The 144179-nt window shown below is 43.5% G+C and overlaps 7 protein-coding genes across 11 annotated transcripts in view; 2 read left to right on the forward strand and 5 right to left on the reverse strand.

The window, feature by feature from the left end:
- The window catches only part of LOC135512007 (histone acetyltransferase p300-like), a 20954-nt gene extending 14999 nt beyond the window's left edge, over positions 1–5955 (forward strand). The window contains 6 exon segments of the mRNA XM_064933577.1: positions 373–519; positions 635–914; positions 1132–1299; positions 1486–1647; positions 1847–2128; positions 2663–5955. Coding sequence (XP_064789649.1) covers positions 373–519; positions 635–914; positions 1132–1299; positions 1486–1647; positions 1847–2128; positions 2663–5758 — 4135 coding nt within the window. The 3' untranslated portion in view covers positions 5759–5955.
- A 2045-nt stretch (positions 5956–8000) lies between these two features.
- LOC135512008 (chromobox protein homolog 7-like) lies at positions 8001–16448 on the reverse strand. Of its 3 annotated transcripts, none has more exons than XM_064933579.1 (7): positions 16397–16448; positions 16088–16201; positions 15027–15070; positions 14854–14919; positions 14648–14714; positions 14148–14484; positions 8001–11518 (listed from the first exon to the last, which is right to left on the reverse strand). In XM_064933579.1, exons 2-7 carry the CDS (start codon positions 16154–16156, stop codon positions 11319–11321), a joined length of 783 nt encoding a protein of 260 aa, XP_064789651.1. In that variant the 5' UTR covers positions 16157–16201; positions 16397–16448; the 3' UTR covers positions 8001–11318. The 3 variants fall into 3 exon arrangements, with proteins under 3 accessions (XP_064789651.1, XP_064789650.1, XP_064789653.1); XM_064933581.1 differs by adding an exon at positions 13016–13152 and having other exon boundaries at positions 11443–11518; positions 16088–16440; XM_064933578.1 differs by having other exon boundaries at positions 16088–16440.
- Positions 16449–16652: 204 nt separating this feature from the next.
- Positions 16653–24774, reverse strand: LOC135512009 (josephin-1-like). The gene is given in 6 exon segments (XM_064933582.1): positions 16653–18520; positions 18824–19018; positions 23003–23131; positions 23338–23499; positions 23501–24181; positions 24651–24774. Coding segments are annotated over 5 exon segments (726 nt in total). The 5' UTR covers positions 23638–24181; positions 24651–24774; the 3' UTR covers positions 16653–18417.
- Positions 24775–25006: 232 nt separating this feature from the next.
- LOC135512010 (GTPase IMAP family member 4-like) lies at positions 25007–29661 on the reverse strand. Its single transcript, XM_064933583.1, has 7 exons — positions 29299–29661; positions 28848–28925; positions 28557–28607; positions 28365–28415; positions 28120–28170; positions 27965–28015; positions 25007–26099 (listed from the first exon to the last, which is right to left on the reverse strand). Exons 1-7 carry the CDS (start codon positions 29414–29416, stop codon positions 25354–25356), a joined length of 1146 nt encoding a protein of 381 aa, XP_064789655.1. The 5' UTR covers positions 29417–29661; the 3' UTR covers positions 25007–25353.
- Positions 29662–31499: 1838 nt separating this feature from the next.
- Positions 31500–36907, reverse strand: LOC135512011 (X-ray repair cross-complementing protein 5-like). Of its 2 annotated transcripts, none has more exons than XM_064933584.1 (13): positions 36753–36907; positions 35865–35956; positions 35668–35780; positions 35278–35419; positions 34840–35091; positions 34451–34637; positions 33915–34101; positions 33208–33376; positions 32879–33040; positions 32626–32755; positions 32330–32430; positions 32078–32194; positions 31500–31913 (listed from the first exon to the last, which is right to left on the reverse strand). In XM_064933584.1, exons 2-13 carry the CDS (start codon positions 35932–35934, stop codon positions 31714–31716), a joined length of 1830 nt encoding a protein of 609 aa, XP_064789656.1. In that variant the 5' UTR covers positions 35935–35956; positions 36753–36907; the 3' UTR covers positions 31500–31713. The 2 variants fall into 2 exon arrangements, with proteins under 2 accessions (XP_064789656.1, XP_064789657.1); XM_064933585.1 differs by lacking the exon at positions 36753–36907 and adding an exon at positions 36339–36458.
- A 2318-nt stretch (positions 36908–39225) lies between these two features.
- Positions 39226–44538, forward strand: LOC135512012 (desumoylating isopeptidase 1-like). 2 transcript variants are annotated; one of them, XM_064933587.1, is made up of 7 exons: positions 39226–39666; positions 39885–39906; positions 40078–40147; positions 40543–40652; positions 40793–40915; positions 42913–43019; positions 43461–44538. In XM_064933587.1, the coding sequence occupies exons 1-6, from the start codon at positions 39576–39578 to the stop codon at positions 43004–43006; spliced, it is 510 nt and encodes a 169-aa protein (XP_064789659.1). In that variant the 5' UTR covers positions 39226–39575; the 3' UTR covers positions 43007–43019; positions 43461–44538. The 2 variants fall into 2 exon arrangements, with proteins under 2 accessions (XP_064789659.1, XP_064789658.1); XM_064933586.1 differs by having other exon boundaries at positions 39227–39666; positions 42913–44538.
- Positions 44539–67531: 22993 nt separating this feature from the next.
- Positions 67532–114378, reverse strand: LOC135511589 (protein shisa-9-like). Its single transcript, XM_064933079.1, has 5 exons — positions 113756–114378; positions 113360–113467; positions 89127–89245; positions 75085–75189; positions 67532–68004 (listed from the first exon to the last, which is right to left on the reverse strand). The coding sequence occupies exons 1-5, from the start codon at positions 114376–114378 to the stop codon at positions 67532–67534; spliced, it is 1428 nt and encodes a 475-aa protein (XP_064789151.1).
- Between the last annotated feature and the right edge of the window lie 29801 nt (positions 114379–144179).

Below are 144179 nucleotides of genomic sequence, written 5' to 3' on the forward strand. Positions count from 1 at the left end.
TGTAATCTGATAACAAAAAAGTGAACTGTAATCAGTTAAAAGCAACAATATTGCAGTTATATTAGACACTTTTGAATTCAGAAAGGATGTTTGAGAACAAATGCATTGACATCTTCCTGTTTTCTCAATGAAATTCAATTCAACATTGAAGGCGTACATTTTACATTTGTTCCACCTGAGAGAGTCTGATCACGTCGCGATCCTTTTTCCCTTCTAATGCATCTTAAGGGGACATTAATCTCAAGTAATGAAGTAATCAGGTTATATTACTGATGACCGTAACTAGTTACTAACGGATTACATTTAGAAAGTAACCTACCTAACCCTGTTGGGATGCATGCATCAGTTGTCTCACTCTTGTTGTGTCTCCAGGTTTGTGGACACTGGGGAGATGTGTGAGTCGTTCCCATATAGAACGAAAGCCCTGTTTGCCTTTGAGGACATCGATGGCGCTGACGTCTGCTTCTTCGGCATGCATGTACAGGAGTATGGCTCGGACTGCCCTCCTCCCAATCAGAGGTAATGGTTCTGTTAAGGGTCCATTTTATCTTAACTCAGTTGGGAACAGTTATATGTACATGCATCAAAGGACTTGACCTCATCTTTAATCTCTCTGCATACTTGTCTACCCCAGACGAGTGTACATCTCGTACCTGGACAGTGTTCACTTCTTCCAGCCTCGTTCTCTGAGAACGGGCGTCTACCATGAGATTCTCATTGGCTACCTGGAGTATGTCAAGAAGCTGGGGTACACGACAGGTCACATCTGGGCATGCCCACCTAGTGAAGGGGACGACTACATTTTCCACTGTCACCCTATGGACCAGAAGATCCCCAAGCCCAAGAGGCTACAGGAGTGGTATAGGAAGATGCTGGACAAAGCTGTGGCGGAGCGCATAGTGCACGACTTCAAGGTAAGAGTCTTGAGGAAGGCTTGAGGGTTCCATGCAGGGACAGAGTTCGAATTTTAAATGGCTCCATCCACAAGTGGAGGGGTTGAGCACACAAGGACAGAGTCATGGATTGACTTCTGAGAAGGAGCACAATTTTTATCACTGCTCATGTTTTGGTGTTATGCATTTGTTACATAAAGCAGGACGAGTGGAGGTTTAATATCTCTCCCTCTCTCAGGACATCTTCAAGCAGGCCACGGAGGACCGTCTGACCAGTGCCAAGGAGCTGCCGTACTTTGAGGGGGACTTCTGGCCCAACGTGCTGGAGGAGAGCATCAAGGAACTGGAGCAGGAGGAGGAGGAGAGGAAGAGAGAGGAAAACAGTACTTCCAATGAGAGCGTAGATGTAAGTGGGATAGGTATTTACTACAAGGTACATTGCTGTGTGTTCTTATGGGTCTTTTGATCTCTTTCAATGTGATTCAATTTGAACTTTTAAATACAAAATGTTAAATTGATGCTTGTATGAACTGCATTTTTACATTTGATCTAAATCAAAAAAGGGTTACTACTGTGTGTAATTCACCTCCAGGCCACAAAGGGCGACAGCAAGAATGCCAAGAAGAAGAACAGCAAGAAGACTTCTAAGAATAAGAGCAGTATGAGCCGAGCCAATAAGAAGAAGCCAGGCTTGCCCAACGTGTCCAATGACCTCTCTCAGAAACTCTACGCCAGCATGGAGAAGCACAAAGAGGTAGGAGGAAGAGACATTGAATGTTTTTAATATATTTCTGAACATAAGTTACAAACATTAGGTAGTAAATCAGACTCCCTTGGAGTAAATTGGTGAGAATCAGATTTTAGGACCGGCTGAACGAGTCACTTTCGCAAACCCAAAAGTACTTTCCACTAAGACAGTATCTTCTCTGTGTTAACCCTTCTCTCCTTGCCAGGTATTCTTTGTGATCCGTCTGATAGCAGCACCCATGTCTAACACGCTGGGCCCCATTACGGACCCCGACGGCCTGATGGCCTGCGACCTGATGGATGGGCGCGACGCCTTCCTCACCCTGGCCCGGGACAAACACTTGGAGTTCAGCTCGCTGCGCAGGTCCAAGTGGAGCTCCATGTGCATGCTGGTGGAGCTCCACAACCAGAGCCAAGACCGCTTCGTCTACACCTGCAATGAGTGCAAGGGCCATGTGGAGACACGCTACCACTGCACTGTCTGCGAGGTGAGGGGCTGGTGGAGGGTTAGAAGGGGAGGAGGAAAGAAGAGAGGATGGGTAAAGCTGGGACAATGCCTTCCTCTTTTTAAAATGTTTTATTTCCTGAAACAAATTCGATGCCCTGTCCCTGTTTCACTGCCTCTCCCATGTGCACACTAATTAGTTGGAGAGATAAGCGCAAGCATATGTCAATTGTACCACATTTACACATTGCAATTGTGGAAAAACACACTGTTTTTAAAGCAACTACCGTTATCAAAGAGAGGAGAGTAAGTTTTCAGGGTATAACATTTTATTTCTCATCTAATATTGAGCAAATGGCACCAGCACTTTACATATGATTGTGAAGCCTAATGTGGTTGAGATGATGCACCTGCGGAGAGTTTCACGCCATTCATATAGAATACATCAAGTAGCCTAGGGCAACAGGACATTAAAACTAGAATCCTTAGTTGCTACATACATTTTTGAACTTATAAATTGATGAATAACGTGTGGAGTAGTAACCAACACATATGCTTTCTCCCCTCTCTGTCCCAGGACTATGACCTGTGCATCACCTGCTACAATACTAAGGGCCACATCCACAAGATGGAGAAGCTGGGTCTGGGCCTGGACGACGAGAGCAACAACGCAGCCTCCTCATCCATTGCCAACCCCGGGGACTCGCGGCGCCTCAGCATCCAGCGCTGCATCCAGTCTCTGGTCCACGCCTGCCAGTGTCGCAATGCCAACTGCAGCCTGCCGTCCTGCCAGAAGATGAAGCGCGTGGTGCAGCACACCAAAGGTTGCAAGCGCAAAACCAACGGCGGCTGCCCCATCTGCAAGCAGCTCATCGCTCTCTGCTGCTACCATGCCAAGCACTGCCAGGAGAACAAGTGTCCCGTACCGTTCTGTCTGAACATCAAGCACAAGCTGAGGCAGCAGCAGCTCCAGCATCGGCTACAGCAGGCCCAGATGCTGCGGAGGAGGATGGCCAGCATGCAGAGGGTGGGTCAGCCACCTCCGGGACCGGGGGGAAACGGTGGACTACCATCTCCGGGAAACAACGGCACCACAGGGCCCAGCACCCCCATGTCTGTGGGCACGCAGCCCCCCACGCCTCAGACCCCCACCCAGGGGAACATGCCCCAGCAGGGGATGGGCCAGGGCCCCCCAGGGCAGCAGCAGGGCAGCATGCCCCAGCAGCACCACATGCAGCACCAGTTCCAGCAGCAGATGCACCTGCAGCAGCAGGGGGGAGGGGGAATGATTAACTCTCCTCAGCAGCAACAGATGGTCCAACAACAGCTCCAACAGCAGCAACAGGGCCAGTCTCCAAATGTCCAGCAGATGCAGCACCCAGGAGGTCTGCCCCCCTACACCCCCAGACCTCCAGGAGCCTCGCCCCTCCACCAGTCCCTGGGTAAACCTGGTCTGGGCCCAGCCACCCCTCCACAGCAGCAGACCAACCCTGGCCAGGGTTCCATGCCCCAGGGGCAGCAGCAGCAGGGGCCTCCTCCGGCAGCGGTGGAGATAGCGTTGAAGATTCAGCGTGTGGCAGAGACCCAGCGTCAGATGGCCCAGGCCCAGATCCTCCAGAGGCAGCAGGCGGCCCAGGGTGGAGGCATGATCCCCCCTCACCACCAGAACCCCCAGGCCCAGATGCAGAGCATGGCCCACCCAGGAGCAGGCATGGTAGGGCCCCAGGGCCAGGGTCTGGCAGGGAGGACCCTGATGGAGCAGCAGGGGATGGTGGTGGGGCCAGGAGGCATGCAGCAGCAGTCCCAGATCCCCCCTCAGGTTCAGCTCCAGCAGCAGGCCCGACTTCAGAACCCCAATCAACAGCAGTGGGGAGGCCCTGGTGGGATGACTCCCCAGCAGAGGCAAGGCATGATGGGACAGATGGGTCACCTGACATTGCAGCAACAGCAGCAGCTTGCGCAGCAACAGCAACAGCGGCAGCTTGCCCAGCAACAACAGCCCCAACAACAACAACAGCAGCAGCAGGCAGGGCAAGGGGGGTTAATGGGGTTGATGGGAGTTCAAGGTGGCGTGGCTGGGGCGGCGGCGTCGGCAATGGTGGGGACAGGGAACCTCCCCCAGGCAGCTCTACAGGACCTCCTGCGTACCCTCCGCTCTCCCAGCTCCCCCGGCCAGCAGCAACAGGTCCTCAACATCCTCCGCTCCAACCCCCTCCTCATGGCTGCTTTCATCAAGCAGCGAGCTGCCCGATACCAGGGAGGTCCAGGGGTGCCTGGAGCACCGGGAGGAGGCCCAGGAGGGGGGCCTGGAGGTGTGCGGTTCCAGGGGGCCCCTGGTGGGGTAGGAGTTGGGCCTGGTGGTAACCAGGTTGTTATGGATGGTCAGCAGGTCAACGTAAATCCTGGAGCGGCCCAGACAGGTATGAACATGGGCCAGGGAGGAGGTAATATACCCACTATGGCTCAGCTACAGCAGTTGCAGCAGCAGCAACTGCAGCAGCAGCTGCAACAACAGCAGCAGCAGCAGCAGCAGCAGCAACAACAACAACAACAGCTGCAGCGCCCCCTCTTGCCTGGGAGTTTGCAGCAACAGCAGCAAATGGCAGCGCAACAACCGCAGCAACAACAAGGCGGTATGCCAGGCCAAGGCACCCCAATGTCCAACATGACTCCCCAGTTCCGAGAGATTCTGATGCGAAGGCACCTGCAGCAGCAACAACAGCAGCAGCAACAACAGCAGCAGCAACAACAGCAGCAGCAGCAACAACAACAACAGATGAGTAACAATGGTCAGTTCCAGCAGCCCCCCCAACAGCAGGGTCAGGGCCAGCAGGGCTTCATGCAGCAGGGCCAGCCTGGTCAACCTGGCCAGACCCAGTCTGGGGGAGGAGGGCCGCAGCAGGGGGGAGGGCAGGGACCCCAACCGGGTCCCGGGCAGGGCCAGCAAGGGCAGGGCTACCCTGGAACCATGTCCCAGCAGGTAGCCACAGCCCTGCAACAGAGGCTGCAGCACCAGATGCAGATGCAGCAGATACAGCAACAGGATGGTGGGGGTGCGGGGCCTGGGCAGCTCCAACAGGGGCAACAGGGTCCCCAACAAGGCCAAGGTGGTCCCCCCCAGCCCCAGTCCTCCCATGCCATTCTCCAGCAGGCCCTCCACCAGAGACTCCTCCAGCAGCAGCACCTAGGAGGGGGCTCGCCTGCCCAACACGGCAGTCCTATGAGCCCCCAGCAGCAGATGGCCCAGTCCCCACACCCCCACCTCCAGGGCCAGGCTCTGGGCGGTCAATCTCTCAGTAACCAGGTGCGTTCTCCTCAGCCTTCCCCTCGGCCACAGTCCCAGCCGCCCCACTCCAGCCCCTCGCCACGCATGCAGCCCCAGCCCTCCCCTCACCGCATCTCCCCCCAGACCCAGACAGGCTCCCCACACCCAGGTCACCTCTCCCAGCACCACCCTGGCATGGTGGCCTCGCAAAACCCACAACAACAATTGTCACAGCAACAACAGACTAACTCTGGGGACCCGGGTACATTTGGTTCGGACCCAAGTGCTATGATGTCCCAGATAAGTGGGATGGGGGGTTTGCATGGCCCAGGGCAATCGGACATGTTGGGTAATAACAACCAGGACCTGGGGACGAACATTAACCACAACAGTTTAGACATTATGTAACCTACTACTACGTCTGTCTCAGTGGTCTGAAGAACTGCCTTCATGGGTCTTGCTGGGATTGAATGGAAGGGGGATGGCAGTTTTAAAAGGTATTTTTATTTAATATTTTTCTGATGTATAAATGAAAAGAACTTAACTTCCTATGGGAGATGCAACATTTTAAATCTACAAGTCAATAAATGAATAAATTAAACGAATGGTAAGTTATTGCTGTTTATGTTTTTTATATAACATTTTTGCCAATTGTGTGTAAGGAGTTTCTGGATGTGCGAGTTCTTCCTTAGTATATGACACAAGTAATATTTTTGGGGAATGATTTTTTTTTTTTTTTTTTAACACGTATTTTTAAGATTTTAAATGTGGTGGAAAATTAGTGAGCTAATACAATGGACCTTTTTATCTTTCTGTTTTCCTTCATAAAACCAGTCATGATTGTATCTGTTTTGCAGAAGTATTTTTTTTTTTATATAAATATATTATAATGATCAATATTTTTGCTGTATCTACAAACAAACATCACAACATATCTTCCTGACTTTTTTTGGGAGGGGGGGTGGGGGAGAAACACTTTTTTTCCCCCGGTAAATGTACCTTGCAACTGCTACATTTCAGAATATATTTTTGAAAAGGACTGTCCAAAAACCGAGAGGATTGAGAAAGGTGAGTTTTTTTAAATATTTTTTTTTTAAATTTTTGTGACTCTTTTTCTGGTTTTGTAATCCAAGTTAAACTTAGTGTTGTGGGGAGGGTGTTGAACACTGGCTGATCTCCCTCTTGGACTGACTGTCTCAGGTCAGAAGCTTCCAGTTTTGACGCCCAGATCTTCTACGCGAGCTCATCTTTCCCCGTGTCTCCCAACTTTTATTTTTCTCTCTCCCATGAATGTGCACTCCCCTTTGACCCCCACACTTACTACAGAATGATGGATGGACTTACTGAGGATGTTGCCTGTTGCCAGCTGATTCGGATAGATTGATGGCTGTGTGCGTGTGTGTACATGCATACCCTCATGAAATGAAACGCAGAGGAACGGGGATATGGGGAATGTGTTGCGGGGATTTCTAGCTATAAACTCTTTAAAAAAAAAAGTTTGTCAATGCTGCCCTTTCACACCTCTCCTAGTCACATCCCCCTTGTCTTTTGCCCTGCACCATTGGGTGTAATCTAATATTACTGTACAAAGAACTGGACTTTAATGAAATGCTGTTTTTGTAATAAAATGAACAGCATAAAGTTGGTGTACAGACTTTAACCTAGGATGAGCAGAGAGACTCAATTATAGATTTTCTCCTTTTGATTTGATTTCCTTGCAACTCGGGCTCCTCCCAAATTGAAAGTATTGAGGTTTCTGTAAGGTACAGTATGGGGTGTAGGTCATATGAGCACCAATGCGCCTTTATATTTTTTGACAAAAGGGTTATTCTAAACAAATCACATCTTGTTTGCTGTGATCACCAACACATTCACATGCGCAACACAATACCGGGGAGAAGGCTTATTAGTGTGGTCAGACAATGAATTGGTCATTAAAGATTTCACAAGTTCACTTATTTTTCTCTATAGGTTGGGATTTGGGGGGAGGGGGAAAAAAGTGGCAATATCTTGAGACTTATTTTATATAAAAAGAGTCTTTTATATATAGATATATTATTTAATTTCTTTTATATATATATATATAAAACTTGAAGCTACAGGATTAGATTAAACTTTTTTTGTATTAAAGATGTGATGCAAAATGACACTGCGGTCATTGATACTGCGGGCTTGAGTATATCATGCCATTTTGAAGAGATGTACATGCATATAAATGTATACATACTGAATCACTGTAGAAACCATGGCAACTGAACTTTTGTTTAGTTTGTGTTTCTTCCTAAAGAGACTGGAAATAAGACTATTTAATATTTGTTTAGTGTTCAAATGGAATCTTTGACCACTTTTCTCTACATATTTTGGTGCTTGTGCTAAAAAGAAGCAGAAAATAACTGTTGCTCCATTTTTCTTTAGTTTCAAATTTAAGTTATTTTGGTGGACTGATTTGTATTTTTTTTTTTTTTTGCAAATAATTTAATTGTACAATAAAGTATGTTTGTACCATTGGAAAAATACCTGTAATGTTTTTACACAAGCTACAGTAACATGATTCAGCCAATCGTACATTGGTTGCACGGACAACACATTTACTTCATTATCTCGCACACTTGACCGCCGATAAATTAAGAAATCCGTCACAAACGAACAATTAAAGCTCAACATCCATTTATTTTTAGTACAATATAAATAATCTCAGACATTGACAAGTTATAGACAATGGTTTTTGATTAGACAAACCATAAAGTGCAAAATGTCTTTGCTCAGCAGTGAATATTTAAGCAACTAACCACATTTGGCAATATCAAACGAGTCTTGTCATGGCTACCGCATTAGCACATAGTTTAATCCAAAGAAAAATAGGTAACACTTGACACCCAGTGTCATAACCATGTAACACTAATGACCCATATTTACACCTGTTGTGACATATTGTGTTATTTTATGGCTGGTTATGAGACCCACATAAGTCAAAACCAACATTTTATTGTAATCATTTTTTTCCCCTGCCAACAAGTTTCCTTTCTCTTGAAAGTTTATCCCTTGTTGTAATACATTTTGTCATATTTTAAATAACTTGTAGAAAATACTCTGACAATGTCATGAAGTATTATGACCATCCTGTGTCGTTTTACTTGGACTAAGAAAATACACTTCGACACCATCAAGAAGCATTATGACAATCCTAATTATATAAGCCCCTCACGTACATGCTGTTATGTCAGTCATCAGTCAAAAAGAGGGTGTCTTGACCTGCTCCTGCATTTATCCTTATCAGCAACAGCACATTGGGGTAGGTGCATGTCTGACATCAATGTGTGCACAATTACAATGGGCATTGAATATGGTAAATGTAAAAAAATATATATACACTTGACAGGCAGGCCATGGTGTAATGGAATGTTTTGCCTTGTGTGGTAGGTTTTGTGGGTTTTGACACTTATGTACACTACCGGTCAAAGGTTTTAGAACACCTAACTCAAGGGTTTTTCTTCATTTTTACTATTTTCTACATTGTAAAATAGTAGTTAAGACAAACTATGAAATAACACACAGAATCATGTAGTAACCAAAAAGGTGTTGAACAAATCAAAATATGTTATATTTGAGATCCTTCAAATAGCCACCCTTTGCTTTGATGACAGCTTGGCACTCTCTCAACCAGTTTCATGAGGTAGTCCAGTGAAATGCATTTCAATTAACAGGGTTACCTTGTTAAAAGTGGAATTTCTTCATGAGTTTGAGCCAATCAGTTGTTTGTGACAAGGTAGGGGGGTATACAGAAAACAATCCTATTCGGTAAAAAAACAAGTCCATATTATGGCAAGAACAGCTCAAATAAGCAAAGAGAAATTACAGTTAATCATTACTTTAAGACATGAAGGTCAAGTCAATATGGAAAATTTCAAGAACTTTGACATTTTCAAGTGCAGTCACAAAAACCAAGCGCTATGATGAAACTGGCTCTCATGAGGACCGCCACAGGAATGGAAGACCCAGAGTTACCTCTTCTACAGAGGATAAGTTCATTTGAGTTACCAGCCTCAGAAATTGCATCCCAAATAAATGCTTTACAGAGTTCAAGTAATGGACACATCTCAACATCAACTGTTCAGAGGAGACTGTGAATCAGGCCTTCATGGTTGAATTGCTACAAAGAAACCACTAGTAAAGGGCACCAATAATAAGAAGAGACTTGCTTGGGCCAAGAAACACGAGCAATGAACATTAGACCGATAGAAATTTGTCCTTTGGTCTGGAGTCCAAATTGGAGATATTTGGTCCCAACCTCTGTGTCTTTGTGAGTCCCGGTGTGCGTGAACGGATGATCTCTGCATGTTTATTTCCCACCGTAAAGCATGGAGGAGGAGTTGCTTTGCTGGTGACAATGTCTGATTTATTTAGAATTCAATGCACACTTAACCAGCATGGCTACCACAGCATTCTGCAGCAATTCACCATCCCATCTGGTTTGGGCTTCAACAGGACAATGACCCAACACACCTCCAGGCTGTGTAAGGGCTATCAGACCAAGTAGGAGAGTGATTGAGTGCTGCATCAGATGACCTGCCCTCCACAATCATCCGACCTCAACCAAATTGAGATGGTTTGGGATGAGTCAGACCGTAGAGTAAAGGAAAAGCAGCCAACAAGTGCTCAGCATGTGTGAACTCCTTCAAGACTGTTGGAAAAGAATTCCATGTGAAGCTGGTTGAGAGAATGCCAAGAGTGTGCAAAGCTGTCATCAAGGCAAAAGGGTGACTTTTTGAAGAATCTCAAATATAAAATATATTAACACTTTTTTTGGTTACTACATGATTCCATGTGTTATTTCATAGGTTTGATGTCTTCACTATTATCCTACAATGTAGAATAAAAAATAAAAAAAAACCTTGAATGAGTAGGTGTTCTAAAACTTTTGACCGGTAGTGTAGGTGTCATAACCAGCCATAAAATAACACAATGTATGTTATGACAAGTTGCCAACTGTTATGACATGGTTATGAACATGTCAATGTGTTATGACGCTGGGTGTCAAGTAAAGTGTTACCAAAAAAATCTGTTCAGTATTTACTAATACACAAGTTCTCTCCTTCAAATAATAAATACATTGAATTACATTCAGTCAGATCGATATATAGAAAAAATAAGGACTAAAAAGACACAATACCCTTCAGTCTGTTTCCTCTTACTTCAAGCTCAAAGGATAGCTGAATAAACATCCAAAAAGAGGGGGCAGTCAGTGTTGCTTTGTTGTGAGTGCGCGTGCAGACGCACGCTTACAAGCCCCAAAATATCTCCAGAAAGAGTAACTTCAGGCAGTCCCATAATCCCTTGCTGCATTGTGATCGCAGAGGGAGATCATTTTACCGAGTCATACTCACAAGACACCATCAGCCTCGGCTTGGAGTGGGATAAACAGCCACTGACCAATGGTAGATTCCACAAAGATGGTAAATACAGTGCAATTCAGAACAGACTGTTCCCAAGTCAGTTTTTTGTAAAAAATAAAAATAAAAAAGGTTTTGGTTCCACTTTTAAGGGCAGTGTACACTGCATGTGTTGCACAGGGTGTTAGTGGGATCCCACATGTCTTGATTATCACTACCATAGAGAGGAGAGGAGAAAAGTATGCAGGCTGATTAAGTCATTTTGTAGAGGATTTCTAAATCATTACAAGACTCTAAGCCACATCTAATAATAACAGTCCATATGCAGTGCACAAAACCCTTTCTTGTATAGAAGGCTATGATATACAGTATACTGTGTATAGCCGGCTCGATGTAGGAGTGTATGCCCATCTCAATGTAGTCGGTGTATACTGTACACTACATTCTGCCTATTGAACAGAAGAGGAAGTTAGTGTGGACAGAGGTCACTCACAAGGCTAGAAAGGGAAGAATGGTAAACGTATGAGGAGAAAGAGTTCCCGCATTCCCGACAGTGTGACGATAAAACTCAAGAACCTCTAGAACTCTAAGCCCCAGCCTCTGAAGAAGCCTTTGGCTGCCAGGGCCTCTCTAAAAGTCACTGTGAGAGAGTTTATGGTGACGTCAGTCACGGTCACCTCCCCTGGGCCAATCACTGGGTTCCAAACGTCCGACCTCTCTGACACGGTCACTTCCTCTGAGCCAATCACGGAACTCCAGTCCTCTGCCCTACTCTGCCCTAATGGGAGGGGAGAGTGGAGGAAAGAAGGAGAGAGAACAGGAGAGGGTAAGTTTGCTGGGATTTCATCGAGTCTATCACATGTATTGAATGTATGTGTACATCTTCCCATTCCAAATCAATCAACTGATATGTCAGCTTCATGACTTTGAACAGTTTTTATCATTATGATAAAGGTTAAATAACACTGTGCCTCCAGTAGGAGTAGTAACAAATTTGTCATTGGTGTTAACTGAGAATTTTTGGATTGGAGACCACAGATGGACAAATCTAAGGTCATTAACCATTTAAACATAATTGACTAAAGTTATATTTTGAATGATTTTGCTCACAGTAGCTAGGTATCCATTCAATTGGTGACAGAATTGCATGAGAATATTCTAGAATCGGTGTAAGGAAAATATAAAAATTTTCCCACCAGTGGTATGTTTCCACAAATGGACTTGTTGAGGATAGAAATCAGTGCGCGATGACGTAGTGCATACAAAATGTACTTTTTGTTTAGGTTTTCATGTACCCGAATAAAAAACTAAAGTTCAATGTGTTTACATCGCATTTTCAACTCTACCCATAGTTTTATGAAAAACTGTTGTTTTAAATAGCAAATGTGCCTACTCTGGTCTTGACACGCGCTCTAGCCAACACCTCAGTGCAGGTAGGCTACAGTGCAGGTAGGCTGTGCAGGTTGGCTAGTCTACATGATGAGATTATTATGGACAACAGCGAGAATATTTGTATTTGTCAAACGTCAGTCAAGCATCGATCATCATGTCACCAGAATAAGACCCTTAACATTTATTAGACAGGAGCATCAAGCTCATAACCTCGCACTTTCACCACCCTGTGAAGTTCATTAGCATTTATTTCATCTGTAGCCTGGATGGTTTCCCGAGTCCTCGTGAGAGGGCCACACACCATATCATCTCGTGACTCCACATTTACTTCCATATTGTAACGGTTTTGACTTGAGGTTATTATTTATAGGGGTGCCAGGTAGGTTGTGGCTACCAGAGAAAACATTGGTTTCTCCTTTTGGTTTGGGAGGGAATGAGTCCCATCTGGTCCGTCAAGTCTACACCAATACAAAGGAAATATGTAAAAGTCAGGATGGAAATAAACTTTTCATAAACCCTTAAAACATTGGAAAGAACTTCAAAAAACAACTATATTCTTTTGCGTGGGTTGTATTAGCAACATCAATGATTACACATACATATAATAATATCACAATGAGTTCTGGTTCTTCTAAAAATGTCCTGTACCTCGGGCCTAAAAAGAGTCCAGCCCGGTAAAGGAGTTCAGGGAACTCCCGTGACCTTAGTCACGCAATGTTTGTCCGTTCATTCAGTGTAGCGTAAACCCAGTATTAATCATACAATCAATATAACAATTATTTTACCACACAACTTTAAAGCGTATCAACTCTTACTAAGTCCTCAACTACAACTAACTACATAAATCATCACAGTATACCTCACATCAAAACAAATGAAATACCGTATACAAAAAAGGTTGTAGTCAGTCGGTCAGTCAGACAATCCAATCCACCAACAGATCTCCAGCTGAGAAAGGCCACAAAGAACAGAGAGGTGTAGTCCACGGACGCAAAGAGTGGATCCGATCCTGGGTAAAGTCTATTAGGCCACAAAACACACGGAATAGAGAAGCTTCAGAACCCCACTTTTGCGCAGCTGATGCTGGCTATTTAATTGGGAATTAAAGGGAAAGCGCCCTATTGGAAGGAGAAGCACTGAGACGGTTCAGAAAAATTCAGGGCCGTCACAATATGATGGTTATTATATTAATATTTATGCATATAGGTGTTTTTACTGCCCAAAAGTTATCACTACAACTCTACTCGTCACTACAGGGACAAACCAATTTGCTTGCTCTTGGTACTTTATACAATGCATTAAGGTAAGGTTTTGCAATATAAACATCATCCGTTATGTTTTAGTTCATTATAAAAAAAAACATGTATGATTTGTAACTATTTGTAATTTTAAAGTGTTTTCCATGGTTGCAAAGCCAGGAGATGCAAATAATGAAACCGCAATTCAAGAACAAACTTATTATTAAGTTACGCTTCTACGGTGACCTAGATTGTGTATCTCATTTGTCTTTCGTTCCTGATATCATGAACTCACTGATAAAGGTTGATAAGAGCACTGTGCATTGCTTGCATGATGAGTACATTGCCTGTAGGCTATGCATAGGCCATCTGTGTTCTACCAGGAAGATTGACATGTACTGTTCTGCGCCATACATTAAACCCTATTGTCAACCCTCTCTCTTGCCATTACTTGTGTCTGTTTGCTGTGCCAGTGGCCAGTTTGGATGGGATCGGGGAGCATATGTCCCTGGTTGTCTGCCCAGCGGGCATCCTGTACTATACGTACTAACAGGTTGACACACACACACACACACACACACACACACACACACACACACACACACACACACACACACACACACACACACACACACACACACACACACACACACACACACACACACACACACACACACACACACACACACACACACACACAGCAGTGTCAGTCTAGAATTAGGTCAATTTGGTGATTAGGCAGAATAGAAACTTCCTGTGACCGACTAACACACTTACCATTCAGAATGCCGCTGGACATCTCTGTCTCTCGCTCTGACTCATCCTGTCGAGCTTCCTCCTCCTCATCTTCCTCTTCCCTCCTTCCCCAATCCTCGTGTGTGGGGTCCTGTGTGGGGGTAGGGGGACCAGGGGTAGAGGCCAGGTGCACGAACTGTGACCTTCTGGGTTTGTTTTTGTGGTGGTCCAGGTGGGGGTGCAGGCTCCGTCTACAGGCCCCGTAGGTCGGATCATCTGCCTCAGAGTCCAGTGAGCGAGTCAGGGAGAGACGTAGGCGAGCTGGAGGCTTCTCTGGGGCCTTGTGGGCACTACGGAGATCCATGGTGTAAATAGTGTTCTACAGAGAGGGGAATAATAAAGATGAGAGGGGAATAATAAAGATGTCTTAATTGGTAGAAGTGTTTCTCCAACATCCTTACCCCTTTAGTTAGAATGCCAACTAGTATTACTCTGTCTAAACAGACACAGGAGAAGATACATTTAACATTAACCCATCCCACCTGTAGTAGAAGCCTTTTAGCTTTGGGTCCTCTCTTCCGGTACCCTAGAGCTCTGTCCTTTTGGTCTCTGGTGGAATGGTAAGGTCAGTCAGTACAAACAGGCATAGTTTACTATTACTACAGTACGGTGTATTAATACTACTACTACTACAGTGCTAAGATATTCGTTGGCTAGGTAAGGCCTCTACAGTGTCTCATGGACTTACTTTTCCTCATAGGCCTGCACCAGACGCTGGTCCAAGATGTGCTCCTCTGGTTCCCATGTACTGTATCTGTCCAAAGACATCGTCGTGGTTACTCATCCATCCAATAATACTCTGCATGACTCATGGTCCTGGATTACTGGATATGATGATGACATCATAGAGATGATACTCACTTGGGGGGCCATCCCTTCCACTTCAATAGATATTCCACATTCCCCTGTGACACAGAACGTTGGAGACAAACATCAATCAGGGAGAAAGAGGAGAGTGTGTGTAGGAGGATGTTAATGGTAATGTTGCTATGCTCACAGTCTACTCTAAGCACATAGATAAATAGCCTATAATAACTTTTGAAAATCAAGGAAATGTATGTCTTCTCATCTATAAGATGTAATCATGTCATTTCCGGGAAGTCAGATTCCATGACGTTGCTATATGACGTTACCCTATATAGCTTCTTGACTTTGATAGTTGCTAAATAATATGACGTCATCGCACGAGCACACTGGTGACTTGAGAGAATTGGGAACGTCACGAGACTCCCCCCTACATACGCACACGCTCAGAACATGATAAAATTAATATGTGAACTGGACAGGGATTAAAGACATGCACAACAATATTTGACAGAATGCAATGTTTTTCCCTATGTTACGGGGACTGGCTATTTTAACGGTTGATGAGCGCCTGCACTGACAATGACTCATCGACGGAATCGAATACACTTTTAATGCAATGCAAGACCAACACTTACAAGGACTTCGTATCATGCATGATGCTTGTCAAACGAGGCGGCCGCGGTTTGCGCCCTAATAACCCACAAACCTGTATCTGCCATTTCCTCAAGCGAAACTGCGTAGCTCTTCACAAATGTGCAATAATTGAATAACCCGTGGGCTATTCTTCTGCCAACGCACAAGACTGAATGCAATGTTTAGGTTCCGATATGATGCTTCCGTTAGGATAGACCACTGGCACCCGGAGTGTAAAGCGACTGCAACACGCTCCACGTTATGTTAAATTTAAAGAGATACTCCCCACTCTCACGCCCCCTTAAACGTTTATGTCAATGGATACTGGATATAAATAGACCACTGGTAAAGTGCTTTTCAATGTAGCCATCTGTGTTCCCTACTAAATATAGGGTACCCTATAATGGATATTCTCCAAAGTGCGTAAAATTGTCATTATCCAATTATGGTACATGCGTTTATTTCCAATATGAACGCCTTACCTTTCTAAATCTTTTCTTGATTATTGATTCCACAGCAAACACTTGTTCACCAATCGCTGACAGCTCCATTGGTCCAATATAGAACGTTCTGCTTACTCTTTGAAATAAACTGATCTAGTAGAGATGAGAATAACCGCTGTTAGTTCAGCTCTGTCGCTACAAAGTAACTGTATAGGCTATGACAAATATCTAGAAGTCGTGTTTAAAAACGTTATTATCCTCCCCCAACCCTCCCTCTAGAAAGTGAGATTTGTTTTCGATTTAGTTCCAGATTAATTTCTCCATTCCACTCGATCTCTCCGTACGTACAGTGACTTCTCAAATCTGCGACACATCTGCATTGTTTGGCGCGTTCCCGTACTTCCAAACGCGCGCTCTTCGTTCCACAGTGTCAAAACAACCCTCGAGCGAAACGCCCGTAACATGGGTCCGCGCACGCAAATGGCACTGAACAAGCAGTAGCAGGAAAACAAAGCAGGCAAAGTAGGGTTTATTATAAATGCGCTCCATTTTCCATCCAAATTCCAACAATTGCACTCAAGAAATTAAGCCACATCCTCAGGTGTACATATAAAGTGCCATTACAAGCATTTTATTTTTGTGGAAAAAACAAACAGAAAACAGTAACATAACCAGGACCCTTTAACAGAAGGGAGGTGGGTGGTTGCCCAACCTGAAGTCCCCGAGGGGCATCCCCAGACCAGCAACCTAATTGTTTTGTCTCATGATGTGTGACTGTTGCAAATGATTAAACTATCAGTTGAATGAATCATGTGATCGGATGCTCAGATGAATAGGAAAGCTTTTAGGATTGAGCCCACCAGGTGCAAAATTTAACAACCCCTCTTTTGGTAGACAATAATGTCTGCGTCCTCTGTAAACAAGTTAAGGACTTATCAAGTCTTAAATAATTCACAATATGTTGTTGTGACGATGATAAAGATCTCAAACAGCTGTCAAAAATTCTCCATTTCTAAACTAACAGGTCTTGGACTCTCAAACTTTCCCTTTTTCTTCTACACATCTAGCCGACATACTTTCTCTTTCCATTACTCCCTCAACTGTCAACCTTTTCCCCCTGACTCCACTTTACTTTACTTTTTGTGGACATTACAGCCAAAGTATCTTCAGATAGATCCAAATCTAACATCAGTGCATTTCCAGCGAATAACTGGAAACCTTAATTAGCATTTGTACCAATTCCACAACTCTGTATATTTGGCTGGTGGATTTTTGCAGGTCATGAGTTTTTCTTGACCACATGATCGAACCAGAAAAAAAACTCTGGGCCCTGATTAGCCAAAAAAAACAGGTGTGTGGCTTTTCCTGGTCATGCCGCATGGTCAAGAACAAATCCTGGCTCTACCATGATACAATATACAGCCATTTGTCAATTAATTCATTAATACATTTTAATTGAACCTTTATTTATATAGCCATGTGTCAATATCTGTGCCTAACATGGCTTCAGCCAAGAGGATTTCTAATTTGAAGACATGAACTAGCAGAGTTTCCTACTAACAGACAGGGATGGTCTCAGAAGCAACAGAGGATAAAACAGCTACATACACAGGTCCTCCTGTGCTATTGAGAAAACGTGCTTCTCACCAACTATATTACAGTCTATGTACACAATAGACACACCATGGAGTGCTTGGAATTCCATTGGTTGCTGTCATCATTAGCTCTGTGTTTGCACAAACTTTATTAATTTTTTTGGCAGGATTTAATGTTGTCCGGGTGAAAAAAATAGAATTGTGAGCAGTGACATGATCAGAGGAAGACAGACAGGTAAAGAAGAGATGTACACTGTCACAGTAGAGCAGAGAATGACAGATAGGAGAGAGAGAGAGAGACAGAGAGAGAGAGAGAGAGAGGGACAGAGACAGACAGAGACAGAGAGAGACAGAGACAGAGAGAGAGAGAGAGCGAGGACACAGAGAGAGAGCAATTAAGAGTGAGATGGGTAGTATTACACACAGTCACATGCCTCTCACACTTGGAAACTGGAAACGTACAAAAAAAAAAAATAGTCATCACTATATATAAAAACACAGAATCCCAAACAACAAACATAACGTTGTGTAGTGTGATTTCTTCATTACCTCCCTGTATTCATCTGTTTCCTTCATCGCTTCAGGTCTCATCAGCCAGAGTCCAGCAATGGGTGTGTGAGAAAAAAAAGTATGTCTGGTCGGTGTGCATCTGTGTGATTGGCTGAACACAACCCCACCTGCTCTTCAATCTGTCTCCTGATTGGACCATGTTATCCTGAGCAACAACTGGGAAAAGTCTAATCCGGTAGAGAAAAGGTTGCCGGGCACATTCAATCAACAGCCATCTGACCTCCATGTTTGGTGGACCTCCACCTCCTCAGACACCACCAATAGGAGCTCACCATTTTTCCCTCTCAGCTGGTAACGCAGGAACTTCCTGTTGTGTGGAGGGAATCGAAAGAACAGAAGGAAAATAAAGATGTCAGCTTGTTATTTATTCGAAGTTAGACAGAGGATCAATCATCATTGTGGATGGCGGCCGTGGAAGTGATTATTATTTGGGAATGAGACTGACTTTGTATTACTATGTGGCAACACCTAGTGGAGACAATACAAATTACATTCTCTCTTGGCTGCTCCACAATGTATGTAAAACGAACAACACAAATAATGATGGACTCAATCTTCTGACTGTACAGGATAACACACACACACACACACACACACACACACACACTACCTGAGCTCATCAGGGTTTCCGATGGTATGTGGGCTACGTAGTTTGGAGTCGAGGTTGTAATAGACTCCACCCACCTCCCGCACCCCTATCCAGTGCTGGCGTTTGAGTGGCAGGCGCAGCGGACCCCAGCGCAGATTGGACGGGACGTTCAAGATGAAGCCCGTTACGTTGGATAGCGCAATACTGCCCACATCCCTGCAGGAACACAATACACAAGTCAATCACGAGCTCCCGAGTGGCGCAGCAGTCTAAGGCACTGCATCTCAGTGCAAGAGTCGTCACTACAGTCCCTGGTTCGAATCCAGGCTGAATCACATTTGGCCATGATTGGGAGTCCCATAGGGTGGCGCACAATTGGCCCAGCGTCGTCCGGGTTTGGCCGTCATTGTAAATAAGAATTTGTTCTTAACCGACTTGCCTAATTAAATAAAGGTTACGCAATCACAGACTTCCATGAGTGGATTTTCAGTAGCTACTGTAATGTTGTAAATCCATTATGATGTCTGTAGGGTAAGTTAAGCCACCCCTTGTTTCTAGATATCTATACACAAACTTGATCATGTGACCAAATATTTATTTAAGAGGTCATAATTTCATGGCATCTGTGAAGGAATAAACCACATGGGAAAACTGATAAGCAAGTTATGTCCGAAGAAAAGATTTTCACAAATTCTAATGACTTTGATGCTTGTATTTAAACCAAAGTAGATACAGTGCCTTGCGAAAGTATTCTGCCCCCTTGAACTTTGCGACCTTTTGCCACATTTCAGGCTTCAAACATAAAGATATAAAACTGTATTTTTTTGTGAAGAATCAACAACAAGTGGGACACAATCATGAAGTGGAACGACATTTATTGGATATTTCAAACTTTTTAACAAATCAAAAACTGAAAAATTGGGCGTGCAAAATTATTCAGCCCCGTTACTTTCAGTGCAGCAAACTCTCTCCAGAAGTTCAGTGAGGATCTCTGAATGATCCAATGTTGACCTAAATGACTAATGATGATAAATACAATCCACCTGTGTGTAATCAAGTCTCCGTATAAATGCACCTGCACTGTGATGGTCCGTTAAAAGCGCAGAGAGCATCATGAAGAACAAGGAACACACCAGGCAGGTCCGAGATACTGTTGTGAAGAAGTTTAAAGCCGGATTTGGATACAAAAAGATTTCCCAAGCTTTAAACATCCCAAGGAGCACTGTGCAAGCGATAATATTGAAATGGAAGGAGTATCAGACCACTGCAAATCTACCAAGACCTGGCCGTCCCTCTAAACTTTCAGCTCATACAAGGAGAAGACTGATCAGAGATGCAGCCAAGAGGCCCATGATCACTCTGGATGAACTGCAGAGATCTACAGCTGAGGTGGCAGACTCTGTCCATAGGACAACAATCAGTCGTATATTGCACAAATCTGGCCTTTATGGAAGAGTGGCAAGAAGCAAGCCATTTCTTAAAGATATCCATAAAAAGTGTTGTTTAAAGTTTGCCACAAGCCACCTGGGAGACACACCAAATACAGGACCATTCTGGAAGAAAACGTGATGGAGTCTGCAAAAGACCTGAGACTGGGACGGAGATTTGTCTTCCAACAAGACAATGATCCAAAACATAAAGCAAAATCTACAATGGAATGGTTCAAAAATAAACATATCCAGGTGTTAGAATGGCCAAGTCAAAGTCCAGACCCGAATCCAATCGAGAATCTGTGGAAAGAACTGAAAATTGCTGTTCACAAATGCTCTCCATCCAACCTCACTGAGCTCGAGCTGTTTTGCAAGGAGGAATGGGAAAAAATTTCAGTCTCTCGATGTGCAAAACTGATAGAGACATACCCCAAGCGACTTACAGCTGTAATCACAGCAAAAGGTGGCGCTACAAAGTATTAACTTAAGGGGGCTGAATAATTTTGCACGCCCAATTTTTCAGTTTTTGATTTGTTAAAAAAGTTTGAAATATCGAATAAATGTCGTTCCACTTCATGATTGTGTCCCACTTGTTGTTGATTCTTCACAAAAAAATACAGTTTTATATCTTTATGTTTCAAGCCTGAAATGTGGCAAAAGGTTGCAAAGTTCAAGGGGGCCGAATACTTTCGCAAGGCACTGTACTTCTATGATTGTTCTATACATCAGTTGGGGTCTCTATAAGCAACATTATGAGGTCCTTAACATTGCATGAACATGCAACCTTGTAGCTGTGTGGGCTAATATAGCCAAAATGTTTGCCTTGGGATAAATTTAGTAATTGGCCACCATACCCCATACAAATGATGATTACATTTAGTCAGTTCTATACATAATACGCATAGTAGTACAGTATTTTTGCATTGTGTCATGCTTATGAACTCAAGATCATCATGCCTGTGTTTACAAACGGAAAACAAGCAGGGGTCTAGCCCCTCTTAAGGTTCTTGAAAGAAGTAGCCAAGGAAGTGAGAGAAGGGAAGAAGTCCATTGAAGCAGCAGCAAGGGATGAAACAAGTTGACTGAATGACACTGGAGAGGTACATTGACAAAAAAGAAAACAGCGGAGGCACAAGGTCTTATCTGATGACATGGAATCTGAGCTTGATAAACACAACCTGGAATTTTGCGGACCAGTTTCATGGGCTTAGTAGCCTCTAATGTAGAGAACTTTCCTACAAATTGGCACGTTTAAACAACATCCCTGTCCCAGACAACTGGTCAAGAAATGGAACAACATCCCTGTCCCAGACAACTGGTCAAGAAATGGAACAACATCCCTGTCCCAGACAACTGGTCAAGAAATGGTAGGGTAAGTCATATTGAACGGAGAGATCTATATCTGAATGTAGGAATACATTCAAGATATACACAGTGTACAAAACATTAGGAACACCTTCCTAATATTGAGTTGCACCCCTCCCTTTTGCCCTAAGAACAGCCTCAATTTGTCAGGGCATGGACTCTACAAGGTGTCGAAAGCATTCCACAGGGATGCTGGCCTATTTTGGCTCCAATGCTTCCCACAGCATTGTCAAGTTGGCTGGATGTCCTTTGGGTGGTGGACCATTCTTGATACACATGGGAAACTGTTGAGTGTGAAAACCCAACAGCGTTGCAGTTCTTGACACACTCAAACCAGTGCACCTGGCACCTTCTACCATACCCTGTTCAAGAGCATTTTAAACTTTTGTCTTGCTCATTGACCCTATGAATGGCACTCATACACAATCCAGGTCTCAATTGTCTCAAGGCTTAAAAATCATCTACAAATCCTGCCCTTCATCTACAATGTTTGAAAGTGTATTTAACAACTGACATCAGTAAGGGATCAAGTTTTCACCTGGACAGTCTGTCATGGAAAGAGCAGGTGTTCCTAATATTTTGTACATTATATATTGAATATATCAAAGGGGGCTGCGGAGGGGAGAACGGCTCATAATAATGGCCGGAACGGAACAAATTGAATGGCATCACACACCTGGAAAACATGTTTGATACCATTCCACTGATTCCGCTCCAGTCATTACCATGAGCCCGTTCTCCCCAATTAAGGTGCCACCAACCTCCTGTAAAATATACCACACCCCCATTCCATGAAATCAACTTTGACCTACCAGCCCCATCACCCACTTACCCCTAACTATGTTTTCAAAACTGTAATGTTTACATGAATTCTGATTATTTCCAGGGATACACAACATCCTGAAATATATGTAGATATCTTTGTTAGAAAGAACATTTGCCTTGACGTAGTGATGCTAAATGTAAAAAAGGACTTAACTTACGCCACTCTCCCCTATGAATGCACTGTACTTATGTCGCAATCGGTTTCGGTAGCTGTTTGGGTAATCATGAGTAGCTGCCATTTGCCTGACAGGGATTCAGAATGAAGAGGATATGTAAGGAAGTCTTCCTCTTTCCACTCTATAGCTGGCGTACGGCCAGTGATTGAAGTGAACTAAATTGAGCACTGCTGAGTCGACTAACATAGTTGCAGACAACACACGCACCAAAAAGGGAGAGGAGTAAACAAGATGGAGAACACAAATGAGCATAGCATTATGGTTCCAATGGCTCAGTGGGTTGGATGGTGCTTGTTGTGGATTTGAAAACCTCTGCATGGGCCACATACATCGTTTTGGATAAATATGTTAAATGACTAGATAGGGAAGAAGGCCATATAGCTTTGATGAGAACAGAGGTATACCTTCTTTTATCCCACCAGACAGCCTCGTATCCTCGGGTCTGCAGAGCGGCCATAATGACATTCACGTCATAGTTCCCATTTCCAAGCATGCTCTTCTTGTGGGGGGTTACCAGAGTGCCGGGAGAGAGTCTGTGGAGAGGGACAAGAGAGCGATGAGGACAGAAGAAGCAAGAGAGAAAAAGGTTGAGAAAGGTAGAGAGAGAGATGCAGAAGGTAGAAAGAGATGCAGAAGGGGGGAGAAAAAGAGAGAGGGGGTGAAAGAGGAAAGGAATTTGAGAAATAGAGAATGGAGGAGAGAAATATCTCCCCTAGAGGACACAACTTCAACCACCCACCTCTGGTAGATGTCCTGGAGAGTATCCCTGCTGAAAGCTGCCCCATCCTGGAAGACGTTATTGAGCGCGTGCAGAGCACACAGCTCCCGCCGCTGCTTCTCGTGGTAGATGGGCAGTGGAGGCGTGGCCGGAGGGGTGTAGAGAGCATGCTCTCCCAGGTCTGACCTCTCCCCCCACCCCTCTTCCCATCCCTCCTCGCACCACCACCCCTTTCTGCTTGCTCAGCTTCCATGGCATACAGCCCAGGTCCTGCAGCCCCCCTCTTGCCCTCCCCTTCCCAGAACATGGAGCACTCCCCATCACCCTGTCGCTATGCTGACACGACTAGCATCGGCATGGCAACCTTTCAGTTGCTGTAGGGGCGAGCGTGTGACAAGGGAAGGGGGAGGTAGGTCTACTGGATGACACTGAGGGGGGCCAGGTCACTTCAACTACACCTGCTGTTTCAAAAGGGACAATTGGAAGAAAATAAAAGAAACTGCTGGCAAACAGTGTTCAAGTTGAGTGAGGAGGCCCGAATTGAATGTGAACAAAAAGTTGGGTGTGTAGACATTGATATTCCAGTTGCTTCAGTATAAAATTAGAATGAACCACAAGGATCATCTACGGAAAAATTAGCAAGAGTATGCGTCTCTTTTTTCAACTTCCTCCATTCTGATGTGTGTCATCGTAACTTTTTTATGAACACCTCAAGTGTCATGAGAGCTTAGGAGTTCTTTCCATTTCTAGAGAGCCCAGAGGACCACGGCTCCACCACAGAGTTTGCTCCAGTGGAAAAGATGAGGGGCCTGATACAGGAGGCTCTGTGACATGTAGACAGATAGACGACTTCTTAAGAAAACAGCTTAGGGAGGAAGAGGCAGAAATCCATGTTTAGAGGTTGTCACCTAAATCAATGCCATGCTGAAATAACAGTTTAGGGTTAACTATGTGTTTTTCTAAAGCGTCTTTTCAGCAGTGGTTAACAGGAAGGAACACAAGACACAGAGTAAACATTTATACTAACAGCTGACTCGATAAGAGCGGCATGCTTGTGGCATCACAGTAAACTGATATAACTAGACAACAGGCGTAAGAGTGTCTTAGTATTATTTAATATTCTGAAAAACAAGTGATATTTACAGGATTAGCGAAATATGTCAAATCTACCTGATATTCAAATCCATCGCTCTTGCTAAAATCCAGAAGAACGGGAAGGCAGCTGCAAAGACTAGATGTTCCTTCTATGGCTGGCTGTACGTGCCATTTGTTTGATAGCATAAACATGGGTGCGAAACCCTACATATTCAGTATATTTATCTGTTGCCACTTACCTTTCGCTTCATGCGATACTGTAGTATGGTTGTCATAATCCTGGTTAAATTAATTGTTTCGCCTCTTTTCCTGGGGTTGTTTAGTCCTTTGTCTTTAGCACCTTTTCCTTGTCGCGCCGTATATGAGCATGCGCAAAACGTCAATAGCTTGTTTGCTTGTCATAGGACTGGCGCAGGCTATCTGCGAACTGTAGTTCCTCCACTCGAGACTAAATAAAAACTAAATCTAGGGTTTAGTTATCTAAAAATGGGTTGAGACCAAACATTTTATGCAAAAACATACGCAAATTGAATGAACGTTTATAAGGGCTCGACTTGCAGTTACACTAGCAGGAAATACAGTCCGAGTCACTGCACTTATTTGGAAGAAACTTTAATACTTAAAAAAAAAAGAAACCATGGGAGGAATGTAGTAGACAGACAAGAGTGTGTGCAAGAAAACAAGTAGTGTACATGAAGGCAAATTGACATGGAATAAATACTGTTCAATAACAGCAGTACTGTAAGAACATGATATTGATTTTGAAAAATTTACCCAACAAGCCCATGCTAAGTCTGACATACTTAACAATAATACATGCAGAGACAGTGACATCATGAGGATCAATACCCCAAAGACAATAACAAACCCAGAATCCAAGAATGACAAAAATGAGTCAACAAAATGCACCTGTACCAAAAATGAAGTATTACTCTTCAACTCTCAATACTCCTGTCCGAGTTTCTGTGCCAACACAGAGGCCATGTCCATCAGCACTTCCTCCCTGACTTGGTCCTCCCTTTTCTGCAGCTCGTGGGTGTAGTGTCCCCTCAGTGCCCTCATCTCTGCCAGCCTCTCTAGCAGCCCCCTCGCCAGCTCCCTCCTCTCCTCCACTGGCTTGTCTGGGTTGTTGTCCACAAGCTCAGCCCTCTGACCACACAGATACAGAGCAGTTCTGAGGCCTCCAGCATCATCCTCCAGAAGCTGGGCTAGCGTGGAGCCCGGACCCAAACAGTCTGCATGGGTGAGGACAATGAGGATGTGGCCTGTGGCACTCTCTCCGACCAGCTCCAGGAGGGCCCTGGTGGCACTAGCAGCATCCTGGTCCACCCCATCTCCAGAGCCAGGGGTCTGGAGCACCAGCAGGAAGGCATGTGGGCCTGGGCTGGCCAGCTGCAGGCTGCGGAGGGTCTCCAAGGCTCTCTTACTGTCACCCAGAGATGGACCCAGGAGGTCTGGGGTGTCAACTATGATCAGCTCTCTCCTGTCCACCACCACCCTCCGCTTGGTACACTCCATCACAGCCGCCAGGGACCCCCCAACCTGAGGGAGGCTGTAGCCAACCAGGGCATCTGCAAGGGAGGTCCGACCTCCACCGGGAGGCCCCGTAAGGATGAGCCTCAGCCCAGGCTCTATGGAAATAGGGCTGGGAGAGGGCTCTGTGCCTGGGGGACTGTCACTAGAAGCCCCTGGAAAATAAATAGACATGAGTGGAACAGTTAATTTAATGAATGAAGAGGGTTTTGTGTAATGATTTCATCAAGTGCTTGTTCTATTATTAAGGAAAACAACCCACAAGACTAAAGGACAGTTGGATAGGATGTTTTTTTGTGCAGGAATACAGACGCAGCAAGGAACATAATAGAAATGTCTAATTTCCTCTTTCAGTTTGCTTACAGATTCCACACATTGCTTCACATTTGATAGTGAACCTGAGGGGAACAGTATGGGAAACTAAATTACACATACAGCACCAGTCAAAAGTTGACACCTACTCAGTCAAGGGTTCTTTATTTGTACTATTTTCTACATTATAAAATAAATAAATAGTGAAGACATCAAAACCATGAAATAACACATATGGAATAATGTAGTAACCAAAAAAAGTAAAACAAATCTAAAAATATTTCAGATTCTTCATAGTAGCCACCCTTTGCCTTGAGAGCTTTGCACACTCTTGGCATTCTCTCAACCAGCTTCATGAGGTAGTCACCTGAAATACATTTCAATTAACAGGTGTGAAATGTTCAAATTTGTGAAATTTCTTTCCTTCTTAATGCGTTTGCGCCAATCAGTTGTGTTGTGACAAGGTAGGGGTGGTATTCAGAAGACAGCCCTCTTTGGTAAAAGACCAAGTCCATATTATGGCAAGAACAGTAGTTCAACTAAGCAAAGAGAAATGATAGTCCATCATTACTTTATGCCATGAAGGTCAGTAAATATGGAACATTTCAAGAACTTTGAACATTTGCAAAAACCTATCAAGAGCTATGATGAAAATGGCTCTCATGAGGACCACCACAGGAAAGGAAGACCCAGAGTTACCTCTGCTGCAGAAGATCATTTCATTACAGTTACCAGCCTCAGATTGCAGGCCAAATGAATGCTTCAGAGTTCAAATACCAGACGATATCTCAACATCAACTGTTCAGCGGAGACTGCGTGAATCAGGCCTTCATGGTCTATTTGCTACAAAGAAACCAATACTAAAGGACACCCATAAGAAGAGACATGCTTGGGCCAAGAAACACGAGCAATGGACATTAGACTGGTGGAAATCTGTATTTTGGTCTGATGAGTCCATATTTTAGATTTTTGGTTCCAACTGCCATGTCTTTGTGAAACGCAGAGTAAGTGAACGGATGATCTCCGCATGTGTGGTTCCCACTGTGAAGCACGGAGGTGGTATGATGGTGCTTTGCTGGTGACACTGTCAGTGATTTATTTAGAATTCAAGGCACACTTAACCAGCATGGCGGACACAGCATTCTGCAGCTATACGCCATCCCATCTGGTTTGCGCTTAGTGGGACTATCATTTGTTTTTCAACAGGACAATAACCCAACACACATCCAGGCTGTGTAAGGGCTATGTAACCAAGGAGAGTGATGGAGTGCTGCATCAGATGACTTTGCCTCCACAATTACCCGTCCTTGAACCAATTGAGATGGTTTGGGAGGAGTTGGACCGCAGAGACAAGGAAGAGCAGCCAACAAGTGCTCAGCATATGTGGGAACTCCTTCAAGGCTGTTGGAAAAGCATTCCAGGTGAAGCAGGTTGAGAGAACACCAAGTATTTGCAAAGCTGTCAAGGCAAAGGGTGTCTACTTTGAAGAATCTAAAATATATTTGGATTTGTTTAACACTTTTGTTTACTACATGATTCCATGTGTTATTTCATAGTTTGATGTCTTCACTACTACACCAATGTAGAAAATAATAAAAAGAAAAAATACATTTGAATGAGTAGGTGTCCAAACTTTTGACTGGTACTGTATAAAGGAACAGAACGTGCAATTAACTAGAGAAGGGAGAAAAGAGTGGGAGAACCTTACCAGAGTTGTTTTGAATGATAACAGTGAACCCGCTGAGTTTTGTGAATGAAGCTGATAGACAAACAAAACCATATCAATACATTATCAACACTTTTAGAGTTATGAATCAAAGACATGATCATTTATAAGGTGGGTGGGTATTAGCAATCTCTTACCAACTATAAACCTCCAAATACGTGACAGCCACTTCAGTAAGTACTGTAAGCCTGACACAAAAACAAAATTAACAAATCATTCACCACCACATCATACATTATTCTATAATTACCTAAAACCTGTGATGGCAATCAATTCATCTACTGCACATTTACATTCTGATGAGTTTAGTAAACATGTTAATGAATATTTTCCTGAGTGTGGGTTTTGATAAGGGAAAGGGAAGAATTGTGACAGTACGTACTACGAAGAGTTCCCATCAGGTGGCTCACCCAACCCCACAGTGAGGACACACCTAAAACAGAGGGAATAATATTTAGTTTAAAATAGGATTTAATCAAGAAGACATTTAATTTAATATGTTGCTCAGATGAAGATATGCAGGTGGAATAATGCAATAGGGTTTAAGGTTCAACTTCCAGGCATGATGACATACCAGTGAGTGTGCAGAAGAGATGGATGGGCCATCTTATCAGAGCTGGGAGGGCTGCAGCGGACCAAGGAGATAAATGAACTCACTCAGTAGCAAACAAAATTCTATTTACAGTGCCATAACAAATTGATTATAAAGCAAGCAGATGCACAACACCAGCTGATGTTAAAACCATACAGTCAGTCCCCAGATGGGATAGAGGATCTCCTTATAGATAAGACAACATTATGTATGTCAAAAAAGCATTTGCTGAAATAGTACTGTTGTGGTGTAAGGTGGTGTAAGACTCCTGACCCTGTGAGAATCTGTAGAGGAGATAGCCCACCACAGTGAGAGCTCCTGTCAAAACACTGTTGAAGTCCAACCACAGACCTGCAGGGAAAGATTAGAGAAGCATGAGACTGATCAATGTTCTTTACTTGTCAAGAGTTTAACCTTTAACCCAAATACATTTTGAAACGGGGTATTTTTTGTTCTACTTTTATAAACTGTGGGCTTACCAGCTTGGTACACTTTTGTGTTTTGTATTGATTTTAGTCTAAATACGTTATTGTATATTTATAATATGTAGCCTACATTTCGGACTCAACGGTCTCTACAGAGATTGAAACAGATTTTTTTTGGTTTTTTACTCCGGTCGGCATGTTACACAGACGGAGCAAATGTCGGTATGATACTTGTTACTTTTACAACTCGGACGGATAGGATAACAGTTAAATTTATCGGATGTGAAGATCCTTCTTACCAGTGCTACCATCTCCACAGTAGGTTGAGGTACAATCGCTGTCCGGTTTGCAGTCGCACTGGTCCATATTAACAGGTAAGCCCGGTCCGTATGCTACTGGCCAAAACCAAAGAGCCATCTCTCGTTACGTGGTACTTTGAGGAGTCGTCGGAACAAAGGTGTTCTTTATTGTAGCTGAATGAGCGATATAATGCAGTATGTGTGGCACTGAGACACTCCTTTTTTTCTAATCATACAAGTAGGACGGGAAATAAAGGTAACTGCCAAAATAAAGGAAACACTTGAGTAAATGAGGATATATAAATTATTAAAAGCAGGTGTTTCCACACAGGTGTGGTTCATGAGTTACTTAAGCAATTAACATCCCATCATGCTTAGTGTCATGCAGAAAAATGCCCATTATTTTAGCTACTATGGCAAGAAGAGACCTCAGAAGTTAGGTTTTCCTCCAATTGTCGACAAATTTAATGCAAATATTCTAACAAATATATGCGCTTTTTCCCACCAAACTGACTTGTGGATAAAAATCAGTCAGTGATGACATTGCACACATTTACTTTTTCACGTACATTTTAATGTACTCTGGTCTTTGCATGTGCAATCTAGCCAACAATTTGCAGATACAGTGAGGGTATAGGCTATAGTCTACACATGTTGATGTAATGGATAAGAGTAAGAATAATAATGTATTTGTCAAATGGCAGCCAAGCATCGAACATGTCACCAGAATAAGACCCTTGATATTTATTGGGAAGAGGCATCAAGCTCATCACCATGCACATTCACCACCATCTGTAGTTTATCATAACTTATTTCATCTGTAGCTTAATAAACTGCATGCTTTCCCGAGTCATAGTGGGAGGACCACACAACATATCATCCCATGACTCAAAGTTTACATCAAAATGATGGTTCTTACACTCACTGAACTAAAATATAACTGCAACATGTAAATTGTTGGTCCCATGTTTCATGAGCTGGAAAAAAAAATCCTAGTAATGTTCCACACTCACAAAAAGTTCCTCAAAAATGGTATACACAAATGTGTTTAAATCCCTGGTAGTGAGCATTTCTGCTATGCTAAGATGATAGATCCACCTGACAGGTGTGCCATATCAAGAAGTTGATTAAATAGCATGATCATTAAACAGGGGCCCCTTGTGCTGGGGACAATAAAATAATAATAATAATACCACTAAAATGTGCAGTTTTATCACACAACACAATGCCACAGATGTCTCGAGTTAAGGGAGCATGCAACTGGCATGCTTACTGCAGGAATGTCCACCAGAGCCGTTTCCATAGAATGTAATGTTAATTTTTCTACCATAAGCCGCCTCCAACATAGTTTTAGAGAATTTGGCAGTAAGTCCAACCAGCCTCACAACCACAGACCACATGTAACCACACCAGGCCAGGACCTCCACACCCAGCATCGTTTTAGACCAGCCCATCTAGACAGCTGATGAAACAGAGGAGAATTTCTGGTCTGGAATTAAGTCCTTTTGTGGGGAAAAACTCATTCTGATTGGCTGGACCAGGCCCACCCATGGCTGTGCCCCTGCCCAGCCATGTGAAATCCATAGATTAGTGCATAATGAATTTATTTACAAATGAATTTTATTGACTTCATTATATGAACTGTAACTCAGTAAAATTGTTGCATTTTTTTTTTCTTTCAGTATAGTTCTTTAAAAAAATAATGTATTCAGTACATGGGACTTTAACCCATCAGCACAGGCTTTTATCTGCAACAAGTCAATTTGATGGAAAATGCACATATTGTTTTTATGCAGAATTAAGAACATTCGCCTGAAAATCTTTTGCCAATTGGATGGAAACCTAGCTAGTGACTTTGAAAGAGGGGTCTCAAAGGTACATAGGGGGTTTAAAGGGTGTGTGCGTGTCAACCTTATGAAACACTTATGAAATATTCTGGAGTGGAGCCTGAGACAGTGTTTACCACCATCAACAAAACACCAAATTATTGAATTTGTCATGGAGTCGCATCCCCCCAAAAGTGTTCCAGACACTTGTACAATCTATTCCAAGGCGCATTGAAGCTGTTCTGGCAGCTCGTGACGGCCCAACGCCCTATTAAGACAGTATGTTGATGTTCCCTTTACTTTGGCAGTTACCTTTATGTTCAAAAACTGCAGACAAGTAAAATTTGAAGCAATTACAGACAATTATATAAATGGTTCCTTTTAATTTTTTATTAAAGTTTAAAACATGTAAAGAAACAATATTATTCTAGCAACACAAATGAGAAACTTTCCATTTTAAGTACAGTATTATATCTCAGATTAGAAACCTTAAAATGGAAGTCCAAAGATAGACCAATAATCCTGCGATCTAGTGCATCTGACCAGAATATCGACAGCGTAGATGTCAACATATTTTGCCATCTTCGCCTCATTTGGTGAGCTGTGCAGTCAGGGCGTCTATTAGCTCCTGTTTCTTGGTCCCTGTGACCTTCACCCCAAACTGCTTACAGGCGTCCTTCAGCACAGGCACTGTCAGCTTACCCAGGTTGCCTTTCTGTACGTGACCCCTCAGCTCGTCCTCAGACATCTCCACCTTGGGCTTCTTTTCTGTGCCGCCTGCCGCCTCAGCTGAACACACACAGGGCCAGGATGTTACAACAACCAGTATTTCAACAGTGAGACTGTCAGCTACTACTCTGTTCTTTCTTACCACATGGGCCGGACCAAAATCTCCCCTTCAGGACACAAAGCAAGTAAACCATACACCACAATATAGTTCATACAGAACTCACCTGGTTTGCGTTTGGGTGCAGTCTTGCCCTCTGGGTTGTAGTCAGCAGGGTACACCAGATCTCTGAACTCCTGAGCCAGGGAACCAAGACGCTGGTCCATCATATTCACATTGGGCACTGAGAGAGGGAGAGAGAGAAAGATAAGGAGAGATTGAACAGAAAGAATGGACGAGAAAAAGCGAGCTTGAGCACTGCTAAAAAAGAAGCATGTGGGCCAATCAGGAGCATATGGTGTGTGTGTATTCATCTTACTGGTGAGATCCTCTATGTGCTCCGGGGCCATGAGATCTAAAGCCAAGGCTTCCAGGTTCCTGTAGTGCTGCTGGAGGACTGGGTTCTCAAACGCATCACTCCTGGAACACAGGAAGAGTAACACAGACAATACAGGAATGGGAATCTCAAGACTCATTCTAAGACGTTTACAATAGTGTTCCCCTTGTTTTCTGCTATGCTTTCACTGTAATGTTTTATGCTTTAACTCTTTTCAAAATGTGAATCCTGGTATGAAATAATCATGTTTAGTATTCACTGTAATAAAAGGGCCGTACCTGTATTTGAAGCGCAGCTTGTGTACTATCTCCTTCATCTTGTCCACCTGAGACTCGGAGGCCGTGGGGAGCTGAGGAGTGTCCAAGGTACGGATGTCATCCGCGTAGGGCAGGAAGATGCCATGGAAGCCTGAGGCAAACACACACACACACACACACACACGTCATTACAATTAGTCTGAACGTTTAAAAGTATTTTAATTGTGTGGTATTTGTGCAAGACCACGGCTGCAGTGGGACCCACTGACAGTACCTGGAGCCGCAATTTGGGCCTGGCCATCATCCACCTCCTCTCTTTGGGGCACCAGCGCTAAGAAGCGCGGTGGAGAGTTACGAATCCGTGTATATTTACACAGAGCAAACACTTTCCTCACACTACACCTGCGCAGCAACGCTGTGAACACACAGGCACTCCCTGGGATGGAAAAACAGGACATGGTGAGAAAGGGGTTAAAGTTGGAACTCAAATGAAAGTTGGAGGACGAACATGGGCTGACGTTTCCCAGATTACAGTTTGACTTGTAGTTATGTTTTCAACTGTCACCGTTTCTCTTCCCATCATAGTGACAGGTTCACACACACCTGTGACCATTTCCTCCTCTGGGTAGATGAAGACAGCAGATCTGAGGTGGTGGTGCAGTTTGAGACGCTCCATGGGCTTGAACCCAATCAGCTCCAGACCCGGGTCAGAAAACTTCTTTATCACATCCACCTCGTCTTTCTCCATCACTATCTGCCTGCCTGCATACACCTATACAGACAACACACATCACATCTTGACTGAAATTAACTAGACAGAATGAGAAATATTAAATCATACTTTATTTTTTTTATACCCCTTTTTCGTGATATCCAAAAATTGGTAGTTACAGTCCCATCGCTGCAACTCCCGTACGACGGACTCGGTAGAGGCAAAGGTCGAGAGCCGTGCATCCTCAGAAACAACCCAGCCAAGCCGCACTGCTTCTTGACACAATGCACGCTTAACCCGGAAGCCAGCTGCACCAATGTGTACACCTGGCTACTGTGTCAGCGTGCATTGTGCCCGGACTGCCAAAGGAGCGCTATGGGACAGGAACATCCCTGCCGGCCAAATCCTCCCCTAACCCGGACGACACTGAGCCAACTGTGCACCGCCCCATGGGTCTCCCAGTTGCGGTGCCGGCTGCGACAGAGCCTGGACTTGAACCAGGATCTCAAGTGGCACAGCTGCGCCACTCGGGAGGCCCATACTTCCTTTGATACACTATATATTTCTTAAGTTTGATTTGAGATTCCCACTTAGTTACCTGAACCCTCTTGGTGTCACTGGGGAGCAGCAGACTGCCCGTCTGTGTGTGGTAGAGGCGTGTCTTGGTGCGGACGGGCTCGTTGTTGTCTCTGTAGAGCTTGATGGCGTTAGGCTTCCTGGCCTGTAGGGCCGTGATGTACACACCCACTGCCACGTTCATCCCTTCCCCCAGACACAGATTCAACCTGACACAGAGGACAAGAGAGGAGCCATCAGCAACCAGGGCCCTATTCAGTTTTGTTAAACATTTGTAACATCTAAACATGTCCTATAAGAACACAGTCTAGAAGAAAAAGAAACGCACACCTATTGTGGCAAGGTGCTGGCTAGCGGAGTAGAAAACTTGAAAATAAAAGAGCCACACACTCTAGGAGCTCAGGTGCAAAACTTAATTACCAACTTTTCGACAGCCAAGCTATCTTCATCAGGGTATAATCACAAACACTGCGGGATGACTCATTTATATAGTGTCAAAAGACACAGTGCCACGCCTATACAATGATGAGGGAAACAGTGCTGGGCTGTGCTCTGTACCTTGCGACCGATCTCTTCTTCATCTCCTTGGCTCTGACCCTCTTCTGGAGGTCCTCCAATTTCCCACAAGGCTTCATCTGCAGGCCTAGCTCAGCCTCGTCCTCAGGGGGGCTCACCACGTCACAGAAGAAGAGCGAGACGTCAAACCCACCTGGCTTCATCAGATGCATAAGGTCTATCACCACACCTGTGAGTGACAGAGAGAGAGTTCACTGATCCAACATTGTTTGTGATAAACTAAACATTTGCAAGACCAAGATGTATTTCCAGCCCCTTTCAAACCCCTTCACCTTCAACCCTTTTACATCAAGGAGGCCAACTGCCATAGAGATACAACTATGTATGTTCTCTCTCTTTGACAACTGCCTTCCCCCTTTCTCCAGACCCACCGGTCTCTTTGAGGTCGCTAGCCTTTGTGCGGGCCTGGCGGTCGCGCTCGCTGTCTCCCCCATGTGGTGTGTCTCGGCAGGTGAAGATCATGAGGCGTTTGTGGGAGAGCCGAAGCTTGATGTCACTGTAGAGGTTGGAGCAGCACCACAGCGCCTCACCCAGGTTGGTATTCCCACTGCCCATTGTCTCTCCTGCCACCTGGGCACCTTTCTCCCCACGCAGCCCATCCACATCCTGCACCCGACGGGCACCTAGAGGAGAGAGAGATGGGAGGAGATAAAAGAAAAGGATAGACAGAGAGATAGGTGAGGAGGAAGGGTAAAGATAAGCAGATTGGAGATACACAGAGAGAATAATAACAAATGTTCAAATGGGTTCCAGAAGAATCCAAGACTCGATCGAAACACACACTGAAACTGCAGGCCAGGGGGACATACCAGGTAAGTCCAGGTCGTGGTAGATATAGACATGTTTGAAACTGTTCCTGGGGTTCTTGCTCTGTTCCGTCCCATAGAACACTAGAGCCACCAGGTCCTTGTCACTGCTGATTATTTTACTGGTGTAGACGCTGCGGACACACTGAGGAGGGAGAGTAGCACAATACAATATAAACACTGTCAGATGGTTAAGTAGGACCACATAGATCAAGAGAGGAGTGGGAAAGGGCCATCAGTCATGTCACTTCTCATGGTGCTAAGAGTTCAGTCATTTTCATCATGTCTGAGATAAGGAGAGAAACAGAGAGGGAGGGGAGGGGGTGAAGAAAGGACAGGAAAGGATAAGGGAAAACAGAAAGGGAGTTAGAGACAGTGAGAGAGAATGACTACCTGCATGGTCATGTCAAATGGCGAGGGCTCTTCATCCTTCCCCTTGATGAACATCTCCTTGGAAGCATCCACCAGAAACACCAGGCTGTCACGGCCTGTGCTCTTATAGTCCACTGTGGAGAGGGATTACATTACATATGCTAACCCCCATTCTATTCAGTATTGATCCATTCAATCACCATCAATGTTGGTCTTACCTCCAGACTCATCCCTTTCCTCTCCATCCACATCTTCATCCTCATGGTGGTAGTCGTTCCACTGTGCCATTGAGGCATGCACTAATCTTGCCCTTAAAATAACAAGGAAACAAACGCATACGTGCACACACACACAGTGTGAGAGAACTGTGGTTGTTATACAACTCTGATCAGGTAATACCAGATGATGTCGGGTTCAATTTAATGTGGCACTCCAGTCGCCTTTTGGGTAAGTGGCTAGTTAGTTCTTGAGAACTCAAGGAGGGTATACCCACTATACAGTTGCCCCCCTTTTGGGTTCTTAGCTGATAGTATGGACCACAACTACTCTCCCTCCACATGTGAACCACAATCCGCTCTGTTTACTCCCGAAACTCTAAACGCAAATACGCCACTTGCGAAAAGGTTTTGTAAACCTTTGGAGTGTAACTTTTATATATGCAATAAATAATATTTAAAATACAAAACACACACTTTTACTGTGCACAGTTTAACAAAGTTGCACCCGGCTGTTTTCACACACGGCCTCAGCTACGATATCTCCATTACACCAATACGTTCCACATTTCCGGTGTTTCTTAAAAATACAGCCGTGTGCAACTTTCAAAACTGCATGTGGTAAGTCTTCTGTATTTGATTACCCCCCCCCCCCCCACCACCACCACTTATATTAAAGTTAAGTTCCAAATGTTTCCAAAACTGTATCCAACACCTGCATTTGCGTTTAGCTGGAACATTTGGGGGAGCGTCGGGGAATAGGCTGCAGACAACGTTTTGAATATAATATAATCACAGTTTCTAAACGGTATACGGTTATCTTAGCATCCACATATCAGCATACATAAGAATGCACTCTCATTTAAACTATACAGACGAATGAAAGCATACCTTATGGCCGAGTGTATGATGTTACAAATGTGATTTCGTTGGAAATAGTTAGTTACAAGCCTTGTTTTGTCTTGATGAAGGTGTTGATATCAGACCGTAGTCGTGTTTAATTGCGTCGTCAGTTGGGAAGTGAACGCGCATTACTTTTTCTATGGTGAAAATGTTCGTGGGTTCATGTAAAGCTAAATGTGCATAGTGCCATCTACTGTGCAATTGAGGTTGAGACGATTTATGAAACAAATATCGTCAAAATATTTTTCATGTCAATCGTAAACTCACTTACACAAACACAAGATTTCTTAATTTTATTACGGATTCTTGCGTACATTTCACAACATTTTATCAGACGCTTTGACGATGTCGGTCGTCACCGTCAACTGTTTGAAGCTAGCCACAATAAGGATTGTGGAATTTGCAGTTTCCCTTCAAAATAAGATTCCCCCATTGAAACATGCAAATGAATACAAATAGTGGAATAATACCTATTTGGACTAGATGCCAAACAAGGTTGGATGTTTTATATACATTCAAAAAAGACAATAAGTAGTTAATTTGACACAAAAAAAGTAAAGAATCAGTTGAAATCGCACTGTGGATGTAATTAGACTTCCGTATTGCATTGGGGGCATACTTATAATAAGCACTATCAAATCACATTTTTTTATTTATTTTTTTATTTCACCTTTATTTAACCAGGTAGGCAAGTTGAGAGCAACTTCTCATTTACAATTCCGACCTGGCCAAGATAAAGCAAAGCAGTTCGACACATGGTGTATAACAAACATACAGTCAATAATACAGTAGAAAAATAAGTCTATATACAATGTGAGCAAATTAGGTGAGATAAGGGAGGTAAAGGCAAAAAAAAGGCCATGGTGGCAAAGTAAATACAATATAGCAAGTAAAACACTGGAATGGTAGATTTGCAGTGGAAGAATGTGAAAAGTAGAAATAGAAATAATGGGGTGCAAAGGAGCTAAATAATAAATAAATAAATAAATACAGTTGAGGAAAAGTTAGTAGATGTTAGTAAACAAAAAGTTAGTAAATTATAGATGGGCTATGTACAGGTGCAGTAATCTGTGAGCTGCTCTGACAGCTGGTGCTTAAAGCTGGTGAGGGATATTAGTGTTTCCAGTTTCAGAGATTTTTGTAGTTCGTTCCAGTCATTGGCAGCAGAGAACTGGAAGGAGAGGCGGCCAAAGGAGGAATTAGTTTTGGGGGTGACCAGAGAGATATACCTGCTGGAGCGTGTGCTACAGATGGGTGCTGCTATGGTGACCAGCGAGCTGAGATAAGGGGGAAATTACCTAAGCAGGGTCTTGTAGATGACCTGGAGCCAGTGTGTTTGGCAACGAGTATGAAGCGAGGGCCAGCTAACGAGAGCGTACAGGTCGCAGTGGTGAGTAGTATATGGGGCTTTGGTGACAAAACGGATGGCATTGTGATAGACTGCATCCAATTTATTGAGTAGGGTATTGAGGCTATTTTGTAAATGACATCGCCGAAGTCGAGGATCGGTAGGATGGTCAGTTTTACGAGGGTATGTTTGGCAGCATGAGTGAATGAGGCTTTGTTGCGAAATAGGAAGCCAATTCTAGATTTAATTTTGGATTGGAGAAGCTTAATGTGAGTCTGGAAGGAGAGTTTACAGTCTAACCAGACACCTAGGTATTTGTAGTTGTTCACATATTCTAAGTCAGAACCGTCCAGAGTAGTCATGCTGGACGAGCGGGCAAGTGCAGGGAGACAACAATGCGGTGGAGGCAGCAGCAGCAGCAGAGACAAGGAAACAGCCATTGCCTTAGCTTAATTGACTAAGAAAAGAAGAAGTATACAAAATGGTGTCGTCTGCGTAGAGGTGGATCAGAGACTCACCAGCAGCAAGAGCGACATCATTGATGTATACAGAGAAGAGAGTCGGCCCAAGAATTGAACCCTGTGGCACCCCCATAGAGACTGCCAGAGGCCTGGACAACAGGCCCTCCAATTTGACACACTGAACTCTATCTGAGAAGTAGTTGGTGAACCAGGCGAGGCAATCATTTGAGAAACCAAGGCTATTGAGTCTGCCGATGAGGATGTGGGGATTGACAGAGTCGAAAGCCTTGGCCAGGTCAATGAATACGTCTGCACAGTATTGTTTCTTATCGATGGCGGTTAAGATATCGTTTAGGACCAAATCAAACACAATATGTTGAAACACTTGAAAAAAACTTTTTGCCATCAAATTTACTACTTATTGTCATTTTTTGAATTTATATATCAATATTCCAAACTTGTTTAGGATGATCTAGTCCAAATATGGCATTATTCCACTATTTGTATCCGTTTGCATGTTGCAATGGGTGTCTTTTATTTTGAACGCAAACCCAAAATTCCACAATTGCGGCCAATTCTTATTGTTGCTAGTTTCACTCAGATGTCCCAGTCTCACTCTATCCATTCATTGGCTGCTTTTTAAGCCGTATGTATTTATGTATGGGCATTTTTGACAGATACATTTTGTTTTGAGTCACAGTGACTCAGCAACAGCTGACTAGCATGTTAGCGAAGAGCTTCGTACGGTTGTGACTCGTGACTCTGCCTCAATTATTAGATATTCGTTGCAATTAAGCTTAGCTACTCTATGCCTTTTTATTTTGCCTAACGTAAGGCATTTCGGACTATTTGTGTTCTATTTGCGGAACCAGAACAAACTATATTAACTTAACACTACGTTAGCTCGTCGGATAGCTAGATAACACTAGCTAGCTAACGTTAGTTCGTACACATTGAAAACAACACAGCACTCAACCTCATTTTACACCACCAAGCTGAATTATGGATCCAAATAATACCTCATACGCTGTGAAACTGTACGTTTACGACATATCTAAAGGAATGGCTCGCCAGCTGAGCCCCCTCATGCTAGGTAAGTTGCTAACGCGTTAGTTAGCGAACTAGTTTTGCTTGGAATATAAATTGTTTTACCCGCTGATGTAGAGTTTGGATTGATGAGCAGAGGCTGAGGATGCATTTTAGGCCTATGCGCTGAATTTAGAATCAATTTCTGTATCGTATGAACCCCAAGTTCGCTACAAATGGTAAACTTAAAGAATAACGTTATCAACTATTCTGTTCTATTCACAGGTATACAGCTTGATGGAATATGGTGAGTAAATTATGATATATTTTTTTAATGATTGAAAACCTTATTTTAGTGAGGACAAAGGTCAAGTTATGTACACCTTTCATATTTATATTTTCCCCCAGTGTTTTTAAGTCTGTTAATTGGGAGTCCGTCTTTATGTGAAATAAATTGTAGCCTTTTCCTCTCACTTAGGCACACTGCTATTGTTGTACATGGAGAGGAGTTTTTCTATGGGGGAGATGGCATCACAAACTGCCCACCTGTAAGACAACGTTTTATTCTATTCCTTCCTAACATAAACTAGACCTGGAAATATCTTTCTTATTGGTGTACATAAGTCTAAGTTAGTTACCCCAAGCATAGTTCTTGTTAGTTGTGATACAAAACTTATCCTGGGGCTGCATATGGGCTATTGGAGGACAACTTAGCAAGCAGGTGGCAGGTAGCCTAGCGGTTAAGAGTGTTGGGCCAGTAACCAACAGGTTGCTGGTTTGAATTCCCAAGTGGGGAAGGTTGAAAAATGTTCTGCAAAGCAGTTAAACCTCCAACAACACCTGGTCAATTTAAGGCACCCCTCTGCACCGCTATGATTCAGAGGGGTTGGGTTAAATGCATTCGTTTGTACAACTGACAAGCTGTTTATTTGTATGTTTTTAGGGCGGAACATCCCTGGGACAACCCAACTCCATAATAGACTTGGGCCCCACAGAGGTGACTGAGGAGATCTTTATGGAGTACCTGTCTTCACTGGGAGAGTCCACGTACAGGTGAGGCTGTGGCACCTGGTCGATCTCAACCTGGTGGATCTCAACTCCACACGTAATGGCGATGTGCAGTCTCTCCCTCTCTTTCTCCCTTCTATCTTTACTCTGTTCCTATCTTTGCCTCACATCTTCTTTATCTGTAGGGGGAACCAATACCATCTGTTTGAGTGGAACTGTAACACGTTCAGTAACGAAGTGGCCCAGTTCCTCACTGGCAGCAAGATCCCCGGCCACATCACAGACCTGCCGGCTGAAGTGCTCTCCACGTGAGTTACCCCTCTCTCCCCTCCCCTGTCTCTACAGCAACAAGAACCTGTTGTCAGACATTTAGAGTGTAGTGCGGAAGCATGACACACAGTGATAGTCGAGCACATTGTTCATGAGTGACATGGGAAACAATTCCACCTCTGACCCTTTCATGCTGTCTCTCCTCTACCTGTAACCCTAAATCTACTTTCAATACTGTCTGAATAAAGAGAAAAATATGGAAGGAGGACAAGTCTCCGTTCACGTGTAGAAGCTATATATGTGTGTATGTGTGTATGTGTGTATGCACACAGTTGAAGTTGGACGTTTACATACTTAGGTTGGAATCACTAAACTCGTTTTTTTAATCACTCCACAAATTTCTTGTTAAACTATAGTTTTGGCAAGTCTGTTAGGACATCTACTTTGTGCATGACATGTCATTTTTCCAACAATTGTTTACAGATTATTTCACTTATAATTCACTATCACAATTCCAGTGGGTCAGAAGTTCACACTAAGTTGACTGTGCCTTTAAACAGCTTGGAAAATTCAGGAAATGGTGTCATGGCTTTAACTTCTGATAGGCTTGACATCATTTGAGTCAATTAGAGGTGTACATGTGGATCTATTTCAAAGCCTACCTTCAAACTCAGTGCCTCCTTGCTTGACATCACGGGAAAATCAAAAGAAGTCAGCAAAGTCCTCAGAAGAATAAAATTGTTGACCTTCACAAGTCTAGTTCATCTATGGAAGCAATTTCCAAATGCCTGAAGGGTACCACGTTCATCTGTACAAACAATAGTATTCAAGTATAAACACCATGGGACCATGCAGCCGTCATACCGCTCAGGAAGGAGACTGTTCATCTCTAGGAGACAGAACACTACTTTGGTGCGAGAAGTGCAAGTCAATCCCAGAACAACAGCAAAGGACCTTGTGAAGATGCTGGAGGAAACGGGTACAAAATGATCTATGTCCACAGTAAAACGAGCCCTGTATCAACAACCTGAAAGGCAGCTCCGCAAGGAAAGCCATTGCTCCAAAACCGCCATAAAAAAATCCAGACTACGGTTTGCAACTGCACATGGGGACAAAGATCATACTTTTTGTAGAAATATCCTCTGGTCTGATGAAACAAAAATAGAACTGTTTGGCCATAATCGTTATGTTTGGCGGAAAGGGGGGGGGGTTTGGCTTGCAAGCCGAAGAACACCATCCCAACCGTGAAGCACAGGGGTGGCAGCATCATGTTTTTGGGGTGCTTTGCTGCAGGAGGGACTGGTGCACTTCACAAAATAGATGGCATCATGAGGTAGGAAAATTGTGGATATATTAAAGCAACATCTCAAGACATCAGTCAGGAAGTTAAAGCTTGGTCGCAAATGGGTCTTCCAAATGGACAATGACCCCAAGCATACTTCCAAAGTTGTGGCAAAATGGCTTAAGGACAACAAAGTCAAGTTTTTGGAGTGGCCATCACGAAGCCTTGACCTCAATCCTATAGAAAATTTGTGGGCAGAACTGAAGAATCGCGTGCAAGCAAGGAGGCCTACAAACCTGACTCAATTACACCAGCTCTGTCAGAGGAATGGGCCAAATTTCACCCAACTTATTGTGAGAAGCTTGGGAAGGATACCTGAAACATTTGACCCAAGTTAAAAAAAATGAAAGGCAATGCTACCAAATACTAGTTGAGTGTATGTAAACTTCTAACCCAATTTGGTTATGTGATGAAAGAAATAAAAGCTGAAATCATTATCTCTATTATTCTGACATTTCACATTCTTAAATTAGTGGTGATCCTAACTGACCAAAGGCAGGGAATTGTTACTAGGATTAAATGTCAGGAATTGTGAAAATGAGTTTAAATGTAAACTTCTGACTTCAACTGTGTGTGTAATATATGTGCTATAAATCAGGACAGCTTATTCAAAGCACAAGTCGCTGTGTATGTTAATCTTGTTACTCCCCGTTGATCAGATTCTAATTTGTGGTGTTCCACTCTCACCCACAGGCCTTTCGGCCAGGCGCTACGCCCTCTACTGGACTCCATCAATATTGCACCTCAGGGGGGCAACACCTTCAACGGACACTATGGCCAGAGATAGGCTGATAACGCAGGTGCACAGAGTAATATATTATACCAACAGTCTGTGTGTGAGGGGTGGGAGATCTGCAGCTCACCTTTTGTGAGTCCCTTAGGCTGCGTTTACACAGGCAGCCCAATTCTGAATTTCATTTCACTAATTGGTATTTTGACCAATCAGATCAGCTCTGAGAAAGATCTGGTGGGAAACGATGTGATTGGTCAAAAGACCAATGAGTGACAAAGTTCAGAAATGGGCTGCCTGTATGTATGTCAGGCAGAAACCTCACCCTACCTGACCTCTTTAATACCTTAACACCAACCCAGCCTGGCACACCCCATCCCCAGCCATACTTAACTCTCCCCTTTTTCCACTATAAAGTTGGCCTGATCCGTGCCTGTATTTTAGTATGTCCACGGTTATCAAGATGGCCGTAAGTATATAATAAGATGGAGCTTTCTTCTACTCTCCGTAGGATCCCATGATCGGCTGAATGTAAAACTAGAGAGCTGCAAAGTTTCTCTCTAGAAAGTGCAGCTCTTTCCTACACGGGTGGGGGTAGGGTACATTTTACATACCTTCTATGTTTTACTAAATAAGTATTAAGCTATTTTACTGTTATGTTTTTCTTTTTTAATTACCATGATATGACTGGGTTGCCACTAGAGGGAGAGAAGGAAAGGAAAAGAAAAGAGAAACGGCTAAAGTGGTGATAAAATCTAGACAAATTCTGACTTGCACTTGTCTTTGTATTGGGAACTTGCGTATTCACATGTCTTGTGTACCAACTGTCTTGTTAAGGTTTATCCATCTCTTGAATACATCGTCACACACTCTTAGGGTCATCATGCAAAGATTACCTCAAAGTACTGAATGTTTGATTTTTCTTTTTGTAAGTCTAGACCACAACCGGTCGTTTCAAATCGGAACCATAAAGTCATAATGGGCAGAACAAGAAAGGATGTGGGCAGAGCCAGTTAAAAGCAAGCGAGATCCTTTTGGTGCGTTCTAGCATACATTTGCATATTTCTGCTTGGGAACACCTACTCTGTGATGTGCGTGTGCAATAACTCAATTCGCCTTTGCACTCCTAAACAGTGCCATTTAAAAAAAAAAAAAAAAAAAAACTTTAGTAAAGGGTAAATTCTAGGAAATTTAGTCCACTGTTCATAACAGGTTCAAGTTTTGGGAACAGAACTGTATTGAGATCAAATGTTTCATCAATTAGCAGAATCTCGGCCAAAATCCATCTCATTCCATCTTCTCCAGCTACTGGGCTTCCTCTCACTGGAAATGCCAAGCGGATGCTTCACATTTATACAGTCGGTGAAAGAACAATGCGCCAGATATATCTGTCTGGATCTTTCCAGAGTTTGTATTCTCATACCTTTTCAAATGAGCAGGAATACACCATATACAGTAATTTTCTAAGATTGAAATGTTGTGCAGTCTAACGTTGGTCCAGCATAGGAATACAAAAATCACTCTTCATATCACGAGTCATGCCAATCTCCATTAACTTTTCCCCTGATATTAAATATATATTTTTTAAATTTTGTGGTTTATTTATTTGGATAATACATAGTGGGGCAAAAAAGTGTTTCGTCAGCCACCAATTGTGCTAGTTCTCCCACTTAAAAAGATGAGAGGCCTGGAATTTTCATCACAGGTACACTCCAACTATGACAGACAAAATGAGAGAAAAAATTCCAGTAAAGTACATTGTAGGATTTTTTTTTTTAATGAATTTATTTGCAAAATATGGTGGAAAATAAGTATTTGGTCAATAACAAGTTTCTCAATACTTTTATATACCCTTTGTTGGGAATGACAGAGGTCAAATGTTTTCTGTAAGTCTAAACAAGGTTTTCATACACTTGCTGGTATTTTGGCCCATTCCTCCATGCAGATCTTCTCTAGAGCAGTGACGTTTTGGGTGTGTTGCTGGTCAACAGACTCTCGACTCCCTCCAAAGATTTTTTTTTTATGGGGTTGAGATCTGGAGACTGGCTAGGCCACTCCAGGACCTTAATGCTTCTTACGAAGGCACTCATTCATTGCCCGGGCGGTGTGTTTGGGATCATTGTCATGCTGAAAGACCCAGCCATGTTTCATCTTCAATACCCTTGCTGATGGAAGGAGGTTCACTCAAAATCTTACGATACATGGCCCCATTCATTTTTTCCTTTACATGGATCAGTCATCCTGGTCTCTTTGCAGAAAAACAGCACCAAAGCATGATGTTTCCACCCCCATGCTTCACAGTAGGTATGGTGTTCTTTGGATGCAACTTAGCATTCTTTGTCCTCCAAACACGACGAGTTGAGTTTTTACCAAAAAGTTCTATTTTGGTTTGATCTGACCATATGACATTCTCCCAGTCTTCTTCTGGATCATCCAAATGCTCTCTAGCAAACTTCAGACGGGCCTGGACATGTATTGGCTTAAGCAGGGAGACACTTCTGGCACTGCAGGATTTGAGTCCCTGGTGGCGTAGTGTGTTACTGATGGTAGGCTTTGTTACTTTGGTCCCGGCTCTCTGCAGGTCATTCACTAGGTCCCCCTGTGTGGTTCTGGGATTTTTGTTCACCGTTCTTGTGATCATTTTGACCCCACGGGGTGAGATCTTGCACGGAGCCCCAGATCGAGGGAGATTATCAGTGGTCTTGTATGTCTTCCATTTCCTACTAATTGCTCCCACAGTTGATTTCTTCAAACCAAGCTGCTTACCTATTGCAGATTCAGTCTTCCCAGCCTGGTGCAGGTCTACAATTTTGTTTCTGGTGTCCTTTGACAGCTCATTGGTCTTGGCCATAGTGGAGTTTGGAGTGTGACTGTTTGAGGTTGTGGACAGATGTCTTTTATACGGATAACAAGATCAAACCGGTGCCATTAATACAGGTTACGAGTGGAGGACAGAGGAGCCTCTTAAAGAAGTTACAGGTCTGTGAGTGCCAGAAATCTTGCTTGTTTGTAGGTGACCAAATACTTATTTTCCACCATAATTTGCAAATATATTAATTAAAAACCCTACAATGTGAGTTTTCTGGAATTCTTTTCTTCTCATTTTGTCTGTCATAGTTGAAGTGTACCTATGATGAAAATTACAGGCCTCTCATCTTTTTAAGTGGGAGAACTTGCACAATTGGTGGCTGACTAAATACTTTTTTGCCCCACTGTGTGTGTGTGTGTGTGTGTGTGTGTGTGTGTGTGTGTATATATGGGAATATGAAAATAACACATCCTAGATCTGAATAAAATATTCTTACTAAATACTTTTTTTCTTTACATAGTTGAATGTGCTGACAACAATCACACAAATTATCAATGGAAATCAAATTTATCAACCCATTGGAGGTCTGGATTTGGAGTCACACTCAAAATTAAAGTGGAAAACCACACTTCAGGCTGATCCAACTTTGATGTAATGTTCTTAAAACAAGTCAAAATGAGGCTCGGTAGTGTGTGTGTGTGTGTGTCCACGTGCCTGTATGACCTCCCTAGTATGCCTGGGCTTGCTCCTGATGAGGTTGCGGATGGTCTCCTGAGGGATCTCCTCCCAGACCTGGACTAAAGCATCCGCCAACTCCTGGACAGTCTGTGGTGGATGGAGCGAGACATGATGTCCCAGATGTGCTCAATTGGATTCAGGTCTGGGGAACGGGCGGGCCAGTCCATAGCATCAATGCCTTCCTCTTGCAGGAACTGCTGACACACTCCAGGCACATGAGGTCTATCATTGTCTTGCAGTAGGAGGAACCCAGGGCCAACCGCACCAGCATATGGTCTCACAAGGGGTCTGAGGATCTCATGGCAGTCAGGCTACCTCTGGCGAGCACATGGAGGGCTGTGCAGCCCCCCGTAGAAATGCCACCCCACTGACCAGTAGTTCAAGTTCTGATAAAGTACAAATCTGTCGTTCTGCCCCTGAAAAGGCAGTTAACTGTTCCTAGGCTGTCATTGAAAATATGAATTTGTTCTTAACTGACTTGCCTAGTTAAATAAAGCTAAAAAAAATGCTTCACATAATTTAACCTTTCTATTCTCATAGCGTCTACAGATTGTAAATTAAAAATATATTTTTTTGCTAAAGTCATTATTATATTATTGATTGATTGACTATGGCTTTTCGAATCACCCAGTATTGCTATCTGCAGCGCTAGTTCTTGGCAAATGTTGCACTTCTTCAGCCATTCCTGGACCTGTGACCAAAAACGAGCTACGTATGGACAATACCAAAAATAAATGATCTAATGACTCTGCCTCCTCACAGCAGAATCTGCAGAGCGGTTAAGATTGTATCCCCCATATATATAACATTCTATTAGTTGCAAGAATTGTGTATAGTAATTTAAATTGAAAAATTATTTGTTTTGAATCCGGTGTTTTGCGTTTCAATTCATAAACCATGTGCCATGGAATGGGTACATCGATAATCTCTTCCCAACTATTTTGCAATTTATATGGCACAGCTGTCCGTTTTTTTTGTCCTCAAATTAAATTGGTATGTTTTTATTTATCACACTTTTCTTTAACCATTTATGTTCTTTAATACAGTGCTGACATACAAGTTCCTTACTTTTTCCCCATCTACTTGCCTCTTCAATTTTTGTGGTAATGCTGCAATTAATTGGTTGTAATTTTGAGTAGAGCAGACATTTCCATATGTCTGTGTTAGCTGCATGTGTGACAACTCCATCAGTCCTATTTATGATATCATTCACTAATATTATACCTTTTTTAAACATTTCTTCGAAAAATAGTTTTTTTTAAACAATTAATATATTTCAATTTAACCACTTTGTTGTATTATTTGTTCTGTATTTTCAGGTGGATTAAACTGAAATTGCAACCAACTTTCTAAGGCTTGTTTAAAAAAAGAAAGATATTTTGGAGATTTTCCTTTTCAAACACCCGAAACTGGGCTGGTGTAATCTGAATAAAGGGAAAATGGCCCTTCTTGAACATAGGATGAGACATTTGTATCAATTTACCAGAGAACCAGTTTGGATTTAAGTATACATTTTGTATGACTGATGCCTTTAGTGAGAGGTCTAATGCTTTAATATTTAATCATTTCTGCCCTTCAAATTCATATTCGTTATATAAATAGGCCCTTTTAATTTTATCTGGCTTGCCGTTCCAAATAAACTTGAATAGTTTTTGTTTGTTCATATCATTTAAAAAGCAGGTCAACTAGGTGTAGGCAAAACCATAAGCAAATAGGTCAACTGTGATATTACTAAAGTGTTAATCAGGGTGATTTCCCCCCCCCCCCAAAAAAAATAGACAGGTATTTTCCTTTCCATGGTAGCAAGATCTTATCTATTTTTCTTTCTATAAAAATGTATTGGAGTGAGATCATTTCTTACTTTTTGGATTTGTATACCGAGTATGTCCACATCTCCGTCAGGCCATTTAATTGGTAAACTACATGGTAATGTAAAATGTGCACTTTTTTAGTGATCCAATACGTAATATGGTACATTTATCATAATTTGGTTTTAATCCAGAGAGAATAGCAAAAGTATCTAGATCCTCCATGAGGCCGTGGAGAGACTGTAGTTGTCGTTTTAAAAGAAAACATTAATCATCAGCGTAAAATGACACCTTAGTTTTTAATACACAGATTTCTAATCCCTTAATATTATTGTTTGATCTAATCTTAGCTAACATTTCGATGGCAATAATAAATAGATATGCCGATAGTGGACAAAGGCTGTCTTTGCAAGGTAAATATTTTAATGAATTCCCTAATGTCATTATGGTCATATATTGTTATAGCTATTGTATTATCAAGGCTAATGTATTCAGTAATTCACATTGGTGTTAAGTCAATGTTGTGATATCCCCCCCAAAATCCATCCTTACTCTCTCCACTATTGTGATATAAATGATCCCGTTTATATTTTACTGAACTCTTGCCACTGCTTGATAAAGAACCTTTATAAGTATTGTTGTCTGTGTCTTCTTGTGTTAACTCAACGATCTTAATTAAGGAAGATCGAAAAGGACGGTGTTCCACAGTGCAGTGTGTGACCAGCCTGTCTATGGCTATTCTAGTACTGGTAGTTTACTGAACTAATATTTAAGTTATCCCATCACCCAAATAGCCAGTGATCAGAGCATTCTACATACCTTATGTGATGGTGTAAAATACTGTACTACTGGAAAATACAAGTGCTTTTGATGATAATTCCCAGAATGTCCACATGGGGGGGATGGTGGTTTTCTAGTTTCAGATTTTAAAAAAAATTGTCGACAGTATAGCTACAGAGGAAACGCACCACATGTTGTTGCTAATTTTCTTTTCTTTTTTACCAAGTTATACAAATAACACCTATGAACGTCTCTTTGAGAGAGACATTTAAGTCTTACAATAGTTCCATTGTATTTCACCTTCTGTCACCTTCTGAAGTCGGTGACATCAAAAACATCTTCATATACAGTAAGTAGAGGTACAAATAAGTAGTTTATCTTTGATATACATGTTTTTTTGGTCCAATATATCCTTGATTATTACGTTTTTATTCAGAACAATATCATACATGTATCACACTTCAGTTAGATAATTATATATTTGGTCATAGTATCTTAAACATTTTAATACTGCACTCTATAATTTTGCCTCAAGTTGGTATATTCATATTTTGCATTGGTCTAGTTGCATTTGTCTCAAACTAGGCTGTATATTCAGTCTTCAGCTGGTGACAGCTGTGTTACTGGTCTGCAGTGAGAGACAGCCTGGGCTGTGGATCTACAACTGAGCAAAAGATAACCTTCGTCAGACAACATTAACACATCAGGGATTTCCGGGGAACTGTTGAATCTGAATGTCAGATCAAAGTTTATTGGTCACGTACGCAGATGTTATCGCAGGTACAGAGAAATGGTTGTTTTAGTTCCAAGTGTAGAGTAATGCCTAGCAATACAAACACATTTAAGGCGCATATTACAGAAATTAAGAAATCAGAACGAGCAATGTCAGAGACTGGAATATAAATAAGCAATAAGGCTCGAGTGTGGGTGGTATATGGCAAATATGCCACGGTTAAGGGCTGTTCTTATACATGACACAACGTGGAGTGCTAGGACACAGCTCAGACGACATACCCAGCCATGTCCACAGAGCATGCGCAAACCAGCTGGCTGATGTGTTTGCGGACATATTCAATCAATCCCTATCCCAGTCTGCTGTTCCCACATGCTTCAAGAGGGCCACCATTGTTCCTGTTCCCAAGAAACCTAAGGTAACTGAGCTAAACAACTACCGCCCCGTAGCACTCACTTCCGTCATCATGAAGTGCTTTGAGAGACTAGTCAAGGACCATATCACCTCCACCCAACCTGACACCCTAGACCCACTCCAATTTGCTTACTGCCCCAATAGGTCCACAGACGACGCAATTGCAACCACACTGCACACTGCCCTAACCCATTTGGACAAGAGGAATACCTATGTGAGAATGCTGTTCGTCGACTACAGCTCAACATTTAACACCACAATACCCTCCAAACTCGCCATCAAGCTCGAGACCCTGGGTCTCGACCCTGACCTGTGCAACTGGGTACTGGACTTCCTGACGGGCTGCCCCCAGGTGGTGAGGGTAGGTAACAACATCACCCCGCTGATCCTCAACACTGGGGCCCCACAAGGGTGCGTTCTGAGCCCTCTCCTGTACTCCCTGTTCACCCACGACTGCGTGGCCATGCACGCCTCCAACTCAATCATCAAGTTTGCAGACGACACTACAGTGGTAGGCTTGATTACCAACAACACGAGACGGCCTACAGGCAGGAGGTGAGGGCCCTCGGAGTGTGGTGTCAGGAAAATAACCGCACACTCAACGTCAACAAAACAAAGGAGATGATTGTGGACTTCAGGAAACAGCAGAGGCAGCACCCCCCTAACCACATCAATGGGACAGTAGTGGAGAGGGTAGTAAGTTTTAAGTTCCTCGGCGTACACATCACGGACAAACAATTGGTCCACCCACACAGACAGCGGGGTGAAGAAGGTGCAGCAGCGTCTCTTCAACTTCAGGAGGCTGAAGAAATTTGGCTTGTCACCAAAAGCACAAACTTTTACAGATGCACAATCGAGAGCATTCTGTCGGGCTGTATCACCGCCTGGTGCGGCAACTGCTCTGCCCACAACCGTAAGGCTCTCCAAAGAGTAGTGAGGTCTGCACAACGCAACACCGGGGGCAAACTACCTGCCCTCCAGGACACCTACAGCACCCGATGTCACAGGAAGGCTATAAAGATCATCAAGGACAACAACCAACTGAGCCACTGCCTGTTCACCCCGCTATCATCCAGAAGGCGAGGTCAGTACAGGTGCATCAAAACAGGGACCGAGAGACTGAAAAACAGCTTCTATCTCAAGGCCATCAGACTGTTAAACAGCCACCACTAACATTGAGTGGCTGCTGCCAACATATTGACTCAACTCCAGCCACTTCAATAATGGAAAAATTGATGTAAAAAATGTATCACCAGCCACTTTAACCACTTTAAACAATGCCACTTAATATAATGTTTACATACCCTGCATTACTCATCACATATTTATATACTGTACTCGATACCATCTACTGCATCTTGCCTATGCCGTTCTGTACCATCACTCATTCATATATCTTTATGTACATATTCTTCATCCCTTTACACTTGTGTGTACGGTAGTTGTGGTGGAATTGTTAGGTTAGATTACTCATTGGTTATTGCATTGTATACTGCATTGTCGGAACTAGAAGCACAAGCATTTTGCCACACTCGCATTAACATCTGCTAACCATATGTATGTGACAAATACATTTTGATTTGATTTGATTTAGCCATGGTATATTGACCATATATCACAAACCCCTGAGGTTCCTTAGTGCTATTATAAACTGGTTACCATCATAATTAGAGCAGTAAAAATATTTTGGCGTACCCATGGTATACGGTCTGCTTTACCATGTCTTTCAGCCCATCAGCATTTAGGGCCCGACCCACCCATTTTATAAATATATGCAGTACCAGTCAAAAGTTTGGACACATCTACTCATTCAAGGGTTTTTCTTTATTTTTACTATTTTCTACATTATAGAATAATGTAATTCCAGGTAACTACCTTATGAAGCTGGTTGAGAGAATGCCAAGAGTGTGCAAGGCTGTCATCAAGGCAAAGGGTGGATACTTTGAAGAATCTCAAATATAAAATACATTTTGAATTGTTTAACACTTTTTGGTTACTACAATATGTTTTTTTGTCATAGTTTTGATGTCTTCACTATTATTCTACAATGTAGAAAACAGTAAAAATAAAGAAAAACCCTTGAGGTGTGTCCAAACTTTTGACTATATATATATATATATACACACTGCTCAAAAAAATAAAGGGAACACTAAAATAACACATCCTAGATCTGAATGAATGAAATATTCTTATTAAATCTTTACATAGTTGAATGTGCTGACAACAAAATCAAATTTATCAACCCATTGAGGTCTGGATTTGGAAAACCACACTACAGGCTGATCCAACTTTGATGTCCTTAATGTCCTTAAAACAAGTCAAAATGAGGCTCAGTAGTGTGTGTGGCCTCCACGTGCCTGTATGACCTCCCTACAACACCTGGGCATGCTCCTGATGAGGTGGCGGATGGTCTCCTGAGGGATCTCCTCCCAGATCTAGACTAAAGCATCCGCATCTCCTGGACAGTCTGTGGTGCAACGTGGCGTTGGTGGATGGAGCGAGACATGATGTCCCAGATGTGCTCAATTGGATTCAGGTCTGGGGAACGGGTGGGCCAGTCCATAGCATCAATGCCTTCCTCTTGCAGGAACTGCTGACACACTCCAGCCACATGAGGTCTGGGTTCCTCCTAATGCATTGTCTTGCATTAGGAGGAACCCAGGGCCAACCGCACCAGCATATGGTCTCACAAGGGGTCTCAGGATCTCATCTCTGTACCTAATGGCAGTCAGGCTAACTCTGGCGAGCACATGGAGGGCACCCTACACCATGACTGACCCACCTCCAAACCGGTCATGCTGGAGGATGTTGCAGGCAGTAGAACGTTCTCCACGGGCGTCTCCAGACTCTGTCACGTGCTCAGTTTGAACCTGCTTTCATCTGTAAAGAGCACAGGGCACCAGTGGCGAATTTTCCAATCTTGGTGTTCTCTGGCAAATGCCAAACGTCCTGCACGGTGTGGACTGTAAGCACAACCCCCACCTGTGGACGTCGAGCCCTCATACCACCCTCATGGAGTCTGTTTCTGACCGTTTGAGAAGACACGCACATTTGTGGCCTGCTTGAGGTCATTTTGCAGTGCTCTGGTAGTGCTCCTCCTGCTCCTCCTTGCACAAAGGCGGAGGTAGCGGTCCTGCTGCTGGTTTGTTGCCCTCCTACGGCCTCCTCCACGTCTCCTGATGTACTGGCCTGTCTCCTGGTAGCGCCTCCATGCTCTGGACACTACGCTGACAGACACAGCAAACCTTCTTGCCACAGCTCGCATCGATGTGCCTTCCTGGATGAGCTGCACTACCTGAGCCACTTGTGTGGGTTGTAGACTCCGTCTCATGCTACCACTAGAGTGAAAGCACCGCCAGCATTCAAAAATGACCAAAACATCAGCCAGGAAGCATAGGAACTGAGAAGTGGTCTGTGGTCACCACCTGCAGAACCACTCCTTTATTGGGGGTGTCTTGCTAATTGCCTATAATTTCCACCTGTTGTCTATTCCATTTGCACAGCAGCATGTGAAATTTATTGTCAATCAGTGTTGCTTCCTAAGTGGACAGTTTGATTTCACAGAAGTGTGATTGACTTGGAGTTACGTTGTGTTGTTTAAGTGTTCCCTTTATTTTTTTGAGCAGTGTATATATACACACACATACACTACCATTGAAAAGTTTGGGGTCACTTAGAAATGTCCTTGGTTTTGAAAGAAAACCACATTTTTTGTCCACTTAAAATAACATCAAATTGATCACAAGTACAGTGTAGACATTGTTAATGTTGTAAATTACTTTTGTAGCTGGAAACGGCAGATTTAAAATAAAATAAAAATGTTTTAATGGAATATCTACATAGGCATACAGAGGCCCATTATCAGCAACCATCACTCCTGTGTTCCAATGGCATGTTCTGTTAGCTAATCCAAGTTTATCATTTTAAAAGGCTAATTGATCATTAGAAAACCCTTTTGCAATTATGTTAGTACAGCTAAAACTGTGGGTTCGATTACAGGCTCAAAATGGCCAGAAACAAATAACTTTCTTCTGAAACTCGTCAGTCTATAACACTGTGTACTACTCCCTTCACAGAACAGCGCAAACTGGCTCTAACCAGAATAGAAGGAGGAGTAGGAGGCCCCAGTGCGGAGCAAGAGGACAAGTACATTAGAGTGTCTAGTTTGAGAAACAGATGCCTCACAAGTCCTCAACTGGCAGCTTAATTAAATAGTCCCTGCAAAACGTCTCAACATCAACAGTGAAGAGGTGACTCCGGGATGTTTTCCTCCTTGTAGAGTTGCAAAGAAAAAGCCATATCTCTGTCCAGTGTTATTTTGCCCATCTTAATCTCTTTTTTTATTGGCCAGTCTGAGAAATGGCTTTTTCTTTACAACTCTGCCTAGAAGGCCAGCATCCTGGAGTCACCTCTTCACTGTTGATGTTGAGACTGGTGTTTTGTGGGTACTTACATGGCTTTCAACGGCCTTCATTCTGTGTAAAAACTCCAGCTGATTTGGTTACACCATAGTAGACTCTGCAATTCAATAAACTCTATCAACAAAATATACTATTTCACAGATCATAAAGCTCTTATCCCCCCCAAAAATGTCAACTCCACATAATACACTACATTATATACAGTGAAAACATGATTTTCTGATGTCTTTTCCCTATAATTTGGTATGATCGGTAAGTAATGTGTATTGCCCATCAAAGAAAATGTTGCTTACAAGAATAGATAATTATGTGTCATACGTTTATCCCAACCGAACGTAAAACACAAGTATAACCTGTAAGTACAAGGAGATATCATCATCGGGTTGGAAAAAATGCATGGTGTCATACTGGAAAAGATTGAAAGCACTTCATTCAGTGCTTAAAACATTGACTTAAGTACTGAAATATTAAGAACTATTTATATCGCTTCAACATCTTTCGTCCCTCTTTATTACCCGCTGCTTGCACTGTTTTTGCCCTGGAGGGCTCTGTTGTGTGATGTTCTCTTTCTCTCTTTCATTCTCTCTCTTGGAGGACCTGAGCCCTAGGACGATGCCTCAGGACTACCTGGCCTGATGACTCCTTGCTGTACCCAGTCCACCTGGCCGTGCTGCTGCTCCAGTTTCAACTGTTCTGCCTGCGGCTATGGAACCCTGACCTGTTCACTGGACTTGCTACCTATCCCAGACCTGCTGTTTTCAACTCTCTAGAGACAGCAGGAGCGGTAGAGATACTCTTAATGATCGGCTATGAAAAGCCAACTAACATTTACTCCTGAGGTGCTGACTTGCTGCACCCTCGACAACTACTGTGATTATTATTATTTGACCATGCTGGTCATTTATGAACATTTGAACATCTTGGCCATGTTCTGTTATAATCTCCACCCGGCACAGCCAGAAGACTGGCCACCCCTCATAGCCTGGTTCCTCTCTAGGTTTCTTCCTAGGTTTTTGCCTTTCTAGGGAGTTTTTCCTAGCCACCGTCGTGCTTTTTCACCTGCATTGCTTGCTGTTTGGGGTTTTAGGCTGGGTTTCTGTACAGCACTTTGAGATATCAGCTGATGTAAGAAGGGCTTTATAAATACATTTGATTTGATTGTCTAGTAGTGTCAGTCATGCTCATGGGGAAGCTGTGAGAGTACATTTGTCATTGTCCTCAGCCCATTGCCCTGACACACACACACTGAAGACTGCATTCTGGGGCTGTGGGGGGATAGTGCTTGGACTGGGAAACAGCTTGGAGGAGCCATTGTCAGAGCAGGGGGTCAAAAGACTACCAGTTACACTGTCTGGATAGAACATGAGCAAGTGATGGGGACAGGGGGTGGGAATGAGGGACGAATGGAGGGGGGGGAATGAGTGAGGGAGGGAATGAGGGATTGATGGAGGTTGTGAATGAGGGAGGGGGAGGACGTGAGGGAGTGAATGAGGGACGGCAATCATGACGTGCTCTGAAAAGCTGGTTATGGCACACATCAACTCCATCATCCCAGACACCATAAACCCAATCCTATTTGGATACCGGCCAAACAGATGCATAGACAATGTAATCTCAATTGCACTCTACACTGCCCTCACTCACCTAGATAAGAGGAATACCTATGTGAGAATTCTGTTCATTGACTACAGCTCAGCGTTCAACACCATGGTGCCCTCCAAGCTCGTCACCAAGCTTAGGACCCTGGGACTGAATACCTCCCTCTGTAACTGGATCCTGGACTTCCTGACGGGCCGCCCCCAGGTGGTGAGGGTAGGCAACATCACCTCCGCCACACTGGCCCTCAAAATGGTGGCTCCTCAGGAATCTGTGCTTAGTCCCCTCCTGTACACATGGTTCAACCTCGATTGTGTGGCCACGCACAATTCCAACACCACCATCATGTTTGCTGACGTCACAACGGTGGTAGGCCTGATCAAAGCTGACGATGAGACTGCCTACAGGGGGAGGTCAGTGACCTGGCAGTGTGGTGCTGGGACAACAACCTCTCCCTCAATGTCAGTAGCGAGTCGAGAGCTTCAAGTTCCTCGATGTCCTTCAAATGGTCCAAACACGCACACAGTTGTGAAGAAGGCACGACAGCATCTCTTCCACCCCAGGTTGGAATGATTTGGCATTGGCCTTCAAATCATCAAAAAGTTACTGCTACAGCTGCAACATTGAAAGCATCTTGACTGGCTACATCTCTGCTTGGTATGGCAACTGCACCGCCCTCGAACGCTTGGCACTACAGAGGGTGGCACGGACAGCCCAGTACATCACTGGGGCTGAGCCCCCTGGACCTCTATATTAGGCGGTGTGAAAGGAAGGCCTGGAAAATTGTTAGACTGTTCTGAAGTGGCCAGCAACGAGTCCATCTAAATCCCATTAAAAACCTGTGGAGGGATCTGGAAACAGCAATCTGGGAGAACTGGAGCTGTTTACACCAGAGGAGTGGGCCAAACTGCCTGTACAGAGATGCAGGAAGCTCATCAATGGCTATAGGAAGCGCTTGATTGTAGTTATTTTGACCAAAGGCTGTGCTTCCAAATATTAAGTCTTGGGTGTCAATCATTTTGTCAGTTACATTTCTGTTTAGTTTCTGATTTCAAATGGATATATTAAGTTCTGAATCAAAAACAAAAGGTTATGTAATATTAATAGTGAATTAAAGAATATTGTAGAGACCAAATACTTTGGTCAATTTCAACTTCTTTTTTGGGAAAATTTTACTTGAAAAAAGTGCAAGGCTGACAATATTTTTGTCCACGACTGTACATATCTAGCTCTATCACTCCACTATCCCTGCACATTGTAAATATGGTATACTGACCCTGGAACTGACGCTGTATGTAGCTACTGACCCTGGAACTGACTCTGTATATAGCTACTGACCCTGGAACTGACACTATTTATAGCTACTGACCCTGGAACTGACACTATTTATAGCTACTGACCCTGGAACTGACACTATTTATAGCTACTGACCCTGGAACGGACACTATTTATAGCTACTGACCCTGGAACGGACACTATTTATAGCTACTGACCCTGGAACTGACACTATTTATAGCTACTGACCCTGGAACGGACACTATTTATAGCTACTGACCCTGGAACTGACACTATTTATAGCTACTGACCCTGGAACTGACACTATTTATAGCTACTGACCCTGGAACTGACACTATTTATAGCTACTGACCCTGGAACTGACACTATTTATAGCTACTGACCCTGGAACTGACACTATTTATAGCTACTGACCTTGGAACTGACACTATTTATAGCTACTGACCCTGGAACGGACACTATTTATAGCTACTGACCCTGGAACTGACACTATTTATACTGACCCTGGAACTGACACTATTTATAGCTACTGACCCTGGAACTGACACTATTTATAGCTACTGACCCTGGAACTGACACTATTTATAGCTACTGACCCTGGAACGGACACTATTTATAGCTACTGACCCTGGAACGGACACTATTTATAGCTACTGACCCTGGAACTGACAATATTTATAGCTACTGACCCTGGAACTGACGCTGTATGTAGCTACTGACCCTGGAACTGACTCTGTATATAGCTACTGGCCCTGGAACTGACACTATTTATAGCTACTGACCCTGGAACTGACACTATTTATAGCTACTGACCCTGGAACGGACACTATTTATAGCTACTGACCCTGGAACTGACACTATTTATAGCTACTGACCCTGGAACTGACAATATTTATAGCTACTGACCCTGGAACTGACGCTGTATGTAGCTACTGACCCTGGAACTGACTCTGTATATAGCCACTGACCCTGGAACTGACACTATTTATAGCTACTGACCCTGGAACTGACACTATTTATAGCTACTGACCCTGGAACTGACGCTGTATGTAGCTACTGACCCTGGAACTGACGCTGTATGTAGCTACTGACCCTGGAACTGACACTATTTATAGCTACTGACCCTGGAACTGACACTATTTATAGCAACTGACCCTGGAAGTGATCCAGTATATAGCTACTGACCCTGTATATAACTACTGACCCTTGAACTAACACTATAAAACTACTGACCCTGGAACGGACATTATTTATAGCTACTGACCCTGGAACGGACCCTATTTATAGCTACTGACCCTGGAAGTGATCCAGTATATAGCTACTGACCCTGTATATAGCTACTGACCCTGGAACTGACACTATTTATAGCTACTGATCCTGGAACTGACCCTATTTATAGCTACTGACCCTGGAACTGACACTATTTATAGCTACTGACCCTGGAAGTGGCACTATTTATAGCTACTGACCCTGGAAGTGATCCAGTATATAGCTACTGACCCTGTATATAACTACTGACCCTTGAACTGACACTATATAGCTACTGACCCTGGAGTGGACACTATTTATAGCTACTGACCCTGGAACAGACCCTATTTATAGCTACTGACCCTGGAACTGACACTATTTATAGCTACTGACCCTGGAAGTGATCCAGTATATAGCTACTGACCCTGTATATAGCTACTGATCCTAGAACTGACACTATTTATAGCTACTGACCCTGGAAGTGATCCAGTATATAGCTACTGACCCTGTATATAACTACTGACCCTTGAACTGACACTATATAACTACTGACCCTGGAACGGACACTATTTATAGCTACTGACCCTGGAACTGACACTATTTATAGCTACTGACCCTGGAAGTGATCCAGTATATAGCTACTGACCCTGGAACTTACACTATTTATAGCTACTGACCCTGGAAGTGATCCAGTATATAGCTACTGACCCTGGAACTTACACTATTTATAGCTACTGACCCTGGAACTGACACTATTTATAGCTACTGACCCTGGAAGTGATCCAGTATATAGCTACTGACCCTGGAACTGACACTATTTATAGCTACTGACCCTGGAACTGACATTATTTATAGCTACTGACCCTGGAACTGACACTATTTATAGCTACTGACCCTGGACCTGACCCTGTATATAGCTACTGACCCTGGAACTGACACTATTTATAGCTACTGACCCTGGAAGTGATCCAGTATATAGCTACTGACCCTGTATATAACAACTGACCCTTGAACTGACACTATAAAACTACTGACCCTGGAACTTACACTATTTATAGCTACTGACCCTGGAACGGACACTATTTATAGCTACTGACCCTGGAACTGACACTATTTATAGCTACTGACCCTGGAAGTGATCCAGTATATAACTACTGACCCTTGAACTGACACTATATAGCTACTGACCCTGGAACGGACACTATTTATAGCTACTGACCCTGGAAGTGATCCAGTATATAGCTACTGACCCTGGAACTGACCCTGTCTATAGCTACTGACACTGGACCTGACCTTGTATATAGCTACTGACCCTGTATATAGCTACTCACCCTGGAACAGACCCTATTTATAGCTACTGACCCTGGAACTGACACTATTTATAGCTACTGACCCTGGAACTGACACTATTTATAGCTACTGACCCTGGACCTGACCCTGTATATAGCTACTGACCCTGGAACTGACACTATTTATAGCTACTGACCCTGGAAGTGATCCAGTATATAGCTACTGACCCTGTATATAACAACTGACCCTTGAACTGACACTATAAAACTACTGACCCTGGAACTTACACTATTTATAGCTACTGACCCTGGAACGGACACTATTTATAGCTACTGACCCTGGAACTGACACTATTTATAGCTACTGACCCTGGAAGTGATCCAGTATATAACTACTGACCCTTGAACTGACACTATATAGCTACTGACCCTGGAACGGACACTATTTATAGCTACTGACCCTGGAAGTGATCCAGTATATAGCTACTGACCCTGGAACTGACCCTGTCTATAGCTACTGACACTGGACCTGACCTTGTATATAGCTACTGACCCTGTATATAGCTACTCACCCTGGAACAGACCCTATTTATAGCTACTGACCCTGGAACTGACACTATTTATAGCTACTGACCCTGGAAGTGATCCAGTATATAGCTACTGACCCTGTATATAGCTACTGACCCTAGAACTGACACTATTTATAGCTACTGACCCTGGAAGTGATCCAGTATATAGCTACTGACCCTGTATATAACTACTGACCCTTGAACTGACACTATATAACTACTGACCCTGGAACGGACACTATTTATAGCTACTGACCCTGGAACTGACACTATTTATAGCTACTGACCCTGGAAGTGATCCAGTATATAGCTACTGACCCTGGAACTTACACTATTTATAGCTACTGACCCTGGAAGTGATCCAGTATATAGCTACTGACCCTGGAACTTACACTATTTATAGCTACTGACCCTGGAACTGACACTATTTATAGCTACTGACCCTGGAAGTGATCCAGTATATAGCTACTGACCCTGGAACTGACACTATTTATAGCTACTGACCCTGGAACTGACATTATTTATAGCTACTGACCCTGGAACTGACACTATTTATAGCTACTGACCCTGGACCTGACCCTGTATATAGCTACTGACCCTGGAACTGACACTATTTATAGCTACTGACCCTGGAAGTGATCCAGTATATAGCTACTGACCCTGTATATAACAACTGACCCTTGAACTGACACTATAAAACTACTGACCCTGGAACTTACACTATTTATAGCTACTGACCCTGGAACGGACACTATTTATAGCTACTGACCCTGGAACTGACACTATTTATAGCTACTGACCCTGGAAGTGATCCAGTATATAACTACTGACCCTTGAACTGACACTATATAGCTACTGACCCTGGAACGGACACTATTTATAGCTACTGACCCTGGAAGTGATCCAGTATATAGCTACTGACCCTGGAACTGACCCTGTCTATAGCTACTGACACTGGACCTGACCTTGTATATAGCTACTGACCCTGTATATAGCTACTCACCCTGGACCTGACACTATTTATAGCTACTGACCCTGGAAGTGATCCAGTATATAGCTACTGACCCTGGAACTGACCCTGTCTATAGCTACTGACACTGGACCTGACCTTGTATATAGCTACTGACCCTGTATATAGCTACTCACCCTGGACCTGACACTATTTATAGCTACTGACCCTGGACCTGACCCTGTATATAGCTACTGACCCTGGATCTGACCCTGTATATAGCTACTGACCCTGGAACTGACCCTGTATATAGCTACTGACCCTAGACCTGACCTTGTATATAGCTACTGACCTTGGACCTGACCCTGTATATAACTACTGACCCTGGAACTGACCCTGTATATAGTTACTGACCCTGGAACTCACCCTATATATAGCTTACATAGTTTCTTGTGTTCTTATTTTTGTTATACATTACTTTACTTTAAAAATAATAATACTACTCATATTGATTACTGCAGTTGGAAAAAACCCTGCAAGAAAGGCATTTCACTGTACTTGTACATGTGACAATATAAACTTGATTAGAAAAGGGTAGAGGAGGAGAAGATGAGGAGGGGGTGAGGAGGAATAGAGAGGAGCTGAGGAGGTGGAATAAAGAAGATGAGGAGAAATAGAGAGAAGATGATGAGGAGGATTAGAGAGAAGATGAGAAGGGGGAGAGAAGGAAAAGAGAAGATCAGGAGGTGGAGAGGAGGAATAGAGAGAAGATTTGGTGGAGAGGAGGGGTAGAGAGAAGATATGGTGGTGGAGAGGAGAAATAGAGAGAAGGTGAGGAGGAATAGAGACGATGAGGTGGAGAGAGAAGATGAGGAGGTGGAGAGGAAGAATAGAGAGAGATGAGGGGGAGAAGAGGAGGAATAGAGAGAAGATGAGGGGGAGAAGAGGAGTAGAGAGAAGATATGGCGGTGGAGAGGAGAAATAGAGAGAAGGTGAGGAGGAATAGAGACGATGAGGTGGAGAGAGAAGATGAGGAGGTGGAGAGGAAGAATAGAGAGAGATGAGGGGGAGAAGAGGAGGAATAGAGAGAAGATGAGGGGGAGAAGAAGAGGAATAGATAGAGATGAGGAGGTGGAGAGGTGGAGATGAGGAATAGAGAAAAGATGAGGAGGAATAGAGAGAAGATGAGGAGGTGGAGGGGCAGAATAGAGAAGATGAGGAGGGGGAGGAATAGAGAGAAGATGAGGAGGAAAAGAGAGAAGAGGAGGTGGTGGAGGGGAGGAAAAGAGAAGATGAGGTGGAGGTGAGGAATAGAGAAGATGAGGGGGGAGGAAGAATAAAGAGACGATATGGAGGAGGTGGAGGGGAGGAATAGAGAAGATGAGGTGGAGAGTAGAAATAGAGAGTAGATGAGAAAGTGGAGTGGAGGAATAGAGAAAAGGTGAGGAGGAATAGAGAAGCTGATGAGGAATGGTGAGAAGATCAGTAGGTGGAGAGGAGGAATAGAGAGAAGGTGAGGAGGGGGAGAGAAGGAATGGAGAGAGGATGAGGAGGGGGAGGGAGAAGATGAGGAGGAATAAGAGAGAAGATGAGGAGGGGGAGAGGTTGGTTGAGGAATAGAGAAGATGAGGAATATAGAAAAGATGAGGAAGGGGAGAAGTGGAATAGATATAGGATCAGGAGGTGGAGATGAGGAATAGTGAGAAGATGAGGAGGTGGAAATGAGGAATAAAGAGAGATGAGGAGGAATAGAAAGGATGAGGAGGTGGATAAGAGAAATAGAGAGAAGATTAGAAGGAAAAGAGAGAAGATGAGGAGGTGGAGAGGAGGAATGGAGAGAGAATGAGGAGGTGGAGAGGAGGAATATAGAGAAGATGAGGAGGTGGAGGGGAGGAAAAGAGAAGATGAGGTGGGGGGAGGAATATAGAAGATGAGGAGGGTTAGAGGATGAATTGGGAGAAGATGAGGAGGAGAGTAGAAATAGAGAGAAGATGAGAAGGTGGAGAGGAGGAATAGAGAGAATATGAGGAGGAATAGAGACAATGAGGAGGAATAAAGAGAAGATGAGGAGGGGGAGAGGAGGAATGGAGAGAGGATGAGGAGGTGGAGAGGATTAGAGAAGATGAGGAGGTGGTTAGGTGGAATAGAGAGAAGATGTGGAGGAATAGAGAGAAGGTGAGGAGGAATAGAGACGATGAGGAGGGATAGAGAGAAGATGAGGAGGAATAGAGAGAAGATGGGGAGGGGGAGAAGAGGAATAGATATATGATCAGGAAGTGGAGATGAGGAATTGGGAGAAGATGAGGAGGTGGAGAAGAGGAATAGAGAGAAGCTGAAGAGGAATAGAGAAGATGAGGAGGGATAGAGAGAAGATGAGGAGGTGGAGAAGAGGAATATAGAGAAGATGAGGAGGGGGAGAGGAGGAATGGAGAGAGGATGAGGAGGTTGAGAGGAGGAATAGGGAAGATGAGGAGGTGGAGAGGTGTCATAGAGAGAAGATGAGGAGGAATCAAGAGAATATGAGGAGGTGGAGAAGCGGAATAGATATAGGATCAGGAAGTGGATATGAGGAATAGGGAGAAGATGAGGAGGTGGAAATCAGGAATAGAGAGAGATGAGGAGGAATAGAGAGAAGATGAGGAGGGGGAGAAGAGGAATAGATATAGGATCAGGAAGTGGATATGAGGAATAGGGAGAAGATGAGGAGGTGGAAATAAGGAATAGAGAGAGATGAGGAGGAATAGAGAGGATGAGGAGGGGGAGAATAGGAATAGATATAGGATCAGGAAGTGGATATGAGGAATAGGGAGAAGATGAGGAGATGGAAATGAGGAATAGAGAGAGATGAGGAGGACTAGAGAGGATGAGGAGGACTAGAGAGGATGAGGATGTGGAGAGGAGAAATAGAGAGAATATGAGGAGGAAAAGAGAGAAGATGATGAGGTGGAGGGGAGGAATAGAGAGAATATGAGGAGGAATAGAGATAATATGAGGAGGGGGAGAAGAGGAATAGATGTAGGATCATGAAGTGGAGATGAGGAATAGGGAGAAGATGAGGAGGTGGAGATGAGGAGGTGTAAATGAGGAATAGAGAGAGATGAGGAGGTGGAGAGAAGAAATAGAGAGAAGATGAAGAGGAAAAGAGAGAATATGATGAGGTGGAGGGGAGGAATAGAGAAGATGAGGAGGTGGAATAAAGAAGATGAGGAGAAATAGACAGAAGATGAGGATCAATAGAGAGAATATGAGGATTTGGGAGAAGATGAGGAGGTGGATAGGAGGAATAGAGAGAAGATGAGGAGGAATAGAGACAATGAGGAGGTGGGGGGAGGAATAGAGAAGATGAGGTGGAGAAGAGAAATGGAGAGAAGATGAGGTGGAGAGGAGGAATAGGGAATATAAGAAGGTATAGAGATAAGATGAGGAGGGGGACAGGTGGAAGAGAGAAGATGAGGAGGTGGAGAGAGAAGATGAGGTGGAGAGGAGGAATAGAGAGAACATGAGAGGAGGGATAGAGAGAAGATGAGGAGGAATAGAGAAGATGAGGAAAAATAGAGAGAAAATGAGGAGGGGGAGAGAAGGAATAGAGAGAAGATGAGGAGGTGGAGAGGAGGAATAGAGACATGATGCAGAGGTGGAGAAGAACAGTAGAGAAGATGAGTGGGTGGAGAGAGAAGATGAGGAGGTGGAGAGGGGGAATGGAGATAATATGATGAGGAATAGAGAGAAGATGAGGAGGTGGACAGGAGGAATAGAAAGAAGATGAGGAGGTGGAGAGGAGGAATAGAGAGATGATGAGGAGGTGGAGAGTAGAAATAGATTATATGAGGAGGGATAGAGAGAAGATGAGGTGGTGGAGAGCAGGATTAGAGAAGATGAGGAGGTGGAGAGAGAAGATGAGGTGGAGTGGAGGAATAGAGAGAATATGAGGATTTGAGAGAAGATGAGGAAGTGGAGAGTGTCACGACTTCTACCGAAGTCGGTCCCTCTCCTTGTTCGGGTGATGTTCGGCGGTCGACATTGCCGATCTTCTAGCCATCACTGATTCATTTTTCATTTTCCATTGGTTTTGTCTTGTCTTCCTTCACACCTGGTTCCAATCCCATTAATTATGTTGTGTATTTAACCCTCATGTCCTCGTTGGAGATTGTTTGATTGTATGTTAGTGCTAGTATGTGTTGGTGCACAACAGGTTTTGTACCCATTTTATTATAACTGTTTTGGTATATTTTGGTTTTTGGAGTTTGCTTGTGAGTTCTTATTAAATGACTCTGGTTATACCAAGTTCGTTCTCCTGCACCTGACTTCCCTGCCACCAACACGCACACCTTACAGAGAGGAGGAATCGAGAGAAGATAAGGAGGTGAGACGAGGAGAGAAGATGAGGTGGACAGAGAAGATGAGGAATAGAGAGAATATGATGAGGAATAGAGAGAAGATGAGGAGGAATAGAGAGAATATGATGAGGAATAGAGAGAAGATGAGGAGGAATAGAGAGAAGATGAGGAGGAATAGAGAGAATATGATGAGGAATAGAGAGAAGATGAGGGGGAGGGATGTGCGAGGTAGGAGGTTGTAGTGCATCATCATCATGACTAGGGGGTAGGCCGTCATTGTAAATACGAATTTGTTCTTAACTGACTTGCCTAGTAAAATAAAGGTTCAAGTAAAATAAATATAGAAATTACTCATGTATAGAGCATAGTTGTATTCATTGCCTTCATTAGCGTTTCACTTCCGGAAGTGGATTCATCTGAAGTTTGTTTGTGCTCAACTCCCACCTTCCAAGAGGCAGTAGTTTTGATTTGGCTTCGTTGATCCTAAGTACCCATTTCCGTCCCATCGTCTTGGTTTTAGAACTACTGCCACTGACTAAAGGTAATTCTATTACCAGTCCCAGGCCTGTTATGTGGCATTTAGTCCTAGTTGCACCTGTATCTCATGCCTTAATAAAAGTATCCTACTGTTTAACTGCAGTTATGTTTCTCTATTCTTCTTGGTGCTGTCCTTCAGTGGTCAATCATTGTTCTGGTCAACCAATATGCAGCACTTGTAGAATGGGGCGCTTCCCATGCTATTTAAATAGACTCGTAACACCTCTAGAGCTGTAGTCCGTGCCCTTTTACTGTCCGTTCATCAGGGGGAATACACAGAAATACCTCCGCCACTCTGGGGTGCAAGAAGCCGCAGTGAATTGCTTCCACTGATTTCACATATGACCTGCGCTCAGAAATATTCTCTAGCCTGGTCCCAGATCGGTTTATACTTTTGCCTACTCCACTATCATTGTCAAGCCATGACAATTCCATAAGGAGCTGGCAAGAGAGAATAAACAGACTGGCATCCAGGCTAGACAGTCTCTGACGACCCCCCCCCCCAAAATGTTCTTTGTCCTTTCCCTTCATTCGGCTTTTCTCTGAAGATCCTTGGAGTGATCTCCCCTCTCTCTCCATACCTTGCTCTCTCCCTCTCTCTCTCTGTCTAGCGCTGGAGCAGAGGCTGATTGGAGCTGACGTGACAATGGCATTGTCCCTGTTGAATTAATGTGGCCCTGGGGTGCTATCATCCCTCTAATGGCCTGAACACGTTGCTTTTATGGGTGGAGGAGGGGGGCTGGGGCATTGTTGTGGGAGTGGGAAATAGAGGATATAGGAGGAAGAACAAGACCACAGAGTAATGCATGGAGAGATATAGCTAGTTAGCGAAAGGTTAAGAGCCACACAGAGTTGTGGTGGACATAGAGACCGAGAGTGTCCGTGTTCTGAGGCTCAGAGGTGTTCAGAGAGCGACAATGTTTCTCTTGCCTCATCAATGCCGTAATGATGTCTGTGGTTGAGTTATTGTACTAAAGTGGCGATGCTGATGCATCGTTGCACATATTTGTATCTGTTTCTATGTTTTAGTCTGCACAGGGGAACTCAGAGTTCCATGCTCAGACAGTGACCTCCGTCTTGCTGTTGGTGGAGTAGCTCTTATGCCTGGTGTGGTGGAAGGAGGATGGGTAGCTGTACGGCACAGGGTGGTTGAACAGCTCCGGGAAATTCTCTACACTGTGCTGTCTCCTGGTGGAGTGGGCATGCCGGTGGGCCGAGATGTGCCCAGGGTGTGAGGTCTGCCTCTGGATGTGGCATCCACTGGTGTCCCAGACTTTGAAGGCTGAGCTGGAGAACAGGGGGTGGCTGATGGTCTTGGGCAAACAGGACCTCTCCAGGTGGCTCTGGGGGATGGAGATGGAGAGGGGGGCATGGAGGTTGTGCTGGGAGGGGAGCTGGTGGTGGTCTTGGTGTAAGTAGGACTTGTCTTTGGGGTGCAGAGTGATGGGCTGGAAGGCTGAAGGTCCTGCCTGGTACTGGGAGAAGTCCATCAAAGGGTAGCTCTTATAGTAACCCCCAGAGGCAGTGTCCGCTGCAGAGAGAGAGAGAGAGAGAGTGAGAGAGAGAGCGCTCATAATATTGCTTTCACACAGATGATTGTAGCTTTCACTTTCGAATGAAGCACCATAGTTGGGGTCAATTCCATTTAATTCAACGTTTTTTCTTAATTTTTATTGTAGAATGGTACTGAAGACATCAAAACTATAAAATGACACATATGGAATAATGTAGTAACCAAAAAAGTGTTAAACAAATCAAAATATATTTTATATTTGAGATTCTTCAAAGTAGCCACCCTTTGTTTTGGTGACAGCTTTGCACACACTTGGAATTCTCTCAACCAGCTTCAAATGGAATGCTTTTCCAACAGTCTTGAGGGTGTTTCCACATATGCCGTGCACTTGTTAGTTAGTTTTCCTTCACTGCGGTCCAACTCATCCCAAACCATCTCAATTGGGTTGAGTTGGGTGATTGTGGGTGCAGCAAGTAGCCTAGTGGTTAGAGCGTTGGGCCAGTAACCGAAAGGTTGCTCGATCGAATCCCGGAGCTGACAAGGTAAAAATCTGTCATTCTGTCCCTGAACTAGGCAGTTAACCCACTGTTCCTAGGTCGTCATTGTAAATAAGAATTTGTTCTTAATTGACTTGCCTAGTTAAATGAAAACCATTGTGGAGGCCGGGTCATCTGATGCAGCACTCCATCACTCTCCTTCTTGGTCAAATAGCCCTTACACAGCCTGGAGGTGTGTTGGGTCATTGTCCTATTGTCCTGTTGAAAAACAAATGATAGTCCCACTAAGTCCAAACCAGATGGGATGGTGTATCCCTGAAGCCATGCTGGTTAAGTGTGCCTTCACTTAACCAGCATGAAGTCTTCACGGTGGGAACCACACATGCGGAGATCATACGTTCATCTACTCTGCGTCTCACAAAGATATGGCGGTTGGAAATAAAAATCAAAGGACAGATTTCCACCGGTCTAATATCCATTACTCATGTTTCTTGGCCCAAGCAAGTCTCTTCTTATTATTGGTGTCCTTTAGTAGTGTTTTCTTTGCAGCAATTCAACCATGAAGGACTGATTCACGCAGTCTTCTCTGAACAGTTGATGTTGAGATGTGTATGTTGAACTCTGTGAAGCATTTATTTGGGCTGCAATTTCTGAGGCTGGTAACTCTAATGAACTTATCCTCTGCAGCAGTGATAACTCTGGGTCTTCCTTTCCTGTGGCGTTCCTCATGAGAGCCAGTTTCATCATAGCACTTGATGGTTTTTGTGACTGCGCTTGAAGAAACTTTCAGAGTTCTTGAAATTTTCCAGATTGACTGACCTTCACGTCTTAAAGTAATGATGGACTGTCGTTTCTCTTTGCTTATTTGAGCTGTTCTTGGTATAATATGGACTTGGTCCTTTACCAAATAGGGCTATCTTCTGTATACCACCCTTACCTTGTCACAACACAACTGATTGGCTCAAACACATTAAGAAGGAAAGAAATTCCACAAATTAACTTTTAACAAGGCACACCTGTTAATTGAAATGCATTCTAGGTGACTATTTCATGAAGCTGGTTGAGAGAATGCCAAGCATGTGCAAAGCTATCATCAAGGCAAAGGGTGGCTACTTTGAAGAATCTCAAATATAAACTATATTTGATTTGTCAAACACTTTTTTGGTGACTACATGATTCCATATGTGTTATTTCATAGTTTTGATGTCTTCACGATTATTCTACATTGTAGAAAATCATAAAATAAAGACAATCCCTTGAGCAGGTGTCCAAACTTCTGACTGGTACTGCATGTGCATATATATATACGTGTGTGTGTGTGTGTGTGTGTGTGTGTGTGTGTGTGTCCAAACTTCTGACTGGTACTGCATGTGCATATATATATGTGTGTGTGTGTGTGTGTGTGTGTGTGTGTGTGTGTGTGTGTGTGTGTGTGTGTGTGTGTGTGTGTGTGTGTGTGTGTGTGTGTGTGTGTGTGTGTGTGAGAGAGAATGAATGAATGTGTGTGTGTGTGTGTGCGTGTCATCTCCAGGTCTCTGTCAGGTCGGATCAGCGTTGTCTGCCAGGCGATGTGTGTGATGCCTGGATGCTCATTAGAGCCGCTGAGAGACATCTATGACAGTGAATTGGAGTGAATGCTTCTGAGAGGAACTCCGAGTGCATTTTGGGTTTGGAATACTTTCAATTTCACTCTGCTCAGTGAATCATCCCTCAATCCCTGAAAAGTAGACTGTGGAGTGACAGAGGTTCCTGTCCTTTTCTGTGGCTAGGTTTCTCTTCAGTCTGTCAGTGTGGATGGTGTGTTCTGTCCCCAAACACTGCCATAACGTTGCTAGGTTTCTCTTCAGTCTGTCAGTGTGGATGGTGTGTTCTGTCCCCAAACACTGCCATAACGTTGCTAGGTTTCTCTTCAGTCTGTCAGTGTGGATGGTGTGTTCTGTCCCCAAACACTGCCATAACGTTGCTAGGTTTCTCTTCAGTCTGTCAGTGTGGATGGTGTGTTCTGTCCCCAAACACTGCCATAACGTTGCTAGGTTTCTCTTCAGTCTGTCAGTGTGGATGGTGTGTTCTGTCCCCAAACACTGCCATGACGTTGCTAGGTTTCTCTTCAGTCTGTCAGTGTGGATGGTGTGTTCTGTCCCCAAACACTGCCATAACGTTGCTAGGTTTCTCTTCAGTCTGTCAGTGTGGATGGTGTGTTCTGTCCCCAAACACTGCCATAACGTTGCTAGGTTTCTCTTCAGTCTGTCAGTGTGGATGGTGTGTTCTGTCCCCAAACACTGCCATAACGTTGCTAGGTTTCTCTTCAGTCTGTCAGTGTGGATGGTGTGTTCTGTCCCCAAACACTGCCATAACGTTGCTAGGTTTCTCTTCAGTCTGTCAGTGTGGATGGTGTGTTCTGTCCCCAAACACTGCCATGACGTTGCTAGGTTTCTCTTCAGTCTGTCAGTGTGGATGGTGTGTTCTGTCCCCAAACACTGCCATGACGTTGCTAGGTTTCTCTTCAGTCTGTCAGTGTGGATGGTGTGTTCTGTCCCCAAACACTGCCATAACGTTGCTAGGTTTCTCTTCAGTCTGTCAGTGTGGATGGTGTGTTCTGTCCCCAAACACTGCCATAACGTTGCTAGGTTTCTCTTCAGTCTGTCAGTGTGGATGGTGTGTTCTGTCCCCAAACACTGCCATAACGTTGCTAGGTTTCTCTTCAGTCTGTCAGTGTGGATGGTGTGTTCTGTCCCCAAACACTGCCATGACGTTGCTAGGTTTCTCTTCAGTCTGTCAGTGTGGATGGTGTGTTCTGTCCCCAAACACTGCCATGACGTTGCTAGGTTTCTCTTCAGTCTGTCAGTGTGGATGGTGTGTTCTGTCCCCAAACACTGCCATGACGTTGCTAGGTTTCTCTTCAGTCTGTCAGTGTGGATGGTGTGTTCTGTCCCCAAACACTGCCATGACGTTGCTAGGTTTCTCTTCAGTCTGTCAGTGTGGATGGTGTGTTCTGTCCCCAAACACTGCCATGACGTTGCTAGGTTTCTCTTCAGTCTGTCAGTGTGGATGGTGTGTTCTGTCCCCAAACACTGCCATAACGTTGCTAGGTTTCTCTTCAGTCTGTCAGTGTGGATGGTGTGTTCTGTCCCCAAACACTGCCATGACGTTGCTAGGTTTCTCTTCAGTCTGTCAGTGTGGATGGTGTGTTCTGTCCCCAAACACTGCCATAACGTTGCTAGGTTTCTCTTCAGTCTGTCAGTGTGGATGGTGTGTTCTGTCCCCAAACACTGCCATGACGTTGCTAGGTTTCTCTTCAGTCTGTCAGTGTGGATGGTGTGTTCTGTCCCCAAACACTGCCATGACGTTGCTTCAGTCACACTGCCATGACGTTGCTAGGTTTCTCTTCAGTCTGTCAGTGTGGATGGTGTGTTCTGTCCCCAAACACTGCCATAACGTTGCTTCAGTCACACTGCCATGACGTTGCTAGGTTTCTCTTCAGTCTGTCAGTGTGGATGGTGTGTTCTGTCCCCAAACACTGCCATAACGTTGCTAGGTTTCTCTTCAGTCTGTCAGTGTGGATGGTGTGTTCTGTCCCCAAACACTGCCATGACGTTGCTAGGTTTCTCTTCAGTCTGTCAGTGTGGATGGTGTGTTCTGTCCCCAAACACTGCCATAACGTTGCGTCAGTCACACTGCCATAACGTTGCGTCAGTCACACTGCCATGACGTTGCTAGGTTTCTCTTCAGTCTGTCAGTGTGGATGGTGTGTTCTGTCCCCAAACACTGCCATAACGTTGCGTCAGTCACACTGCCATAACGTTGCTTCAGTCACACTGCCATGACGTTGCTAGGTTTCTCTTCAGTCTGTCAGTGTGGATGGTGTGTTCTGTCCCCAAACACTGCCATAACGTTGCGTCAGTCACACTGCCATAACGTTGCTTCAGTCACACTGCCATGACGTTGCTAGGTTTCTCTTCAGTCTGTCAGTGTGGATGGTGTGTTCTGTCCCCAAACACTGCCAAAATGTTGCTTCAGTCACACTGCCATAACGTTGCGTCAGTCACACTGCCATAACGTTGCTTCAGTCACACTGCCATAACGTTGCTTCAGTCACACTGCCATGACGTTGCTAGGTTTCTCTTCAGTCTGTCAGTGTGGATGGTGTGTTCTGTCCCCAAACACTGCCATAACGTTGCGTCAGTCACACTGCCATAACGTTGCTTCAGTCACACTGCCATGACGTTGCTTCAGTCACACTGCCATAACGGTGCTTCAGTCACATGTTGCTTCAGTCACACTGCCATAACGGTGCTTCAGTCACATGTTGCTTCAGTCACACTGCCATAACGTTGCTTCAATCACACTGCCATAATGTTGTTTCAGTCACACTGCCATAACGGTGCTTCAGTCACATGTTGCTTCAGTCACACTGCCATAACGTTGCTCCAGTCACACTTCCATGATGTTGCTTCAGTCACATGTTGCTTCAGTCACACTGCCATAACGTTGCTTCAGTCACACTGCCATAACGGTGCTGCAGTCACACTGCCATAACGGTGCTTCAGTCACATGTTGCTTCAGTCACACTGCCATAACGGTGCTTCAGTCACATGTTGCTTCAGTCACACTGCCATAACGTTGCTCCAGTCAAACTTCCATGACGTTGCTTCAGTCACATGTTGCTTCAGTCACACTGCCATAACGTTGCTCCAGTCAAACTTCCATGACGTTGCTTCAGTCACATGTTGCTTCAGTCACACTGCCATAACGTTGCTTCAGTCACACTGCCATAACGGTGCTGCAGTCACACTGCCATAACGGTGCTTCAGTCACATGTTGCTTCAGTCACACTGCCATAACGTTGCTTCAGTCACACTGCCATAACGGTGCTTCAGTCACATGTTGCTTCAGTCACATGTTGCTTCAGTCACACTGCCATAACGTTGCTTCAGTCACACTGCCATAACGTTGCTTCAGTCAAACTGCCATAACGTTTCTTCAGTCACACTGCCATAACGGTGCTTCAGTCACATGTTGCTTCAATCACACTGCCATTACGTTGCTTCAGTCACACTGCCATAACGTTGCTTCAGTCACACTGCCATGACGTTGCTTTAGTCACATGTTGCTTCAGTCACACTGCCATAGCGGTGCTTCAGTCACACTGCCATAACGTTGCTTCAGTCACATGTTGCTTCAGTCACACTGCCATAATGTTGCTTCAGTCACACTGCCATAACGGTGCTTCAGTCACATGTTGCTTCAGTCACACTGCCATAACGGTGCTTCAGTCACATGTTGCTTCAGTCACACTGCCATAACGTTGCTTCAGTCACAAAATAAAAATGACAGTGAATGTGCAACTTTATTTCTTTGTTCTAAGTTTATGATCTGCCAATCTGTACCATAACATCACTTCAGTTCCTACTCTACGGTAACTAACTTGAACGTGGTTGTTCGTATGACCTTGACCTATATGGCTTGGACCTCATTGTTCTGGTAAAGGCCTGAGACTGTATGACCTGTATATGGCTTGGACCTCATCTTTCTGGTAAAGGCCTGAGATTGTATGACCTGTATATGGCTTGTACCTCATCTTTCTGGTAAAGGCCTGAGACTGTATGACCTGTATTTGGCTTGGACCTCATCTTTCTGGTAAAGGCCTGAGACTGTATGACCTGTATATGGCTTGGACCTCATCTTTCTGGTAAAGGCCTGAGACTGTATGACCTGTATATGGCTTGGACCTCATCTTATTGGTAAAGGCCTGAGACTGTATGACCTGTATTTGGCTTGGACCTCATCTTTCTGGTATAAGCCTGAGACTGTATGACCTGTATATGGCTTGGACCTCATCTTATTGGTAAAGGCCTGAGACTGTATGACCTGTATTTGGCTTGGACCTCATCTTTCTGGTTAAGGCCTGAGACTGTATGACCTGTATATGGCTTGGACCTCATCTTTCTGGTATAAGCCTGAGACTGTATGACCTGTATATGGCTTGGACCTCATCTTATTGGTAAAGGCCTGAGACTGTATGACCTGTATTTGGCTTGGACCTCATCTTTCTGGTTAAGGCCTGAGACTGTATGACCTGTATATGGCTTGTACCTCATCTTTCTGGTAAAGGCCTGAGACTGTATGACCTGTATATGGCTTGGACCTCATCTTTCTGGTAAAGGCCTGAGACTGTATGACCTGTATTTGGCTTGGACCTCATCTTTCTGGTAAAGGCCTGAGACTGTATGACCTGTATTTGGCTTGGACCTCATCGTTCTGGTAAAGGTCTGAGACTGTATGACCTGTATATGGCTTGGACCTCATCTTTCTGGTAAAGGCCTGAGACTGTATGACCTGTATTTGGCTTGGACCTCATCGTTCTGGTAAAGGCCTGTGACTGTATTGCGTGTAGTACATCTGCTTTCATTCATGATATCTCTCTGCCATGAGGGGAACTCAATTCGCCTCAGATGCCAGCTGGAAAACCCTGGGCTGGTTTGAAAGGTTACGGTACCAGTCTGGATTATGATCAGCTTGTCCTGGAATGTACATTGGATGTTTGTGTGTGCACGTTAGTGTGTCCATATGTTTGTGCATGTCTTTGTGTGTGTGGCCTTACCCACAGCCCTGAGGGAGGTGTACTTGTTGAGGCCCAGTCCACTGAGGTTGCTGTGGGGGTGAGACATTCCTGGATAGAAGGCTGAATTGTTCAGGTGGTAGTGCTCTGTAGGGAGAAAGAGAGAGAGAAAAGAGAGTAATACGATTAAGATCACTTTATTTCTCAATTGTACGGGCAGAGAACTGTTTAAATGCTCCTAACATTTGTGACTGGGATTGAGAAGTCTTCTTTTCTAGTCTAGATATGTCTGTTGCAAAGGGCTGTTTTGACAGAAGGAGAAGGTGGCCTCGAGTGTTAAATGAGGTGTGGCTAATTAACAATGGAACAAACAAACTAGGTCAAAAAAAACTGTCACTAATTGCGTCAATGAGTACTGCTGGCCCAGCCTCTATCATGCTGCCAGGGGCCATAAGGAAATTGGGACACTGGAGTTGCATAGGGGCAGATCCTGCTCATACCCTGCATGGTCAGTGGCAATATATCTGGGGTCAGTTGGAAACATATATGAACACATAGGCAGAATCAGAATGAATATTCCCATAGAAATCCCCACATTTTTTAACAGTGCCATGGCATAACATTGCAGTATGATATTGGTATATGTCTGTGACCTCTCAATGTTGATTGATTCAGATTAAGTGTGCATCCTCTTTTCCCTGAAGTCATTTGCTGTGTATTTGCTGTGTGTGTGTGTGTGTGTGTGTGTGTGTGTGTGTGTGTGTGTGTGTGTGTGTGTGTGTGTGTGTGTGTGTGTGTGTGTGTGTGTGTGAGAGAGAATGAATGAATGAATGTGTGTGTGTGTGAGTTTGAATGTCAAATAAAATACAATTTTATTGGTGAATGTGTGTGTGCGTGTGTGCGTGTGTGTGCGTGTGTGTGTGTGTGTGTGTGAGAGAGAATGTGTGTGTGTGTGAGTTTGAATGTCAAATCAAATAAAATTTTATTTTATTGGTCACATACACATGGTTAGCAGATGTTAATGCGAGTGTAGCAAAATGCTTGTGCTTCTAGCAGTAATATCTAACGGTAATATCTAAGTAATCTAACAATTTCACAACTACCTTTTACACACAAGTGTATAGGAATAAGAACGCGAAGCGAGGCTGCCATCTCTCTCGGCGCCGGAAGAGTGTGTGGGTGTGTGTGTGTGAGAGAGAGTATGGTTGTCTCTGTGTGTGTGTGGAAATGTTGAACTATACTTGTGGGGACCAAAAATCCCCACAAGAATAGCAAACAAACAAAAATTTGACCAACTGGGGACATTTTGTTAGTTTCTAGGAGGTAGGGTTAAGGTTAGAATTAGTGTTAGGGTTAGAATTATATTTAGGGTTTGAGTTAGGAGCTAGGGTTAAGGTTAGGTTAGTGTTAGAGTTAGGTTCAGGGTTAGGGTTAGGGTTAGGGTTAGGGAAAATAGGATTTTGAATGGGACTGAATTGTGTGTCCCCACAAGGTTAGCTGTACAAGACTGTGTGTGTGAGTGAGAGTATGAGTGTCTCTGTGTTTGAGAATTAATTAATGTGTGTGCATGTATACAGAATGATGACAGGTGTGTTTGACTGGTGTCATGGACAGGTGTGTTTGACTGGTGTCATGGACAGGTGTGTTTGACTGGTGTCATGGACAGGTGTGTTTGACTGGTGTCATGGACAGGTGTGTTTGATTGGTATCATGGACAGGTGTGTTTGATTGGTGTCATGGACAGGTGTGTTTAACTGGTGTCATGGACAGGTGTGTTTGATTGGTGTCATGGACAGGTGTGTTTGATTGGTGTCATGGACAGGTGTGTTTGACTGGTGTTATGGACAGGTGTGTTTGATTGGTGTCATGGACAGGTGTGTTTGATTGGTGTCATGGACAGGTGTGTTTGATTGGTGTCATGGACAGGTGGTTTGATTGGTGTCATGGACAGGTGTGTTTAACTGGTGTCATGGACAGGTGTGTTTGATTGGTGTCATGGACAGGTGTGTTTGATTGGTGTCATGGACAGATGTGTTTGACTGATGTCATGGACAGGTGTGTTTGACTGGTGTTATGGACAGGTGTGTTTGATTGGTGTCATGGACAGGTGATTTGACTGGTGTCATGGACAGGTGTGTTTGACTGGTGTTATGGACAGGTGAATTTGACTGGTGTCATGGACAGGTGTGTAGTTTCAAACAGCCTGGCAGGTTTTCATCAGTGCCAGTCCTTCAAACACACCCACTACTACAGAAATAGAGAGGGGTGGAGAGATAGAAAGAGGGATACTGCATTTAACCCAACCGCTCTCAATCAGTGAGGTGCGGGGGGCTGCTTTAATCGACATCTACATCATCGGTGCCCGGGGAACAGTTGTTGTTGGAGGTTAACTGCCTTACTCAGGGACAGAACAACAGATTTTTACCTTGTCGGCTCGGGGATTCAATCCAGCAACCTTTTGGTTACCGGCCCAATGCTCCTACCCGCCAGGAAGGGAGCAAATTAGAGGGAGAGAGAAGTAGAGTGGGACAAGGGGAGGGAGAGAGAGCAGGATTTGGAGAGAAAATACAGAAACTAGATAAGGATGTGAGAGAGAGATGATGCAGTGAGTGAGGGAGGGGAGATGTGTGTTTGTGGAATAAATGAGGAGATTTAGCTGAAGTATGAAGGGAGGACGTTAGTCTGAGCCCCAACACACACACACACACACACACACACACACACACACACACACACACACACACACACACACACACACACACACACACACACACACACACACACACACACACACACACACACACACACACACACACACACACACACACACACACACAGACACACAGAGGTTGTATAAAACCCATCATTCCTGTGCAGTTTTATACAGTAAGCTGATTAGCTGCGGAGATGGCTCTCATGTTCTTCTATGGTAGATTTCTACTCTACGCCCATTGTCTTACATTAGATGGCGTCACTCCTACATGACGCTCATCCTTCAGTGCAGGCGGAATCGACCGACTTTCTGATGTCAGACAATGCTCTACATCGGGGACATAGAGGGGCAATCTGCTGTCACAGCATCTCTGACCTCTCAGGAGGGCATACTGGATGTTCATTACACATGAGAATGTGAGAAGGGTATAAAAGGGATATAACATACTATAGTATTCATATGGTATCTGATGACTTTGAGCAGATAGAAGAACATACAACCAGCTTCAAACTAACTGGAACTCGCCAAACTGGAAGACTGAACACACTGTGATTTATAGTACAAATGTGATTATCATCATAGTGTTTGTATCAGTTGTCATCATTTTTTTATCTGTTCAGTATCCTTCTGCAACCAGCGTATTACTAGAATTGCTCAGTCATTGTCATAATAATGTTTGTGGGTTGGTGGAATAATCCCCAGGCCTCCCAGATAGAGACTTGGTGGAAACCATGCTGGCTGGCACTGAGGGGGGCAGAGGGCTCAGTCGCGGGGGCTTCAGGGGCTGTTTGGTGGGGGGCTAGTTAGTTATGGTAATAGGGAGCCCAGTGAGGTCCTACGGGGCCTGAGTTATTGACTTTCTACCAGTTTAGGAGCCTCATCGGAGCTCCTCTCTCTGCCTTTGATGACCTTAAGCTTTGTGTTTAACCACTCTGATTATCTTATTTTCCACCATAATTTGCAAATAAATTCATTAAAAATCCTACAATGTGATTTTTGGGATTTTTTTTCTCTCATTTTGTCTGTCATAGTTGAAGTGTACCTATGATGAAAATTACAGGCCTCTCTCATCTTTTTAAGGGGGAGAACTTGCACAATTGGTGGCTGACTAAATACTTTTTTGCCCCAAAGTATGTGTCCTTCTCTGTCTGTTCCACTTGGTCCTGGGCTACTCTCTCTGAGCTACGGAGGGTTGTTGAGAAGTGATGCAGTCATCTGAGGTACAGAGGGAAGGGAGTCAAGCAGCAGTACAAGTAATGCCGTGGATATTACACGAGAGGCCAGAAGGTGTGTTTGTGCGTCATTCTGAACACACTTACCCATACTGCCTTCGTACAACCTGTTCCCAAGACACAGTTATTGTGTGTGTTCATAGCCGTGAAACACTAAGAGACCGCTGAGACAAGCAAGCGTGTGTGTGTCTGTGTGTATGTTTGTAATGGTACATTAAGGATTATTTTGCGCCTTAGGGAGAGTGATAAAGAGTGCTGTGAGATCAGTGTAGTATCACGTTTGCCATTTGAGCTTTGCTAGTGTGGCAGACATACAGACACACACATAAACCTTGTTCTCCCCTAATACCACCCCCTATTACCACCCTGTATTAAGAACCTGTTACCCCCTATTACCATCCTATATTAAGACCCTGTTACCCCCTATTACCAACCTGTATTAAGACCCTGTTACCCTCTATTACCACCCTGTATTAAGACCCTGTTACACCCTATTACCACCCTGTTTTAAGACCCTGTTAGCCCCTATTACCACCTTGTATTAAGACCCTGTTACACCCTATTACCAACCTGTATTAAGACCCTGTTACACCCTATTACCAACCTGTATTAAGACCCTGTTACACCCTATTACCAACCTGTATAAAGATCCCTGTTTCTCCTTTTTACCAACCTGTGCTTAAAGAGTCAGACTTGGTCAGAGAAAGATGGATGGAATAGAAAGAGACAGAGAGAAAGATGGATGGAATAGAAAGAGACAGAGAGGAAGATGGATGGAATAGAAAGAGACAAAGAGAAAGATGGATGGAATAGAAAGAGACAAAGAGAAAGATGGATGGAATAGAAAGAGACAGAGAGAAAGATGGATGGAATAGAAAGTGACAGAGAGAAAGATGAATGGAATAGAAAGAGACAAAGAGAAAGATGGATGGAATAGAAAGAGACAGAGAGAAAGATGGATGGAATAGAAAGAGACAAAGAGAAAGATGGACGGAATAGAAAGAGACAGAGAGAAAGATGGACGGAATAGAAAGAGACAGAGAGAAAGATGGATGGAATAGAAAGAGACAGAGAGAAAGATGCATGGAATAGAAAGAGACAGAGAGAAAGATGCATGGAATAGAAAGAGACAGAGAAAAAGATGGATGGAATAGAAAGAGACAGAGAGAAAGATGGATGGAATAGAAAGAGACAGAGAAAGATGGATGGAATAGAAAGAGACAGAGAGAAAGATGGATGGAATAGAAAGAGACAAAGAGAAAGATGGATGGAATAGAAAGAGACAAAGAGAAAGATGGGTGGAATAGAAAGAGACAGAGAGAAAGATGGATGGAATAGAAAGAGACAGAGAAAGATGGATAAAATAGAAAGAGACAGAGAGAAAGATGGATGGAATAGAAAGAGACAAAGGGAAAGATGGATGGAATAGAAAGAGACAAAGAGAAAGATGGATGGAATAGAAAGAGACAAAGAGAAAGATAGATGGAATAGAAAGAGACAGAGAGGAAGATGGATGGAATAGAAAGAGACAGAGAGAAAGATGGATGGAATAGAAAGAGACAGAGAGAAAGATGGGTGGAATAGAAAGAGACAGAGAGAAAGATGGATGGAATAGAAAGAGACAGAGAAAGATGGATGGAATAGAAAGAGACAGAGAGAAAGATGGATGGAATAGAAAGAGACAAAGGGAAAGATGGATGGAATAGAAAGAGACAAAGAGAAAGATGGATGGAATAGAAAGAGACAAAGAGAAAGATAGATGGAATAGAAAGAGACAGAGAGAAAGATGGATGGAATAGAAAGAGACAGAGAGAAAGATGGATGGAATAGAAAGAGACAGAGAGAAAGATGCATGGAATAGAAAGAGACAGAGAGAAAGATGGATGGAATAGAAAGAGACAGAGAAAGATGGATGGAATAGAAAGAGACAAAGGGAAAGATGGATGGAATAGAAAGAGACAGAGAGAAAGATGGACGGAATAGAAAGAGACAGAGAGAAAGATGGATGGAATAGAAAGAGACAGAGAGAAAGATGGATGGAATAGAAAGAGACAAAGGGAAAGATGGATGGAATAGAAAGAGACAGAGAGAAAGATGGGTGGAATAGAAAGAGTCAGAGAGAAAGATGGATGGAATAGAAAGAGACAGAGAAAGATGGATGGAATAGAAAGAGACAGAGAGAAAGATGGATGGAATAGAAAGAGACAAAGGGAAAGATGAATGGAATAGAAAGAGACAAAGAGAAAGATGGACGGAATAGAAAGAGACAGAGAGAAAGATGGATGTAATAGAAAGAGACAGAGAGAAAGATGGACGCAATAGAAAGAGACAGAGAGAAAGATGGATGGAATAGAAAGAGACAGAGAGAAAGATGGATGGAATAGAAAGAGACAGAGAGAAAGATGGATGGAATAGAAAGAGACAGAGAGAAAGATGGACGGAATAGAAAGAGACAGAGAGAAAGATGGATGGAATAGAAAGAGACAGAGAGAAAGATGGATGGAATAGAAAGAGACAGAGAGAAAGATGGATGGAATAGAAAGAGACAGAGAGAAAGATGCATGGAATAGAAAGAGACAGAGAGAAAGATGGATGGAATAGAAAGAGACAGAGAGAAAGATGCACGGAATAGAAAGAGACAGAGAGAAAGATGGATGGAATAGAAAGAGACAGAGAGAAAGATGGATGGAATAGAAAGAGACAGAGAGAAAGATGGATGGAATAGAAAGAGACAGAGAAAGATGGATGGAATAGAAAGAGACAAAGGGAAAGATGGATGGAATAGAAAGAGACAGAGAGAAAGATGCATGGAATAGAAAGAGACAGAGAGAAAGATGGATGGAATAGAAAGAGACAGAGAGAAAGATGGATGGAATAGAAAGAGACAGAGAGAAAGATGCATGGAATAGAAAGAGACAGAGAGAAAGATGGATGGAATAGAAAGAGACAGAGAAAGATGGATGGAATAGAAGGAGACAAAGAGAAAGATAGATGGAATAGAAAGAGACAGAGGGAAAATGTCAAATTGGCTTTTTACCAAATTACCGTATAACAGACCATGTATTCACCATGCACACCCTAATTGACAAACAAACAAACCAAAACAAAGGCAAAGTCTTCTCATGCTTAGTTGAATTCAAAAAAGCCTTCGACTCAATTTGGCATGAGGGTCTGCTATACAAATTGATGGAAAGTGGGTTTGGGGGTAAAACATACGACATTATAAAATCCATGTACACAAACAACAAGTGTGCAGTTAAAATTGACAAAAGAACACACACATTTCTTCACATAGGGTCGTGAGGTGAGACAGGGATGCAGCTTAAGCCCCACCCTCTTCAACATATATATCAACGAATTGGCGCGGGCACTAGAAAAGTCTACAGCACCCGGCCTCACCCTACTAGAATTCGAAGTCAAATGTCTACTGTTTGCTGATGATCTGGTGCTTCTGTCACCATCCAAGGAGGGCCTACAGCAGCACCTAGATCTTCTGCACAGATTCTGTCAGACCTGGGCCCTGACAGTAAATCTCAGTAAGACCAAAATAATGGTGTTCCAAAAAAGGTCCAGTTGCCAGGTTCACAAATACAAATTCCATCTAGACACTGTTGCCCTAGAGCACACAAAAAACTATACATACCTTGGCCTAAACATCAGCGCCACAGGTAACTTCTACAAAGCTGTGAACGATCTGAGAGACAAGGCAAGAAGGGCCTTCTATGCCATCAAAAGGAACATAAAATTCAACATACCAATTAGGATCGGGCTAAAAATACTTGAATCAGTCATAGAGCCCATTGCCCTTTATGGTTGTGAGGTCTGGGGTCCGCTCACCAACCAAGACTTCAAAATGGGACAAACACCAAATTGAGACTCTGCATACAGAATTCTGCAAAAATATCCTCTGTGTACAACGTAGAACACCAAATAATGCATGCAGAGCAGAATTAGGCCGATACTCACTAATTATCAAAATCCAGAAAAGAGCTGTTAAATTCTACAACCACCTGAAAGGAAGCGATTCCCAAACCTTCCATAACAAAGTTATCACCTACAGAGAGATGAACCTGGAGAAGAGTCCCCTAAGCAAGCTGGTCCTGGGGCTCTGTTCACAAACACAAACACACCCCACAGAGCCCCAGTACCGTAGCACAATTAGACCCAACCAAATCATGAGAAAACAAAAAGATAATTACTTGACACATTGGAAAGAATTAACAAAAAAACAGAGCAAACTAGAATGCTATTTGGGCCTAAACAGAGAGTACACAGTGGCAGAATACCTGACCACTGTGACTGACCCAAACTTAAGAAAAGCTTTGACTATGTACAGACTCAGTGAGCATAGCCTTGCAATTGAGAAAGGCCCGCCGTAGGCAGACATGGCTCTCAAGAGAAGACAGGCTATGTGCTCACTGCACACAAAATGAGGTGGAAACTGAGCTGCACTTCCTAACCTCCTGCCCAATGTATGACCATATTAGAGAGACATATTTCCCTCAGATTACACAGATCCACAAATAATTCGAAAAAAACAAATCCAATTTTGATAAACTCCCATATCTATTGGGTGAAATTCCACAGTGTGCCATCACAGGAGCAAGATTTGTGACCTGTTGCCACAAGAAAAGGGCAACCAGTGAAGAACAAACAGCATTGTAAATACAACCCATATTTATGATTATTTATTTTCCCTTGTGTACTTTAACCATTTGTACAATGTTACAACACTGTATATATATATATATATATATATATATATATATATATATATATATATATATATATATATATAATATGACCTTTGTAATGTCTTTATTGTTTTGAAACTTCTGTATGTGTAATGTTTACTGTTAATTTTTATTGTTTATTTCACTTTTATATATTATCTACCTCACTTGCTTTGGCAATGTTAACACATGTTTCCCATGCCAATAAAGCCCCTTGAATTGAATTGAATTGAGAAAGATGGACAGAATAGAAGGAGACAGAGAAAGATGGATGGAAGAGAGAAAGAAAGAGTTATTGAGTGAGAGGTAGTGCGAGGTGAGTGTTGTGAGTGATGCTGATTCCCTGATGGTTCCCTATTGTTTGATAACTAGGTCATTGGGAGTTGTGTACTTTTCTTTCTCTTGGAAATCTCTTTCTTACATTAAAGGCCCAGTGCAGTCCAAAACGGGATTGTCCTGTGTTTTATATATTTACACCCTATGAAGTTGGAATAATACTGTAAAACTGGGAAAATTATGATAATGCCCTTTTAGTGTAAGAGCTGTATGAAAAGACAATCTGAAATTTCTGCCTGTTTTGGTCAGATGGAGTTTTGGTCTGCCTGTTGACATTATTTTGTTAATAGACCAATAAGAAAGCGAGTTCCAAACCTCTCTGCCAATAACATCTATTTTTCAGTTTTCCCTTCACCACTCACATGCTGACCAGACCACCCACGTTGCGTGTGCGAGCCTGGCAAAATAAATGTTCACTTCCATGTCATTCAATCCTTTCATCCAAACCGCTCACACGAGTCAACAGCATCTGTGGAGCCAGGTGTTTAAATAGGACTTTGTTCTATTTTAAAGCTTTACACGCCACAAATCCCCCTTCTCCCATCTACTCATTGTTTTTTTACAAGCATATACCCATGTGGGTGATTGAAAGATGAACGAGGTCCACACTGCAGTTGTCACGTTCTGACCATCGTTCGTGTGTGTTTTCCTTGTTTTAGTGTTGGTCAGGACGTGAGCTGGGTGGGCATTCTATGTTGTGTGTCTGGTTTGTCTATTTCTATGTTTGGCCTGATATGGTTCTCAATCAGAGGCAGGTGTTAGTCATTGTCTCTGATTGGGAACCATATTTAGGTAGCCCGTTTTGTGTTGGGTTTTGTGGGTGATTGATCCTGTCTTTGTGTTTGTTGCACCAGATAGGACTGGTTTGGTTTTTCCACGTTTTGTAGATTGGTGTATTTTCATCTTTATTAAAGATGTACAAAAATAACCACGCTGCATTTTGGTCCACCTCTCCTTCAACAGAAGTAAACCGTTACAGCAGTCCAGTTGGTTGCGGTAATGCACCTTAAAGTTGGTTGCCAACTGCCAAAAAAATCCATGGAAGAAAAAGAATGAACGAGGAGAGATTTATCAAAGAAAACTAACTAAAAACCATCTAGGATTCCCCCTTTTTTTGTGGATTAATTGTCTGAGTAGAGAACACACTATTTTGTGTGTCTCAAAATGGGTCCAAAAGATCCACCTAAAAATAGGACCATATGCATTTCAGGTAAAATAACAACCGAATGTTTATATCCCAGGACAAACTAGCTAGCAACAGCACGCTAGCTAGCTAAATGTCCATGAATGTTTCATACTGTACTTGTTTTGACCTGTCCCCAAATTAATAAAGTTGGTTCACAGTTGGTTTTGGTATTTTATGAACTTGTCTGGTGGAACTTGTCTAGACAAAATCCACATGCGCAACATGAGCACAATCACAGTAAGGTACATAATTGTTATTAAGAAATGATTCGATATTGAGATAAAAATGGCTGCATTTTACCTTAGCATCTCTTTCTTTTTCCAAACCATCTCTTTCTTTTTCCAAATCATCTCTTTCCCTCCCCACTGGAAAAGCCAATACTGTTTGGAAACATAATGTTCTGTAATGTCCCACTCATCTAAGTGAGAAACAGAGATGGATGATCCTCAACAGTCAATTGAGGGGGCAGAGGTTATTGATACCACAGTGTTTTAACAACACCTTCAGAGCCAGACCTTTTAAAGTTGCCTGACAACTGTTTCAATCCCATATCTCTGAGACAGTTTGAGATTAGAGCAGTGACAGAACTGTAAACCAGATGCGCCACTGTGTCAAACTGAAATCCTTTAGAAAGAGGGATTGGTGAGCATGGTGGGGTCTACGGTTCTTACCGCAAATCCTACATCACTGACGGCCCAAATCCTCAAGACTGGTAGAGCGCTGTGTGTGTGTGTGGAATCCTCTGAGCTGCATTTGCACAAATGATCCAAGTCCAATCTCTACTGCTACAGCCAATGCCTCAACACACAACACACAACACACAACACACAGTAATGAAGATCCTTGATGTGTGTTTGTTTGTGTGTGTTTTATTGTGTGTGATGTGTGTTTTTTTTGGTGTGTGTTGTGTTTAGAGGGGGTTTACAGAGAACTCTATAGATAGTCTGATATCCACAAGGGGTTTTGGGTGATGTGTGTGTTCTCTCTAATCTATTCTGATTCTATGGATGCACAGTCAGCTGGAGGGGTAAGGGAAGAGGTAGGGGCCCTCTTAGATCAAACACTCCCCTCCACCCTTCACACACACACAAACACACAGCTGGATCTGGATGTCCTTCATACATTTTCATACAATATGTTACAAATTACAATGCGTATTATATGTTAGCTAAGTGGCTAACTTTAGCTAGGCCTGGGGTCAGGGATTACGGTTAAGGTTAGGGTTAAGGTACAGGTTAAGATTAGGGTTAGGGGTTAAGATACGGGTTAAGGTTAGGGGTTAGGGTTAAGGTTTGGGTTAGGGGAAGGGTAAGCTGAAATGCTAAGTAGTTGCAAAGTAGCTAAAAAAGTAGTAAGTAGTTGCTAATTAGCTAAAATGCAGAAGTTGTGCATGATGTGATTCGAAACACACAACATTTGGGTTGTAAGACATTCGCTTTATACGCCCACCCAACTTCCTCGACCAACCTCCCTCCTTTCATTTTTGGCTTAAGTAACCTTCTGTCTTATGTAACCATACCAAACATAACGTATCATACAAATGTGAGTGTCACAGATTTTCATTTCCTATGTTACGTCTATTCTATGAGACCAGGCTGGTGATTGCTGCTAGTTTTGCTATTGATGTTTACCATGTGTACCGTGCACATGGTCTACTTACAGAAGCCCCTGGTTTCCTTCTCTTTCCCTAGCTCCTTATCTCCTTGATGTGTATAGTATCTGTTCTTCCCACTACCAGACAAGGAATTCTCCAAATCAATGTCTCACTAATGTTATCAACCACTAAGGCATGCTTTGTGTTAACTTGACGCCACTATCAGCACAGTGTACACACCATAGAATTAGAATGAGTAATTGTTATTCTACGGTAGCTACACACACATAAACTCAGCAAAAAAGAAATGTCCTCTCACTGTCAACTGTGTTAATTTTCAGCAAACTTAACATGTGTAAATATTTGTCTGAACATAACAAGATTCAACAACTGAGGCATAAACTGAACAAGTTCCACAGACGTGACAAACAGAAATGGAATAATGTGTCCCTGAACAAAGGGGGGGTCAAAAGTAACAGTCAATATCTGGTGTGGCCATCAGCTGCATTAAGTACTGCAGTGCATCTCCTCCTCATGGACTGCATCAGATTTGCCCGTTCTTGCTGCAAGTTCCCGGACATTTCTGGATGGAAATGGCCCTAGCCCTCACCCTTCGATCCAACCGGTCCCAGACGCTCTTAATGGGATTGAGATCCGGGTTCTTCGCTGGCCATGGCAGAACACTGACATTCCTGTCTTGCAGGAAACCACGCACACAATGAGCAGTATGGCTGGTGGCATTGTCATACTGGAGGGTCATGTCAGGATGAGCCTGCAGGAAGGGTACCACATGAGGGAGGAGGATGTCTTCCCTGTAACGCACAGCGTTGAGATTGCCTGCAATGACAACAAGCTCAGTCCGATGATACTGTGACACACCGCCCCAGACCATGACGGACCCTCCACCTCCAAATCGATCCCGCTCCAGAGTACAGGCCTCGGTGTAACTCTCATTCCTTTGGCGATAAATGCGAATCCGACCATCACCCCTGGTGAGACAAAACTGCCACTCGTCAGTGAAGAGCACTTTTTGCCAGTCCTGCCTGGTCCAGTGATGGTGAGTTTGTGCCCATAGGTGACGTTATTGCCTATGATGTCTGGTGAGGACCTGCCTTACAACAGTCCAACAAGCCCTCAGTCCAGCCTCTCAGCCTATTGCGGATAGTCTGAGCACTGATGTAGGGATTGTGCGTTCCTGGTGTAACTGGTGTGCAGTTGTTGTTGCCATCCTGTACCTGTCCCGCAAGTGTGATGTTCGGATGTACCAATCCTGTGCAGGTATTGTTACACGTGGTTTGCCACTGCGAGGACGATCAGCTGTCCGTCCTGTCTCCCTGTAGAACTGTCTTAGGCGTCTCATTGTACAGACATTTCCATTTATTGCCCTGGCCACATCTGCAGTCCTCATGCCTCCTTGCAGCATGCCTAAGGCACGTTCACACAGATGAGCAGGGACCCTGGGCATCTTTATTTTGGTGTTTTTTCAGAGTCAGTAGAAAGGCCTCTTTAGTGTCCTTAGTTTTCATAACTCGGGCCTTAATTGCCACCGTCTGTAAGCTGTTAGTGTCTTAACAACCGTTCCACAGGTGCATGTTCATTAATTGTTTATGGTTCATTGAACAAGCATGGGAAACAGTGTTTAAACCCTTTACAATGAAGATCTGTGAAGTTTTTTGGATTTTTACGAATTATCTTTGAAAGACAGGGTCCTGAAAAAGGGACATTTCTTTTTTTGCTGAGTTTACATGCATATTGTGATGTATACCCAGCTGGATGCTAGTGAAGTACGAGTACAAATGCATGCAACTTCTCTGGTCATTGAAAGACGAGGGCTCCAGAAATCATGTTGTGTCTGTTGCTGTACCTCGTGTCATACACTTAGAGAATAATTTCATCATCCTGTAATGCGATGGACTGAGTTTCTCTGAATTCCTCAAATGGTCATACAGCGTTTGGGTGTAGGGTTGTAAGTACACCATAGAGCCTCATCCTGTAACCACACACTAATGGTATAACTCTGTGCTGAAACTGCAGTGTTTGGTCTGGTTACTTTAGTTATGCTAGAGAAGCGAAGGGGCTGTTGGGTGTTCCTGTCAGGCCAAAGTACAGTTTGAGAAACCAGCTCCCGTCCTCCAATGAGAGAGAGGGGCCTCTGGTTAAAACAGCAATGGCAAAATGGGCTCTGGCTGGGTTTGTTTTTCTTCACAGAGGAACAAAGAGAAACCCTCAACTTCGTTGATTCATAGGGAGTGTGTTAGCATGTGTCTGTGTGCTGAGTAGCTGTGTTTACCGCTGCGGCTGCGTAGCATCCTAGCTGAGATGCCGTTGGTTCCGATAGGGGGGTTGGTGATTGTACTTTCCACTGAGCCCACCTCTCCTCCGGGTTGCTTCATAAGCTCTGTTATGGTCCTGTAGATGGACAAACAAACATTATAGTTAGACTTCAGCCATTTAGAATTACTCTCTACATGTATGGGGATTTAAGGAGGAGCAGGGATTGAAACAGCAATTCTGTGGTAACAGGCAATCGACCCAAGCACTACACCTAAACTCCTGGGCCAATAACTCCCCATAGCGCCCCATCCTTAGCCACTGTGCGTGGCTGTAGGCTTAGTCAAAGCCAAAAATAAGGGCAGCAACACTGCAGGGGAACATGGTAGAAAGTGATCGGAGCCAAAGAATTGGGCTGAGTGTGTGACAACATAATCTGCAGAGAGAAAGAGTGAGAGTAACACTGAAAATGGGCCATTTTAATTGCGTGTAATCTTATCAGACACACACTGTCACAGTCACAAATACCCCCCAAACACACTGTCACATCATTGAGCTGTGTGTAAGGGAACACACTGCTGCAGTGACAGACATCATCTCTCTGTGTGTGTGTGTGTGTGTGTGTGTGCGTGTGTGTGTGTGTGTGTGTGTGTGTGTGTGTGTGTGTGTGTGTGTGTGTGTGTGTGTGTGTGTGTGTGTGTGTGTGTGTGTGTGTGTGTGTGTGTGTGTGTGTGTGTGTGTGCGTGTGTGCGTGTGTGCGTGCATGCGTGTGTGTGTTTGTGTGTGTGTTAGGGACCCAGGCCTCAGGAGGTGTGGGGGGCCAGGGCTGTCCTCTCCTGGGAGGGCTTTCTTGAACAAATAGTGTGGTTCACTGTACGGTACATTGTGTGCCAGGAATGTGTCTAAATGTTGGGAGGGTGCTAGGGTGTAAATTGCCCTCCCTCGCTGAGCAGAGCGGAATGGGGATCAGCTGAGGGAGATGTATCGTATGGAGAGAGATATGTACAATCTTAAAAAAGGGTTCTTCAGCCTCTCTAGAAAGGGTTCAACATGGAACCCAAAATTATTCTTCTCCCTGCAACCAAAAAGGGTTCTCCTTTAAAGTATGGGGATTCTAGTGGCGGGATATAGGTAGCACACAGGAGGACATTTTTCTCTGTTACGAACATTTCCTTTTGAATTTCTAGCCAAATGTAAAATGTTCCTGTTTTGATTAATTTAATGGAGTGATTTAGGTCTGATCTATATCAAATTAGCATACCCCCTGAGTTGAGTCCCTTCCCTGTTTTACACCTGGTAGTTTGGTGGATGGGACTACCAGCTCTCTGTAACCTAGAGGGCAACCAGTGGGCCCATCTCCTCTATACCAGGTTTCCAAAGGCAGATGACCTCAGGCCTTGGATATTCCAGTATGAGATATTGAAGGCTTTGTGTTCCATAAAGTGTCCAATGCTGTTGGTCGTGGGGTTTGGCCTTAGGCCAGTAAGTGTGAGCAGAGCCTGCTGAGCATCTGGTACATGCCGTTGGCTTGGGCGAGTGTAAGAGTGGGGGTTGGGCGTGTTTGCCCGCCCACAGCCTGGGCGTATGTGTGACTTCCATGTTGAGGCCCTCTTTGCGGGGGTGGGGTGCATGGGGTGGACTGAAGGGGCATAGGTACGATCTGAGAGGGCCTAAATGGGGTGTGGGCATGATTGACTTGGGGGTGTTGATTGGTTGGGGTGGGGGTGTGTATGTGGCTGGTGGTGTTGTGGTCTGGATGTAGGTCCTCTCGGCGTGGGTCCTCTATGTGTAGGTCCAGTGGGGGGGGGGTCTCACAAGTCTGTGAGAGTGTCTCGCTGGTCTGGGCGGGGTGACTATTGATCTGTTGCTCCTGTGTGAAGTGTTGAGGCTGCATTTGAGAGTGATGTCTTTTAGAGTCCGGGCGAAGGTGGGCACTGCTGCCTTGTATAGGTGGACCTGGTCATAAAGGCTGTTCAAGTCCAGGGTGGACTGGTGGGCCAGGAAAATATTTGGTTTTGAGGCACAGTCACAGGATATACTTGCGTTTACCTGCTGTATGGTAGCAGGGTGGAAGACTTTTCGTGGTGGCAGGGTGGAGATAACCACTTGTGCATTGGGGAAGTTAGAAGAAGCTTTTTCAATCACTTCCTTCAGTGCTGTGGCAAAGAGTGTGCAAAGCTGTCATCAAGACAAAGGGTGGCTGCTTGACGAATCTCAAATGTAAAATATGTTTTGATTTGTTGAACATTCTTTTGATTACTACATGATTCCATGTGTTATTTCATAGTTTTGATGTCTTCACTATTATTCTACAATGTAGAAAATAGTAAAAATAAAGAAAAACCCTTGAATGAGTAGGTGTCCAAACTTTGACCAGTAGTGTACATATTACAAACTGATGAATTGCCTGGAGGACTTTGCAGACATGTGGAGGCGTCAGGCAGACTTTGCAGACGTGTGGGGGCGTCAGGGGGACTTTGCAGACGTGTGGGGGCGTCAGGGGGACTTTGCAGACGTGTGGGCGTCAGGGGGACTTTGTAGACATGTGGGGCGTCAGGGGGACTTAGCAGACGTGTGGGGCGTCAGGGGGACTTTGCAGACGTGTGGGGCGTCAGGCAGACTTTGCAGACGTGTGGGGGCGTCAGGGGGACTTTGCAGACGTGTGGGGGCGTCAGGGTGACTTTGCAGACGTGTGGGCGTCAGGGGGACTTTGTAGACATGTGGGGCGTCAGGGGGACTTAGCAGACGTGTGGGGCGTCAGGGGGACTTTGCAGACATGTGGGGGCGTCAGGGGGACTTAGCAGACGTGTGGGGCGTCAGGGGGACTTTGCAGACGTGTGGGGCGTCAGGGGGACTTTGCAGACATCTGGGGCGTCAGGCAAACTTTGCAGACGTGTGGGGCGTCAGGGGGACTTTGCAGACGTGTGGGGCGTCAGGCAGACATTGCAGACGTCTGGGGGCGTCAGGCAGACTTTGCAGACGTGTGGGGCGTCAGGCAAACTTTGCAGACATGTGTGGGGCGTCAGGGGGACTTTGCAGACATGTGGGGGCATCAGGGGGACTTTGCAGACGTGTGGGCGTCAGGGGACTTTGCAGAAGTGTGGGGGCGTCAGGGGGACTTTGCAGACATGTGGGGCGTCATGGGGACTTTGCAGACGTGTGGGGCGTCAGGGGGACTTTGCAGACGTGTGGGGCATCAGGCAGACTTTGCAGACATGTGGGGCGTCAGGGGGACTTAGCAGACGTGTGGGACGTCAGGGGGACTTTGCAGACATGTTGGGCGTCATGGGGATTTTGCAGACGTGTGGGGCGTCAGGGGAACTTTGCAGACGTGTGGGGCGTCAGGGGGACATTGCAGACGTGTGGGGCGTCAGGGGGACTTTGCAGACATGGGGGGGCGTCAGGGTGACTTTGCAGACATGTGGGGGCGTCAGGGTGACTTTGTAGACGTCTGGATCGTCAGGCAAGCTTTGCAGACGTGTGGGGGCATCAGGGGGACTTAGCAGACGTGTAGGCGTCAGGGGGACTTTGTAGACATGTGGGGCGTCAGGGGGACTTAGCAGACGTGTGGGGCGTCAGGGGGACTTTGCAGACGTGTGGGGCGTCAGTGGGACTTTGCAGACATCTGGGGCGTCAGGCAAACTTTGCAGACGTGTGGGGCGTCAGGCAGACTTTGCAGACGTGTGGGGCGTCAGGCAAACTTTGCAGACATGTGTGGGGCGTCAGGGGGACTTTGCAGACATGTGGGGGCATCAGGGGGACTTTGCAGACATGTGGGGGCGTCAGGGGGACTTTGCAGACGTGTGGGCGTCAGGGGGACTTTGCAGACGTCTGGGGGCGTCAGGGGGACTTTGCAGACATGTGGGGCGTCAGGCAGACTTTGCAGACGTCTGGGGGCGTCAGGGGGACTTAGCAGACGTGTGGGACGTCAGGGGGACTTTGCAGACATGTGGGGCGTCATGGGGATTTTGCAGACGTGTGGGCGTCAGGCAGACTTTGCAGACGTGTGGGACGTCAGGGGGACTTTGCAGACATGTGGGGGCGTCAGGGGGACTTAGCAGACGTGTGGGGCGTCAGGGGGACTTTGTAGACATGTGGGGCGTCAGGGGGACTTTGCAGACGTGTGGGACGTCAGGGGGACTTTGCAGACATGTGGGGGCGTCAGGGGGACTTAGCAGACGTGTGGGGCGTCAGGGGGACTTTGCAGACATGTGGGGGCGTCAGGGGGACTTAGCAGACGTGTGGGGCGTCAGGGGGACTTTGCAGACGTGTGGGGCTTCAGGGGGACTTTGCAGACATGTGGGGCATCAGGCAGACTTTGCAGACGTCTGGGGGCGTCAGGGGGACTTTGCAGACGTGTGGGGCGTCAGGCAGACTTTGCAGACATGTTTGGGGCGTCAGGGGGACTTTGCAGACATGTGGGGCTTCAGGGGGACTTTGCAGACATGTGGGGCATCAGGCAGACTTTGCAGACGTCTGGGGGCGTCAGGGGGACTTTGCAGACGTGTGGGGCGTCAGGCAGACTTTGCAGACATGTTTGGGGCGTCAGGGGGACTTTGCAGACATGTGGGGGCATAAGGGGGACTTTGCAGACATGTGGGGGCGTCAGGGGGACTTTGCAGACGTGTGGGGCGTCAGGCAGACTTTGCAGATGTGTGGGGGCGTCATGGGGACTTTGCAGACGTGTGGGGGCGTCAGGGGGACTTTGCAGACGTGTGGGGGCGTCAGGGGGACTTTGCTGACGTGTGGGGCGCCAGGCAGACATTGCAGACGTGTGGGGCATCAGGGGGACTTTGCAGGCGTGTGGGGTCATCATGGGGACTTTGCAGACGTGTGGGTTGTCAGGGTGACTTTGCAGACGTGTGGGGGCGTCAGGGGGACTTTGCAGACGTGTGGGGGCATCAGGGTGAGTTTGCAGACGTGTGGGGGCGTCAGGGTGACTTTGCAGACGTGTGGCGGCGTCAGGGTGACTTTGCAGACGTCTGGGGAGTCAGGCAAGCTTTGCAGATGTGTGGGTCATCAGGGTGACTTTGCAGGCGTCTGGGGCATCAAGCAAGCTTTGCAGACGTGTGTGGCGTCAGGGGGACGTGTGGGGCGTCATGGGGACTTTGCAGACGTGTGGGGCGTCAGGGGGACGTGTGAGGCGTCAGGGGGACTTTGCAGACGTGTGGGGCGTCAGGGGTACTTTGCAGACGTGTGGGGGCGTCAGGGTGACTTTGCAGACGTCTGGGGCGTCAGGCAAGCTTTGCAGACGTGTGGGGGCATCAGGGGGACTTTGCAGACGTGTGGGGCATCAGGGGGACCTTGCAAACGTGTGGGGGCGTCAGGGGGACTTTGCAGACGTGTGGGGGCGTCAGGAGGACTTTGCAGACGTCTGTGGTGTCAGGGGGACTTTGCAGACGTCTGGAGTGTCAGGGGGACTTTGCGGCCATCAGGTGGACTTTGTAGACATGTGGGGCGTCGGGGGTTCTATGTGTGCATTGGAGGAAGACATGGGGCGTAGTACCAATAAAATTAAGTAAAGATTGTGCTCAAATCATTTAACTACTGAGCCAATAAAGGTATCCTCTTTCAAGCCACCTGAATCTCTAAATATTCCTTTCTCTCTCAATCTCTGTCATTCTCAGTCTTTTGTCATGTCAGTCTCTGAATCTGTCTCTTTCTCTCTTTTACTTTCTTTCTCTTTCTAAACCTACATTACTGTCTCTCTCTCTCTCTCTCTCTCGCTCTCTCTCTCTACCTCATGTTGTCTGTGACTCACTAGCTGAGACTGCCTAGGGCTTGGTTCTCTTTTCGTTTGGCTCGCTACTGAACAACTTGCTGATTTGGATTTTTAATCTACAGCAAAACTGCTTTTATCTCTGGGCATTTAGTGCATTTTTAGAAGCTAAGTTTAACTTCCATCACAGGCTCCATCTATGTGGTAAAAATAAAACATTTAATTGAGAGATGTTACCTTAAGTGAGGAAGTTTTACCCTAAATTTACATGACTAGCCTAACGTGTGTTTGATGTAAATTAGGATTAAATGACTACAATAAAGTAGATATAGGCCATCAGTACGCGATATACTGTAAAGAAACTGGGACTACATTTAAACAAGGGATGTTCATCATTACTGCCCATTCATTTATGACTGCAACATGTAAACAACACTATGTTTGTCTATAATCAAATCAATAATGTATCTTCAAGGCCATAAAGATGATAAACAGACCATAATCCTCCTTTCCACTTAAATTCCAGTAACTTCATGATAACATCTCAAGAGTCAGTCAGTTTTGGAAGACACAACCATCTTGCTGTCAATGAGCAACAATAGGCTTACGTCTCGTCCTTCTCCTGGACAGCAGGGAAGGTAAAAGCATTGAGCATCACTGATGACATTTAGCCTTGCCTCCATACAGTACAGTCTCTGTGTGCATGCCAAATGGCAACCTATTTCCTATATAGTACATAACTTTTGACCAGAGCCTGTGGTCAGAATTAGTGCACCGTATAGGGATTAGGGTGTCATTTGGGACACAGTCTCTATATCTATAGCCACTTATATAAGACTTCCTGCGTCGGAGCGTTCGTTATATGATGGCTAATCCTTTTTGGTGAAAGCACATCGTATCGAATAACAAGAAGAGTGAGACACGCATCTTCTAATGCTGTGTAGCAATCAATTATCCCTCCTCCCATACCAGGGAGGCAGATAGCTAATTAGCAACACTCAGTCCTAGTGTTCATCACTCACCACCACTGTTTCCAGCCCAGCTCAGAATCGATGTACTGTACAGTCCCCACTCTGATGATTGGAAAATGTTGCCCTCTGATCCAGCCCAGCTCAGAATCGATGTACCGTACAGTCCGCACTCTGATGATTGGGAAATCTAGCCCTCTAAACTAATGTACTTTATCCTTTATTAACTCTGAGGGCAGTTTCTAAAGCAGAGATGTCCTTGTATTATCTGCTATCATGTTTTCTCCTTGACTTTATGAACCATTTTCAGAATGAACATATCTGGTAATTCAAATGTTTTCATGGCAGAGCAGCTGCACACAAGCCTAAGATCAGGATAAAGCAATCCTTCAGGATAAAGCAATCCTTCTCACCCCCCCCCCTTAAACGATTTAGATGCACTATTGTAAAGTGGCTGTTCCACTGATGTCAGAAGGTGAATTCACCAATTTGTAAGTCGCTCTGGATAAGAGCGTCTGCTAAATGACTTAAATGTAATGTAATGTAAATGTAATCAGCATGTGCAATGCCAAGCGTCGGCTGGAGTGGTGTAAAGCTCGCCACCATTGAACCCTGGAGCAGTGGAAACGCTTTCTCTGGAGTGATGAATCACGCTTCACCATCTGGCAGTCCGATGGACGAATCTGGGTTAGGCGAATGGAGAACGCTACCTGCCTGAATGCATAGTGCATAGTGGTCTGGGGCTGGTTTTTATGGCTTGGGACAGGCACCTTAGTTCCAGAAAGGGGAAATCTTAACACTACAGCTCAATTCAAAGGTCTTACTTGAGAAACGTTTAGTCACTATTACCATAAACTTTAACGGAGCCCTTTCGGTTACTACCCCAGACTGAATTTGGAATCGGTGTGAATAACATGAATTGAATTGTTAAAATTGGCTTTGTTGTTATTGTGATGAGCACTGAGTGACGAGAGAACCATCGACAGGAAGGAGATTACAACAAACAGATGAAGCCTGGATGAGTTGTGATGGATTGATGTTTTGTATATGTGTGTGTCACCTCACATCTGACCTTTTCCCAAAACAGTGCTTCACCTCTCTGTTCGTGTCAAACCCCATTTGCATTGTGATCCATTTATCTCTCTCTTTCCCTTTCTCTTACCCTCCCTTCATCCATTTCTCCCTCTCTCTCCCTTTCTCTTACCCTCCCTTCATCCATTTCTCCCTCTCTCTCCCTTTCTCTTACCCTCCCTTCATCCATTTCTCCCTCTCTCTCCCTTTCTCTTACTCTCCCTTCATCCATTTCTCCCTCTCTCTCCCTTTCTCTTACTCTCCCTTCATCCATTTCTCCCTCTCCCGCCATCTCTTTTCCACCAGCTCTCTTCTCATTTCTCAATCTCCATCTTTCTGTCAATTTCATCTTTCTGTCAACAGTGCAGTTAAAACTCACTCAGAATCCCCTGTCAATTCAGATTAGTGTTACAGAGCAGGGACATCACCAACAGCTCCCCAAATCTGCTCACATACACCCAGTGTCACTCCAGGGCCCTATGGGAACATGCAGACCAGTTCAGAGATACATTGGGAACACCAATAACCAATTCTCTACACTATTCATTAAAATATAATGGATTGGTTTTACCATTGGTAACATGGTATTGGAAATGCTGCCCAATGGTATTGCCTAATGGTATGCAGATCTAAGCGCTCAGAAGGCAGGCGAGGGTTCTATATGGAATTGATCCGAACACATCCAGTGACATTCAGAACCTCACAGGATTCCAGGAGACATGCATTATCTTTCCAATCCTTTCAGATCTAAACAAGTGCTTAGGGGTTAGAGGTTAGAGATTGATTTGGAATTTGGCACAACACACGCAGTGGCATGCAGGCCCCTAACCTGACCTCTATGGACAGTCAAACACAGGATTATTGGTCACCCTACAGTATAGACTATAGCGAGCTGTAGGTCTGGGCAAAGATGATTCATTACTACCTCAACACTTCCTCTCTTTCTTGAGGCCCCTGATGTTGGTTTCCCTCAGAACTTGACATCTACGTTCTGGCTTGGCCTTACATCCATTTCAGTGCCATTTTGTGATATTTAGAAAAAAGGATGATGTGAGAATTAAACCCTTGGAGCTGAGTCAATGAGCAGAGACCCTTGTGTGTCTCTTCCAGGCACAGCACAGCTGTGGGGGAGGCAGGGGGAGGAAGAGGTCAGGAGAAGGTAAATGTTACGAAATTGTCATCGCAGGTGAACTAGGAGGGAGGGAGTGTACGAAATCAGGGAGCATGTAATGTAAACCAGGCATGGAGGAAATCTGAGCGATGGAGGGATGGAAGAAGGGGTGTGCCCAACTCTCTGTCTGTCTGTGTCTTTCTTTGGGTTGCTTCTCAGGTTGAAGATGACACAGCTTTTAATGTTTTTTTCCTAATACTGAATGACATTGAACCCCAGCAGCAAAGGACAGGCAAAGTAAAAGGCATAGCTCATCAAAGAAGAATGTAGTGGTAGAGGGAGAATTGGTAAAGCAATCAAGTTTTTGTTTTGTTCATTTGCCTTATTGAAGGGCATAGCAGTTTTTAAGTAAGGTCAAGCCCTTTATAGGAGCCATCTTAGTCCCATGTTATAGAACATGATATCTTAAGGTCCCAAGGATGGCCGTATCTCTCTCACACACGCGCACGCACGCACACACACACGCTCGATCAGAACAGATCCTTAGACCACCCAGTCTTCTCTTCCCCATGTTAATCCTCACTTTTTGTGGATACTGTATCCCATGCTATCATGCCTGGGCCCATGTCCTCTGAATGTTGTGGTCTGAACCATGCACTACCAACCTAAAAGTCAACAGCCTCATTCTTGTTGTTAATGTACTATAAATCACTATTCAGAATGTGGAATGATGCCTTTTGGGATAACGGTTATTGTTGTTTGTTTAAGTTCTATGCAATGTCCCTTTAGATTAGACATGCATCAATGGGTAGAGTGACACGGAGAGTGGTACATTCTGTCCTATGTACACTGATAATTGTAATGTACTAACTGCTGTGAAATTTTAGGGGGGGATTGAGGGGAGTATGGAAGTAACACCTGTCCTGGTAGAAACTGACTGTCAGATTTGAGAGCAGATACTGCATGCTGTTCTAATAAGCGCCCTATAGAGCAGCACTGCAGGGTGTGTTGTGAAAGAAAAGATGAGCTATGGACAAAATGAGCTGTGTAGAAATGAGTTGGTCTCTATACACTGTGTAAAAATGAGTTGGTTTCTATACACATTTTGAAATGAGTTGGTCTCTATACACTGTATACAAACGAATTGGTTTTTATACACATTTTGAAATGAGTTGGTCTCTATACACTGTGTACAAATGAGTTGGTTTCTATACACATGTAGAAATGAGTTGGTCTCGATACACTGTGTACAAATGAGTTGGTTTCTATACACATTTTGAAATGAGTTGGTCTCTATACACTGTGTACAAATGAATTGGTTTTTATACACATGTAGAAATGAGTTGGTCTCTATACACGTGTAGAAATTAGTTGGTCTCTATACACTCTGTGTAGAAATGAGATGGTCTCTATACACTGTTTAAACATGAGTTGGTTTCTATACACATGTAGAAATGAGTTGGTCTCTATACACTGTGTAAAAATTAGTTGGTTTCTATACACATGTAGAAATGAGTTGGTCTCTATACACTGTGTAAAAAATAGTTGGTTTCTATACACATGTAGAAATTAGTTGGTCTCTATTCACTCTGTGTAGAAATTAGTTGGTCTCTATACACTCTGTGTAGAAATAAGTTGGTCTCTATTCACTCTGTGTAGAAATGAGTTGGTCTCTATTCACTCTGTGTAGAAATGAGTTGGTCTCTATTCACTCTGTGTAGAAATTAGTTGGTCTCTATTCACTCTGGGTAGAAATGAGTTGGTCTCTAGTCACTCTGTGTAGAAATTAGTTGGTCTCTATTCACTCTGTGTAGAAATTAGTTGGTTTCTATTCACCCTGTGTAGAAATGAGTTGGTCTCTAGTCACTCTGTGTAGAAATGAGTTAGTCTCTATTCACTCTGTGTAGAAATTAGTTGGTCTCTATTCATTCTGTGTAGAAATTAGTTGGTTTCTATTCACTCTGTGTAGAAATGAGTTGGTCTCTATACACTGTGTAAAAATTAGTTGGTTTCTATACACATGTAGAAATGAGTTGGTCTCTATACACTGTGTAAAAAATAGTTGGTTTCTATACACATGTAGAAATTAGTTGGTCTCTATTCACTCTGTGTAGAAATTAGTTGGTCTCTATACACTCTGTGTAGAAATAAGTTGGTCTCTATTCACTCTGTGTAGAAATGAGTTGGTCTCTATTCACTCTGTGTAGAAATGAGTTGGTCTCTATTCAATCTGTGTAGAAATTAGTTGGTCTCTATTCACTCTGGGTAGAAATGAGTTGGTCTCTAGTCACTCTGTGTAGAAATTAGTTGGTCTCTATTCACTCTGTGTAGAAATTAGTTGGTTTCTATTCACCCTGTGTAGAAATGAGTTGGTCTCTAGTCACTCTGTGTAGAAATGAGTTAGTCTCTATTCACTCTGTGTAGAAATTAGTTGGTCTCTATTCATTCTGTGTAGAAATTAGTTGGTTTCTATTCACTCTGTGTAGAAATGAGTTGGTCTCTATTCACTCTGGGTAGAAATGAGTTGGTCTCTTTTCACTCTGTGTACAAATGAGTTGGTCTCTATTCACTCTGTGTAGAAATGAGTTGGTCTCTATTCATTCTGTGTAGAAATTAGTTGGTTTCTATTCACTCTGTGTAGAAATGAGTTGGTCTCTATTCACTCTGGGTAGAAATGAGTTGGTCTCTTTTCACTCTGTGTACAAATGAGTTGGTCTCTATTCACTCTGTGTAGAAATGAGTTGGTCTCTATTCACTCTGTGTAGAAATTAGTTGGTCTCTATTCACTCTGTGTAGAAATGAGTTGGTCTCTATTCACTCTGTGTAGAAATTAGTTGGTCTCTATTCATTCTGTGTAGAAATGAATTGGCCTTTATACAGTTTGGGGAAATGAGTTGGTCTCAATACACTCTGTGTAGAAATTAGTTGGTCCCTATACACTCTGTGTAGAAATGAGTTGGTCTCTATTCACTCTGTGTAGAAATGAGTTGGCCTTTATACAGTTTGTGGAAATGAGTTGGTCTCAATACACTCTGTGTAGAAATTAGTTGGTCTCTATTCACTCTGTGTAGAAATTAGTCGGTCTCTATTCACTCTGTGTAGAAATTAGTTGGTTTCTATTCACTCTGTGTAGAAATGAGTTGGTCTCTATTCACTCTGGGTAGAAATGAGTTGGTCTCTATTCACTCTGTGTAGAAATGAGTTGGTCTCTATACACTCTGTGTAGAAATAAGTTGGTCTCTATTCACTCTGTGTAGAAATGAGTTGGTCTCTATTCACTCTGTGTAGAAATTAGTTGGTCTCTATTCACTCTGGGTAGAAATGAGTTGGTCTCTATTCACTCTGTGTAGAAATTAGTTGGTCTCTATTCACTCTGTGTAGAAATTAGTTGGTTTCTATTCACCCTGTGTAGAAATGAGTTGGTCTCTAGTCACTCTGTGTAGAAATTAGTTGGCCTTTATACAGTTTGTGGAAATGAGTTGGTCTCAATACACTCTGTGTAGAAATTAGTTGGTCTCTATACACTCTGTGTAGAAATTAGTCGGTCTCTATTCACTCTGTGTAGAAATGAGTTGGTCTCTATTCACTCTGGGTAGAAATGAGTTGGTCTCTATTCACTCTGTGTAGAAATGAGTTAGTCTCTATTCACTCTGTGTAGAAATTAGTTGGTCTCTATTCATTCTGTGTAGAAATGAGTTGGCCTTTATACAGTTTGTGGAAATGAGTTGGTCTCAATACACTCTGTGTAGAAATTAGTTGGTCTCTATACACTCTGTGTAGAAATTAGTCGGTCTCTATTCACTCTGTGTAGAAATTAGTTGGTTTCTATTCACTCTGTGTAGAAACGAGTTGGTCTCTATTCACTCTGTGTAGAAATGAGTTGGCCTTTATACAGTTTGTGGAAATGAGTTGGTCTCAATACACTCTGTGTAGAAATTAGTTGGTCTCTATTCACTCTGTGTAGAAATTAGTCGGTCTCTATTCACTCTGTGTAGAAATTAGTTGGTTTCTATTCACTCTGTGTAGAAATGAGTTGGTCTCTATTCACTCTGGGTAGAAATGAGTTGGTCTCTATTCACTCTGTGTACAAATGAGTTGGTCTCTATTCACTCTGTGTAGAAATGAGTTGGTCTCTATTCACTCTGGGTAGAAATGAGTTGGTCTCTATTCACTCTGTGTAGACATTAGTTGGTCTCTATTCACTCTGTGTAGAAATTAGTTGGTTTCTATTCACTCTGTGTAGAAATGAGATGGTCTCTAGTCACTCTGTGTAGAAATGAGTTGGCCTTTATACAGTTTGTGGAAATGAGTTGGTCTCAATACACTCTGTGTAGAAATTAGTTGGTCTCTATACACTCTGTGTAGAAATTAGACGGTCTCTATTCACTCTGTGTAGAAATTAGTTGGTTTCTATTCACTCTGTGTAGAAATGAGTTGGTCTCTATTCACTCTGGGTAGAAATGAGTTGGTCTCTTTTCACTCTGTGTACAAATGAGTTGGTCTCTATTCACTCTGTGTAGAAATGAGTTGGTCTCTATACACTCTGTGTAGAAATAAGTTGGTCTCTATTCACTCTGTGTAGAAATTAGTTGGTCTCTATTCAATCTGTGTAGAAATGAGTTGGCCTTTATACAGTTTGTGGAAATGAGTTGGTCTCAATACACTCTGTGTAGAAATGAGTTGGTCTCTATTCACTCTGTGTAGAAATTAGTCGGTCTCTATTCACTCTGTGTAGAAATTAGTTGGTTTCTATTCACTCTGTGTAGAAATGATTTGGTCTCTATTCACTCTGGGTAGAAATGAGTTGGTCTCTATTCACTCTGGGTAGAAATGAGTTGGTCTCTATTCACTCTGTGTACAAATTAGTTGGTCTCTATACACTCTGTGTAGAAATAAGTTGGTCTCTATTCACTCTGTGTAGAAATGAGTTGGTCTCTATTCACTCTGTGTAGAAATGAGTTGGTCTCTATTCACTCTGTGTAGAAATTAGTTGGTCTCTATTCACTCTGGGTAGAAATTAGTTGGTCTCTATTCACTCTGTGTAGAAATTAGTTGGTCTCTATTCACTCTGTGTGGAAATTAGTTGGTTTCTATTCACTCTGTGTAGAAATGAGTTGGTCTCTAGTCACTCTGTGAAGAAATGAGTTGGCCTTTATACAGTTTGTGGAAATGAGTTGGTCTCAATACACTCTGTGTAGAAATTAGTTGGTCTCTATACACTCTGTGTAGAAATTAGTTGGTTTCTATTCACTCTGTGTAGAAATGAGTTGGTCTCTATTCACTCTGGGTAGAAATGAGTTGGTCTCTTTTCACTCTGTGTACAAATGAGTTGGTCTCTATTCACTCTGTGTAGAAATGAGTTGGTCTCTATACACTCTGTGTAGAAATAAGTTGGTCTCTATTCACTCTGTGTAGAAATGAGTTGGTCTCTATTCACTCTGTGTAGAAATGAGTTGGCCTTTATACAGTTTGTGGAAATGAGTTGGTCTCAATACACTCTGTGTAGAAATTAGTTGGTCTCTATACACTCTGTGTAGAAATTAGTTGGTCTCTATTCACTCTGTGTAGAAATGAGTTGGTCTCTATTCACTCTGTGTAGAAATTAGTTGGTCTCTATTCATTCTGTGTAGAAATGAGTTGGCCTTTATACAGTTTGGGGAAATGAGTTGGTCTCAATACACTCTGTGTAGAAATTAGTTGGTCTCTATTCACTCTGTGTAGAAATTAGTCGGTCTCTATTCACTCTGTGTAGAAATTAGTTGGTTTCTATTCACTCTGTGTAGAAATGAGTTGGTCTCTATTCACTCTGGGTAGAAATGAGTTGGTCTCTATTCACTCTGTGTAGAAATGAGTTGGTCTCTATACACTCTGTGTAGAAATAAGTTGGTCTCTATTCACTCTGTGTAGAAATGAGTTGGTCTCTATTCACTCTGTGTAGAAATTAGTTGGTCTCTATTCACTCTGGGTAGAAATGAGTTGGTCTCTATTCACTCTGTGTAGAAATTAGTTGGTCTCTATTCACTCTGTGTAGAAATTAGTTGGTTTCTATTCACCCTGTGTAGAAATGAGTTGGTCTCTAGTCACTCTGTGTAGAAATTAGTTGGCCTTTATACAGTTTGTGGAAATGAGTTGGTCTCAATACACTCTGTGTAGAAATTAGTTGGTCTCTATACACTCTGTGTAGAAATTAGTCGGTCTCTATTCACTCTGTGTAGAAATGAGTTGGTCTCTATTCACTCTGGGTAGAAATGAGTTGGTCTCTATTCACTCTGTGTAGAAATGAGTTAGTCTCTATTCACTCTGTGTAGAAATTAGTTGGTCTCTATTCATTCTGTGTAGAAATGAGTTGGCCTTTATACAGTTTGTGGAAATGAGTTGGTCTCAATACACTCTGTGTAGAAATTAGTTGGTCTCTATACACTCTGTGTAGAAATTAGTCGGTCTCTATTCACTCTGTGTAGAAATTAGTTGGTTTCTATTCACTCTGTGTAGAAACGAGTTGGTCTCTATTCACTCTGTGTAGAAATTAGTCGGTCTCTATTCACTCTGTGTAGAAATGAGTTGGTTTCTATTCACTCTGGGTAGAAATGAGTTGGTCTCTATTCACTCTGTGTAGACATTAGTTGGTCTCTATTCACTCTGTGTAGAAATTAGTTGGTTTCTATTCACTCTGTGTAGAAATGAGATGGTCTCTAGTCACTCTGTGTAGAAATGAGTTGGCCTTTATACAGTTTGTGGAAATGAGTTGGTCTCAATACACTCTGTGTAGAAATTAGTTGGTCTCTATACACTCTGTGTAGAAATTAGACGGTCTCTATTCACTCTGTGTAGAAATTAGTTGGTTTCTATTCACTCTGTGTAGAAATGAGTTGGTCTCTATTCACTCTGGGTAGAAATGAGTTGGTCTCTTTTCACTCTGTGTACAAATGAGTTGGTCTCTATTCACTCTGTGTAGAAATGAGTTGGTCTCTATACACTCTGTGTAGAAATAAGTTGGTCTCTATTCACTCTGTGTAGAAATTAGTTGGTCTCTATTCAATCTGTGTAGAAATGAGTTGGCCTTTATACAGTTTGTGGAAATGAGTTGGTCTCAATACACTCTGTGTAGAAATGAGTTGGTCTCTATTCACTCTGTGTAGAAATTAGTCGGTCTCTATTCACTCTGTGTAGAAATTAGTTGGTTTCTATTCACTCTGTGTAGAAATGATTTGGTCTCTATTCACTCTGGGTAGAAATGAGTTGGTCTCTATTCACTCTGGGTAGAAATGAGTTGGTCTCTATTCACTCTGTGTACAAATTAGTTGGTCTCTATACACTCTGTGTAGAAATAAGTTGGTCTCTATTCACTCTGTGTAGAAATGAGTTGGTCTCTATTCACTCTGTGTAGAAATGAGTTGGTCTCTATTCACTCTGTGTAGAAATTAGTTGGTCTCTATTCACTCTGTGTAGAAATTAGTTGGTCTCTATTCACTCTGTGTAGAAATTAGTTGGTTTCTATTCACTCTGTGTAGAAATGAGTTGGTCTCTAGTCACTCTGTGAAGAAATGAGTTGGCCTTTATACAGTTTGTGGAAATGAGTTGGTCTCAATACACTCTGTGTAGAAATTAGTTGGTCTCTATACACTCTGTGTAGAAATTAGTTGGTTTCTATTCACTCTGTGTAGAAATGAGTTGGTCTCTATTCACTCTGGGTAGAAATGAGTTGGTCTCTTTTCACTCTGTGTACAAATGAGTTGGTCTCTATTCACTCTGTGTAGAAATGAGTTGGTCTCTATACACTCTGTGTAGAAATAAGTTGGTCTCTATTCACTCTGTGTAGAAATGAGTTGGTCTCTATTCACTCTGTGTAGAAATGAGTTGGCCTTTATACAGTTTGTGGAAATGAGTTGGTCTCAATACACTCTGTGTAGAAATTAGTTGGTCTCTATACACTCTGTGTAGAAATTAGTCGGTCTCTATTCACTCTGTGTAGAAATTAGTTGGTTTCTATTCACTCTGTGTAGAAATTAGTTGGTCTCTATTCACTCTGTGTAGAAATGAGTTGGCCTTTATACAGTTTGTGGAAATGACTTGGTCTCAATACACTCTGTGTAGAAATGAGTTGGTCTCTATTCACTCTGTGTAGAAATTAGTTGGTCTCTATTCACTCTGTGTAGAAATGAGTTGGTCTCTATTCACTCTGTGTAGAAATTAGTTGGTCTCTATTCATTCTGTGTAGAAATGAGTTGGCCTTTATACAGTTTGGGGAAATGAGTTGGTCTCAATACACTCTGTGTAGAAATTAGTTGGTCCCTATACACTCTGTGTAGAAATGAGTTGGTCTCTATTCACTCTGTGTAGAAATGAGTTGGCCTTTATACAGTTTGTGGAAATGAGTTGGTCTCAATACACTCTGTGTAGAAATTAGTTGGTCTCTATTCACTCTGTGTAGAAATTAGTCGGTCTCTATTCACTCTGTGTAGAAATTAGTTGGTTTCTATTCACTCTGTGTAGAAATGAGTTGGTCTCTATTCACTCTGGGTACAAATGAGTTGGTCTCTATTCACTCTGTGTAGAAATGAGTTGGTCTCTATACACTCTGTGTAGAAATAAGTTGGTCTCTATTCACTCTGTGTAGAAATGAGTTGGTCTCTATTCACTCTGTGTAGAAATTAGTTGGTCTCTATTCACTCTGGGTAGAAATGAGTTGGTCTCTATTCACTCTGTGTAGAAATTAGTTGGTCTCTATTCACTCTGTGTAGAAATTAGTTGGTTTCTATTCACTCTGTGTAGAAATGAGTTGGTCTCTAGTCACTCTGTGTAGAAATGAGTTGGCCTTTATACAGTTTGTGGAAATGAGTTGGTCTCAATACACTCTGTGTAGAAATTAGTTGGTCTCTATACACTCTGTGTAGAAATTAGTTGGTTTCTATTCACTCTGTGTAGAAATGAGTTGGTCTCTATTCACTCTGGGTAGAAATGAGTTGGGCTCTTTTCACTCTGTGTACAAATGAGTTGGTCTCTATTCACTCTGTGTAGAAATGAGTTGGTCTCTATACACTCTGTGTAGAAATAAGTTGGTCTCTATTCACTCTGTGTAGAAATGAGTTGGTCTCTATTCACTCTGTGTAGAAATGAGTTGGCCTTTATACAGTTTGTGGAAATGAGTTGGTCTCAATACACTCTGTGTAGAAATTAGTTGGTCTCTATACACTCTGTGTAGAAATTAGTCGGTCTCTATTCACTCTGTGTAGAAATTAGTTGGTTTCTATTCACTCTGTGTAGAAATTAGTTGGTCTCTATTCACTCTGTGTAGAAATGAGTTGGCCTTTATACAGTTTGTGGAAATGACTTGGTCTCAATACACTCTGTGTAGAAATGAGTTGGTCTCTATTCACTCTGTGTAGAAATGAGTTGGTCTCTATTCACTCTGTGTAGAAATGAGTTGGTCTCTATTCACTCTGTGTAGAAATTAGTTGGTCTCTATTCATTCTGTGTAGAAATGAGTTGGCCTTTATACAGTTTGGGGAAATGAGTTGGTCTCAATACACTCTGTGTAGAAATTAGTTGGTCCCTATACACTCTGTGTAGAAATGAGTTGGTCTCTATTCACTCTGTGTAGAAATGAGTTGGCCTTTATACAGTTTGTGGAAATGAGTTGGTCTCAATACACTCTGTGTAGAAATGACTTGGTCTCTATTCACTCTGTGTAGAAATTAGTCGGTCTCTATTCACTCTGTGTACAAATGAGTTGGTTTCTATTCACTCTGTGTAGAAATGAGTTGGTCTCTATTCACTCTGGGTAGAAATGAGTTGGTCTCTATTCACTCTGTGTAGAAATGAGTTGGTCTCTATACACTCTGTGTAGAAATAAGTTGGTCTCTATTCACTCTGTGTAGAAATGAGTTGGTCTCTATTCACTCTGTGTAGAAATTAGTTGGTCTCTATTCACTCTGGGTAGAAATGAGTTGGTCTCTATTCACTCTGTGTAGAAATTAGTTGGTCTCTATTCACTCTGTGTAGAAATTAGTTGGTTTCTATTCACCCTGTGTAGAAATTAGTTGGTCTCTAGTCACTCTGTGTAGAAATGAGTTGGCCTTTATACAGTTTGTGGAAATGAGTTGGTCTCAATACACTCTGTGTAGAAATGAGTTGGTCTCTATACACTCTGTGTAGAAATTAGTCGGTCTCTATTCACTCTGTGTAGAAATGAGTTGGTCTCTATTCACTCTGTGTAGAAATGAGTTAGTCTCTATTCACTCTGTGTAGAAATTAGTTGGTCTCTATTCATTCTGTGTAGAAATGAGTTGGCCTTTATACAGTTTGTGGAAATGAGTTGGTCTCAATACACTCTGTGTAGAAATTATTTGGTCTCTATACACTCTGTGTAGAAATTAGTCGGTCTCTATTCACTCTGTGTAGAAATTAGTTGGTTTCTATTCACTCTGTGTAGAAACGAGTTGGTCTCTATTCACTCTGTGTAGAAATGAGTTGGCCTTTATACAGTTTGTGGAAATGAGTTGGTCTCAATACACTCTGTGTAGAAATTAGTTGGTCTCTATTCACTCTGTGTAGAAATTAGTCGGTCTCTATTCACTCTGTGTAGAAATTAGTTGGTTTCTATTCACTCTGTGTAGAAATGAGTTGGTCTCTATTCACTCTGGGTAGAAATGAGTTGGTCTCTATTCACTCTGTGTACAAATGAGTTGGTCTCTATTCACTCTGTGTAGAAATGAGTTGGTCTCTATTCACTCTGGGTAGAAATGAGTTGGTCTCTATTCACTCTGTGTAGACATTAGTTGGTCTCTATTCACTCTGTGTAGAAATTAGTTGGTTTCTATTCACTCTGTATAGAAATGAGATGGTCTCTAGTCACTCTGTGTAGAAATGAGTTGGCCTTTATACAGTTTGTGGAAATGAGTTGGTCTCAATACACTCTGTGTAGAAATTAGTTGGTCTCTATACACTCTGTGGAGAAATTAGTCGGTCTCTATTCACTCTGTGTAGAAATTAGTTGGTTTCTATTCACTCTGTGTAGAAATGAGTTGGTCTCTATTCACTCTGGGTAGAAATGAGTTGGTCTCTTTTCACTCTGTGTACAAATGAGTTGGTCTCTATTCACTCTGTGTAGAAATGAGTTGGTCTCTATACACTCTGTGTAGAAATAAGTTGGTCTCTATTCACTCTGTGTAGAAATTAGTTGGTCTCTATTCACTCTGTGTAGAAATGAGTTGGCCTTTATACAGTTTGTGGAAATGAGTTGGTCTCAATACACTCTGTGTAGAAATGAGTTGGTCTCTATTCACTCTGTGTAGAAATTAGTCGGTCTCTATTCACTCTGTGTAGAAATTAGTTGGTTTCTATTCACTCTGTGTAGAAATGATTTGGTCTCTATTCACTCTGGGTAGAAATGAGTTGGTCTCTATTCACTCTCGGTAGAAATGAGTTGGTCTCTATTCACTCTGTGTACAAATGAGTTGGTCTCTATTCACTCTGTGTAGAAATGAGTTGGTCTCTATACACTCTGTGTAGAAATAAGTTGGTCTCTATTCACTCTGTGTAGAAATGAGTTGCTCTCTATTCACTCTGTGTAGAAATGAGTTGGTCTCTATTCACTCTGTGTAGAAATTAGTTGGTCTCTATTCACTCTGTGTAGAAATTAGTTGGTCTCTATTCACTCTGTGTAGAAATTAGTTGGTTTCTATTCACTCTGTGTAGAAATTAGTTGGTTTCTATTCACTCTGTGTAGAAATGAGTTGGTCTCTAGTCACTCTGTGTAGAAATGAGTTGGCCTTTATACAGTTTGTGGAAATGAGTTGGTCTCAATACACTCTGTGTAGAAATTAGTTGGTCTCTATACACTCTGTGTAGAAATTAGTTGGTTTCTATTCACTCTGTGTAGAAATGAGTTGGTCTCTATTCACTCTGGGTAGAAATGAGTTGGTCTCTGTTCACTCTGTGTACAAATGAGTTGGTCTCTATTCACTCTGTGTAGAAATGAGTTGGTCTCTATACACTCTGTGTAGAAATAAGTTGGTCTCTATTCACTCTGTGTAGAAATGAGTTGGTCTCTATTCACTCTGTGTAGAAATGAGTTGGCCTTTATACAGTTTGTGGAAATGAGTTGGTCTCAATACACTCTGTGTAGAAATTAGTTGGTCTCTATACACTCTGTGTAGAAATTAGTCGGTCTCTATTCACTCTCTGTAGAAATTAGTTGGTTTCTATTCACTCTGTGTAGAAATTAGTTGGTCTCTATTCACTCTGTGTAGAAATGAGTTGGCCTTTATACAGTTTGTGGAAATGACTTGGTCTCAATACAATCTGTGTAGAAATGAGTTGGTCTCTATTCACTCTGTGTAGAAATTAGTCGGACTCTATTCACTCTGTGTAGAAATTAGTTGGTTTCTATTCACTTTGTGTAGAAATGAGTTGGTCTCTATTCACTCTGGGTAGAAATGAGTTGTTCTCTTTTCACTCTGTGTACAAATGAGTTGGTCTCTATTCACTCTGTGTAGAAATTAGTTGGTCTCTATACACTCTGTGTAGAAATAAGTTGGTCTCTATTCACTCTGTGTAGAAATTAGTTGGTCTCTATTCACTCTGTGTAGAAATTAGTTGGTCTCTATTCACTCTGTGTAGAAATTAGTTGGTTTCTATTCACTCTGTGTAGAAATGAGTTGGTCTCTAGTCACTCTGTGTAGAAATGAGTTGGCCTTTATACAGTTTGTGGAAATGAGTTGGTCTCAATACACTCTGTGTAGAAATTAGTTGGTCTCTATACACTCTGTGTAGAAATTAGTTGGTTTCTATTCACTCTGTGTAGAAATGAGTTGGTCTCTATTCACTCGGTGTAGAAATGAGTTGGTCTCTGTTCACTCTGTGTACAAATGAGTTGGTCTCTATTCACTCTGTGTAGAAATGAGTTGGTCTCTATACACTCTGTGTAGAAATAAGTTGGTCTCTATTCACTCTGTGTAGAAATGAGTTGGTCTCTATTCACTCTGTGTAGAAATGAGTTGGCCTTTATACAGTTTGTGGAAATGACTTGGTCTCAATACAATCTGTGTAGAAATGAGTTGGTCTCTATTCACTCTGTGTAGAAATGAGTTGGCCTTTATACAGTTTGTGGAAATGACTTGGTCTCAATACAATCTGTGTAGAAATGAGTTGGTCTCTATTCACTCTGTGTAGAAATTAGTCGGGCTCTATTCACTTTGTGTAGAAATGAGTTGGTCTCTATTCACTCTGGGTAGAAATGAGTTGTTCTCTTTTCACTCTGTGTACAAATGAGTTGGTCTCTATTCACTCTGTGTAGAAATGAGTTGGTCTCTATACACTCTGTGTAGAAATAAGTTGGTCTCTATTCACTCTGTGTACAAATAAGTTGGTCTCTATTCACTCTGTGTAGAAATGAGTTGGTCTCTATTCACTCTGTGTAGAAATTAGTTGGTCTCTATTCACTCTGGGTAGAAATGAGTTGGTCTCTATTCACTCTGTGTAGAAATTAGTTGGTCTCTATTCACTCTGTGTAGAAATTAGTTGGTTTCTATTCACTCTGTGTAGAAATGAGTTGGTCTCTAGTCACTCTGTGTAGAAATGAGTTGGCCTTTATACAGTTTGTGGAAATGAGTTGGTCTCAATACACTCTGTGTAGAAATTAGTTGGTCTCTATACACTCTGTGTAGAAATTAGTCGGTCTCTATTCACTCTGTGCAGAAATTAGTTGGTTTCTATTCACTCTGTGTAGAAATGAGTTGGTCTCTATTCACTCTGGGTAGAAATGAGTTGGTCTCTTTTCACTCTGTGTACAAATGAGTTGGTCTCTATTCACTCTGTGTAGAAATGAGTTGGTCTCTATACTCTCTGTGTAGAAATAAGTTGGTCTCTATTCACTCTGTGTAGAAATGAGTTGGTCTCTTTTCACTCTGTGTACAAATGAGTTGGTCTCTATTCACTCTGTGTAGAAATGAGTTGGTCTCTATACTCTCTGTGTAGAAATAAGTTGGTCTCTATTCACTCTGTGTAGAAATGAGTTGGTCTCTATTCACTCTGGGTAGAAATGAGTTGGTCTCTATTCACTCTGTGTAGAAATGAGTTGGTCTCTATTCACTCTGTGTAGAAATTAGTTGGTCTCTATTCACTCTGTGTATAAATTAGTTGGTCTCTATTCACCCAAAAAAGTGCTATCTAGAACCTAAAAGGGTTATTTTACCAACCCTATTAGGATAACCCTTTGAAGAACCCTTTTTGGTTTCAGGTAGAGCCCTTTTGGTTCCATGTTAAACCCTTTCCACAGAGGGTTCTACATTTAACTCAAAAGATTTCTACCGAGAACCAAAAAGAGATATCCTATGGGGACCGCTGAATAACTCTTTTGGAACCCTTTTTTCTAAGAGTGTAGCATGAACATGGCAAGACCAGCTGGGCAGCAGAGGAGTAGCGACAGTATTCCAGTAATCTGAGAGCCATTTATTTAATCTGTGTGAGTCTAATCTGGCCAGGACAGTTCATCTGGTATGAAGTCTTAATCAGGTAAGGAGTGTCTGTTTTTGGGGGAGTGTTCTATTTCGGAGAGGTGTTAACATCTAAAAACATTTTTTTTTTCCTGCGAATATTTCTCAAAGCTGGAGACATTGATGGCCTTGTACTGTGAGAGCCGCTGTTCTCTCCCTATGCAATAAATATGTGATTTCAGAGAAAAATATGCCATTTATACTTCTCTTGGGCTTTTCCATATCTCAGTATTGGCCAGGTGGAGTTATATGAAACCAGTGTGGAGTTATTGACTGCCGGCTAATAGGGACATTACTGTAAAGAGGCAGAATGGAGAAGGGAGAGAGAGGGGGAGTGGAGGAGAGAGTGAGAGAGAAAATGACCGAGGGGAGAGAGAGGAAGAAAGGGGGGAGAGAAGACAAAGAAAGAGAGTTGGAAAGGGAGAGAAGCGTGAGAAAGAGAGAGAGATTCTGATTGGGTGAAATCTCTTATCCCGTGCCGCCCTGCTTCCGTTGATGACCAAAAACAAAACCAAGGGCCCCCAGAAGAGAGGAGGAGAAGAGGTGGAGGAGAAGAGGTGGAGGAGGAGTGTAATAGAATAGAAAGAGAGATGAGGGGGATAAAAGAGAACAGGAGAACTGGTAAAAGGAGGGAGAGGTAAGCCTGTGTAGCGTAGCAGTGTTTCAGTAATGATGTCCTTGGGGCTCAGCTCCAACCCTGAACCAGATATTTAACCTGACCAACGCTGGCTGAAACACTTTACAGGGAGATGAGGGCTGACTGGGATGTCATGTCATGTGCATACTGTAGCTATTAGGGAATATGATACATTATTTTGAGTAAATGTATCCATTGGCAGTATAGAATAAACTTAGTATTAAGTATTTGCTTGATATCTATAGCATTACCTCTGGTCATATTGTGATCTCCTCCCTCTCTTTGTTTCTCTTCCTTTGTGCCTTTCTTCTCCTCGCTCTCTCTCTCTCCATCTCAACTTCTGGAACAGGTCATATTCCCTATAGATTGTTGTTAAACACAACATCACCCTGCAGTTACCTTCAATATTCAACATGACTGTTTATCAATGTAAATAGACCACTGGCTAGAGTGATCAGGTAGGTCCCTGAACAAGTTTGTGAAATTTTGATGAAATACACAAATCTAATCAGTGGGTATTAAAACAACTAATATCCTTGCAATATGTTTCCCCCTAACAACACACACACACATTAATAAAAGTTGCCAAAAGAATTTGCCTGATTCATTTCATGGTTGCAGCAAAATAACCTCCCTCCCTCACTCACCTGGTGTTGCTGACGTCGTTCTGTGCCCCTGCTGATCCCCTGATCTTCTCCAGGCCCAGCTTGGTGAAGATGCCCATCAGCACCATGATGGCCACCCCCCCACAGATGATATAGACGATCATGTGGGTTCGATCCCTCTCCTGGTCACTGTGGTCCTCGGTCACCGTGGTGATGGGCTTGCCCGTGTTGGCCCAGATGGGCGTGTCATAGTTTGAACAGATGCTCTGGTCGAGGCGCTGCCCTCTGAACTGGCAGCAGAAGCGGTAGAAGCAGGTGCCGCAGCAGTACAGGAAAACGCCCATGTTGCAGTTGAAAGGTGGGTCCCACTGGCCCATCACGTCGTAGTAACCTTGGCAAAGGGTGCCTTTGGTCGGGATGACGTCCTCATCATCCGCAATGTCACCACTAGGCGTCGACACGCCACCGAACTCTGTGGTTACTAGCATGGTGACGGGCTCCGCTGTGGTGGGGGTCATCGGAGCTGTTTGATTGGCTGTCTGAGTTTGGATGGTGTCCGTGTCAATGGTGTTGGAGCCAGTGAGGTCCTGGGCCAGGCTGGACCTCGTCAGGAGGAAGGAGAGGAGGAGGCAGGATAGGGGGCAGGCTGCCATGGTACAACGCATCCTCATCCTCCGGGCCGTGCTGAGGCTTTTAGAACCGTCCTCTATAGTGGGCCAGACCAGAGGTCAAAGGCTTGGAGTCTGAGACAGACCAACAAGGTTGGGAAGGAACTATCTAATGTCTCTCAAGCACACACAAACTAACCCTAATTGACGTTACATAGTTTTTCAACAGAATTGATTTGTATGGAGTTGTTCACTCACATAGTTCAATCAATCACAAATGTGACTGATGAATAATGGAAACAGACAGAGTTGGTTTGGTTTGCAGGTTATAAATGTTTGTTTTGGTAAATGTAGTGCACACCAGCCGCTCAAAACAGTCCAAAATAGCTCAAATATCTGATGCTCTGGACTAAAATCCTCTGAAACATCACAATTGATTTGTCTTACCTTTGTCCTTTGAAATTGCCTTTAGAGAAATCAGCAATTTCAATATTCCAGGGTATATTCCATGAACAAATTGTCCACAAACTTTACACAGCATTTTCCTTCATAGTCTACAAGAGTCTATACTTTTCCTTATGTGTTTTCCATTCTCCAAATAGTTTTGTAGTAGCTTTGTTCACCACTGGTGACCTCTCCTCTCTGCTCTTGTTAAAGCAGTGTTTCCCTGTTCATCCTCCCAGCACAGTGTTTGCGAATAGCTTGGAGGTCCAGACCAGATCAGTCCACTACTGCTAGAAATCCCACAGGGTACCGCGCTGCGCTCACTGACAATCCTGCCCCTGTAAGTGAGAAAGTGTGATGTGCGAGTGTGCTGTTGAATGCGACTCGCTCTGTGAAAACGCAACCGTTCAGGAGCCAAATGAAATCCCCTCCTCTCCTGCACTCAGCGAGTACCACACAGAGGGAAATAGAGAGGGAGAGTAGAGAGAGAAAGAAAGAGAGATAGAAAGGGAGGGAGTGAGAGGGGGGTCCAATCCTATCCAGCTGCTGCTCACATCATCCCCTGAGAAGGAGGGAGGGGCATGAAACTGAGATGCACTTTACTTTCTGTCACAAATAGTTTTTCTGAATTACACAGTGTGTGTTTGATATGCTCTCTATCTAAATGTATGTAGTTCTAATTCAAACAGACATCTGTTTACTCTCTCCAATTGTTTAGTTGCATATACTTTGGTTCTGTCTGCTTCTCATTCGTCCTCATTCTCTTTCACTCCTCCTCTCCCTCTCAGACGGCCCATACATGGTGAACACAGATAAACGTGTGTGTGTGTCTGTGTGTGTGTCTGCCAGATTAAGTCCAGAAGTCCAACTCTTGGGTCTTCTATGGGTTTGGTTTGTTACAAATCTCAACCTGTGCTGAGACACAGCGATACCCTCACTCTGTCGGCCTAAACCACAGCAGCTGGAATCCAATGACAAGATCCTGCAAGGCATATCTGCACACACACTAATGCCAGCTCAAATTCTAACAGCTTTTCCCAGTGTGAATTATAGAAAACCTAAATTGTATGAAAATATACAGATAGATTGATTAGGTTTCTTTTGCTCTCCTTCAACCTTGACTCTACTCTTATTTCCACTCCTTTACTTTGCCTTCCACCATCCTCACTTTTTCTCTCATTTACATTTACATTTACATTTAAGTCATTTAGCAGACGCTCTTATCCAGAGCGACTTACAAATTTCTCAACACTTTCTCTTCCACCATTCTCCCTTTTTCTCAACACTTTGCCTTCCACCAAAGCAGATCAGTGACCAAGATGGCGTAGCAGTCGGACGTGTGTTGTGTTTGTCTTTGTCTTATCTCCTGTAAATAGGCGTTTCTTTCTTTTTTTCTCATATACATTTTAATCTCACTTTCTATCTACGTACTAATTATACTTTCCTGCAACCCGCCTCACCCAATGTGGTACGGATCGACTATTTTTATTCCTTATAACTGGAACCTCCATCAGGAGCTAGCCAGCTAACTAGCTACTAGACTTTGTTAGCCATGGCCAGCAGACTTCACCTTTAGATCGGACACCGCCAGCTTTAGCTCGGACAATACATGCCAGTCTGCACAGCGTGATATCAAACCTGAGCATTTCGGACTACTTCTCTCTACCACATCACCAGATTCCTGCCGCTCATTACACCGGATCATCGCAGCTAGCTAGCTGCTACCGAGTGGCTACTGTTAGCAAACGCCTCTGTCCCGAAGCAAGCACCAGTTAGCCTTGAGCTAGCCTTGAGCTAGGCCCATATACCAGCTAATTCTAGGGATACAATACCTCTTTTGTCAATTGGCCTGGACTCTTTATTGTCGACACGGAGCCGATCCGATCCATCACAACTTATCTGCCGACGTAATCGCCCGATGTGGTCTCAACTGGCTTTTTTTGTTGTGATGTCGCCGAAGACCCATCTTCTTGCCCCGGCGCATTAGCTTTCTAAACGCTGTGTCTCCCGCTGTTTCTGTCGGCCCCAGCCTCGAACTCAGGTCCTGTACGTACCTTACTGACCCGCTCTGCCCATTCATCACCATTTACCCATTGTTGTCTTAGCTCTCCTGACCAACACCTGTGACTGCTTTATGCCTCTCTCTAATGTCAATATATCCTTGTCTACTGCTGTCTCAGCTAGTTCTTATTGTTTTATTTTACTGTAGAGCCTTCATTCCTGTTCACCTTGCCTCAGATAGCTCTTTTGTCCCAACCCCCACACATGCGGAGACCTCACCTGGCTTAAATGGTGCCACCAGAGACTAAATCTCTCTCATCGTCACTCAACACCTAGGTTAACCTCCACTGTACCATACCCTTGTCTGTACATTATGCCTGGAATCTATTCTAGCACGCCCAGAAATCTGCTCCTTTAATTCTCTGTTCCCAACAAACTAGATGACCAGTTCTTATAGCCTTTAGCAGTACCCTTATCCTACTCCTCCTCTGTTAATCCAGGCCCTGTAGCCCCTAGCATCACACCTATTCCCCAGGCGCTATCATTTGTTGACTTCTGTAACCGTAAAAGCCTTGGTTTCATGCATGTTAACATCAGAAGCCTACTCCCTAAGTTTGTTTTATTCACTGCTTTAGCACGCTCCGCCAACCCGGATGTCCTAACCGTGTCTGAATCCTGGTTTAGGAAGGCCACCAAAAATTTTGAAATTTCCATCCCCAACTATAACATTTTCCGTCAAGACAGAACTGCTAAAGAGGGCGGAATTGCAATATACCTTAGAGTTCTGTCATACTATCCAGGTCTGTGCCCAAACAGTTTGAGCTTCTACTTTTAAAAATCCACCTTTTCAGAAACAAGTCTCTCACTGTTGCCGCTTGTTATAGTGAGATTGAGGGCATCTAGCATAGATTGTAGGATGGCCTGGGTGTTAAGCATATCCCAGTTTAGGTCACCTAACATTACGAACTCTGAAGATAAATGGGGGACAATCAATATACATACAGTGGGGCAAAAAAGTATTTAGTCAGCCACCAATTGTGCAAGTTCTCCCACTTAACCTCTTACACTTATGGTGGCGCTATTTCATTTTTGGAAGAAAAACGTTCCCGTTTTAAACAAGATATTTTGTCACAAAAAGATGCTCGACTATGCATATAATTGCTACTGTTCGAAAGAAAACACTCTGACGTGTCCAGAAATACAAATATCTTCTCTGTGCGTGCCCTTTAACGTGAGCTTCAGGCAAAACCAAGATGACTTGGCATCCAGGAAATGACAAGGATTTTTGAGGCTCTGTCTTTCATGATCTCCTTATATGGCTGTGAACGCAAGAGGAATGAGTCTGCCCTTTCTGTCATTTCCCCAAGGTGTCTGCAGCATTGTGACGTATTTGTAGGCAGATCGTTGGAAGATTGACCATAAGAGACCACATTTACCACGTGTCCGCCCGGTGTCCTGCGCCGAAATTGGTGCGCAAAAGTCACCTGCCAGTATTTTTCCATGGGGCACAGACAGAGAAGCAAGCTTCCAAGAACTGCATGTCAATGAAGAGATATGTGAAAAAACACCTTGAGGATTGATTCCAAACAACGTTTGCCATGTTTCGGTCGATATTATGTAGTTAATCCGGAAAAAGTTTCACGTTGTAGGTGACTGCATTTTCGGTTCGTTTCAGTAGCCAGGCGCAATGTAGAAAACGGAACGATTTCTCCTACACACAGACGCTTTCAGGAAACACTGCGCATTTGGTATGTGGCTGGGAGTCTCCTCATTGAAAACATCAGAAGCTCTTCAAAGGTAAATGATTTTATTTATTTGGTTATCTGGCTTTTGTGAAAATGTTGCGTGCTACATGCTACACAAAATGCTATGCTAGCTTTGCATACTCTTACACAAATTAGTCAATTTCTATGGTTCAAAAGCATATTTTGAAAATCTGAGATGACAGTGTTGTTAAGAAAAGGCTAAGCTTGAGAGCAAACGCATTATTTTAATTTTATTTGCGATTTTCAGAAATCGTTAACGTTGCGTTATGCTAATGAGCCTGAGGCTTAGTCACAATCCCGGATCTGGGATGGGGAGTTTCAAGAGGTTAAAAAGATGAGAGAGGCCTGTAATTTTCATCATAGGTACACTTCAACTATGACAGACAAAATTAGAAAAAAATCCAGAAAATCACATTGTTGGACTTTTAATGAATTTATTAGCAAATTATGGTGGAAAATAAGTATTTGGTCAATAACAAAAGTTTATCTCAATACTTTGTTATATACCCTTTGTTGGCAATGATAGAGGTCAAATGTTTTCTGTAAGTCTTCATAAGGTTTTCACACACTGTTGCTGGTATTTTGGCCTCGCCTGGTTCACCAACTACTTCTCAGACAGAGTTCAGTGTGTCAAATCGGAGGGCCTGTTGTCCAGACCTCTGGCAGTTTCTATGGGGGTGCCACAGGGTTCAATTCTCGGGCCGACTCTTTTCTCTGTATACATCAATGATGTTGCTCTTGCTGCTGGTGATTCTCTGATTCACCTCTATGCAGACGACACCATTCTGTATACTTCTGGCACTTCTTTGGACACTGTGTTAACAAACCTCCATACGAGCTTCAATGCCATGCAACACTCCTTCCGTGGCCTCCAACTGCTCTTAAATGCTAGTAAAACTAAATGCCTGCTCTTCAACCGATCGCTGCCCGCACCCGCCCGTCCGACTAGCATCACTACTGTGGACCGTTCTGACTTAGAATATGTGGACAACTACAAATACCAAGGTGTTTGGTTGGACTGTAAACTCTCCACCCAGACTCACATTAAGCATCTCCAATACAAAATTAAATCTAGAATCAGCTTCCTATTTCGCAAAACAGCCTCCTTCACTCATGCTGCTAAACATACCCTCGTAAAACTGACTATCCTGCCGATCCTTGACTTTGGCGATGTCATTTACAAAATAGCCTCCAACACTCTACTCAGCAAAATAGATGTAGTCTATCTCAGTGCCATCCGTTTAGTCACCAAAGCCCCATATACCACCCACCACTGCGACCTGTATGCTCTCGTTGGCCGGCCCTCGCTTCATAATCGTCAACAAACCCACTGGCTCCAGGTCATCTATAAGTCTTTGCTAGGTAAAGCCTCACCTTATCTCAGCTCACTGGTCACCATAGCAACACCCACCCTTTGCACGTGCTCCAGCAGGTATATTTCACTGGTCATCCCCAAAGCCAACTCCTTCTCTGGCCACCTTACCTTTCAGGTCTCTGCTGCCAATGACTGGAACGAATTGCAAAAATCACTGAAGCTGGAGACTCATCTCCCTCACAAACTTTAAGCATCAGCTGTCAGAGCAGCTTACCGATCACTGCACCTATACACAGCACATCTGTAAATAGCCCACCCAACTACTTCATCCCTATATTGTTATTTATTTTTGCTCTTTTGCACCCCAGTATCTCTACTTGCACAGCATAATCTGCACATCTATTACTCCAATGTTATTGATACATTGTAATTATTTCGCCACTATTGGCCTATTTATTGCCTTCCCTCCCTAATCTTTCTGCATTTGCACACACTGTATATAGATTTTTCTATTATGTTATTGTCTGTACGTTTGTTTATCCCATGTGTAACTCTGTGTTGTTGTTTTTGTCGCACTGCTTTGCTTTGTCTTGGCCAGGTCGCAGTTGTAAATGAGAACTTGTTCTCAACTGGCCATACCTGGTTAAATACATTTTTTTTTAAATCACTGACTGTGTGTCTGTTCATCTCTTCCTTTACATGGTCTTTCTGGATCAGAGAGAGAGAAATAGAAAGAGAGAGAGGAGGGAATAGGGGACAACAGGGGGTGTATCGTAAGTACTGTGTGAGAGAGAGGCACAAAAGGAGAAGAAAATAGGGACTGGAGACTTGAACTAGAGGGAGATACTGGGCCAAGGAGGAACACAAGAGAGCGATACTGGGCCATGGAGGAACACAAGAGAGAGATACCTGGCCAAGGAGGAACACAAGAGAGAGATACCTGGCCAAGGAGGAACACAAGAGAGAGATACCTGGCCACGGAGGAACACAAGAGAGAGATACCTGGCCAAGGAGGAACACAAGAGAGAGATACCTGGCCAAGGAGGAACACAAGAGAGAGATACCGGGCCATGGAGGAACACAAGCGAGAGATACCTGGTCAAGGAGGAACACAAGAAAGAGATACCTGGCCAAGGATGAACACAAGAGAGAGATACCTGGCCAATGAGGAACACAAGAGAGAGATACCGGGCCATGGAGGAACACAAGAGAGAGATACCGGGCCAAGGAGGAAAACAAGAGAGAGATACTGGACCAAGGAGGAACACAAGAGAGTGATACCTGGCCAAGGAGGAACACAAGAGAGAGATACTGGACCAAGGAGGAACACAAGAGAGCGATACCTGGCCAAGGAGGAACACAAGCGAGAGATACTGGGCCAAGGAGGAACACAAGAGAGAGATACCGGGCCATGGAGGAACACAAGAGAGAGATACTGGGCCAAGGAGGAACACAAGAGAGAGATACCGGGCCATGGAGAAACACAAGAGAGAGATACCGGGCCAAAGAGGAACACAAGAGAGAGATACCTGGCCAAGGAGGAACGAATGAGAGAGATACCGGGCCATGGAGGAACACAAGAGAGCGATACTGGGCCAAAGAGGAACACAAGAGAGAGATACCTGGCCAAGGAGGAAAGATAGAGAGAGAGAGAGAGGCAACGGAATGACAGGGGTACATAAGCAAGGGATTATGAGCGAGGGAGAACGGAGGAATTAAGCTGTGGGAAAGACATATAGGTGACAAGTATGGGATGGAGTAACCATCAGGTTTGGAGAGGGAGAGAGAGAGGTAGACTACAGGGCAAAGATGAAGGGGATGGAAACAAACAATAAGGGGTAAGTGTGTGTGTGTGTGTGTGTGTGTGTGTGTGTGTGTGTGTGTGTGTGTGTGTGTGTGTGTGTGTGTGTGTGTGTGTGTGTGTGTGTGTGTGTGTGTGTGTGTGTGTGTGTGTGTGTGTGTGTGTGTGTGTTAGAGAGGAAAGAGGGGAGGGGTCTCTTGTAGTTGTTGTGAATTCTGAGTTATCCCCTAGAATGAATGTTCTGCTTGAACTAAATTCAGTAACAGAAGTGCCGATAGGTCTCCTCTCACAAACTGAATGTGCCTTCTCATCAGAATACATGGCAAGGCTGTGAAGTGATGCTCCTGAATATTTGATCATGTTTCTTATTCATTGACATTAGGCTCTCTTTGAATATAAATGTTTTGCTGTGTGTTTTCTTCTCTTCTTCTTAGAAACAAAGGTTGCATTAATTTGGTTCCTTTGTGTCTCCCTACGTGTTTGTCTTCTGTCTAACTGTCACGCCCTGACCTTAGAGAGCCTTTTTATGTCTCTATTTGGTTTGGTCAGGGTGTGATTTGGGTGGGCATTCTATGTTTTGTATTTATTTGGGTTTGGCCGAGTGTGGTTCCCAATCAGAGGCAGCTGTCTATCGTGGTCTCTGATTCTGAATCATACTTAGGTAGCCTTTTTTCCCACTTATTGTCACGTTCTGACCTTTATTTCCAATTGTTTTGTCATTATTTAGTATGGTCAGGGCGTGAGTTGGGTGGGCAGTCTATGTTTGTTTTTCTATGATTTGGGTATTTCTATGTTTTGGCCTAGTATGGTTCTCAATCAGAGCCAGGTGTCATTAGTTGTCTCTGATTGAGAATCATACTTAGGTAGCCTGGGTTTCACTGTGTGTTGGTGGGTGATTGTTCCTGTCTCTGTGATTGTTTTCACCAGATAGGCTGTTTAGGGTTTCTCACGTTTATTGTTTTTGTTAATTTATTCATGTATAGTGTCTTTATTAAAAAACATGAATAACCACCATGCTGCGTTTTGGTCCGCCTCTCCTTCACCTCAAGAAAACCGTTACAGAATCACCCACCACAACAGGACCAAGCGGCGTGGTGACATGCAGCGGCAGCAGGAGCAGCGAAAAGAGGAATGGACATGGGAAGAGGTTTTGGACGGCAAGAGTATGGACTATACTACTTGGGAGGAAATAGACAGGTGGGCGGTCGACCCAGGAAGAGTGCCGGAGCCCGCCTGGGATTCGCTGGAGCAGTGCGAAGAGGGGTATAGGAGAATGGAGTTGGAGAAACAAGCACGGTGGCGCAGTAGGAAGCCCAAGAGTCAGCCCCGTCAGTCTGCCCAGCGCCGCCAGTGCCGCCAGTCTGCAAGGAGCCAACAGTGCCGCCAGTCTGCAAGGAGCCGCCAGGGGCCGCCAGTGCCGCCAGTCAGCCAGGGGCCGCCAGTCAGCCAGGGGCCGCCAGTGCCGCCAGTCAGCCAGGGGCCGCCAGAGCCCCTCAGCCCAGAGGCGCCAGAACCCCTCAGCCCAGAGCCCCCGCCCCTCTGTCCAGAGCTTCCGCGCCTCTGTCCAGAGCTTCCGCCCCTCTGTCCAGAGCTTCCTCCCCTCTGTCCAGAGCTTCCGCCCCTCTGTCCAGAGCTGCCCCGGAAGTGGACAAGAAGGCGGACTAAGACGTTGGTGAAGTGGGATCCGCGTCCTGCGCCAGAGCCGCCACCGCGGACAGACGCCCACCCAGACCCTCCCCTATAGGATAAGGTTTTGCGGCCGGAGTCCGCGCCTTTGGGGGGGGGGGGGTACTGTCACGTATGTTGTGGGATCTTGTCCTTGTATTGTTGCTGTTGAGCCCTACAGGGCTGTACGTTTCATTGGTTCTCTCTTTCTTGTTTTTCTGGTTATCATTAAAGAATATGATTAACCTACCCCACGCTGCATCTTGGTTCACTTCAGGCGATCGTTACACTAACCTTTTATTTATTTGTTTAATTCCTCTAATATTCCTTGTTTCTTTCTGTCATTTTCCTTTTCTCTGTCATGCTAAAAGGAGAACTGGAAGGAAAATGTGTCCTCGGTTGCAAGGTCTTATATGAAGTTGGCGTAGCGTGAAATATTGTGCGTTCAGTATGGATAGAGAGGTATAATATACTCCACAAACCCAGATTAGGTTTAATATGAGAAAGGGAGAGAGGTCACAGTTTGATGAAAGAAGACAGGGCTATTGGAATGAGGTAGAAGAGGAGGAGGATAACACTGTCATTCTCTTTATTATAATAGATAAAGTAAGGTGGGATAAGGGTCATTCTGATGAGAGTTGAGGTGATACAGCAATATTAGTGTGAATAGGATGCACATGATTCAGTATTTGTTTTGACATGTATTACATCATATTATAACAGTACTCTTCAGATATTCTAAACTACTACAACCACTAGATTGTATTATTGTACGAATCACACTGCAACAGTTAACAACTTTTGCAAAGAGCTTAACTGTTCATCTCTCGTTCTTCTCTTGTACGGTAATACCCTGGGAAAGCTGGAGCAGGGTGGTTCAGGGTGGTGGGCTGTGATCACAGGATCACTCTTAATGAGGAGAGTCAGGCTCTGCTTTGATGCTCTGATGCTGCAAGGGGTTCTGGGAGACAAGATCTGACCTTTGACCCCTCTGATCGGCAGGTAAAGCCCAGTTCTCCAGTTACTGTTGGTCCCTGGAAGCAGTGTAAAGTAATTAAGGAAAAATACTGGTGTGTCTGTACTTTACTTTACTATTCATATTTTTTGTCGACTTTTACTTCACTACATTCCTCATGAAAATAATGTACTTTTTACTCCATACTGTATATTTTCCTTGACACCCAAAAGTACTGGTTACATTTTGAATGCTCAGCAGGACAGGACAGTGGTCCAATTCATGCACTTATCAAGAGAACATACCTAGTCATCCATACTGCCTCTGATCTGGTGGGCTCACTAAACACAAATGCTTAGTTTGTAAATTATGTCTGAGTGTTGGAGTGTGCCCATGGCTGTCCATATATAAAAAAAAAACAAGAAAATTGTGCTATTTGGTTTGCTTAATATAAGGAATTTGAAATTATTTATACTTTTAATTTACTTTTGATACTTCAGTATATTTAAAACCAAATAATTTTAGACTTTTACTCAAGTAGTATTTTACTGGGTGACTTTCACTTTTACTTGAGTCATTTTCTGTTAAGGTATCTTTTACTTTTACTCAAGTATGACAATTGGGTACTTTTTCCACCACTTGTCCCTGGTACTGTTAGAAGTAAACTGCTCCAGATGTTCACTGGAATTTCATGTGGAGGACAGACAAGCAAACTAGCAAATGTAACTGTAAGAAGCAGAGATCTAACTATATTAGTCATTTTTTCATTCAGTTCTAAAATAACCACACAGACCATGTTGAGAGGCTGCATCACTATTCTGATTTGAACAAGCAGCCATAGGCCATTCTCAGATGTGAGTTACTAGATGACCATAGACATGTCCTTAACGCTGTGAATTAACACAACAAAGTCCTTAGCTACTGGGCATCCTGGAAATTTGTTTATTTTCGTAGAAATCAGAAGTGATGGTAATGTATGAGTAATAATGTAGGTATGGTTCTCAGAATATACAAAGCTTAAAAGTTATCCTGGGTGTCCGTCAATAAGGTGCCAGGCCGTCTCGTAGTGATCACACACCACCGTTTGAAGCCTCAGGTCGCAGGACTTTGAGGTCAGCTCTTTGGGATCTACTCTCTCTCAGGAGAACCAGAAGATCAAACAGAATCTAATCGATCTCATCTGAGAGGGTGTGATGTCACACAAATGATGAGGTCTGACAGAGGTAATTGACCGAAGAGGAGAGATCATTCACAGATACTTAAAATATGAATGCCTTCAACTGGAGTCCAAGAATGAGAAATGTATTCACTTAATTTCTCATAGATCAAAATGACTTACAATTATATCTACACATTTCTATTGTCATACATGTTTGTTCACAATGACATTTCTGTTTCAAACCTTACATCCATCATTTCACAATCCTCCTGTCAATCATCTAGTGGACGTCAGAGTAAAACTACTGTGGGTCTGAGTGCTTACGGATCGAATAAGGAAACCTCCAATCTGCATAGCATACGCTGCTAATGCAGTTCCCTTTACATTAGCATTCCTATACTCTCCACCTGATAACCTTACCACATACACAGCACTGGATGTATGGAATACCAATCACACATGTTTATGCATGCAGGCCAGTGACTTATTTATAGAAATTAGGCTTTCTCTAGGAATGGTCTACTGTTCTGCTCTGTGGCTGAGGCCTTGGTTTGGGGAGACATACAGGAGAGTGTGGAGGTGACGTGCACCCCCCCAATTTCTCCACTGTTACTAGGACAAAATGTGTGTGTGTGTTCGTCTGCACATTCATATTTGCATGTGTGCGTGAGTAAACTCAAGCTCCCAGACAGTACATAAACAGTGTGTAGCTAAATTTGAGTAGTTAGAGTTTATCCTCACAGTGTTAGAAACACAGAGGGTGAAGGTAACAGACAAACACAACCAACACGTCTGTTTGACGGCTGGAGTAAATAGTACAGCTAGGAGTTCCATTGGTTTTGGCTGAGACATCAGCAGAGGTTTCACAGCTCGGAGTTTCATTGGTTTTGACTGAGACATCAACAGAGGTTTCACAGCTCGGAGTTTCATTGGTTTTGACTGAGACATCAACAGAGGTTTCACAGCTAGGAGTTCCATTGGTTTTGGCTGAGACATCAACAGAGGTTTCACAGCTCGGAGTTTCATTGGTTTTGACTGAGACATCAACAGAGGTTTCACAGCTAGCAGTTTTATTGGTTTTGACTAAGACATCAACAGAGGTTTCACAGCTAGCAGTTTCATTGGTTTTGACTGAGTCATCAACAGAGGTTTCACAGCTAGGAGTTCCATTGGTTTTGGCTGAGACATCAACAGAGGTTTCACAGCTACCAGTTTCATTGGTTTTGACTGAGTCATCAACAGAGGTTTCACAGCTAGGAGTTTGCTTGGTTTTGACTGAGACATCAACAAAGGTTTCACAGCTAGGAGTTTCAATGGTTTTGACTGAGCCATCAACAGAGGTTTCACAGCTAAGAGTTTCATTGGTTTTGACTGAGACATCAACAAGGTTTCACAGCTAGGAGTTTCATTGGTTTTGACTGAGATATCAACAGAGGTTCCACAGCTAGGAGTTTCATTGGTTTTGACTGAGACATCAACAGAGGTTTCATAGCTAACAGTTTCATTGGTTTTGACTGCAACATCAACAGAAGTTTCACATCTAGGAGTTTCATTGGTTTTGACTGAGACATCAACAGAGGTTTCACAGCTAGGAGTTTCATTGGTTTTGACTGAGACATCAACAGAGGTTTCACAGCTAGGAGTTCCATTGGTTTTGGCTGAGACATCAACAGAGGTTTCACAGCTAGGAGTTTCATTGGTTTTGACTGAGACATCAACAGAGGTTTCACAGCTAGCAGTTTTATTGGTTTTGACTGAGACATCAACAGAGGTTTCACAGCTGGCAGTTTCATTGGTTTTGACTGAGACATCAACAGAGGTTTCACAGCTAACAGTTTCATTGGTTTTGACTGAGACATCAACAGAGGTTTCACAGCTAGGAGTTTCATTGGTTTTGACTGAGACATCAACAGAGGTTTCACAGCTAGGAGTTTCATTGGTTTTGACTGAGACATCAACAGAGGTTTCACAGCTAGCAGTTTCATTGGTTTTGACTGAGACATCAACAGAGGTTTCACAGCTAGGAGTTTCATTGGTTTTGACTGAGACATCAACAGCGGTTTCACAGCTAGGAGTTTCATTGGTTTTGACTGAGACATCAACAGAGGTTTCACAGCTAGGAGTTTCATTGGTTTTGGCTAAGACATCAACAGAGGTTTCACAGCTAGGAGTTTCATTGGTTTTGACTGAGACATCAACAGAGGTTTCACAGCTAGGAGTTTCATTGGTTTTGACTGAGACATCAACAGAGGTTTCACAGCTAGGAGTTTCATTGGTTTTGACTGAGACATCAACAGAGGTTTCACAGCTAGGAGTTTCATTGGTTTTGACTGAGACATCAACAGAGGTTTCACAGCTAGGAGTTTCATTGGTTTTGACTGAGACATCAACAGAGGTTTCACAGCTAGGAGTTTCATTGGTTTTGACTGAGACATCAACAGAGGTTTCACAGCTAGCAGTTTCATTGGTTTTGGCCAAGACATCAACAGAGGTTTCACAGCTAGGAGTTTCATTGGTTTTGACTGAGACATCAACAGAGGTTTCACAGCTAGGAGTTTCATTGGTTTTGACTGAGACATCAACAGAGGTTTCACAGCTAGGAGTTTCATTGGTTTTGACTGAGACATCAACAGAGGTTTCACAGCTAGGAGTTTCATTGGTTTTGACTGAGACATCAACAGAGGTTTCACAGCTAGGAGTTTCATTGGTTTTGACTGAGACATCAACAGAGGTTTCACAGCTAGGAGTTTCATTGGTTTTGACTGAGACATCAACAGAGGTTTCACAGCTAGCAGTTTCATTGGTTTTGGCTAAGACATCAACAGAGGTTTCACAGCTAGGAGTTTCATTGGTTTTGACTGAGACATCAACAGAGGTTTCACAGCTAGGAGTTTCATTGGTTTTGACTGAGACATCAACAGAGGTTTCACAGCTAGGAGTTTCATTGGTTTTGACTGAGACATCAACAGAGGTTTCACAGCTAGGAGTTTCATTGGTTTTGACTGAGACATCAACAGAGGTTTCACAGCTAGGAGTTTCATTGGTTTTGACTGAGACATCAACAGAGGTTTCACAGCTAGCAGTTTCATTGGTTTTGGCTAAGACATCAACAGAGGTTTCACAGCTAGGAGTTTCATTGGTTTTGACTGAGACATCAACAGAGGTTTCACAGCTAGGAGTTTCATTGGTTTTGACTGAGACATCAACAGAGGTTTCACAGCTAGGAGTTTCATTGGTTTTGACTGAGACATCAACAGAGGTTTCACAGCTAGCAGTTTCATTGGTTTTGGCTAAGACATCAACAGAGGTTTCACAGCTAGGAGTTTCATTGGTTTTGACTGAGACATCAACAGAGGTTTCACAGCTAGCAGTTTCATTGGTTTTGGCTAAGACATCAACAGAGGTTTCACAGCTAGGAGTTTCATTGGTTTTGACTGAGACATCAACAGAGGTTTCACAGCTAGGAGTTTCATTGGTTTTGACTGAGACATCAACAGAGGTTTCACAGCTAGGAGTTTCATTGGTTTTGACTGAGACATCAACAGAGGTTTCACAGCTAGCAGTTTCATTGGTTTTGACTGAGACATCAACAGCGGTTTCACAGCTAGGAGTTTCATTGGTTTTGACTGAGACATCAACAGAGGTTTCACAGCTAGGAGTTTCATTGGTTTTGGCTAAGACATCAACAGAGGTTTCACAGCTAGGAGTTTCATTGGTTTTGACTGAGACATCAACAGAGGTTTCACAGCTAGGAGTTTCATTGGTTTTGACTGAGACATCAACAGAGGTTTCACAGCTAGGAGTTTCATTGGTTTTGACTGAGACATCAACAGAGGTTTCACAGCTAGGAGTTTCATTGGTTTTGACTGAGACATCAACAGAGGTTTCACAGCTACCAGTTTCATTGGTTTTGACTGAGACATCAACAGAGGTTTCACAGCTAGGAGTTTCATTGGTTTTGACTGAGACATCAGCAGAGTGTCACGACTTCCGCCGAAGTCGGCTCCTGTTCTTGTTCGGGCGGCGTTTGGCGGTCGACGTCACCGGCTTTCTAGCCATTGCCGCTCCATTTTTCATGTATCCATTTGTTTTGTCTTGTTCCCTGCACACCTGGTCTTCATTCCCCAATCAATCAACATGTATTTATTCCTCTGTTCCCCATCATGTCTTTGTGTAAGATTGTTTGTGTTACGTGTGTGTTGTTGACGCGCCAGACCGCCTGAACAAGGAGAGGAGCCGACTTCGGCGGAAGTTGTGACACTCTGTTGATGTCTCCCTAGCTCTTTTCGGTCATGCGGTGACCAACTGGCAAGTGTCTTCACTGACATTTTCAACCTCTCCCTGTCTGAGTCTGTAATACCAACATGTTTCAAGCAGACCATCATAGTCGCTGTACCCAAGAACACTAAGGTAACCTGCCTAAAGGACTACCGACCCGCCACACTCACGTCTGCAGCCATGAAGTGCTATGAAAGGCTTGTCATGGCTCACATCAACACCATTATCCCAGAAACCCTTGACCCACTCCAATGTGCATACCTCCCCAACAGATCCACAGATGATGCAATCACTATTGCACTCAACACTGCCCTTTCCCACCTGGACAAATGGAACACCTATGTGAGAATTCTATTAATTGACTACAACTCAGTGTTCAACACCATAGTGCCCTCCAAGCTCCTCACTAAGCTAAGGACCCTGGGACTAAACACCTCCCTCTGCAACTGGATCCTGGACTTTCCTGGACGGGCTGCCCCCAGATGGTATGGGTAGGTAACAACAAATCTGCCACACTGATCCTCATCACAGGGGCCCCCCAGGGGTGCGTGCTCAGTCCCCTCCTGTACTCCTTGTTCACCCATGACTGCATGGCCAGGCACGACACCAAGACCATCATTAAGTTTGCCGACGACACAACAGTTGTAGACCCGATCACCCACAACGATGAGACAGCCTATAGGGGGGTGGTCAGAGACCTGGCCATGTGGTGCAAGGATAACAAACTCTCCCTCAACGTGATCAAGAAAAAGGAGATGATTGTGGACTACAGGAAAAGGAGGACCGAGCACGTTCCCATTCTCATCGACAGAGCTGTAGTAGAACAGGTTGAGAGCTCCAAGTTCCTTGGTGTCCACATCACCAACAAACTATCATGGTCCAAACACACCAAGACAGTCGTGAAGAGGGCACGACAAAGCCTATTCCCCCTCAGGAGACTGAAAGGATTTGGCATGGGTCCACAGATCCTCAAAACGTTCTACAGCTGCAACATCGAGTGCATCCTGACCGTTTGCATCACTGCCTGGTATGGCAACTCCTTGGCCTCTGACCGCAAGGCACTACATAGGGTAGTGCGTACGGCCCAGTACATCACTGGGGCCAAGCTTCCTGCCATCCAGGACTTCTATACAAGGCAGTGTCATAGGAAGGCCTTAAAAATGGTCAAGGACTCAAAGACTCTAGTCATAGACTGTTCTCTTTGTTACCGCACGGCAAGCGGTACAGGAGCGCCAAGTCTAAGTCCAAAAGGCTTCTTAACAGCTTCTACCCCCAAGCCATAAGACTCCTGAACACCTAATCAAATGACCACCCAGACTATTTGCGTAGTCTCCCCCCCTTTTACACTGCTGCTACTCTCTGCTTATTGTCTATGCATAGTCGCTTTAACTCTACCTACATGTACATATTACCTCAATTACCTCGACTAACCGGTGGCCCCACACGTTGACTCTGTACCGGTACCCCATGCATATAGCCTCTATACTGTTATTTTACTGCTGCTCTTTAATTACCGTAATTTCCGGACTATAAGCCGCTACTTTTTTCCCACGCTTTGAACCTCGCGGCTAATTTATGGATTTTTCCCACTTTCACAAGATTCATGCCGCCAAAAAAACTGAGCACCGTCACATAATGTGACGTAAATCGAGCGCGCTCAAACTTCCATCATTCCGATTACGGTAGTCATTTTGTCACCCTCATCATGGCAAAGACACAGAGAAATGCATATGATGCAGCTTTCAAGTTGAAGGCGATCGATCTGGCTGTTGGAAAAGGAAATAGAGCTGCTGCACGGGAGCTTGGCCTTAATGAGTCGATGATAAGACGTTGGAAACAGCAGCGTGAGGAACTGACTCAGTGCTAAAAGACAACAAAAGCTTTCAGAGGGAAGAAAAGCAGATGGCCCAAACTAGAAAATGAGCTTGAAGACTGGGTCAACACACAGAGAGCAGACGGCCGAGGTGTTTCAACTGTGCAGATCTGACTGAAAGCCAAAACAATCGCCACTGCAATGAAGTTTGAGGATTTTAGAGGTGGATCATCATGGTGTCTAAGATTTATGATACTTAAAGGCCTGTCCATCAGGGTACGGACGAGTCTGTGTCAGCAGCTCCCTCCCGACTACAAGGAAAAAGTTACAAACTTCCGCAAATTCACTGATGCAAAGATAGCGGAGCATTCCATCGGCCCGCACGACATCATAAATATGGATAAGGTTCCTCTGACGTTTGACCTACCTCTCACTCAGAATGTCAACAGGAAAGGCGAATCATCCGTCACGCTGAAAACAACTGGGCATGAAAAAACGCACTTCACCTGTGTTCTGAGCTGCACGGCATCGGGAGAAAAGCTTCCACCGATGTTGATTTTTAAACGCATGACGATGCCAAAAGAAAAATTCCCGAGAGGAATTGTTGTGAATTGTTGTGAAAGGATGGATGACGGAAGGCCTAATGCATGAATGGCATACGGATTGTTACGGCAAGCGACCGGGAGGATTCTTTCACAAGAACAAGGCATTGCTCGTGTTGGACAGCATGAGGGCCCACATAACAGATTCTGTGAAAGAAGCCATCAAGAGGACAAATGTAATTCCAGCTGTGATTCCTGGGGGCACAACAAAGTATTTGCAGCCACTCGACATAAGTGTAAATTGTGCATTTAAGGTGGCGCTCCGTGTTCAGTGGGAGGCTTGGATGACAAGTGGGGAGAAATCCTTCACTAAAACGGGCTGCATGCAAAGAGCAACTTATGGTCAAGTCTGCCAGTGGGTCCTGACAGTGTGGAGCATTGTCAAAAAATCCACTATCATCAACGGGTTTCGAAAGGCTGGACTGCTACGTGTTGAAGACGGCAGCATGAGCTCAGCGGGGAATGGAAGTGACGAGAGCGACAATGAAAGCGATCCGACATCGGATGAAGCAATTCTGAGGCTATTCAACTCCGACACCAAAAGAGATGACTTTTCAGTGCACAGGAGGAGGAAGATAGTGACCAATGACTTTCTTGGTAGGCTACTGTTTACTGCAATTTTTTAAATTTTTGTTACAAGCCTTGTTTCGTTAAAGCTTATTTATTTTTGTTACAAGCCGTGTTTTGTTAAAACCTATTTATTTTTGTTACACGCTGTGTTTCGTTTAAAAGCCTATTATTTTTGTTACAAGCCGTGTTTTGTTTAAAAGCCTATTTATTTTTGTTACAAGCCGTGTTCCATTTAAAAGCCTATTTATTTTTGTTACAAGCCGTGTTTCATTAAAGCCTGTTTATTTATTTAACATTATAATAAAACCATGTGCCATCAAGTATTATGCATTTAGCTGGCTAAGATTAAGTAATTGTCATGAGAAGTGACATTCAAAACAAGTATTATTTAATAACCTTGTAAAAATAATGGATTCACATGCAAGGCATACAACTTTAGTTACAAGGCAATGCTGACATTAACTTATTTGGGAATGGGGAGCAGTATTGAGTAGCTTGGATAAAAAGGTGCCCAGAGTAAACTGCCTGCTACTCAGGCCCAAAAGCTAGAATATGCATGAAATTAGTATATTTGGATAGAAAACACTCTGAAGTTTCTGAAACTGTTTGAATGATGTCTGTGAGTATAAGATAACTCATATGGCAGGCATAAACCGGAGAAAAAATACAACCAGGAAGTGGGAAATCTGAGGTTTATAGTTTTTCAAGTAATTTCCTATCAAATATACAGTGTCTATGGGGTCATATTGCACTTCCTAAGGCTTCCACTAGATGTCAACAGTCTTTAGAACCTTGTTTGAGGCTTCTACTGTGAAGGAGGAGAGAATGAGAGCTGTTTCAACAAGAGGTCTGGCAGAGTGCCATGAGCTGAACACGCGCGGTCCCGTGAGAGTTAGCTGTGTTCCATTGCATTTCTAAAGACAAAGGAATTATCCGGTTGGATCATTATTAAAGATGTATGATAAAAACATCCTAAAGATTGATTCTATACATCATTTGACATGTTACTACGAACCGTAATATAACGTTTTTGACATTTCGCCTGAACAAGTGATCGCGCAATATGCATTTGGATTACTGGGCTAAACGCGCAAACAAAAAGGAGGTATTTGGACATAAATGATGGACTTTATCGAACAAAACAAACATTTATTGTGGAACTGGGATTCCTGGGAGTGCATTCCGATCAAGATCATCAAAGGTAAGTAAATAGTTATAACGCGATTTATGACTTTTCTTTTCTCCTTCTTTGGAAAATGGCTGGATGTTTTTCTGTGACTAGCGCTGTAAACTAGCGCTGTAAAGCGTGACTAGCGCTGTAAAGCTTTTTTGAAATCTGACACAGCGGTTGCATTAAGGAGAAGTTTATCTGTATTTCCATGCATAACACTTGTAGTCCTGTGAGTGCCATCTGACAAGATCATCAAAGGTTAGTGATTCATTTATTCTAGAAATATAGATCCTAAGGTTAACAAAGAGATGCCTACAAGGCCAGAGGCAAAATGTCACACAACCTTCCTCCAATAAACAGGACCCAGGATACAGGATAAGAGAGAGAACAACAGACCTTCATTTCATTTATAACATCTGAAGGTTTAAAACCAACCACCAAACGATACCAAGTTTACAGTAATCTGATCACCCAGGCCCATTCTCCATAGGGTGTCACACCAGCTAAAGGCTTGTGTGACGGATGAGACCAATGTAAATAAGACAGAATTCCTGAGAGGACAATAAAACCCTTTTGCATAGAATAATATAAAGTTCACCCTGTCCAGATACAAGCTACCGTACATATAGATGGCATCAGAGTTCTATTCAGAGGAAAAGTTTGAGATACCAAACATGGCTGCTGTAGGATTATTCTATCACACAATTAATAGTCCTCTGTCCTCTGGATACTACGAAAGATATATATATATATATATATATATATATATATATAAAATATATATAAAATATTTTTGGAGAAACGTCCTCTGGTCTTATGAAACAAAAATAGAACTGTTTGGCCATAATGACTATCATTATTTTTAGAGGAAAAAGGAGGACACTTGCAAGCCGAAGAATCCCATCCCAACCGTGAAGCACGGGAGTGGCAGTATCATGTTGTGGGGGTGCTTTGCTGCAGGAGGGTCTGGTGCACTTCACAAAATAGATGGCATCATGAGGCAGGAAAATTACGTGGATATATTGAAGCAACATTTCAAAACATTGGTCAGGGAGTTAAAGCTTGGTCGCAAATGGGTCTTCAAATTGTACAATGACCCCAAGCATACTTCCAAAGTTGTGGCAAAATGGCTTAAGGACATCAAAATCAAGTTATTGGAGTGGCCATCACAAAGCCTTAACCTCAATCCCATAGAACATTTGTGGTCAGAACTGAAAAAGAGTGTGCGAGCATGGAGGCCTATAAACCTGACTCAGTTACACCAGCTCTCTCAGGAGGTATGGGCCAAAATTCACCCAACTTATTGTGAGAAGCTTGTGGAAGGCTACCCGAAACATTTGACCCAAGTTAAACAATTTAAAGGCAATGCTACCAAATACTAATTGAGTGTATGTAAACTTCTGACCACTGGGAATGTGATAAAAGAAATAAAAGCTGAAATAAATAATTCTCTCTACTATTATTCTAACATTTCACATTCTTAAAATAAAGTGGTGATCCTAACTGACCTAAAGTGTAAAACAGGAAATTTTTACTCGGATTAAATGTCAGGAATTGTGAAAAACTGAGTTTAAATGTAGTTGGCTAAGGTGTATGTAAACTTCCGAATTCAACTGTATGCTCGTTGTCTCTGCACAATAAAGAAATTGTGAGGCTTGAAGGTGTTGTTGTTAATGTGGATATGACTTTGTATTTTTTATATTTTTTAATGACAGTCATTATCCATGATATGGTAAGTGGTTTGTGTATACCAGGCAGTGTCAAAGGAAGGCCCCAGACACCCAAGCCCTAGACTGTTCACTCTGCTACCGCACGGCAAGTGGTACCAGGGCACCAAGTCTGTGACCAAAAGGCTCCTGAACAGCTTCTACCCCCCAAGCCATAAAACTGCTGAATCAAATGTCTACCTGGACTACCTGCGTTGACCCTTTTTGCACTGGCTCACTGGACCCAAACACTCACACATACTACACTGACACTCGAACACACACACACACACACACACACACACACACACACACACACACACACACACACACACACACACACACACACACACACACACACACACACACACACACACACACACGTTTTCTATTCTTATTTGCAAATGTTTCTACTTTATTCTCTGCATTATTGGGAAAGGGCTTTTGAGTTAGCATTTCACAGTAAAGTCTACACCTGTTGTATTTGGTGCATGTGACAAATCAAATGTTATTTTGATTTGATTTGTTGGAGAAACAATTACAGTTTTTTCCAACTGCTTACACACAAAATCTTTTCATGTCACATGATTTTTGAAACCTCTCACTCAAAGTGCAAAACTACACACCAAATGTGAAAAAACATAACCTATTTCTCAGCCTTTGACTCAGTTTTTTCAAAATACTACACACAATTCTCAACCTAAAACACAAAAATCTAACAGGAAGTGACTTGCTTTCCTTTTCCAAACACAACCAATCAAAATGCTACACTTATTCACCAGGTCACACACACACTCCTGACATGTGCAAACACTAATAGCTTAACTGATCACTAACCAATCACTGCTTTACTGTAGTATAGGCCTATAAATAGGTCAATGGTCAGATTACCTGTTTTGAACAATGGATGCCAACAATGGATAGAGAGCAACAGGAGTAGGAGGGAGAGGAAGAGAACCAAAGAAGAGAAGGAAGGAGAGGCATCTCTAATGAGATTAGGGCTAAATTTGTTGATCATGTGATCAACCACGGTTTGACCATGAGAGAGGCTGGACTGAGAGTCCAGCCCAATTTGAGTCGATTTACAGTGGCGTCCATAATTCAAACCTTCAGAAATGAGAACAGGTATGCAACTATCTAATGACTATTTTAGCATTACAGTAATGTACTATAAAATACGTATGACTGCATAGTATTGCATAAACATTTGTAACTCTACGCCATCCATTTACTGCACTGCATTGAATGAATGAGGTTGGTTATTATGCTGTACTACATTTTTTTGTACATTGTTTACAGTTCCTATGCTGAACACATACTGTGTTTGATTTCTGTACAGAGTGGAAAGGCAAAGACATCATGGAGGACGAGGATGCATGTTTACAGATGTACAAGAGACTGCAAATATAAATATGGTCTATGTGGGGACATAGAGGTTGCCTCTGTCCAAGGTTGGATACGCCATGCTAGGAGATTCTTCCCTCAATGATGTGGACGAAGTATCGTGGCCAGACTCAGGCCGGAGAAGAGATGAAGTGTAGCTTAGCACTGGTGACTGCACCCCCCCCCCCCCCCTACCAATTCCTGTACTACCCCCTTGGGACGCCACACACACAATTGTGTTCTTTACTGTATTCTAAAGAATATACTTTTGGTTTGCATATGTTTATGGTTTTGTTGTATGCTACTGTATACAGCAGTAATGTTTGGCCGAATAAATATTTTCTGTTTCTACATTGCATTGGTGTTTACAGTGTACTTGTTACCCCTCTCAGCCGATTACTTTCACTGTAGAACATTGTATTGAAATGTAGATATAAGCCTATGAAAGACCAAAGAGCTTTAGATTTAGAACAACAGTGTTTACATGGTATATCCAAAAATGTAGTATTATGAAAGCAGTGTTTGCCATTTGATGCAAATGCTTCATTCTGACATGTGTTTATGGCATTTTGAATGCAGAGTTACAGTTTGAAGGAGATGTGAGGCATTTTGCATTTTGTGTGTGCAGTTTTGGGAATTGTGTGTAGAGTTTTGAAAAAAAGGAGACCATTTTGAAAACTTGTGTAAGCAGTTGGAAAAAACCTGTAAAGCCTTTAATTACAGAGCCTCTGGAATATCAGAAGATAAAAGGATACCGTAGAATAAACACTGTTGATTACAGAGATTCACACTGGTTCTGTTGAGACAGAGATTCACACTGGTTCTGTTGAGACAGAGATTCACACTGGTTCTGTTGAGACAGAGATTCACACTGGTTCTGTTGAGACAGAGATTCACACTGGTTCTGTTGAGACAGAGATTCACACTGGTTCTGTTGAAACAGAGATTCACTGGTTCCAAATGACACTCTATTCCCTGTGGTACACTACTTCTGGCCCATATGTAAGGAACAGGGATAAATATCATCCCAGGATACTTAGGACATTCCTCTCCTATCCTAAGTTTCAGACCTTGGTTTGATTCTTTGCAGTGTGTTGCAGTCCATTTTGTTTAGCTTGATTTCTCTTCACTCTCACACAATGGGCTTACTCAATCCCTGAAGCGATCCTGCAAACGGACTGCAGAGAGAGCGAGAGAGAAAGCCGATATCACACACACAAACACAGAACCTGGTTTGGCGGACCCTCAGAGTCCGATTATGGAGGAAGAGAAAGATAAGAGGAGAGAAAAACACAATATGGAGGAAGAGAATTATGAGGAGAATGGAGGAAAGGAACAAGATGAGATACCATGAGAGAGTAGGAAAGGCAACAAAGAGGTGCCATGAGAGAGTAGGAAAGGCAACAAAGAGGTGCCATGAGAGAGTAGGAAAGGCAACAAAGAGGTGCCATGTGAGAGGAGGGGAGGAGACGAGGAGATGCCATGAGAGAGGAAGGGAGGAGACGAGGAGATGCCATGAGAGAGGAGGGGAGGAGATGAGGAGATGCCATGAGAGAGGAGTAGAGGAAACAAGAGGAGATGTAAATGAGAGAGGAGGAGGGGAAACAAGAGGAGATGCCATGAGAGAGGAGGAGATGAAACAAGAGGAGATGTAAATGAGAGAGGAGGAGAGGAAACAAGAGGAGATGCCATGAGAGAGGAGGAGAGGAAACAAGAGATGTAAATGAGAGAGGAGGAGAGGAAACAAGAGGAGATGCCATGAGAGAAGAGAGAAACGAGGAGATGCTATGATGGGAGAGGAGGAGAGGAAACAAGAGAAGATGCCATGAGAGAGGAGGAGAGGAAGCAAGAGGAGATGCCATGCGAGAGGTGGAGAGGATCAAGAGGTATTAGACAGAGGAAAGGAGGACTCACTAAAAACAGTTTGTGTGTGACTGACAGACTAATGGGAATAAAAGAGTGAGAGAAAGAATAATGTAAATACAGGAATAAAAGGTACAAAGAGAAAGAAGAGAATGAAAATAAAGAGCTGATTACCAAAAGCCTCCTATGATTAGAAGAAAGACCAAATATAGGCCTTTAGTGTGTCAAACACACACAAACACACACACACACACACACACACACACACACACACACACACACACACACACACACACACACACACACACACACACACACACACACACACACACACACACACACACACACGTTACACTGCGTGTCTGGTTACTCTGCGGACCTTCTGTCAGACCTGACCTTTTTTAAATGAAAGGAGATGCAATAACCAGCTCATATTCCTCCATTTAACCGGACAGAATGATTTATAGAAGTGAATGAATTTCTCCAAGGTCCACTGAGAATAACTGTCACTCTCCTTAGCCGTGTTTGATTAGTAATTTATATAGCCTCCCTCCCTGAATCAACAGAACAGATACAAATCAACCATGACCGGTTATTTTTTATTTCTTTTTATTGAAAGGGATCCTGATGATAGGGGAGGGAGAATCATCATATCTATCTCTCTTCCACCTCTCTCACTCTCGTTCGCTCTCTCGTTCTCTTTCTCTCTCTCTTTCTGCCCTCCCTCCAGGTGTGAAAGCAGTTGGCTGGCCTCCAGCTGGGTGGTGTTGTTTCAGTGATTGATCTGTAGCCTGATGGGTAAACATGGTGGTATAAAGGGGCTGTGACCTACACTGTAGGACCTACAGCAGTTATTATGCAATGGTTCAGACCAACAGGAGAGGGAAATGATGCCTGGCTTGAGCTAGTGTGGATGGGACTCAACATCAACAAACATCAGATCAATGTTGGAGCTGTTAATGCTGACCTTTATGTGGTGATTATGATGCTACGGTATCAGAGTCACAGACAGACAGACAAAATCGTATGTTAATAGCTGCAAAGACGTGGAGTTTCATGGGTTCAAATTGAGCATGACTTAGAATGGAAAATAATTCTGAAGACACCCTTATAAGGCATAAAATCAATTTCCACAGTCTTAACATAGATCTCTGCTCAACTTGTTTTTTGTTTGACCTGAAGCCTTTGAGGTAAATGGCAATATGTCAGCTTCCAGGACATCATTAAACCAACCAATTATATATCTTCCTGGCTCTTCTACCAACTAATCATACATTTTCTCTGTGTCACCTCCCTGCACCACGATAAATCTAGCCGTGTCAACCCAGACTGTTGAGAGAATGGTGAGGTGGACAATGAGGCTTATTTTCCCAGAATTGATAACATAGATTTGTCTGTTTCTAAATGTAGGGTTTATGTTACCTCATATACAGCACATTCGGAAAGTATTCAGACAACTTCATTTTTTCTTATGTTACAACCTCATTCTAAAATATATTAAATAAATACAAATCCTCATCAATCTACACACAATACCCCATAATGACAAAGTGAAAACAGGTTTTTAGACATTTTTTACAAATGTATTACAAATAAAAAACTGAAACACCTTATTTACATAAGTATTCAGATCGCTTGCTATGGGACTCGAAATTGAGCTCAAGAGCTTTCCATTGATCATCCTTGAGATGTTTCTACAACTTGATTGGAGTCCACCAATAGTCATTTCAATTGATTAGACATGATTTTGAAAGACACACCTGTCTATATAGGTCCCACAGTTGACAGTGCATGTCAGAGCAAAAGTCAAGCTATGAGGTCAAAGGAATTGTCCGTAGAGCTCCGAGACAGGATTGTGTCGAGGCACAGATCTGGGGAAGGTTACCAAAAAATGTCTGCAGCATTGAATATCCCCCAAAACACAGTGGCCTGCATCATTCTTACATGGAAGGAGTTTTGAACCACCAAGACTATTCCTACAACTGGCCACCCGGCCAAACTGAGCATTCTGAGGAGAAGGACCTTGGTCAGGGAGGTGACCAAGAACCTGATGGTCACTCTGACAGAGCTCCAGAGTTCCTCTATGGAGATGGGGGAACCTTCTAGAAGGACAAACATATCTGCAGGCCTTTATGGTAGAATGGCCAGACAGAAGCCACTCCTCAGTAATAGAGGCACATGACAGCACGCTTGGAGTTTGCCAAAAGGCACTTAAAGGACTATCAGACCATGAGAAACAATATTTTCTGGTCTGATGAAACCAAGATTGAACTATTTGGCCTAAATGTCAAGCGTCACATCTGGAGGAAACCTGCCACCATCCCTATGTTGAAGCATGGTAGTGGCAGCATCATGCTTTGGGGATGTATTTTTCAGCGGGAGGGACTGGGAGACTAGTCAGGATCGAGGGAAAGATGAACGGTGCAAAGTACTGAGAGATCCTGGAATGAAAACCTGCTCAGAGAGCTCAGAACATTAGACTGGGGTGAAGGTTCACCTTCTAACAGGACAACGACCCTAAGTACTCAGCAAAGACAATGCAGGAGTTGCTTCGGGACAAGTCTCTGAATGTCCTTGAGTGGCCCAGCCAGAGCCCGGACTTGAACCTGATCAAACATATCTGGAGAGACCTGAAAATAGCTGTGCAGTGACTCTTCCCATTCAACCTGACAGAGCTTGAGAGGATCTGCAGAGAAGAATGGGAGAAATTCCCTAAATACAGGTGTGCCAAGCTTGTGGAGTCATACCCAAGAAGACTCAAGGCTGTAATCACTGCAAAAGGTGCTTCAACAAAGTACTGAGTAAAGGGTCTGAATACTTATGTAAATGTGATATTTCTGGGGGGTTTTATTTTCATGAATTTGCCCAAAAATTAGAAAAAAGTGTTTTGCTTTGTCATTATGGGGTGTTGTGTGTAGATTGTTGAAGGGAAAAAACAATTTAATCAATTTTGGATTAAGGCTGGAAAGTACTTCCAGATGGCATTGTATGGTTCGAGTCCCTGTTTCTTCTTATTTTGTCTTTGCTGCTCTCTATCTAACTCCCCCATGTCTTTCCTTCGTTCCTACTCCCCCTGCCTCCTTTTCTCTTTCACACCAGTGTTTGGGATGAAGTACAGGGGAAAGAGGGGAGAGTACGCCTCCATCCACATTGATGGGCCTCTAGTGGAGCTGGTCAAGAACTTCAAATTCCTTGGCTACCACAACACTAAGGACCTAACATAGTCAACACACACTGCACAGTGGTGAAGAGGGCAAGACAGCACCTCTTCCCCCTCAGTAGGCTGAAAAGTTTTGGCATGGCCCCTCGGATCCTCAAAAAGTTCTACAACTGCACCATCTAGAGCATTTGACTGGCTGCATCGCCACTTGGTATGGCAAATGAACCACCCTCGACCACAAAGCGCTACATAGGGTGGTGCAGATGGCCCACTACATCACCGGGACCGAGCTCCTTGCCATCCTGGTCCTCTATATCAGGCGGTGTCTGAGGAAGGTTCGAAAAATTGACTAAGACTTCAGCCTCCCAAACCATAGACTGTTTACTCTGCTACCGTCGGTCAAACAGTACCGGAGCATTGGCTCTTGGACCAACAGCTGAGACAGCTGAGACAGCTTTTACCCCCAAGCCATAAGAGTGCTGAATACATTTTAAATGTTTAGATTGTGTTATTTAGTGGATGCGCTTATCAAGAGTGACTTACAGGAGCAATATGGTTAAGTGCCTGGCTTAAGAGCACAACAACATCAATTGTGATGGTTACCTGGACTATCTGCACTGACCCAATCTTGCACTGCTCTATGCACACTCACAAGAATATACACTGAGTGTACAAAACATTAGGTACACGTTCCTAATATTAAGTTGAATCCCCTTTTGCCCTCATAACAGACTCAATTTGTCGGGACATGGACTCTACAAGGTGTTGAAAGTGTTTCACAGGGATGCTGGCCCATGTTGACTCCAATGCTTCCCATAGTTTTGTCAAGTTGGCTGGATGCACTTTGGGTGGTGGACCATTCTTGATACACACAGGAAACTGTTGAGCGTGAAAAACCCAGCAGCGTTGCAGTTCTTGACATACTCAAACCAGTGGGCCTGGCACATACTACCATACCCCGTTCAAAGGCACTTAAATCTGTTGTCTTGCCCGTTCACCCTCTGAATGGCACACATACATAATGTCACACCCTGATCTGTTTCACCAGTCCTTGTGAGTGTCTCCATCCCCCTCCAGGTGTTACCCATCTTCCCCATTCTCCCCTGTGTATTTATACCGGTGTCCTCTGTTTGTCCATTGCCAGTTCGTCAAGTCAACCAGCGTTTTTGTGTCTCAGCTTGTGCTTTTCCCAGTCTCTCTTTTTTTCGCCCTCCTGGTTTTGAACCTTGCCTGTCCTGTCTCTGAGCCCGCCTGTCTGACCACTCTGCCTGATCCTGAGCCTGCCTGCCAACCTGTAGCTTTTCCCCACCTCTGGATTGTTGACCTCTGCCTACCCTGACCCTGAACCTGCCTGCCGTCTGGAACCATTGCACCACCTCTGGTTGACTGACCCTGCCTGACTTGACAAGTGTATTGCCTGCCCCTGTTGGAATATTAAACCATTGTCAATTTGACGTGTCTGCATCTGGGTCTTATCGGGATTCCTGATACATAATCAATGTCTCAACTGTCTCAAGACTTTAAAATCCTGTCTCCTCCCCTTCAACGATCACTTCCAAGATGGTGCAGCAGTAAGACGTGTTTGTTTTCGCCCCATGTAAATATCATCTTTTTCAGTAAAAAAAAATCATTATATTTCAATCTCTTTTCTATTTTCAAATTAAATATGCCTTCCTGCAACCTGCCTCTGCTATTCTTTAGACCTTATAACTGGAACCTCCATCAGAAGCTAGCTAGCTAATTAGCTACTAGCTATTTGTAATTAATTGTTAGCCACTGCTAGCGGTCTTTACCTTTAGCTCGGACTCCAGCCGCTTTTTCCCGGATAGCCAGGATAATACTTGCCAGTCTGCACAGTGCAATATCAGCCCTGAGCATTTCGGACTACTTTTTTCCCACTAAATCACCGGATTCCTGCCGCAAGCTCTGGACCATTACACCGGATCTTCACAGCTAGCTAGTTGCTACCGAGTGGCTATTTTGGCTAACGCCCTTGTCCAGAAGCATGCACGAATTAGCTTCGAGCTAGCCTCGAGCTAGGCCAATCTCCCGGCTAGCAAACGAAGTACACAACCTGCAATACCTCTCTTGCCAATTGGCCTGGACCCTTTGTTGACACGAATCCCCGCCGGTCCATCACTGCTGGTCTGCTGCCGTATTTTGGCCGATGTGCTCTCAACCGGCCTCTGCGTCGTGGATGTTGGTG

Source organism: Oncorhynchus masou, chromosome 24 (genome assembly GCF_036934945.1).
Source record: "Oncorhynchus masou masou isolate Uvic2021 chromosome 24, UVic_Omas_1.1, whole genome shotgun sequence".
NCBI classification, from domain to species: domain Eukaryota; kingdom Metazoa; phylum Chordata; class Actinopteri; order Salmoniformes; family Salmonidae; genus Oncorhynchus; species Oncorhynchus masou.

What these genes read in the sequence shown, in the direction of transcription:
- LOC135512010 (XM_064933583.1), bottom strand. Translation starts at nt 29,416, where the DNA reads ATGGCTCTTTGGTTTTGGCCAGTAGCATACGGACCGGGCTTACCTGTT. An exon ending in CTGTGGAGATGGTAGCACTG is followed by an intron (nt 28,926 to 29,298) that starts GTAAGAAGGATC and finishes CTTTCCCTGCAG; the next exon opens with GTCTGTGGTTGGACTTCAAC. An exon ending in CCTCTACAGATTCTCACAGG is followed by an intron (nt 28,608 to 28,847) that starts GTCAGGAGTCTT and finishes GGTCCGCTGCAG; the next exon opens with CCCTCCCAGCTCTGATAAGA.
- LOC135512012 (XM_064933587.1), top strand. Translation starts at nt 39,576, where the DNA reads ATGGATCCAAATAATACCTCATACGCTGTGAAACTGTACGTTTACGAC. An exon ending in GCTGAGCCCCCTCATGCTAG is followed by an intron (nt 39,667 to 39,884) that starts GTAAGTTGCTAA and finishes TTCTATTCACAG; the next exon opens with GTATACAGCTTGATGGAATA. An exon ending in CTGGGAGAGTCCACGTACAG is followed by an intron (nt 40,653 to 40,792) that starts GTGAGGCTGTGG and finishes CTTTATCTGTAG; the next exon opens with GGGGAACCAATACCATCTGT.
- LOC135511589 (XM_064933079.1), bottom strand. Translation starts at nt 114,378, where the DNA reads ATGCGTTGTACCATGGCAGCCTGCCCCCTATCCTGCCTCCTCCTCTCC. An exon ending in AGATCACAATATGACCAGAG is followed by an intron (nt 89,246 to 113,359) that starts GTAATGCTATAG and finishes GTCCATCTACAG; the next exon opens with GACCATAACAGAGCTTATGA. An exon ending in CACCTCCCTCAGGGCTGTGG is followed by an intron (nt 68,005 to 75,084) that starts GTAAGGCCACAC and finishes CTCTCTCTGCAG; the next exon opens with CGGACACTGCCTCTGGGGGT.
- LOC135512011 (XM_064933584.1), bottom strand. Translation starts at nt 35,934, where the DNA reads ATGGCACAGTGGAACGACTACCACCATGAGGATGAAGATGTGGATGGA. An exon ending in TAGCGACCTCAAAGAGACCG is followed by an intron (nt 34,638 to 34,839) that starts GTGGGTCTGGAG and finishes TGTCACTCACAG; the next exon opens with GTGTGGTGATAGACCTTATG. An exon ending in TGCACCCAAACGCAAACCAG is followed by an intron (nt 31,914 to 32,077) that starts GTGAGTTCTGTA and finishes GTGTGTGTTCAG; the next exon opens with CTGAGGCGGCAGGCGGCACA.
- LOC135512008 (XM_064933579.1), bottom strand. Translation starts at nt 16,156, where the DNA reads ATGGAGCTGTCAGCGATTGGTGAACAAGTGTTTGCTGTGGAATCAATA. An exon ending in TCAAGAAAAGATTTAGAAAG is followed by an intron (nt 15,071 to 16,087) that starts GTAAGGCGTTCA and finishes TCTGTGTCACAG; the next exon opens with GGGAATGTGGAATATCTATT. An exon ending in GTGCAGGCCTATGAGGAAAA is followed by an intron (nt 14,715 to 14,853) that starts GTAAGTCCATGA and finishes CCATTCCACCAG; the next exon opens with AGACCAAAAGGACAGAGCTC.